We start from the raw sequence: 123,093 nt of genomic DNA, 5'->3' as shown, positions 1-123,093 counted from the left end.
GACCCCAGGAGGGTGGCTGCCTCTGCTCAGGTGACAAACGGCAGAGAATGAGCAGAAGATAGGGTTATGTAGCATTTCTTGGGGGAGGTGGAGCTTTCCAAGAGGGAACTGGTGAGATTTCAAGTCCTGTGTTTGGGTAAACCCAGGGATTGGTGGGATTTCCTCAGGGCTTCATGGGTCTTCAAGTCTTTTGGGTGTAGCTGTTATAGTAGTTAGAGTGTTCTGTGGGTAGAGCCTGGCAGTTGGAGATCCTCAGGGGAAGAGGGCCTGGCCACTTACGAGTCTCAGTGGATTTACATTCACTCCTTTTTTGTTGGCTACTGATAAATAATCTTGGACTGGTAAGAGGGTCAATGATCCACTGTTGAATGGTAGTGTCAACGTCCTTGGGGAGAACTTGACTATCACCATCAGGATATGGTCCAGCCTCTGACGCCATAGCTAGGGGCCAGTAATCCTGTAATGGCAACTGATTAAAAGTCTGGTTAGAAATCTTTTGGATCTTTTGTTGAAGAAATCTAGACAAGGAGTTTATAAGGCAGTGTAAGCATTGCAGCTTGGATGGAAAGGGATCCTGGAAGTTGAGAGTCAAGAAATACCACAAAGTCTCTGTAAGCAGAGCAGCTTACATCCCTGCTCAGGGAAAGGTTCCTCCAGTGTAACAACTCTGCTCCTCTAGGAGAGGGTTTCCCCAGGGAAAGTGTTACAATTCTGCTCCACTCTCCTCTGCTCCTGCTCTGGCAAAAGTTGTTATCGCTTTACTCCAGCAAAAAATGTCATACAGGACAACAAACCTCACTCAAGAGATTTATTGGGAAAGAAGAATCCAGAAGGGTGACTGCCTTGGGTGAGTATCAGCAGCAAACGGAACAGGGTAGAAGACTTTATATAAGATTGGGGGAGCAGAGCTTTAAAGGGTGGTGTTGGATTGGTAAATTTTGGTGGTCTGATTTTGGGATAAGCTCAGGGATTTGTAGCATTTTGAGCTCAGGAAACTCAGGAATTGGTGGGATTCTGTTCTCAGGGATTGGTGAGATTTCAATCCCTGTTCTCAAATCAAGGTCAGGGTGTTTTTCCTTGGCCCTTTTTACCCTAGCATTAAGAGGAAGAAGAGAAGGTAGAGGGAAGGGGTGGCTAAAGAGGCAGACTCTAGAATTTAGAACAAATTAGATTGGTGGCATGTTGACTGAGGTTTCCGTCCTGCCAGGTTCCCGCAGTCATTAAGTCCCAAAGAAATCACACAGAGGTCTACATTAATTATAAACTGATTTGTCCTATTAGCTCAGGCTTCTTATTAACTCTTATAACTTATATTAGTCCATAATACTTGTCTGTGTTAGTCACGTGGCTTGGTACCTTTTTGAGAGGCAGTCACATCTTGCTTCCTCTGCAGCTGGGTCAGGACTGCAGACTGACTCTTTTCTGTTCTCAGGATTCCCCTGTTCTCCTTGCCCCTCTTCTATGTCCTGCCTGGTCTCCCTGCCTATACTTCCTGCCTGGCTACTGACCTATCAGCGTTTATTTAAAATACAAGTAACAGGATACAAGACCATTGTCCTGAACACTTCCAGAACAGCCTCAAGACTGCTGGCTGAGATGATCAAGCCTCAGAGAATATTCCAGTCATAACTTGACCATAATCCTCAATTTTCTTTAGGTTCCAATAAGATTATCAGTGTCCGCAATCAGCAGGAAGTAACCTGGAAAACTATACCCACATTCCCAAAAATTAGATTATGGATGTTTGCCTTTATTTAGAATGTTGGTTACAAGTTGTTATGGATAATGGTCAGTAGAAAAGCTAAACAAAGGAGATTTGATTCAGAGTTCCTGTTTAAAAGAAAATAAGGGGGAAGTGCTGTGAGACAATGGTCTGTATCCTGTCACTTGTATTTTAAATAAATACTGATTGGCCAGTAACCAGGCAGGAAGTAGAGGCAGGGCAACCAGACAGGAAGTAGAGGCAGGGCAACCAGACAGGAAGTAGAGGCAGGGCTATGAGAATTCTGGGAAGAGAAAAGTTTCAGTCTGCAGTCATCACCCAGACACAGAGGAAGCCAGGCACAGAGCAAGCAAAATGTGACTGCCTCAACAAAAAAGGCATCAAGTCACGTGGCTAACACAGACAAGAATTATGGGCTAATATAAGTGATAAGAGTTAATAAGAAGCCTGGGCTACTAGGCCAACCAGTTTATGATTAATGCAGACCTCTGTGTGTTTGTTTGGGACTAGATGGCTGTGGGACCTGGTGGGACAGAAATTTCAGTCAACAGTGGCAGAAGCCAGCAGAAACAAAAAGGAACCATTCACACCTTAAGAGAGTCAAATCAGCAACTTGAGTCAGTTTGAAATGTAGAGGCATGAGTATGGCTGGAAGGTCAATGTGGCATCTTCTACCAATGCTACCTGAGGAGACAGAACACGCGAAGGGACTTTGTTTTGGGATCCTTGTGTGTTAGAAGATGAGACAGATGGTGAGGAGAGAAGACAGTGATAGATGGCCCGAAAGTTAACTTATTTGATTCGTGTGTAAGAAGTTTGGCTGCGTGCCAGGCAGCGGTGGTACATGCCTTTAATACCATCACTCGGGGAAGCAGAGGCAGGAAGATCTCTGTGAGTTCGAGGCCAGCCTGGTCTACAAGAGCTAGTTCCAGGACAGGCTCCAAAGCTACAGAGAAACCCGGTCTCAAAAAAAAGAAGTTTGTCGGCAGCCAGAGGTCCATTCTTGTATGTGAATGTATGGAGGTATAGTTTTGATACCTTATTAGCAAGCATTATTTGTAAGTTCTTTCCTTCATAAACTGAATCTAGTGACCAGAAATCCCAGAGATAAATTCTGATCTCTAGCTATCAAAGCAGCCATAGCAAGCAGTGGTTGCAGTAGTAGCTTATGGCTGGCAGCAGCAGAGAAAGCAAAAACAAAACCGGTAAACAAAGAACACAGAAAGCTCACACACTCAAAGACCAGTCAGGAATAAATCATGTGGTGGCTATCATCATCCATACATTCACCTGAGCCTGACCAACTTCTGTCTTGGCTCCCACGTTTACAGCAAAACCTAATGATATACCAGAAAACATAGACCCATCTTCACACTGAAAACAGACAGACAAAATTTTCCAAACGTCCAGAATCAGATGGGCGGTTTATGCCTTGTTTTGCCCTGGATGGGAGTGAAAGGGTTTTATAATTGGATAAGAGGGTGATGGTGTTTGTCTACGGCAAGGGGTATCCCATACCCATGGTTATACCTGGGAAGCTGATAAGGGAAAAGGTATGTCAGACTGTGTGGTTCAGAGGATAAGGAGTAAGGGAGAGCCTGGGGTTGAGCGAATAGAGGGAGAAAAGAAGTAGAAGCTCCTACTTTAGCAGAGGTCCCTTATCATTTTAAGGGCTGCCTTGCAGAAACCAACCAGAAGGCAAGTTATAAACTTGTCTCTAGCTAATGTACCCCAGGATAATGTAATTCGAGAGCCCTGTGTGTGGTGGAACTACCTTGGCCCCGACTGGGTGGGTAGCATTAGTTTGGTGGATTTCATCTGCATGCACCTTAGCCTGGTCCCAGGCTCAACTGCTCTTCTTGAGAGAAGATTGTTGATGAGACTCATGTAAACATCATGGAAGATGTGGTTGTAAGATTGGATAAGATACTGGAATTCTTTAACAAAGGCACAATTAGCAATATAGGACTCCAATCTCTTTTCTGTTCGAAAGAATTTATGTAATAATAAAGGGATGTGTACCCTAACCAAGTCATCCACTCCAGCAACTTCCCACAAAGGGAGAACTAAGGCCAGTTTAGGTCGGGTAGGGGGAGGTAAGGGAGTCCCATGGGCAGAACTCCACAAGATTTTTCCCTTCTATGATAATATATCACTGCTATTGTCTTTATTTGGGGTCCTGTTTAGGCAGCCATATTTTGGAGGCATTATGGGTAGCTTCCCTATTCATTTCTCTAGTCACAATCTCACAGATTACCTGACCCTCTGACTCTTGCAGTATTCCCAGGTCCTCTTCTGCTGTTTCCTGCCTTTGGTGCAGGAGTTGTATTGTGTAGTGGCTATTGAGTCTGGCCTCCTTGTGACAAGCTGCTCTCTGTATTTTTAGTTGGTGGTAATTTTCTATAATCCTCTCTATCTAGACAGCAAAGAAAATCATCTAGGATGAGGGGAGAGGGCTGCACTTATCTATGAATACAAGAGTAATTATTTAAAATATAGTGAAGAATTATGCTAGTTAAGTAAGATGACAGTAGAAGGTTCTCCTGTGATGTCAGTCACCTCACGAGCCTGGGAAATTAGGTAGATTTCCAGTACCACGCAAGATTTCCCTCCTTTTGGGCAGACTTTGAGTCTAATTATGAACCTTCGATGTCAGACTGTTGGTTGCTTCCCTCTGCTGGCAGTTTGTATAGTGCAACAGGCCAGTTCACAGGAAAGAGGGTTTCATCTGATCTGAAGCTAGAATTGTCCCAGTCCCATGTCTGAAGTACGTGGTGTCTTCAACAATATGGACTTATGTTCAATCTCTGGGAGGCAATTAAGGCAGCAGCAATAGCCTATACTGTTTGGGGAGTCTTTTGGACTTCCCTGACCAAGAACTCTAAAAGGAGTTTCTCATACTTTTATCAGATGTGATGGTTTGAATTGACCCATATTTGAAGGTTTGGTCACTATGGAATGAACTATTCGGAATGATTACAAGGAGGAGGATACATGGCCTTGTAGAAGTAGGTTCCTCGCTGGACGAAGTATGTCACCAGCGGTGGACTTCAAGGTTTCCAAAAGTCCATGCTGTTCCCCTCCCCCCACTCCCTTGGCCTTTGGAACAGGATGTGGCCCACCATGCACCCCACCATAATGATAATGAACTAAGCCTCTGAAACTCTAAGTGAGCCCCAATTAAGGTTCCTTATAGAGGAGTTGTCTTGGTCGTGGTGTCTCTTCACTGCACTAGAACAGTGACTAAGATACTTTTTAGTTCTGAAAGCTAGAACAAAAAGAAGCAAACTTTCCCAGGAGGAGTATATGACAGGAAATAATCAAATTGAGGGCCAACGTCAATAAAATAGAAACAACAAAAACAATACAAAGAATCAATGAAACAAAATTTGGTTCTCTGAGAAAACCAAGAAAATAGACAAACCTTTATTCAAACTAACTAAAAGACAGGGACAAATATCTAAATTAAAAAAATCAGAAATGAAAAGGGGGATATAACAAGAGATGCAGAATGTCTTAGGGTTTCTGTTGCTGTGAAGAGACACCATGACTAAGGCAACTCTATAGAGAAAATCATTTAATTGTGGCTGGCTTAAAGTTCAGAAGTTTAATCCATTATCATCATGACAGCAAACATGGCAGCATGCAGACAGATGTGGTTCTGGAGAGGTAGCTGAGAGTTCTACATCTGTATCCACAGGTAGCAAAAAGAGAGACACTGGTCCTAGCTTTAGCATCTAAGACCTCAAAGACCATCCTCAGTGGCATACTTCCTCCAACAAAACTACACATGCTCCAAGAAGGCCACACATCCTAATAGCGCCACTTCCTATGGGTCTATGGGAGCCATTTTCATTCAAACCATGACACCAAGGAAATCCAAAGAATTATTAGGTCATACTTTAAAAACCTGTACTCCACAAAATTGGTAAATCTAAAAGAAATGGACAATTTTCTCAATAGATATCACTTACCAAAGTTAAATCAAGATCAGATAAGCAATTAAAAAGGCCCATAACCCCTAGGGAAATAGAATTGGTCCTTAATATCTCCCAAACAAAAAAAAGCCCAGAGACAGACAGTTTTAGCATAGTATTCTAGCAGACTTTGAAAGAGGAGTTAACACCAATACTCCTCAAATTAGTCCACACAATAGAAACAAAAGGCACATTGCCAAATTGATTTTATGAGGCTATAGTTACCCTAATACCCAAACCACACAAACATTCAACCAATAAAGAATTACAAACCAATCTCCCTCATGAACATAGATGCAAAAATACTCAATAAAATACTCACAAACTGAATATTTCAATCACTCACCATGATCAAGTGGGCTTCATCCCAGAGATTCAAAGAAAAAACCTACATGATCATCTCATTAAATTCAAAAAGCATTTAATAAAAATCAAACATTCTTTTATGATTAAAAAAAAAGTCCCGGAGTGACTAAAGATACAAAGGATATATCTGAACATAATAAAGGTAGTATACACCAATCCTACTGCCAACATCATCCTAAATGGGCAAAAATTAAAAAGAATTTCCATTAAAATCAGGAATAAGACAAGTCTATCTACTCTCTCCATATCTATTCAATACAGTACTTGAAGTTGTAACTAGTGCAATAAAACAACTACAGGAGATCAAGGGGCTACAGATTGGAGAAGAAGAAGTCAAAATATCATTATTTGCAGATGATATGATGGTATACATAAGAAACCTCAAAAATTCTACCAGGAAACTCCTACAGCTGATAAACACCTTCAGTAATGTAGTGGGATACAAGATTAACTCAAAAAATCAGTATCCCTCCTATATACAAATGACAAACAGACTGAGAAAGAAATCGGGGAAACAACACCCTTCACAGCAGCCACAAATAATATAAAATATCTTGGTGTAGATCTAACCAAGCAAGTGAAAAACCTGTATAATAACAACTTTAAGTATTTGAAGAAAAAAATAGAAGATAGAAAGCTCTCCCATGCTCCTGGATTGGTAGATTAACATTTTCTGTTACACAGAGAAACCCTGTCTCAAAAAAAATGGCCATCTTACCAAAAGCAATACACAGATTTAGTGCAATCCCCATCAAAATTCCAACACCATTCTTTACAGACCTTCAAAGCACAACTTTCAATTTCATAAACAAAAAACCCAAGATAGTTAAAATAATCCTGATCAATAAAAGACTTTCCGAAGATATCACCATCCCTCATTTCAAGCTCTAACAGAGCTATAGCAATAAAAACCACATGGTATAGACATAAAAACAGATACTTTGACCAGTGGAATCAAATCAAAGACCCAGACATAAATCTTCACACTATGGATAAAGAAATCAGACACGCATAATGGGGAAAAAAAAGAAAACATCTTCAACAAATGGTGATGGTCTAACTGGATTTTGCATGTAGAAAATTGCAAATAGACCCATATTTATCACCCTGCACAAAACTTAAGTCCAGCCGGGTGGTAATGGTGCATGCCTTTAATCACAGCAGTTGGGCAAAAGGCAGATCTCTGTGAGTTTGAGGCCAACCTGGTCTACAAAGAGAACTTCAGAACAGCCAGGGCTGTTACACAGAGAGTCCCTGTCTCAAAAAAAAAAAACCAAAAAACAAAAACCCTCAAGTCCAAGTGGATCAAGGACATCAACATAAAACCAGACACACTGAACCTGATAGAAGAGAAAGTAGGGAATCACCTTGGCACAGGAGAAAATTTTCTGAACAGAACACCCATTGTGCAGGCATTGAGATCAGCCATTAATAAATGGGACCTCATGAGCCTGAAAAGTTTCTGTAAGGCAAAAGACACAGGCACTATACCAAAATGGCAGCCTACAGAATAGGAAAAGATTTTCACCAACTCCACATCTGATAGGGGGCTAATATTCAAAATATATAAATAACTCAAGAAACTAGGCATCAACAAACCAAATAATCCAATTAAAAATTGGGGTACAGATCTAAATAGAGAACTTTCAATAGAGGAATCGCAAACGGCCAAGAGACATTTAAAGAAATGCTCAACATCCTTAGCCATCAGGGAAATGTAAATTAAAATTACTTTAAGAGTCCATCTTACACCTGTCAGAATGACTAGGATCCAAAACACAAATGACAGCCCATGCTGGTGAGGATGTGGAACAAGAACACTCCTCCATTTCTGGTGAGATTGCAAATTTTTACAGCCACTATGGAAATTAATAGGATGGTTCCTCTGAAAATTGGAAATCAATCTACCTCAAGACCCCAAAAGAAGTTCCATCCTACCACAAGGACACTTGCTCAACTATATTCAAAGTGATTTTATTCATAACAGTCAAAATCCGGAAACAACTAGATGTCTCTCAGCTGAAATGGGTAAGGAAAATGTAGTACATATACACAATGGAGTGTTACTAAGATATTTTTTTAAAAATTACATCATGAACTTTGCAGGTAAATGGATGGAACTAGAAAAACTAATCCTGAGTGAGGTAACCCAGACCCAGAAAGACAAACATAATATGTATTCTCTTATAAGTGCTTATATGATGTAAGTAAAGAACAATCATACCACAATCCACACACCCAGAGAGGCTCAGTCACAAGAAGGACAGGGATGCATAGCTCTCCCTGAGAAGGGAAATAGAATAGATTTTACAGTGAACTGGGAGCAGATGGGGATAGGATTAGGTGGGGGAGAGAGGGAGAGAATACAGGGAGAGGTGACTGAAATTGGGGGTCATTTGGAGGGTGATGTGGAAACCTAGTGCAGTAGAAACTCCCAGAATTTTATGAGGGTGACCCTAGCAAGGACTCCTGGCAGTGGAGGATATGGAGCCTGAACTGCCCATCTTCTGTAACCAGGCAACTTCCAGTGGTGAGGCTGAGACACCAACCTAGCCACAAAATCCTCAACCTACAATCTGTCTAGCCTGCAAGATGTGCTGGGCAGTGGTGACTCAGAACTTGTGGGAGTACAAACCAATGACTGGTCCAGCTTGAGACCCAAGCCATGAGAGGGAGCCCATGTCCATTACTGCCTGAATGGCCAGGAACCAGAAGCTGGATGGTTCAGAGACCTAGGACAGATCCATGCCTAGCCCCGTTGTCATCAGAAAGGCTTCTTCTGAAGGCTGATGGGAGCAGATTCAAAGACCGACAGCCAAACATAAGGCAGAGCTTGGGGAACCCTGGGAAAGAAGGTGCGGAAGGATTGTAGGAGCCAGAGGGGTCAAAGACACCTGAACAACACAGCCCACAGAATCAACTAAGCAGGGTTTAGAGGGACTCACAGAGACTAAAGTAGCAATCGCAGAGTCTGCTTGGGTCTATACTATGTCCTCTACATATATGTTGTGATTGTTCGGCTTTGGGTTCTTGTGGGACTCCTAACAGTGGGAGTCGGGGTGTCTCTGACACACTGTTCTTAGGACACTGCTCCTCCTAATGGGTTGCCTTGTCCAGTTGATATAAGAGTTTTATTGCATCTTGTAATGTCATATTTGGTTGATACCCCTGGGAGACCTTCTTTCTGAAGGGAAATGGAGGCGGGTGGATATGGGACTAGGAAGAATGGACAAAAGAGAAGCTGCAATCAGGATGTATTTTATGAGAGAAGAATAAATAAAAGCAAAAAAGAAGAGACCATCATAAATGAGGCAGAATCTTCTGAGAAGTGTTTCCTCGGGGTGAGCACACAGAAGCTGTGATCTAGACAGGGCCAAGGCTCTGTCTTGTGCAGACAGGCAAACCTGGTAATGAGTTTTTCAGGTAGTGCTTACTGGTCATTGAGGCATGAAGGAGTCATGGAGAATTGCTGAGTCTTGGCACTGGGAGAAGTGGGGAGAACACTTGGTAAATGTGTAGCCTAACGTAGAACCATCAAAACAGAGGGGTGCTGGAGAGACATTTACACTTGGCATCATGTAGCAGATCAGAGTCCCTGAAGATGGCCCAGGAGAAACTGCCAGTCAAAGGGCAGCCCAGTCTCAGCAGGAGACTGCAGCATTTTGGAGGCACCAATACCTTGAACGAACCACCAAGAACAGCAGCGTCTGTGGGCAGAAGCTGGCTTGGCCTCTGATACCGGCTACCTGTGCAAGTCAAGCCCTTCGAGATTTAAGGTCCCAAAGGCCTGCCATTGATCTTCACGATGTTTGGCTTTGGTTTTGCTTTGATATGATTGTGACAGTACCTGGTTCTTCCCTCTTAGAGTAAGAAAGTACTTAGCTTTCATTTTATTTTTATTTTACAGGAGCCCATAGTTAAGAGGCTTTGGAATTTTATAGATATTTGGAATTTCAGAGAGACTTTGGATATTTTAAAGAAACTGAATTTTTTTAAATATTGAAAATTTGAAGAACTATGGGACCCTTAAAAGTTGGAATAGTTTACATTGTGATATTGATATTAATATGAAATCTTAGAGACAACAGAAAAGGGAAACATTGTGGTTGGACAGTGGGGTATCGCCGTGTCCAGCTGACACAGGATCTATTGTGTTCATTAGTTTCCTGTCAACTTGGCACAAGCAAGAGTCATTTGGAGATGGGGAACCTCCACTGGGAAAATGGTCCCACCAGACTGACATGTAGACAAGCCCAAGCTGCATTTTCCTGATTGGTGATTGCTGTAGAATGGATGGTGTCACCACTGGGCAGGTTCCTGGGAGCTAAAAGAAACAGGCTGAGCAAGCCATGAAGAGGAAGGCAGTAAGCAACCCTGTCCTCTGCTTTACTTCTTGCCTTGAGTCGCTGCCTTGACTCCTCTGAATGATGGACTGCACACTGTAAGCTGAAATAACCCTGTCCTCCAAATGTTGTATTTGGTCATAATCTTTTACCACAGCAATTGAAGCCCTAACAAAGACAGAATCCAGCAACACGCATGGATCAGATAGTTCACCGCCTGGGAAAGTAAGTCGTTGAAGGAAGATGGCAGGAAATACGAGCTAAAGGAGCCAAAGGAGAATTTGGTGAGGGACCTCAAAGGTCAACCGTCTGAGAAAGTCCCTGGATGCAAGAGCTGGCCAACAGAGCCAAGACGGACAGTGTACCTTAAGATGCTGCAGTGTGAATTAGGCCAGTAAAAAAGGAGAAGGGTTGGAACAGGTCACTCCCCCAATGCCAGTGACCTTGCCTATAACTGTGTGTAGAAATTTCCTCTAAATTGAGACACTGTGTACTAGACAGAGGACTCTTAAGACTTAGAAAGTAGGGGTGGAGAAAAAAATTGTCTTTGATTATGCTCCAGTCCCAGTTCTGATTGTGACTCAGATGTGATCTGGGCCACTTCCTAATGTCTCTAAGCCTTGATCCCTCAGACTAGAGATAAAAGGATGGTATCTCAGGAGGTAGAGATAAAAGGATGGTATCTCAGGAGGTAGAGATAGAAGGATGGTATCTCAGGAGGTAGAGATAGAAGGATGGTATCTCAGGAGGTAGAGATAGAAGGATGGTATCTCAGGAGGTAGAGATAGAAGGATGGTATCTCAGGAGGTAGAGATAAAAGGATGGTATCTCAGGAGGTAGAGATAGAAGGACGGTATCTCAGGAGGTAGAGATAGAAGGATGGTTCTCAGGAGGTAGAGATAGAAGGACGGTATCTCAGGAGGTAGAGATAGAAGGACGGTATCTCAGGAGGTAGAGAAAGAAGGATGGTATCTCAGGAGGTAGAGATAGAAGGACGGTATCTCAGGAGGTAGAGAAAGAAGGATGGTATCTCAGGAGGTAGAGATAGAAGGATGGTATCTCAGGAGGTAGAGATAAAAGGATGGTATCTCAGGAGGTAGAGATAAAAGGATGGTATCTCAGGAGGTAGAAATAGAAGGACGGTATCTCAGGAGGTAGAGATAGAAGGATGGTATCTCAGGAGGTAGAGATAGAAGGATGGTATCTCAGGAGGTAGAGATAGAAGGATGGTATCTCAGGAGGTAGAGATAGAAGGATGGTATCTCAGGAGGTAGAGATAGAAGGATGGTATCTCAGGAGGTAGAGATAGAAGGATGGTATCTCAGGAGGTAGAGATAGAAGGATGGTATCTCAGGAGGTAGAGATAGAAGGATGGTATCTCAGGAGGTAGAGATAGAAGGATGGTATCTCAGGAGGTAGAGATAGAAGGATGATATCTCAGGAGGTAGAGATAGAAGGATGGTATCTCAGGAGGTCCTAGTTCCATCCTGGAGGGAGGCAGGAGTAAGGAAAAGGCTACACTAGAAGGAGAAAGAAAACACAGGGGAGGGAACGTAGACCGAAATCCTGAAAACCACACTTGTGAGTGTCTGTTCTCCAACACAAGCAACTGCCATCTTGGGGCATTCAGCTGCACCCCTGCAAAAACCATCCAGTTGGGATTGCTGATGGTTTACACCCCCCAAATGGAGGGGTGGAGGGGGCATGAGACTCTCACCTGAGTATTGCACCCTTTGTCATGGCCTGTTGAGTACAACTCTGCCTTAATTGGTGAGGACTATGGAAAAGCCCTTGTCCCTTCTGGGAAAGGTTTTTCAGGTACACTCTGTGAGAAGGGACACCCCTGTAAGTAACCCCTCACCTAGGCTCTGTAAGGGAGCAAAGGGTGAACTTTGGTGGAATCATGCCTTGGTTTATTGTCGGGACCTTAGAAGGAGGGAATATGTTGCTTATGTCTCCCCAGGAAGGGACTTTAGCAATAACACTGTTTCCCAGATAATGTGCAGGTGGTGGGCTCTCGCTGGGTGAGTTTCCCACTGGGCTCCAGAACTCCCCAACTCTGAAGTTCCTGGGCATGCCAGTGAAATATGACATGGGGACAATGAGATAGAGAACAAGGTATTTATTGAGTATTGGGCACAGGAGGGGAGGGGACAAAATAGACCTTTATTCTGGCACTTCAGATCCAGGCCCCTGAGGCTTCAGGGAGGATCATGGTCTAGGAACATTGAACAGGTGACACGCTCTTCTCCACAGTGTTCCCTTCATGGGTGACCTGGCAGCTGTATCTGCTGTGAGGTGTCCACTGGTCAGAGGTCAGTGTCAGGTAGCTGCTGGCCATGTACTTGTTGTTAATCTGCTTGGAAGGCTGGGTTGTCTCTATACCCTGCGTGACAGGGATCCCATCCACTTTCCAGTTCACCGTCAAAGTGCCTGGGTAGAATTCGCTCACCAGACACACCAGTGTGGCCTTGCTGGTGGCCTGGAGATCCTTCAGGGAAGGCAGAAACAGCGTGACCAAGGGGTCAGACTTGGGCTGACCTGTGCAGATAGAGAAGGGGATGAGAGATGTCCCTGGAGAGCCCAAGTGACAGGGAAGCACCCTTCTCCTGTCAGGAGCTCTATGGCCATTCATGATACCATCAAGAGTTCTATCCTGGGACCCTGCTTCCTTATTCTTTTCCGTCCACTCAAGTCCCCTAGAGAGCAGACAGCCTGGTACCGTATTAGGTACCCAGCTCCAGCCCCTTGCAATCTCAGCTTCCCCACTGGGCCTGATGCTGACTCTGCTCCTCTCTCGCAGTAGCTAGAATCTGAATTGGGACCTGACACTGACCTCCTGTACATCCGTCCACTCTGATTCAGCCCCGCCAATTCCTTTACTTCTCTGGTACTCAGAGCCTCCCTTATGAACTGGAATACTCTTTTATTCTGGGAGCTTGGTCCTGGGGAGTAGATCTTGAGGTGTACCTGCTATCTAAGGGCTCTGAAGCCTGGGCTCCAGACTCCATTCAGATGTCTCACCAAGGATTAGATTCTGTCCAGAAAAACCCTAGGAACTGACATTTTGTGCACAGTGGTTACCTAATCACAGGACCCTGCATTGGCTGTGTTCCTGGGGCTCCATCTCCCAGACTATGATGATAACAACTCCCTGAGCACCCCCAGAAGTCTCTGGTGACTCCTGATTTCATTTGGCATCATTTGCTCCCTCCTTCTTCATCTAAGTCCAAGGATAACTGAGGAAGAAGGACAAGAGAAACACCTCGCCAAGTCAGCGACCAGGCCCCAAGCCTGAGAGAGCCCAGGAGCAATTGACAGTCTACATTCTTTTTCCTAGTAAGCATCCTGGGAGGACCAGGTTCTAGTTATCTTGCCATCCTGAGCCTTTGTGTGTCCCTGTGACCTTGTAGGCCAGCCAAAAATTGGAGACCTGCAGCCTAGACTGAGCCAGATCCCTCTCCCAGCCTCCGCGGTTTTCCGCCTGGAGTGACCTTAGCTCTAAAGGCTGGGTTCATGGCACTAGCCAGATAGATGGTCATACTCTGTGGCCTTCTCAATTTGGATACACATCTGGGCCTCAATTCAGATGCTGGGGTCTAGCGGTCTTTAAGACCTGAAAACCCAGCCTTTGAATCCTGTCGGGGATCTATCTCAAAAGAGTAAATGAAGTTATTGGGATCCTTCCTGTGGTTTACCCTAAGACTGCTGCCTCTCCCTCACCCACAGAAAACAGTACAAGTCAGAGTAAGGCTAGGGAAGGCAGATGGGAAGAACTCCCTGGAGGGAAAGCAGACTTTTCTGAGACAGTCGGACCATGAAAGCTGCTTACCTAGGACTGTGAGCTGGGTGCCACCACCAAAGACCAACGTTGACTGGGGCTCAGGTGAAAACCCACGGAGCCAGCACCTGGGGCCTGTGCCCCGTTGGATGGTCTGGAACAGGAACCTGTTGGGCAAGACAGGCACATGGTCACAGTAAATGAACTATGTCTTGGCAGAAAGTAGATGAACAGTAAGTATCCCACAAGTCTTGCTATCCCATCTGCCACTTCCACCTCTGAATTTTTCGGTGCTGATAGCAACACCAGGCTCAGAAGATGCTCAAAAAAATTTCTGGGTGGTGTATCTTCACTGGTGGAAATGGTGGAACTAATAAGTTCTGTGTGTGTGTGTGTGTGTGTGTGTGTGTGTGTGTGTGTGTGTGTGTACATGCTCATGTGCACGTATTTTGTTTGTGTTTTAACAAATAAAGCTTGCTTGAAAATCACAGTGCAGAACTAAGCCAATAGAGGCCAGGCAGTGGTGGCGCACGCCTTTAATCCCAGGACTCAGGAAACAGAAGCAGATGGATCTCTTAATTCAAGGCCACCCTGGGTTACACAAAATTGATCCCGTTTTTTAAAAAAGAGAAACAGCTCACACAAAGGTGAGCCCAGCACTTGGGATCTCACGCCTTTAATCCCAGCACTAGGGAGTTGAATATAGGAGCGATACGGCTGAGCGAAGAGAGGGATAAAAGGCAGGAGGAGACAGGAGCTCAAGGCAGTCTAAGCATGCAGTCTGAGGATTCACAGAGATGGGATTGCCCCTTCAGTCTGAGTATTCGGGAAAAGTAAAAAGTGGCTGGCTACACTGCTCCTCTGATCCTTCAGCCTTCACCCCCTAATATCTGACACTGGGTTTTATTTATTAAGACCAATTAGAATTTGTGCTACACACTCGTGTCTCTTTTTACAGTGTCTGAGTCTCTTCCATACCGGTTTCTGGTGATCTAAGCCAAACCAGGACCCAATCACACTGCCCTGTGGGGATTCCAATGCTTTTAATTTCTGTCATGAGGCCTTCAGGTGGCTTGAAAGAAAATGGCCCCCAAAGGGAGCAGCACTAATGGGAGGTGTGGCCTCGTCAGAGAGGTGTGGTCTTGGAGGCAGTGCATCACTGTGGAGGCAGGCTTTGAGGTCTCATATATTCTCAAGACACACCCAGTGAGACAGAGCACTTCTTTTTGCCTGCAAGCCAAGATATAGGACACTCAGCTATTCCTCCTTGTCCACCTGCAAACGCTATGTCGCACCATGATGATAATGAACTAAACCTCTAAAACTGTAAGCCGCCCTAATTAAATGTTTTCCCTTTATAAGAAATGCTGTGGTCATGATGTCTCTTCACAGAAATAGAAACCCTAAGACAGAAATTAGTACCAGGAACTGTACCAGGCTGTGACAGGCCTGACCTGACTTCTGCTTGAAGGAATATGGACCTTGAAACTTTGGATTAGAAAAACAGTTGAACACTTTTAATGCTGCTTAAATGGGCCACACTAGTAGGAGCATGGAATACTGTGCTGTTGAGTGTGATTAGAACTGTGGGGCCTGACTCAAGAGGCTACAGAGGAGAAAAATATTAGTATGTGACCTAGAGACTGGTTTGTGATATTTTGGTGAAGAATGTGGCTGCTTTTTGCCCTTGTCCAAAAAGTCTGCCTGAGGCTAACGTGAAGAATTTTTGAATTAATTTCATTGGCAGAGGAAACCCCCAAACAACCTAGTATTGACTCTGTTGTGTGGTTATTAGTGTTAACTCTGATGAAGATTTGTAAAGAAAAGGAGCAAGCTGAGCAAATAAAATACAAAATGTACAGATTGAAAAATGGGTACCAGGAAGTATAATAGAGCTAAACCCTGTGTTTAAGGAAAATAAAAAGATTAAGAAATGGAATAAAGGAAGTGGTGACCTCAGGGCAAGAACAAAAACAAAAAAGAGCCCAAGTGCCCAGGCTAGGATATGAGTGTCTTTCCTGATCACAGGTGTCTTGAATGAGATGCCATGGAGCCACCAGAGGGGAAAGATGCGAGCTGCCAGCTGGAACCTTGCTGGTAGGCCACGAGCCTTGTGATAAAATATAAAATAATGAAAATGGGTTAAATTAAGTTGTAAGAGCTAGCCAATAAGAAGCTAGAGCTAATAAACCAAGCAGTGACTTAATTCATACAGTTTCTGTGTGGTTATTTCAGGTCCAAGTGGCTGGGAACAAACAAGAGGCCTCCTACAACAAATTGGTGCACCAACGTGGTCAACTATATCTATATGAAATCTGAGAAAGCTTAAAAAGGAATAAAAAAAACAGAATTAAGCGTGGTTTGGTAGTGGTATTTTCTCAGATGGGTTCTGTTTGCTAGAAGCAAGCAGAGGCATTATTCCTTTAAGAAAAAAATGCATGGTTTTGAAACAGTGGCTTTCTGGGCTGAATGGCTCTAACTCTTTCAGGAGGTCTGGCTACAGAGCAGTTAAATGGGTTCTGTGAGCAGAGTGCTGCAACTTGCTTAATGGCAACATAGACCCATTGTGTGTCTAAAAATGGGGCAACATGGCTTTCAGAGGCAGCAAACAGCTCCGCCATGTCTAACTGGACAGAGCAAGCAGGTGGTGCTGTGTTGGCCCTAGCCATGCCTGCTTAGCAATTGACAAAAAGGCACTTCTGGTCAGAAAATAATTACAGATACACAATAGGACAGATTCAGACATAAAAGACCTCTAAACAAGACACAATGTGTTTTAAAAATGTACATAGGCTTGGGAGAGAGGAAAAAGGGGGAAAGAAACATTAAATACAATATAAAAAGTACAGACAGTCATAGATTAAAGGAGTAAAGACAACAAAATAACTATTAAACTTGTAGAAAAAGTAATAGAGTAAGAAAAATTAGCCACATAAAGATGGAATATATGCAAAGAGTCTGGATTATGTATATTATTATGTTTTCTTTGAATTGTTTGACTGTGAAGGAGCTAAGTACAGAGAGACATTTTGTTGTATGGGCTGCTAAACTAAACCAACATATATGTTTTAGAGGTATCTTGATCTCAGAATTTGGGTCTAAGGATTTGTTCCTTTGGAAAAGAGGTTCTTCTTTTGTTTCCATATAGAATGAAAACCTGTGGATCCATTCCAGGCTAATATGGTTTGATGGACCAAGAGCCCCCAAAAGGTCACTGTGAACATCCCCAAAAATGATTTCACCCAACAAAAAGCAGGAAGAAGTTTGGAGAGAACTAAAATCATTCCCTAAATGATTGTTTATAAATGTTTGTTTACATTTAAAGAAGGATATGCTATAGAGATTTACATTGGTATGAATCTTGGTTTATTGATACAAATTTAAGGTCAATTTTGTTAGACGTATATTTCTGTTCTTGATTAAGGTATTGTGTTTGTGCAGCTCATTTAAAAATATAATATAGCCAGGCGGTGGTGGTGCACGCCTTTAATCCCAGCACTCGGGAGGCAGAGGCAGGCGGATCTCTGTGAGTTCGAGACCAGCCTGGTCTATAAGAGCTAGTTCCAGGACAGGCTCCAAAACCACAGAGAAACCCTGTCTCGAAACCACCCCCCCAAAATAAATAAATAAATAAATAAAAATATAATATAAATTAAGAAATAAAGGTTAATAGTCATCTATAATAGTCAAGCTTGTAGTCTTGTTAGCTAGATTTTCTAGATGTACAGAGGTATATTTCAGATGGATAGTTATTCTTTAAACCTCTCAAAGACTATAAAATATGGCATTTAAAATGTTTTAAGAACTTAGGACTTTTCATGACAATGAGACATATATGCTCCTGAGAGCACCAATTGCTTCAAGAGAAAGATGGGCATTGAAGAGGCTCCTTATGGAGTTTGCTAGCCATTTGGGCAAGAAACTGTTCTTGTCTGGACTGCTTGATGCTATGCTATATGAACTGGACAGGCAGGACCTACAGAGAAATGACTGCTGAACTTGCCTAAAATGAGACAATCCTTCAGGGTTCCTGCTTCATGAAAGAGTCTGTCATTCTGCAGGACACAGAAGAAAGTGACCGACAAACTACCAATATAGGAGAAACTGTCTTTGAAATTTCCTGTTTCATGGAAAAGTCTGCTGGATACTATGGGCCTATGCTGGATAATATAGGCTGAAGACGGGATACCCCAACATTACAAAAGAACTTTGGGTGACTGTACAGGAGGTGAGATGTCTCTGTCAATTCTAGAGTTTTAGAAGTTGTTTACAATGCACTTCCTATTTGCTTGGGTAATATTATATCCTTCTGGGGTCTTTGATGGAGTTGAAGAAAATATAGTTATAATTATGGTTTTCAATAGTTATGACAAAAGATAAGGTAGATATAAATATTGTAACTGTAATTCTTGCTTGACAACTGTTTTGTTATATATAATTTTTCTGTGTTAAAGTTAAAAACCTTCCTTTTTGTTTAAACAAAATTCCCCTCTGTATGTTATAAATACCATTGGTTAATAAAGAAACTGCTTTGAGTCTATAGCAAAGCAGGGAAGAATATAGGTAGATAGGGAAAACTAAATTGAATTCTGGGAGAAAAAAGACAGACTCAGCAGAAGCCATGTAACGCTGCCAGAGACAGACCCTAGATGGAACTTTACCTGGTAAGCCACAGCCACATGGAGATACACAGATTAATACAGTTAGTTTAGGATATAAGAGTTAGCCAAAAATATGCTTAAGCTATTGGCCAAACAGTATTGCAAATAATATGGTTTCTGAGAGATTATTTCGGGAGTCTGGGCAGCCAGGAAACGAACAAGCAGCCTCCTCGTACAACAAATACCCAAACTCATTGTATCCAGATGATAATGACCCTGACTCCATGAGTTCTTTCTATCTTTGAAACAACCATGACTCTTCTTCTACCTTATAAATCACTTCTACTATTAGGAGTAGTTAAGTTTTTATGATGCGAAATAACGTTTTTGCTTAAAATTCTTATTGCTTTAAAATTATAAGAACATAAAACAATTAAGCAAATATGAATGCAAAAATTGTGGTAAGATAAACATAGCAAGCCAGACATGGTGGCATGTGCTGGTAATACTAGTGTGTGAGATTAGAAGACAAGAGGATCATGAGTTTGAAGTCAGTCTAGACTATGTAGGAAGACAGTGTATTTTCCCATTTACACCATCTCTACCTGCTTTGCCCAATGGTGTAGATATATGCTCATACAGTTTTTCTGTACTCATTACACAATAACTTCTCATTCCCCTCCACCTGCCCCTTGTCACATTGACTGTGCCCTCACTATGAATCTACACTTGTGAGGTACTCTACGTGAGTGGAATCACTGTTGGTCCTTTGGGGTCAGGCTTATTTCACTAAACACAATGTCTTCAAGTTTCTTCCACATTGTATATGATTTCTGAATTTTGTTCTTTATTAACTAATACAAAATAGATTTCAAAGTGAATAACAATTGCAACCTACTATCGCCTACTAAAAGTCATTCAAAATTTGTTTCTAAGAAACAAAAAAAGTGATTCTTACAGCATAGCTAGGAGACATTTACTGGACCAGAGGATGTGCTGGCTAGTAATATATCAACTTGATCCAAGCTACAGCCATTGGAGAGGAGGGAGCATCAACTGAGAAAATGCCTCCTTAAGATCTGGCTGTAGGAAAGCCTTTGAGGCATTTTCTTAATTAATTAGTGATTGATGTGTGAGGACACAGCCCATAGTGGGTGGGGCCAACCCTGAGGAGGTTGTCCTGAGTTCTGTAAGAAAGAAAGCTGCTGGGTGGTGGTGGCACACGTCTTTAATCCCAGCACTTGGGAGGCAGAAGCAGGCAGATCTCTGTGAGTTCGAGAACAGTCTGGTCTACAAGAGCTAGTTCCAGAATAGGCTCCAAAGCTACAGAAAAACCCTGTCTCAAAAAAAAAAAAAAACCTGGGTCGGGGAGGAGCTGGAGTGATGGCTCAGCAGGTAAGAGTACTGCCTGCTCTTCCAGAGGTCCTCAGCAAACACATGGTGGCTCACAGCCATCAGTAATGAGATCTGGTGCCCTCTTCTGGCCTGCAGGCACACATGCAGGCAGAACACTATAAATGATAAATAAATAAATAAATACATAAATACATAAATATTTTTTAAAAGGTGGGGGCTGGAAAAATGACTCTGGTTAAGAGCACTGGCTGCTCTTCCAGAGGTTCAATTCCAAGCACCCACATGGCAGCTCACAGTTACAGCTGTCTGTAACTCCAGTTCCAGGGGACCTGACACCTTCACACCAGTGCACATACAGTAAAGTTTAAAAAGAAATAACTGGCCAAAGAAGGCTGAGCAAGCCATGGAGAGCAAGCCAGTAAGCAGCATTCCTCTGTGGCCTCTGCACCAGCTCCTGGCTCTAGTTTCCCACTCTGAGCTCCTCTCCTAGTTCCCTTTAGTGGGGAACTGTGATGTGAAAGCATACGCTGAATAAACCCTTTCCTCCCCAAGTTGCTTTGGCCATTGTGTTTATCACAGAGGTGTTTGCCAGATTCTTCAGGAATGGTAACTTGTTGTGCTGTTGTGCCATATATGAATTTCAAGATGTTCATCTGTTTGCTTTGTTTGTGTGTTGAAACAGGGTCTCACACTGTATCCCTGGATGACTTGGAAATCTCTAAATAGACCAGCCTGGTTTCAAACTCACAGATATCTGCCTGCCTCTGCCTCCCAAGTGCTGGGATAAAAGGTGTGCACTACCACACCCAGTTCTATTTTTTTCTTTTTATGTGAGGGGGAAAAAAGGTGATTGAATCTTGATAGGGGTTACATTGAGTCTAGTCACTCTGGATAGTATAAACATTCATGACTGACATGCTGGCAAAGGCGCCAAAACAGTTCAAGGTGAGAATTACCATTCAACATATGGCTCAGACAAAGGAACAGGCACTTCCCTGCCTCGTACCACACACATGAACTGATGAGAGATCTCAGAATAAGAGCTACAACTTAAAAGGTGGGGTTATATGAAAACGAATGTGAAATCTGTTTACAAAAGAAATGGTTAGGACTCTTCCCCAAAGCTACATACCATCTACCCTGAACATAACCATAAAGGAAAATGACAATAAATCTGGACTAGGGGATGCCATGTCCAATTGAGGTCAATTACCACCCTGGAACTGAAAGTTAAGTGAACACTTACACCGTGGAAGCTAAGGTTCCCTAAGGCCTCTTTTCTATTTTAGTGCCCCAAATACTAGAAGCTAGTTTTTAATCTTCCAGGAAAACGGCAGTAAGAGTCAGGTCAAGGAGAAATACCTAATGATGCTAAAGCATCTTGCCAAATTATCCAGCCAAGATCGCAGTGTAGTGAGGACCACAGTCTACCATCACCAGCGCCACAGTGTCCTCTGCACAATGTCCCATCTCAAGTAAAGAACAGACAGCACCATCACATGCCAGAGGAGGCTTCCAATAGGGAAGACCAGGTTTCCACATCAGCATTGAGTTTTCTCCACAGAAGAAGGACTACAGGTTTGTGTTTTTCTTGTGTCATTTTGGTAGCTTGTGTTTTAAATGTATTGGGACAAAGTCTTTCTGATGCATACCTTCTGATGCACCTTCTATGATGCCCTCCACCCTGTCACAAGTAATGATTTCCTTACCTGAAACGCTGAAATATTTCAGATTTGGGGATTTTTTGCACATATCTGATCTGTGAGGAATGAGCCCCAACTCTAAACAAAGCAGTATTTATATTTGATGTTCACATCATACAATAGTCTGGAAGTGTTTTTATACAGCAGTCCCAGCGTGCCCACATTTTGACTATGAGGCCATCATACAGCAGTCCCAGTGTGCGTATATCTTGACTCTGAGACCACAATACAGCATTCCCAGTGTGCCTGCATTTTGGCCACAAGGCCAGTTACGCAATTCTCCATGAGCCTAGAGCCAGGTTTGCACTTGTGAAGCTTGGGAGTTTGGAACATTTTTGAGTAAATATGTTCAACCTATATGAAGGGTAATTTATAGTTTTGCTTTTATTTCTTCCATTTTCTTGATCATTTCTAATGTTTTTTAATTATGATTTAATAAAAAATCTTAATGTTTCATTAATTTTTTCCTTTGGCTATGATTGTTAAAAGTGGGAACCCATTCAGTAATCAAAGAACAAAATGTTGATAAAACAACTTGGATAAATCGCAAAAGTGGTAAACTGAGCTAAAGAGTACAAGTTCAAAGGTTATATACACTGAGATTCCTCATCTTTAGAAAGAGGAAATAACCTGTGATCCCTCCACCCCCTGATGAACATCCAGTAAAGCAGGCCAAATGAAAAATACACAGTGTTTCCCTCTGCAGAACGCAGCCATGGTTCAACTCAGAGCAGACCATCTTAATATCTGAGACAGGGTCTTGTACTGAACCTGGAGCCCACGGATTCGGCTAGACTAGCTGCCCAGTGAGCCAAGGGGCTCCCCGAACTTCCCTGTGCTAGCATTAGCAGCAAGGCTACTTCCCGCTGTTTGCATGCACGCTGAGAGTCTGAACTCAGGTCCTCGTGTTTGAGGGGCAACGTCTTCTGGACCGAGCCATCTCTGTGGCTCCAGTTTCTACTCTCCCCACCCAACACTGCCATAATATTTAATGGACAATTTGATAATTCTCTGAGAATAAATTTCTAGAACTACAACTACTGGCAAAGATGCACACACACTGTTAATTCCAAATGAATTAAGACCGTGGGACACTAAAATGATATTGGGCCATGGCCTTAATCCCAGCTATTCCAGACAGTGTAGGGTGGAATATGGCAAATTCAAATCGTGCCTAGGCTACAGAGAGTAATATCAGACTGGGCAACCTAGCAAGACCTTCTCTCAAAAGAAAAAAAAAGAAAGGAAAGGAAAATGGAGATGGGCTAAGGGTGTGGTTCATTGGTAGAAAACTGACCCACCATGAACAAGGTTTAAACTTAGTTTAAACCATCATCTGCCCAGAGCCCTCCTCCCAGGCAGATCCTCTCTTCTCACACCTCTGGCCTCAAGGGCCACCTTCCTTCCTAGTCACCCATTCCAGCCTCCAGTCCATGGACCCAAACATTCACCCACAAGCAAGTCCCTTACCTGCCTGGCAGGGCCCACAGACTAGGTCTGCTGCTTTTCATTGAAGCTTCAGAGCCCATAGCTCTGCTCCTTCGTGCTGAGCTTGGAGAAAGTACATGCTGAACACCACCTACTAGGCCCACCAGCAGCAACAGCAGGAGAACTTTGCACTGCCTGGGGATGGCACCCAGTGACTGTCCTGTTCTGAGTTCCATTGTCCCTAAAGTCCAAAGTTACCTCTGGCCCCACTTGCAGTGTAGGATTCCTGGCAAAAGGGCTCACTCCTCCACTGATGGCCAGAAGCTGCTCCAGAGCAAATGGATCTGTGTAGCCAAACCCCAGGTTGGCTCTGGTTTCCGCCAGCAGCAGGCACCCTCGAGTGCCCACGGTCCTCTTCTGCGGAAGACTCTCCCAGAGGGACATCTGAAAACTACCCTGTTGCGGTTGGAATATAAGCTCACACCTGCCTGTCTAACCCCATCCTTGGAGCTCTGGGGGGCTCTGCCTAACTGATATCCAGTTCCACGAGGACCCTTGGGTCTGCAGAGCAAGTCCCCAGAGCTTAGAGAGGCCACAGAGAGCAGCTGAACACCTGCCTGGCAAAACAAGAGTCTCTAGAGGCTTAATGCCAAGGAGGTGCGGTTGTAGCTCATACAGGGTCACTGGTGTCCTGAAAGCGAGGTTTGAATTCAGCAAAAAGCCATTGTTGTGATCCAGGGATTATGAGATAGTATTTAGAATGCTGTTTAATGCACCGTGTTCAGCACCCATAGATCTTTATAGATAACACTCTGTATCTGTAAAAGCATAACTGATAAACATTAGCTGCTCATGGTGGCGCCTGTCTGCAATTCAGCACTGGGGAGGCTGAAACAGGAGGATGGCGAGTTAAAGGCCATCCTGAGATATAACAAGATCCTGTTGCAAAGAAAGCATCGCAAAACAGAGAAAATGAAGAATTATACAGTAGTATATTACATGCTCATTGGATACACACCTTATGTGTGCATTGTGAAATAGCTTGAACTCTTGTTTTCTGTAAGATCAGATCACGTAAAGTCTACCCTCATCACCATTTTCAATGACTTATTAACTTCCTGTGGCATGGCAGAACTTCAGAACTCATTTGTACAACCTTCGCCCAAAGCCCATAGGCTTCTTCGCCAGCTGTGGGAGCTTTCACTTGGCCACGCAAGGCTCCCCCATCATCTATCCAGCCACACTGTGGGATTCTGTAACAAGCAGATGTCTTGCTTGTCCCACGAAGATTATGAGGGCCATAGTGAGCCCAGACTCCATGTACTCATGAGATTCTGCTTGGTTCCCTGTGTCCTCAAAAACTGACTGCAGACCCTGAGGGACAAATACTACATCTTGGAGTGCCTATGGTCCATCCAGACAAGGACAGGTACCAGAAAATAGAATGTGAGTTACCTAATAGATGTGAAGTACAGGGATGCTTCTGGTACAGCCTAGCTTTTTCTTAGTAGAGGCTCAGGGCACTGCCTACTTTGGGCTCTTTATAACTTGAACATTGAAGGAAGAATCCAAAAGGATATTGACTATGTTCTTCAATAAACCCCACATCCCTGGATTCATTGATGCCCCCTTGGAGCAATGCCAGATCTCCAGCCCTTTGCAACTGTTTTTTCTGAGTCCTGATCCTACCATGGCCTCTGGGCAAGAAGCAGCCACAAACCACAGCTTCCTGCAGTTATCCAGATGTAGCCATCAGACCGCGCCCTCGCTCAACACTCAAGATGTCTGAACACTCAAGATGCCTGACTCCTCTATTCGGGTAGAAAACTGTCTCCTCTTCAGGTACTTCAGCCCTTCTTTGGGACCAAAAATGCCCCCTTTTCTCTAGCTCCTGCCCATCTCTCCCCTCAAGGCTCCGGAGAGGCTGTCGGCCGCCATTGCACACCCACCTACACAGACTAATTTTAGGACAGCTACAGAACTGCTTTTTCCAGATCACACTTGTTGATGTTCTAAAAGCTTCCTGGCTTTCAGAATCCCTGACCTTCCGTAGCTCCCAAGACCCTCTCTGGGGTGGCTTCTGTGATTTTTGAAGGGCGCAAACCACTCTCCAAAGCCCAGAGGTTTCCAGGCTTCCTTGTATATGAGAATGATAATGTAGCAACCACTGGCAAGTACTGAGGCCAGTGGGATGAAGTCTAGTCTATGTGTCTATGTGGCTGAGCCACAGAGCCCAGGGACTTGGCCAAACATTAATCTGGATGTTTTGTGGATTATTTTGGTGAAATTAATATTTAAATCATGGACTTCAAATAATATAGATTTCCTTTTGTGATATGGATAGCTTCATCTAGCTCACTGGAGTACAAAGATGAAAATTCCCTGAACAAGAGGAAATTTTGCCGGCTGATGACTTTGTACATGAACAGCAACTCCTCGCTGGACTTCCAGTTCGACAGCCCCCTTCAGATTCTGAACTTGCCTTCTTTGAGCTGTGGACAAATATTCCTGAAAATCTTAATCTCTCTGCATGCATACACACACACACATTTTTCTCTATGATATTAATAAATCAGCTATGTCATCTGATATCCATAGAGTGCTCACTATAATCTCATCGATGGGCACACTGAAATGCAGAGGCTTGTACTGGTACACTTCCTGCCCAAGCAGGAAAGCATAGAGGGCCTTAAGTCCAAAAACACTAAGCCTTTTATGAGTCATGAATATCTTTGAAAATGTGAGGAAAGTCACCGAAAATCCTTCAGAAAACATATATGCCTCCATACAATGCTCCTTCTGACCTGCGGAGCTTCACAGTTAACTACACATGTGTTAGACTTGAAACCTGGGGTGAGCGGGAAGTAACCCCATTCACTTCAGCTTCTCTGGTGCACTGAACCCCAAACGATGGCACTCAGTGGCTTCAGGATTCACAGAGTTCAGTCCAGACAGACGTTTCTGATCAGGATCCATAAAATATAAGGTGTAGTCAAGGCTCTCTTGGTAGAGCGAATGACAGAAAGATCAAGTTCAAATTCCAGATAGAAGACAAATCTAGTCACTAATTCTGATGCCTCTGCCTCCAGCAGAGGCCGACCAGAACCATGGGTACAGATCTGCGGGAGTTACAGTGACCTGGGCACACTGACCCTCTGGTCAGTGAATGGGATGAACACCCACAGATAACCAACTCTGCCCTCCTCCCCTGCCCTGCCGACACGTCCTGGAAGAGATAAACCAAAACCCACGGCAACTGAGAATGCCAAAGCTGGAACCGGCCTGAGCAGAGCTAACAGCACAATTCTGAAAGGACTGCCCTTAAAGGAGACGGCTGGGTTGAATGTGCTAAATAAGATGTCCACCACAGGCCAGTCAGAGCTCTTCAAAACATCTATGTCAGAAACCACTAGGACACACACAGGTGTCGTGTGTGAATGCAGAGAAGAAAGCAAATACCTCTCCCTGACACCCACTCTCTCTGGTGTGGATGTAGTTTGCCCTCTAAAAGTTCATGTGCTCAAAGCTTTGTCCCCAGCGTGGCAATCCTGAAGATGGTGGTACCTTTAAAAGGTAGGGTCTTGGGGCTGGGGAGATGTCTCAGAGGTTAAAGGGCTTGTCACACAAGGGAGAGGTCCCCAGTCTGAACCCCCAGAACCACATAAATGCCCATCTATATAATCCCCAGCACTCTGAAGATAGAAAGTGAAGATTCCTGGGGCAAGCTGGCCAGCTAGACCAGCTGAATTGCTGAGGTCTGGGTTCAACTTCCAACCTCTATATACAACACACATACATCACACACACACATACATTAACATGTATACACAAATACACATGCAAAACAGAAGTTGAGTCTACTAGAAGGTGATTAGGTAATTGGGGCATTCACCTATGGAATGGTTTAGTAGAACCATACCAGAGGACTGCATGGCGATCGCAATACTTGTGAGGCCAATGGTCCGATAGCACTTAAAGGGGCAAGGTCCCAATATCAGCACAAGGATGTTAGACTTATAGAGCCAAGGGTTCCTAATGTCTGAGATCTGCACAGGGATTTAAAACTGCTAGGCCCAAAGGCTCTGATGCCTGGGGTTACCTGGGATGATAACATTTGTACAGCCTACCTATTTTTACCATTTAGTGATATTACCCACTTAGGGAGATAAAAATTACTAGAGACCGGCATTTAAAAAGCTTTCCTTGCCCAACCAAAAGTCCTATCCACATAGAACAAGAGTCCTCGGGCTGGATCTTCCTGCTGCCACATGGGCCTTAGAGGAGGAGGAGTGAATGGGGTGTGAGGAGAGGAAGAGAGGGAGGGGAAGCTATGTTGGAAAATTAACTAATTAATAAGAAAGACATCTCATACTCATTGATTGATAGAATAAATGTAGTGAAAATGACCATTTTTTAAATAAAAGCTTCTTGCCTATTCAAAAAAAAAAAAGAGTCCTCAACCAGCTGATTACTGACCATTGTCTTGCTCCCAGTAATACTCTTTGATTTAAAACATAACTGCCTAGAACTTCTCAATGCAGGAGACACAGCTCACCCACTGTCTTTCCCTAAGGAGTTTACTCAAGCCAAGTATGCTATTTCCACTCCCAAGCCTGGCTCTACGTCCACAGCAGCTCCTGTGCTGGCCCAGTCTGAAGCTGGAATCCATATAGGACCAAGAAAAGAAGTTCACACACCCAGGGAATATCACAAAAAACAAACAATATGAAATACCAAGATAATATGTTTCCTCCCTCGCAAAACCCACCCCCTAGTTAGTCCTACAGAAATGTTCTCCAAAGAGAATTACTTAGATAAACCTCAGCACACATAAATTAAGAGAACAATCATAAACTTGAACAAAGAATCTAAAAAGATTAAAGAAGACATTAAAAAACAACTTCAATGAACTTAAATGGATAGCAAAAAGCACCTAAGGTATGTCTACAGGTAAATAAAATGATGAAGATAATGCAAGACTCAAAAGCTTATTTAAAGAGAGAAATATTAAGAGTTCAAGCTGAAACAAAAATGGAACTGAAAACTCAATAACACAATCAGAAAGCTGAGGGGGAAGCCTTATAAGTATGATCAAGTGGAAGTAGAAGACAAAACACGTGAATTTTAAGATAACGTGAAAGACTTAGACCACACAAGCAAAGAATATGAAAACAATAAACAAATGAAGGAAACTTGTGGGAATTGTAAGATACCATAAAAAGACCAAACCTTCAGTTTATAGCTGAAAGAGAAGAATACAAAGTCAGTGGCATGGATCTGATCCTTCAACAGGATTATAGAAGAAAAACTCCCCCAAATTAAGGGGGAACATACACATGCAGATACAAGAAGCACCTAGAACAAAAAAGACAAGACCAGAAAAGAAACTCCCCATATCAATCAGGGGTCTCTAAAGGAACAGAACTGATAGGTGAATTTATATGTAAGGGAACTTTATTAGAGGGCTTACATGCTGTGGTCCTGCTAGTTCATCTTTCACTGTCTCCCAAGAACCCAATAGCTCTTCATTCCACGAGGCTGGATGCCTCAGTTTTTCCTCAGCATACATCAAAATCCTGAAGAACTAGGCTTGAATACCAGCAAAGGAATGCTTCTGTAGCAAGATATAAGAACGTGTCAGGGAGAGTGAAGGCCAACAGACAAAAAGCAAAAGCTTTCTTCTTCCATGTCCTTTAGATGGGCCCAAGTGTGGCCTAGGTTTAAGGGGGTCTTCTGACCTCGTATGATCCAGATTTAAGGTTGGCCTTCCAACTTCAAATGATCCAATCAAGAAAAATCCCTGACAGGTGTGCCTAGCTGCTTGGATTTGTAGTAAATTACAGATGTAGTCAAGGTGACAACCAAGAATAGTCCTCACATTCCCTACGATATTGTACAGTTAAAACACTAGATATAAATAATAAAGAGAGGGTACCGAAGGCTGCAAGAGAAACAGCGCAAGTCACATACAAGGGACACCTGTTGGGATTAAAGATGATTTCTAAGTGGAAACTTTAAAAGACAGCAGGGCCTAGAACAATATACTTCAAGTTCAAAAGGACCATGGATGCCAACCTAGATGACTATACCCAGCAAAACTACCTACCATAGTTGAAGGGGAAAGAAAAATATTACATAATATACACAGGCTGAAAGAATCCGTGTCCATCAAATCAGACTTATAGAAAATACTGAAAGCAATACTTCAGTGTGAAGAAAGGAATACGCACAGCTCACAGGCAACCATCATCAGAGAAGCCTCCTTCTAGAGCAGATGGGAACAAAAGGAGACCTGCACCACAACCAGAAAATATGCAGAGTAAGGAGACCTTGAAACTCTCAGCCCTAATGAGATGTCTCCATCAAATCCCTCCCCTCAGCGCTCAGGGAACCCTGCAGAAGAGGAGGCAAAAAAAAGTGAAAGAGCCAGAGGGGATGGAGGACACCAGGGAGTCAAGGCCTTCTAGACACAGCAGGGCAGTGCACATCTGAACTCGCAGACTGTGACAGCATGCACACAGCCTGCATGGGTCTCCACTAGGTGGAGTCCTAGAGCTGAAAGGAGAAATGGACACACAGCCCATCTCTAGCCCAGAAATTATCTCCAATTGACAGCCACTTGCAAATGAAATAATTGTTTTCTCCAAGGGAGTCTCTCTGGGGAAACAAACCACTCTTAAAGAGAGACCCCATGCCCAGCAGTGGATGCCAACACAAAACAAACCCAATGCCATCTTTTGGGGGGGGGGGTCTCATAATGCTAAGTTAGTGTGTGTGTGTGTGTGTGTGTGTGTGTGTGTGTCCTCGTCCATCCTTCAGGTCCTTTGTGTATATATTAGATTTTCATGGAATTCCTGAGTGTTCTAACATGTGTGTCTCCGAGTCTATACGTGTTTCTTGAGCTTTATCTTTGGTTCTTTTTCTTGTTTGGTTGTTTTGTTCTATTCCAATTTGTTTTCTATTTATTGTATTTTATTTTATTAAAATAAAGCTATTATTATTCCTTAGATGCCTGTTTGTTTTCTGACAATAGACAGAAAAGATGTGGATCCAGATGAGAGGGGAAATGGGGAAGAACTGAGAAAAGGAGTAGGAGGAAAAACCATAAGCAGAATACACTGTATAAAAAAACTATTTTCAATAAAAGAAAAAGTAAAAAAAAAATAATGATTACAAGAACAACAACAAAAAAAAAAACAGGCTGAACTAGCAACCTCCGTGGGAGCAGGCCCAAATGACCTCCAGAATTGCAGAGTGACCTCTGGGATTGCAGAGCAACCTCTGGGAACACCAAGCGACGTCTGGGAACACCGAGTGACCTCTGGAGTGACTGGAACTGTGGCCCTGATTGCACCATGAGGAGTAACCATCTGAGCCTTGGATCCACTAGCACCTGGAAGATTGATAATCAGAGACACAGCCCCAACTATACAAATCAGAGAAAAAGATGGGTAGACAAGGTAAGAACACACTCAACACCACAAAGAACAACACGACACCAACAAAAACTAGTGACTCTACAATAGCAAGACTTAAACACCCCAATATAGATGAAGCAGGAAAAAAAATGACCTAAGAAAAATCTTTTGGAGAATGTTTGAGCCCCTTAAAGAGGAAATGAAAAATTTCCTCAAAGAAATGGAGGAAAAGACAAACAAAAAGTTGGAAGACAATCCCTCAAAAAAAAAACAAGAAAAATCAATCAAGCAGATGAAAGAAATGATTCAAGACTTAAAAACCAAAATAGAGACAATAAAGAAAACACAAACCGAGGGAATTATAGAAAAGGAAATCATAAGAAAACCATCAGGAACCACAAATGCAAGCATAAACAGCAGAATACAAGCGATGGAAGAGAGAATCTCAAGTGCTGAAGATACAATAAAGGAAATAGACTCATCAGTCAAAGAAAACATTAACTCTAACTAAAGCTTAACCCAAAATATCTAGGAAATATGGGACACCATGAAAAGACCAAACCTAAGAATAATAGGTATTGAAGAAAGAGAAGTCCAACTCAAAAGCACAGAAAATAGATTCAACAAAATCATAGAAGAAAACTTTCACAACCTAAAGAAAGATGTACATATGAAAATACTAGAAGCTTACAGAACACAAAATAGACTGGGATCAAAAAACTTTCCTCACCACATAATAATTAAAACAATAAACATACAGAATAAAGAAAGAATATTAATAGCTGTAAAGGGAAAAGGCCAAGTAACACATAAAGGCAAACCTATCAGAATTACACCTGACTTCTCAATGGAAACAATGAAAGCCAGAAGGTCCTGGCCGAGCGTTATGCAGACATTAAGAGACCACGAATGCCAGCCCTGACTATTATTCCAAACAAAACTTTTAATCACCATAGATGGACAAAACAAGATATTCCAAGACAGAACTAGATTTAACCAATACCTAGCCACAAACCCAGCCCTACTCAAAGTACTAGAAGGAAAACTCCAACCCAACAAAGTTAGCTACATCTACAAAAACACAGACAATAGAGATGATCACACAGCAGCAAATCCCAAAGAAGAGAAAAATGCATACGATAACATGACCAACAACAAAAACTAAAAAAACAGGAGATAACAATCACTGGTCATTAATATCCATTAATACAAATGGACTCAATAAACCTATAAAAACGACAAAGGCTAACAGACTTCAACTGCATATAAGAAAGACACCTCAACCTCAAAGACAGACATTAACTCAGACTAAAGAGTTAGGAACTTTTTTCCAATCAAATTGACTTAAGAAACAAGCAGGTATAGCTATCCTAATAGCTAACAAAATAGACTTCAAACTAAAATCAATCAAAAGAGATAAAGAAGGACATTTCATATCCATTACAGGAAAAGTCCATCAAGAGGAACTCTCAATTCTGAACATCTATGGCCCAAATGTAAGGGCACCCCTATTTGTTTACATAAAAAATCAAAAGCTTAAATCACACATTAAGCCCCACACACTAATAGTGGGAGACTTCAACACCTCACTCACACCACTGGGCAGTCTGCCAGACAGAACCTTAACAGAGAAATAAGAGAACTAACAGATGTTATGACTCAAATGGACTTTAGACATCTGTAGAACATTCCACCCAAACACAAAAGAATATTTCTTCTTCTCATCACATCATAGAACTTTCTTAAAAATTGACTACATACTTGGTAACAAAGCAAACCTCCACAGATAAAAAAAAATTGGAATAACCCCAAGTATCTTATTGGATCACCACGGCTTAAAGTTAGAATTCAACAGCAACACTAATTTAAGAAAACCCACTAACACATGGAAATTTAGCAATGCTAACCTGAATCACCACTGGGTCAAAGAAAAAATATGGAAAGAAATTAAAGACTTCCTAAAATTCAATGAAAATGACCACACAACACACCTAAACTTATGGGATAACATGAAAGCAGTGCTAAGAGGAAAGTTTATAACACAAAGTGTCTACAAAAAGAAGCTGGAAAAATCTCACACTAGCAAATATACAGAACACCTGAAAGATCTAGAACAAAAGAAAAAACTCACTCGCGGAGTATATAGTGGGAAATAATCAAATTGAGGACTGAAATCAATAAAATAGAAACAAAGAGAATAATAAAAGAATCATTGAGACAAAGAGTTGGTTCTTTGAGAAAATCTACAAGATTTACAAACTTTATCCAAACTAATCAAAAGACAGAGATAAAATATCAAAATTAACAAAATCAGAAATGAAAAGGAGGGCATAACAACAGACACTGAGGAAATTCAGAGAGTCATAAGGTCATACTTCAAAAACCTGTACTCCACAAAATTGGAAAATATAAAATAAATGAACAATTTTCTGAATAAGCACCACATACCAAAATTAAGTCAAGACCAGATAAACAAATTAAATAGATCTATAACCCATAAGGAAATAGAAACAGTCATCAAAAGTCTTCCAGCCAAAAATAAATAAATAAATAAATAAGCAAGCAAGCCTAGGATCAGATGATTTCAGTGCAGAATTCTACCAGAATTTCAAAGAACAGCTAATACCTAAACTCCCCCAAATTGTTCCATGCAACAGAAGCAGAAGGAACATTGCCAAACTCTTTTTATGAGGCTACAGCTACCCTGATACCCAAATCACACAAAGATGCAACTAAGAAAGAGAATTACAGACCAATCTCCCTCATCAACATTGATGCAAAAATACTCAATAAAATACTGGCAAACCAAATCCAAGAACATATCAGAAACATCATCCACCATTACCAAGCAGGCTTCATACCAGAGATGCAGGGATGATTCAGCATATGAAAATCTGTCAATGTAATTCAACATATAAACAAACTGAAAGAAAAAGCCACATGATCATCTCATTATATGTTGAAAAATCCTTTGACAAAATTCAACACCCCCTCATGGCAAAGGTCTTGGAGAGATCAGGGATACAAGAAACATTTCTAAACATAATAAAGGCAATATACAGCAAGCCAACAGCCAACATCAAATTAAGTGGAGAGAAATTCAAGGTGATTCCACTAAAATCAAGAACAAGACAAGGATGTCCACTCTCTTCATATCTATTCAATATAGTACTCAAAGTCCTAGTTAGTACAATAAGACAATAAAAAGGAGATCAATGGGATACAAATTACAATGAAAGAAATCAAACTTTCACTATTTGCTGATAATAGTATAGTATACATAAGTGACTCCAAAAACTCTACTAGGGAGCTCCTACAGCTAATAAATACCTTCAGTAATGTGGCAGGAAACAAGATCAACTCAGAAAAATCAGTAGCCCTCCTATGCCCAAATGATAAAGAAGCTGAGAAAGAAATCAGAGAAACATCACCCTTTATAATATCCACCAACAACATAAAATATCTTGAGATAACTCTAACAAGACAAGTAAAAGACCTGTAGAACAAGAACTTCAAGTCTTTGAAGAAAGAAATTAAAGAAGACACCAGAAAGTGGAAAGATCTCCTGTATTCATGGATAGGTAGGATTAACATAGTAAAAATGGCAATCTTACCAAAAGCAATCTACAGATTCAGTGCAGTGCCCATCAAAATCCCAACACAATTCTTCACAAACCTCAAAATAACAATACTCAATATAGAGAAACAAAAATTCAGGATAGCCCAAAGAACCCTGTATAATAAAGGAGCATCTGGAGGCATCACCATCCCTGACTTCAAGCTCTATTATAGAGCAATAGTACTAAAATACATCTTGGTACTGGCATGAAAACAGACAGGTGAACCAACGGAATTGAATCAAAGATCCTGATATTAACCCACACACCTATGAACAACTGATTTTAATAAAGACATAAAAACATAAAATGGAAAAAAAGACAGCATCTTCAAGAATTCTTGCTGGTATAATTTGATGCCAACATATAGAAGAATCCAAATAGATCCATATCTATGCCCATGCACAAAACTCAAGTCCAAATGGAGCAAAGACCTTCCTCACACAATCTGTTAGAAGATAAAGTGGGAAATAACCTCAAACACATTGGCACAGGAGACTACTTCCTAAATATAACCCGGTAGCACAGATACTGAGAGCAACAATTAATAAATGAGATCTCCCAAAACTGAGAAGCTTCTGTAAAGCAAAGGACACAGTCAACCACACAAAATGGCAGCCTACAGAATGGGAAAAGACCTTCACCAATCCCACATCAGACAGATTGTTGATCTCCAAAATACACAAAGAACTCAAGAAACAAGACATCAAACTACCAAACAATCCAATTAAAAATGGGGCACAGATTTAAATAGAGAATTCTCAACAGAAGAATCTCAAATAGCCAAAAGACACTAAGGAAATGCTCAACAACTTTAGTCATCAGAGAAATGAAAGTCAAAACAACTGTGAGATATCATCTTAAATCAATCAGAATTGCTAACATCAAAAACACTGATGACTGGAGAGGATGTGGAGTAAGGGGAACACTCCTCCATTGCTGGTGGGAGTATAAGCTTGTACAGCCATTGTGGAAATCAGTCTGGTGATTTCTCAGAAAATTAGAAATCATTCTACCTCAAGACCTAACAATACCACTTTTGGGCATATACCCAAAGAGGCACAATTACACCACAAGGACATTTGCTCACTATGTTCAAAGCAACATTATTCATAATAGCCAGAATCTGGAAACAACCTAGATGTCCCTCAACCAAAGAAGGAATAAAGAAAATGTGGCACATTTACACAATGGAGTACTACTCAATGGTTAAAAAAAATGACAGCCGGGCAGTGGTGGCGCACGACTTTAATCCCAGCACTCGGGAGGCAGAGGCAGGCGGATCTCTGGGAGTTCGAGGCCAGCCTGGTCTACAAGAGCTAGTTCCAGGACAGGCACCAAAGCTACAGAGAAACCCTGTCTCGAAAAACCAAAAAAAAAAAAAAATGACATCTTAAAATTTGCAGACAAATAGAACTAGAAAAAAACCATCCTGAGTAAGGTAACCCAGACCCAGAAAGACAAATATGGTATGCACTCACTCCTAAGTGGATATCAGTCATAAAGTAAAGGATAACCAGCAACCCCAGAGAAGTCCCCAGCCCCAGAGAAGCTAGAATCCTCTTTCAGAAACAGATGGTAACAGGTGCAGAGATCCACAACTAAACACTGGGCCGAGCTTCAGTTGAAGAGAGTGGGGAGAGATAATATGATCAAAGGGGGTCAAGTCCACAGTAGAGAAACCCACAGAATACAGCTGACCCAAACTAGTGTGAGATCACTAATTCCATACTGACAAGTGAGGAGCATGCATAGGTTTGAACTAGGCCCTCTGAATACAGGTGACAATGGCGTGTCTTGGGCAGTATATGGGGCCCCTGGCAGTGGGACCAGGATCTAACTCTAATGCATGAACTGACACTGTGGAGCCTGCTCTCTCTGCAGAGATACCTAGCTCAGCCTAGGGCTTGGTCCTCCTCAAGGAGATGATGAGACAGACTCAGTTGACTTCCCAGGAAAGGCCTTAACCTCTCTGAGGAACTGATGGGGGCAAGGGTGGGAGCAGGGGAGTGGAAGGAAAGAAGGGAGGAGGAACTGGGATTGGTATATAAAAATAAACAAATAAATTTTTAAAATGGGAAAAAGTAGAGTTGTCCTTTGGTTCCAGGGATGTTCATGCCCCTTGTGTAGAATGGCATATTTGCTAATTACTAATTACTGGTTTATAATGAGAAATCTGCAGTTCTTACCACTGCCACTCTAGGAGTGCTGACCGGGGCTGTTTGAAGTCAGGCTCCTGCTCTCCAGCAGAGACTTCTAACGGGGGCCTCCCCTGAGTATACTCATTCTGCAGTTTTCAGGAGACAATTCAGGAGGGAGGGACTTGGGTCCTCCTAGACCTTCCGGTGTTAAGAACTGGTCACTGTTTGCGTAGTCTTTATGAGCCAGGGTTGAAGCCTGGTTGAGAAGTTAGGTTAGGATCTGTCAGCATCCACCAGCCATGACCTGTTTCTAAGCAACGGCAGAGAAGCAAATGTGGAACACATACACCAGCATCATCACTGGCTAAGTCAGAAAAGCGGGCACTGCAGGGGAAATAAATGATAAAGTACAATAAACGTAATGGCTTCTCTGCGGGGGGGGGGGGAATGACAAAAATCTAAGTGCCTCCCTGTAAGACCCCCCAGAAGCCCCTCAGATCCCCTCCCCCGGGGACTCAGGATCTTTCTCAGGTCAGAATGTTTGAGTCACTGTCAACACGTCCAGTTCAGCTGGTTGTTTCCTGCTGCATTTGGAAGCTGTGTGCATAGGTCACCGTCCTCAGAACCCCACAGTTCCACACGACTGTCAGGAGTCCTCTCGAATCCATAAGCAGAGTCTTTGCAGGTACTGCACACTGGGACCCGCCCCCACTCTCTCTCTGGCTCAGGCTCAGAAGGTTCCCTGCGTTCCTTCAGTGCCTTCGCCTCCTTCAAGCTTTCCCTTTCCGGGACCCTCTTGGTTGCAGCATTCAGTCACTTGTTTCATTAGTCAGACATCAGAGGATGGTAATGCGACAGAGGGAAGCCACAGAGAGACAGAGGTACAGTGAGAGAGTGTGTCCAGTCACAAATGTGAATGTGAACCTGGGCTTCTTCCCAGTCTCCCGGAATAGCAGTGACCCCAGCCACTGTGGGGTCCCAATGAGATCCTAATGGGAGTAGCCTAGAATTCCCTCGCCCAAGCATTCATCACTCATTCCCTTGCTCCCCCGCCTGTCTCATCACCTAGAGTGTTTATCACACACAGAGCCTCTAGCCAGCTGGGAATTTGCAAGCTAGCGTAAGAGTCTTGCTAAATAAAACCAGAGCTGCGAGGCAGGTGCTAACTGTAATTAGGAAAACAGGCTGTCTGCCCACTGGAGGGAGGTAACAACTGAAGAGCGGTCAGGAAACGGTTGCCCAAGGAGGGGGAGGAGAGATCGCTGTGGAGCCTTGCATAAGTGCAGAGGGCAGACACAGTCCAGGGACAGCTTGAGGGAAGGTTTGGAGGCGACCAAGCGAACTAAGCACCTGATCAATGGCAGTTAAGGGAAAGCGGCAGAAATGGACAGGACAAGACAGGAGTTCCAGCACAGGAAAGGCTGGATGGTGAGCAATCTGAATTCTGTCCCTTCAGTCTGTGTTCTTTTCATACACCATACACAGTTGTTGTGGTTCTGAGCTGAGATACACCACAACTGTAAAAGCATACTGGATTTCAAAGATGGAATACCAAAGAAGTAATCCTCATATGTGCCTATTATACTGGTTGCTCATTAAAATAACCATATTTGGGACATGTTGTGTTAAATAAAATATATAATTAGAAATCATTTCACCTGCTTTTTTTTTTACTTATCTATTTTTTTAAGCTCGAGGACAATTTCATTCGCATTGAAAAGAAAAACAACAGGATAGGCAGGCTGAAAACAGCAGCTGCCCAAGGAGAGAGGGAGGTGGAGAAGAAACCGCAAAACCCATGCCCTTTCAGTTAGGTATGGAGGGTCAGCAGACAGCCACCTAGCAAAAGTGGTAGATTCAGAGAAAGACTGAAAAAAACCCAAAGTGCCAGAGAAAGCACACTTGCATTCTGGCCCACATTCCAAAGAAAAAGACAGAAAAGAAGGAAAAAGGAAAGTCCCACCTTTCTGAGTCAGGACTTAGATGAGGGGATCTCACTATGTTGCCCAGGCTAACCTCAAACTTAATCCTCCTGCCTCAGCCTCCAGGACTACAGATTCATGCCAACAGACAGTCACTTTATTTGAATGTGGTGACTTAAAAGTGGGGGAATACAGACATGGCTAGCCCCCATGCCTCAGAATAGAGGAAACAATCAGAGTGAAGGCAGACTGGACAGGACAGTAAGGATGGAGGACAAGTCATGGCTACAGCAGAGCAAGAGGTAGGAAGCCCAATGGGGGCTGGGTGAGAAACGACTCAGATGAAGGCAAATAACTGATATGACACCAGGGAGGAACAGACCACACCCATGGCAGGCAAGTCTAGTTACGCATGTCGTATAACTTAGTCAGTGTTAGGCAGTCAAGACAGTTCAGCTCAGCCGGTAAAAGTGTTAGCTGCCAAGTCTTAGGACCTGAGTTTGGTCCCTCAGGCACACAGGATGGAAAGAGATCAATGATTCCCACAAACAGATGGCAAGGTCCTATTGACAAAGACAACACCTACACTACTCATTGAATACAGAAAAGGTGGGCTGGTGCCTACCTGGAGCCTTCACCCTACAGAGTAGTGTTCATAAGAAGGGACTCTGCCTGCTATCAAAGAAGAGAGGTAAACCCCAACCCAGCTACAAACCCAGCAATCTACAAAAGTGGCCTGCCTGCAGGATCTTCTGGTGCAGTGAGGACACAAAGTAACCAGCCATATGTGATCTGAGTTAAGGCCCACTCTGAGGTGGAACCCACAGCCAACACTGCTTGGGTGGTCACCAACATGAGGCTAGATAGGCCAGGAACCAAGAGGAAAACCAAATACCACTGTTCTGAATGTAGCAACAAAGTGACTACTCATGAACATTCTGCTATACTTACAGATCCCTGCCTTGCTCAGTCATCAGAGAAGCTGCCTCCTGCAGCAGATGGGAACAAATAGACATATGCAGAGTAAGGAGACCTCAGAACACACAGCTCTTATGCGATGTCTCCATCAAATCCCTCCCCTCAGCGCTCAGGGAACCCTGCAGAAGAGGAGGAGGAGGAGGAGGAGGAGGAGGAGAGAGAGAGAGAGAGAGAGAGAGAGAGAGAGAGAGAGAGAGAGAGAGAGAGAGAGATCCTGTTTTGGATTTTTATGTGATTCCTGAGTGTTCCAACAAGTGTGTCTCTGAGTCTATATGTGTTTTCTTGTGATTTTCTTTGGCTCTTTGTTTGTTTGTTTGGTTGGTTCATTTGTCCTCTTCTGATTTGTTTTTATTTTATTATATTTTACTATTATTCCTCAAATACCTTTTTATTTTCTAAAGAGAGATGAAAACGGTGTGGATCCAATGGGAGGAGAGATGGGAAGAACAGGGAGACAGGAAACTGTAATCAGAATATATGAAAAAGAGAATATATTATATGAAAATATATATTTTTAATAAAAGAAAAAATAACGCAAAAACATAAAGACTTTTCACTTTATTTGTTGAATTTATTTTGATGTAATTTTTTATGTTGTTACTATTTTCGATTATTGTCTTGCCATACCGTGTGTGTGTGTGTGTGTGTGTGTGTGTGTGTGTGTAACTTCTATAACATTTGATTCGTGGTTACCAACAGACTCACATAAGATAAATTGTAGTTTTGGCAGTCTATTTTAAACTGATAAATATTTGCAAGAATGCTCTGTTTTCTACCTCTCCTCCCTTCACATTGTACTCACTGACATCACAATTTGAACTTACAATGTGTTCACTAGTATTATTTAATCATAGTTATTTTTAATACGTTTGTCCTTTGACTTTTACAGAGTGACAATTGACTTACTAACCAGCTACAGTAATAAAAAATTATTTCATAGGGTGATGGTGGCATATGCCTTTAATCTCAGCACTTGAGAGGCAGAGGCAAGAGGATTTCTGAGTTCCAAGACAGCTAAGGGTACTGAGTAACCCTGTCTCAAGAAAGAAAATAATTTCTTGTGTATATATATTTTAAATATTGGCTGGCCCCATCACTCCCTTGCACAGAAGGTAGATGTGTCTCTCTCACCCTGGGGACTTTTACTGCTATCTGGAGCCATCTGGGGTTGTCATCACTTACAGTGGGGACATGTGCTGTGTACTGTATTTGGTAGCAGAGAAATTGTTGAACACCCACAGTGCACAGGCAGCCCCATGGCGAAGCAGCCTCATCCCAAAGCGTCACTAGGTACCAAGGAGGGGAACCTGCTGTACCCTAAAGTAGAGGGCCAGTGATGATGTTCCCTTAGCCCCTTCACTCTGTGACTCTGAAGGCAACAAGAGAGGACCCTGCCCCTGGCAAGGAGGTCCCCCTCCAGGATGTTTCTGTAATCCGCTTGCCCCGTGATCATAATGAGCTTGTTGTTCACGGTGCCTGGCCAAGCTGAGAACCACTAGTCAGGTTCCAGGGACTAGCCAGTTCTTACATTGGTTCTGAGATCACAAACCAGTCAAGCCAAACTCAGAGAAACAGCTTTAATTCTATAACCCAGCCTCCAGTGGGGCCCACAGCAACACTGCAAGACAAGGGAAAGCTGAATGGCTCCATCTCCTTGGCTCTGCGAAGCCCCATGCTCTACCCCTCCTCCCTCTACCAGCCTAGCCGAGCAAAGCAAACTGCACCTAAAGTTCAGGGTCTGAATGTCTCTAGAGCCTGGGATCCCGAATCTGGAACTACTTTTCTCCTTCTCTCTCCCTCTCCATCCACTTCTCCCTTTCCTGGCTCCGGGGCCCCATGGCGCAATAATACACAGCCTCGTCCTCAGGCTGCAGTTCAGAGATGCTCAGATACCCCAGGTTCCTGGCCACGTCTTTGGATCCGGAGAAGCGAGCCGGTATCTTGTGACCCAGGGGCTTGTCTGAGTGTGAGAAATGTCCCAGCAGGAACCTGGGAGGGTGACCTGGCCTCATCTGGTACCAGTAAATGCTGTAAATGTCGATGTTATAGTTGCTGCTCAGGGCGCAGGTGAGACGAATAGTGGTTCCAAGCGAGGAAGAGGCAGATGGTGGTTGATGCAACACGGGCTGAGAGCCACCACCTGGGAAGACAGAAGCATGCCCATCACCCGGGCAGAGCAAGGCAAGAGGAGGGGCAAGGAGGCTCTAGACCCCAGGAGTTCCCTTACCTGTGAGGTGGGCCAGCAGCATGATCAGGACAGAAGTCCAGGCCATGGCTTGCGACCTGCAGCAGTCTGCTTCCCACAGCCCCTGCTCCTGGGGCCCTTGCCGGCTGGGAAACACTCTCCTCCCTGCTTTGAGAAGAGGGTCATTGAACCCTGGTTCCTGCTCACCACCCTCCCAAGTTTTCTGGGGCTCTGGAGCGTCACTTACCAGAATGGTGAGACGGCAGCCTTTGTGGCTCTGCCTTGGTCCCGTGGAAGTGTGCTGGGAGGAAGCACCTGCTGAAGCTCGTGACCAGAACCCAGGAGCTGGCTGGTGGGCTCATCTCCCTGAGGGAGGGTGGCCTCAATTCCCCTTGAGAAGCTGAGCCCCGTAGAAACAGATTTCTTGTTCACGTGTAAATACCTGGTGAACTGGGACGAGAGGATGCTTCCTCAGAGCAGGAAAAGCACCTCTTCACATAGCAAGAAATCGGGGGTCCTAGGAGAGGGGTGCTCTGACCCCTTCTAAACTCTGAAGAGCCGTCAACCCAGGTCTTTCCCTCCTAGAACAAAGCCAGGTGAAGAGAATTCAAAAAAGAAGCAACAGAATCATAATCTGATGGACAAAGGGAGGGGCTGCTCTTTAGAATGGAGTCACCCTGCCAGGATGTTACAATGACAATTTAAAGACAGACACTTATGCTATCAGACTATTGTCCCCAAAGAATTAAAATTTCCCCAGGAATCCCATTCTGGTAGAGGGGAAAGGCTGAAGACTTGGGGCCAGCCACTGAAGGCCTTGCCTCTCAGGAAGATATTTCACTCAGTTCTAACAATCTATCAGATCACTGTGTGACATCAATGAGTAGATTATGGGCAAGACCACACCTCGGCATGAAATAAATAACTAAAAAGGAAAGGGAAGGCCATGATGCTCCTAGGCATAGTGGAGGAGGTTTATGATAGATAAAAGGCAGAGTGTAGCTAGAGACAGGCAGGGACATCTGGGAAAGTCCAGAGTGGACATGACCAGGTTGAGCTGGGCCATGGGGGGGGGCGGAGAGAAAAGAGGGGGAACCTGGTGCAGCAGCCAGGCGGCCAAAGGGGCAGGTGACCAAAGATTCTGGATTATATAGGGAAGAGCCTCTGAGGCAAGGGCAGCCCGGCCCCTGGCCTAGAGAGTTCAGGGTAGAAGACAGAGGTGTACCAGCAGGTAGGGACTGAGGGATGCTGGGAGAACCTGGAGGCTAGATTTGCTTTGATATGTTAAAAGGCAACTCAGCCATTTTTCCCAAGTTTGAAACTTAACAACCTTGACCATATAGTAATGTAGCTAAGCGTACTTCTTGCTCTCTACTTAAACCTAAGTCTCATTTCAGGACCCCAAGAACTTGTGGGGAGAGTTACTAGACCTCATTAGTTGTTACTCTACCACATGTGAGGACATTGAATAAACCTCTTTTCTCTGCTTTTTAGTAATTCCTATCTCTTTATTTTTATTTATGTCGCGTGCACATGGCCAGCTTGGCAGTCGGTGTCTTTACTTGCTGCGCTATCATGCAGCCTTAGTTGTCTCTTTCACGGATGTATTGAGGATGGGTGCCCAACCCTAGCTTGTTAGGACTGTCAGGGCCATGGCTTAGTTACAGAGTGAAGGTTTAAAACCAGGGGATCTCTCTGTCTGTCTCTCTGTCTCTCTGTCTCTCTCTCTCTCTCTGGTTTTTTTAGACAGGGTTTCTCTGTGTAGCCCTGACTGTTCTAGAACTAGCTCTGTAAACCAGGCTGGCCTTGAACTCATAGAAATCCACCTGCCTCTGCCTCCCGAGTGCTGGGATTAAAGGTTATGTGTCACTACACCAGGCTATTAAAAACAATATGCTAATAAAGTCGTGAAAACTATTTTAAACTTCTGTGATCCTAATGCTCTAAAACAAAAATTTATACATCATCTTCCAGATATATTAACAGAAATAATACTGTCTACAAAATTTTAGGTGGTGTTTTGTTTGGGTTGTTTTGTATACCTTGTAACCCAGCCTAGAATGAAACTCAATGTGTAGGTCCTGACTGGCCTCAGCCTCCTGATTACTGACTGAATTCCTGGTACGAGCCACCATCCTTGACTCTCAAAAGTTTCTAACTCTGAAAGAAGCCTGTTGTCTGTAATTTTAAAATTATTTTAATTATTAATAGCATCTGTTTTCATGCCAGTTTTCATAACCATAATGATAATCATCATTATTGCTTTCTCTGGGTGATTTTTGGTGGACACTCCCCTCCCCCAGGATGCAGGGAGAAGAAGGGATATAGTGGAGGCTTTGGGAACCACAACTGCACCAAACCGGACGCAGACAGCTGGGCACCCGGAACTCACTAGCCTCGGAACTTTCAGACACCGAAGTGTCGACATCGGAGAACAAACGAGGGGGACGCCACATGCGGACAGAGCCGGAAGTGGGTGCGTGAGTGGCCACCGGAGAAGCCCGGTGAAGCGGCACAGCGGGTGAGCGGTGGGCTGCTGCAGGCGCGAGGAAGCGGAAGACGCTCGCTTTCCTCAGGCATTTCCGGAATAATAGCGGAGCTCAGACCCGGGCGGGGGCGCGGGGCACGGTCCCTGCCTGGCGCCGCTTTCTCACCGCCGCACCCTGCCCTTGCGGTGGGGCTTCTGGGCCATGCTGGGCCGGCGCGGAGTGGGCGACCGTGGCTTCTCCACCGAGCGCCCCGCGGCCCCGAGGTGAGGTGTTTTCCCCCCGACTCACGGGTAGGGAAACCGGCTGGGGAGGCCGTGCCGTCCGCAGAGGCCCGCGCACCGCCTCTAAGCTGAAGGTTTCACTCGCTTGCCTCTCCGTCTGGAGACCGCGGCTGTTCTCTGACTTGGAGAAAACTTGGGTGAACCCGTGAACTAGAATCGAGGGCCAGCACTTACGCATAGGTGAGAGGGAAGACGGTGACCTCCCTGAACGCGTTTGTCACTCAACGCATTTGGGAACCGGTTGTAAGAAGCCAGAACAGTCAGGGTTTGATATTAGGAGAGGCAAAAATAGAAACAAAACTTGCCAAGGTTCCTTCTCACTAGTTCCGAATTGTTGCGAACTGCAGTTTACTCTGGCATCAAAATCCCTGGAACCAACATGGTAAAAGAAAAGAGCCGAATGCCAAAGTTGTCCTCTGACCTTCACTTGTAGCCTGCAGCATGTGCGCACCCATACATGATACACACATAAAAACTTCTATTTTATAGAGATGTTGGTAGATAGAGCTGCAGCATACTCAGTACAAAGGAGCTTAGGAGGTAGGCTGTTTTTCCTGGGTCTGTAGGTCTTTAAATGTCACTGGAGTGCTAAGTACTCAAACTTTCGATGCCCCGCAGACCTCTTCCAGGCCTCCTCTTCAAACGAAATCTGCTACTTCATAAGACACTGGCCGGAGAGGAAATGCCCATATTTACAGTGTCTCCAAAAGGATGCAGTGATGGTGGCATTGGCAGTGAGATTTGGCAAAGTATAAACAGGCTGCCTTGCTATTCTCTCTTTGCAGTGAACACCTAAATAGCACTTGCTTACCTCACAGCCGAACAGGACAAACTAGTCTCAGAGCGTTGGGAAACAAGATCGAACTTGGTGTGTCCTGTAGGTTTGTGTTACAGAGTCTATTTTATATATTTAAGTGATCATATAGAAAAAAAATGTTAGCAGACATTTTGGCATTTACCTGTGTTTCCCAACACTCAGGAGTTAGAGGCAGAAAGATTGAGAATTATAGGCCATCCTTGGCTCCATAGTGAATCTGAGGCAAGCTTTGGCTACACAAGATACAGTCTCAATGTCCTCTCTCCACATACACAAAAAGCAAGAACTTAAGTGAACAGACATGTTACTGAGTCAGAAGTGAATGTGGTGTATGAGTGATGCTTGTCAGCCATCGGGTTCAGCTTTCTCGTTGGTTTCCATTTTGAGCTGGAAGATGTGCCTTAGTAGAGAATCACAGTTACATCTGCAGAGATCTTTTTAAAAGGTAGAATCTGGTCTGGGGAACCTTTTCTGGATGTATATAATGTGTATGTGTATATATGTATGTATAATTCCGATTATATTCCTTTTCCTGGACAAAAGACATAATCCCTGCTAAGGCAGAATGTTTGTGTCTGAAGGGCCTTGACAGTTTGTTCAGTAACCTAGAATCTTGGGCTGCAGAGGAGAGGTAGAGATGGAAGAAGAGCACCTAGGATAGAAGTGTCTGCAGCCCCCTATGGTGAAAGTGCCCTGCTGTTCTTGTTTTATGTGCCGAGGCCTCACTGTGTAGTCCTGGCCGGCCTGGAACTCACTGTATGGGCCAGGCTGGCCTCAAACACACACTAAGATCGGTCTGCCTTTGCCTCCTACCATGACCTGCCTAAAGTAAGTTTTTGTTTTCAGTTTTGGCTTTGGTTTTCTTGTTTGGGTTTTGGGTTTTTTTGGTTTTTTGTTTTATTTTAAGGCCCTAAAGCATTTTATTTGCATTACAGATAATTTTTTCTCTTGTATTCAGACATTCATTCAACGGGGTTTGCTTACCATCTACTTCTTCCCATTAGAGTGAGCAAAGAAAAGTCCCTGTTCTCCCAGAACTTGCTTATGTTCTAGGGGCTCTAAGACAAGAACCTGATAGAGTCCACATCCAGCTTAGTAAGTGCTACAGGGCAGTGCAACAGAGATATTCTCAGAGGCAGAAGGAGAAAATCTTAGAGCACAGGTTTTAGAGCAAACGGCCAGGGCAAATCCACGTCCTTCCACCCCTTCTCTAGTGTGACCCACCTTCCCATTATAGAGCAATATGATGACAATGTCCCCATCCCAGCTACCCTGGCAGGACTATCCAGTGCCTCTCCTTTCTTTAGAAGAGACAGGAAACTCAAAAATCCTTCGTAGAACAGTCTCCTCCTGCTTTCAGTTTTCCTTTCTGGCTTCTGACATCTCTGTATGAGAGAAAGGAAGGCCCCATGTCTCCTTTAAATTTCACTTCTAGGCCTCTGACTGTGGTTAAGCCAAAACTTGCCCAGAATGAGCATCAGAAACATGGCTGTTCCATCCATTCATTACTCCAACAAACGGGCCTTGTGCATTCAGTGCCAGAGATACAGCAGTAAGCAAGGCAGTGGAGGCGCACACCTTAAACCTCAGCACTCGGAAGGCAGAGGCAGGAGGATCTCTGTGAGTTTGAGGACAGCCTAGTCTACAAGACCTAGTTCCAGGACAGGCTCCAAAGCTATAGAGAAACCCTGTCTTGAAAAACCAAATATATCAGTAACTGAGACACAATCCATATAGAGACAGACCGATGGAGCCCGAGTATGGTTTTCAGGGGGCAATGAGTCAGAAAGTCAGAACAAGTATTTTTTTTAAGAGCTTGGCTCTTTTCCCCTGAGATTGTATATTTAGGGGAAACATTCAAGTTTTTATTTGGGGCAAAATTTATTTCTTTGTAGCTCTACAGCAAGAACTGACAGTCCAGGCTAACCTTGACTTAGGCTACTTCCATACATCATAAGGAGTAGCAGAAACCCCTTTAGTGGAGTGTTTGTTGACTTCTCCGTTGTTTCTGAACAGTGCTCTTTGCAGCCCTCAGTATTCTAAAATCCATCGTCTTTGTTCTCTTCCATCAGTCACACATCCATGGCACCAAATTTTTAAATAATACAGAAGGGATTGTGGCAAGCTAGAGCCACCACCACTCCCAGACCTTCACACCCTCCCCAGGCAAGTTGTATGTAGATGCATCTGCCTTTTGTTAGGAGCATGTGTACACATAGATGTGTTTGATCACTGATAACAATGCTTTCTTTCTATTTGGGTTAATTGCATAAGGTTCCCTATGTAACTCATCTTGGTGACCCCTGGGTGTTCTGAGGTATTTACATGACGTTCTTTTTTATAACCAGTTCCCTGTTGACTACTAGGTTGGTTCTGCTCTTTTACTTTGAATGATGATGCTGCAGAGAATTCCCCAGTAGTGTTTTCTCACAGATGTCTCTTCTGGTTCTACCTCTCAGGGCTCGCTGTCCATGTGAACCGTCTTGCTAGCACTTACCTCTTGTTTCTGTGGTCTCTCCTCAGATCAGTGTTCATTATCTGAGCCTATCCATATTCCTGACTCAGTATCCTGAAAGCCAAGAGTTGCTCCCTCTGACTTCATTCCCACCTTAGTACTAAGATTTTTACCCTTAGAGCCCATATAACACAGTGTTGTAGCCCCTTCCAGCACCCTTCCCTTCCCCTCCTAGAATCAGGTTGCCATCTTGATCATGCCTCTCAACCTCTGCCCTCTATTGATCTAGCAGTGCCACCTCCTTTGCTTCCTGTCTGAGTCCCAGACTGTCTGGACACCCTCCCCGGCCTCTTCTCCATGCCCTTGCTAGCCAGCTGCCTCTCGACACTTCACCCACTCCCTCGTCTTCCTTCTGTTCTACAGGGACAGTTATCACAGTGGCGTGCCATTCATCTAAAACAAAATGTAAGAGCACACTTGGGATTTTCTAGAATTCATCCCATCAGCCTTTGCATTTGTCACTAATAGGTGGCTCCCATCAGGGTCACTGGGTTTCACTCAGATCGCTTAACTCAGTGGTCAGTTCTTGGCCGCCATATCACACAGCCTGCATCTGACACTGTAGTGTTGTCAGAAGTGTTCTCTTCTTAGATTTCAGGCCTCCCCTCTCCTGCCACAATCCAATGGCTCCCAGCTGCATTCCTTCGTGTACCACTGCTGCTTCCTCCACCACACCTTAACCGCTCCTGAATTCTGACTTCAGCTGCTGAGTTTCCATCAACCAGCAGGAATCTCTTCCTCCAGTCTGGCCTAGCCCTGGCTCTTTAGGGTCCAGTCAGCTGTGTGTCCCTTTAATATTTGAGATCAGGTTGTTAGACTCCATGGTAATCCTTCACTGACGTTCGGTTTCCCCACCCCACCCCACCCACTTTATTGTCCTCTCTCCAGGCCTCACCTTCCCTGATCCCCCGCCTGCACACCTCTCCCACATGCCATCTTATCCAGTCCTACCCAGACCCTTCTCACCCATGGAGACATAACACTGTAGTGTGAGCTCTAAGAAGACATGAACCTGAACCCAGGACTGGACCAAGAGTATAGTAGTTGCTCAATAAAATTGCTGTTGACGGCATATTCATTTCTAGGCAGGGAATTGCTGAGGAGGTGCACTTACAACAGATGGCTCTGGTTTAGCTGTCCCACTCTGGTCTTTGCTACTAAATATAGATTTACTTTAGCTCTTCTTTTTTTTTTTAACGAGTGTTGTCACTCAGCCTTTCATATCACAAAATAATAATTTTTTTAGATTTTACTTTTAATTATGTATATATAAGAGGGGGTGTACATAAGTATAGTGCCCATAGAGGCCAGAACTTGGAACTTGAGTTACAAGTAGTTGTGAGCTACCCATATATGTGCTGGGAGCCAAACTCCAGTCCTTTGCAGGAGTAATAAACACTCTTACCTGCTCAACCGTCTCCAGCAAAATTCTAATTCTCTTTTACAAGTCCTCAAAATAAAGGAGCAGTCCAATTATCCCCAATTGTAAGCAAAATATATAAGCAACTCTAAGTAAATGGAAAAAGAAACTTTTTATGTTTGCAGATATGCTTGCCCTTGCAGGCCAGAGGTCAGGATTTTCCTTTTCTTGCTCTCCACCTGTTTTTTTGAGGCGGAATCTCTAGTAAATCTGAAGCTCGTCATTTCTACTAGATTAGCCAAGCGGCGAGCACCATCACCTGCCTGTCTCCATTTTCCCAGCACTGGAATCCTAAGCCCATACCGCCACATCTAGTTTTTATATGGGTTCTCAAAGTTGTGTCCTTTGGTCTGCACAGCAAGCACCTTACTCACTGAGCCATCTCGTTATGAAGTAAATGTCTCACATCACTTTTTCCCCCAGAAGGTTGCCTAGTTGTCTGAACAAAGCTCTTTCAGTTTTTTAATATACACAATGCTTTATTTATAAACATTAATGCAGTTGGGCATGGTGGCTCAGGCCCATAATCATGGCACTTTAAGAGACTGAGACAGGAGAATTAGCACCAGTTCAAGGCCAACCTGGAATACACAGTGAAACTCTATCTCAAAATAATTATGTTGTATGGGGGCTGGAGAAATGGCTCAGCGGTTAAGAGCATTGCCTGCTCTTCCAAAGGTCCTGAGTTCAATTCCCACGTGGTGGCTCACAACCATCTGTAATGGGGTCTGGTGCCCTCTTCTGGCCTGCAGGCATACACATAGAATATTGTATCCATAATAAATAAATAAATATTAAAAAAATAAATAAAATAATGCTGTATGTCTGTAGATCAAAAAGGAAGGGAAACTAAAGGTAGGGTTCATGTTATGTCCTGGATTGCATGAAACCCTGGGTTCAAACCCCAACACAACAAAGAAAAGAGGAGCTAGAGAGATGACTTAGCAGTTAAGAGCATCTGTTGCTCTGGCAGAGGACCCAGGTTCATTATCCAGCACCCATGTGGTAGCTGACAGCCATCTGTAACTCCATTTCCAGGGAATCAACACCCTCTTCTGGCCTCCACAGACCCTGCATGCATATGATGCCCAGATACACATATAGACAAAACATCTATACACATAACAAAAGAAATCTTGAAAGTAAGAAATGCAAATCACTCACACACACACACACTCCATTTTATTTTGGTTGGTTTGTTGTGGTTTGGTTTGGTAGGGTTTTTGTGTTTATTGTCTTTTTTCCTGCTCTACCATCAGGCCTGTTTCAGAAAACAACAGCAGGGGGCAGCAGTGGTCCAAATATGAAGTTTGCATGACCTCTTTCAAGGGATCACTGGCTATAGTGCAGTGTAATGTGAGTTAGTTAAGACAGAAGCCTGGCCAAGGGCAGTGGGTGTGAGAGGAGAGCCTTGACTCTGGTAAGCCGTGTTAGTAGAACTCTGAAGCTCAGTACAGCTCCATGCCCTGCCCCAAAAATAAGCCAAAAAGAAGAGGGTCACCAAACAGTGTTTTTCAGAATGGTAGAACATTTCAGCCAGGGAGCACAGGCAGAGGCTCTAAATGGATGTTTTTTGGCTTTGCTATTTTGAGATAGAGTCTCTTATAGTCCAGGCTGGCCTGGGGTTTTCTGTGTAGCCAGAACCTTAAACTATTGATCCTCTCACCTCTGCCTTCTGAGTGCCCAAATACGGTTGGATTTTTTTGTTTTATTTTTTAAGACATTTTTAATGAGAAAAAGATTTTTACTTTTTCATACAATATATTTTGATCATGTTTTCCCCTCCTCCAGTTTCTCACCACCTCTCTATGCACTCAACTTTATATTCTTCTCCCCTGCTTAAAAAAAGCAAAGCACACACACACACACACACACACAAAATACAGGTGAAAATCAAATAAGGGAAAGATCAGTAAGACAAAAAGAATGCCAAAACAAAGCAAAATGAGACAAAAAGACTACAAAAATCCTATTCAGTTCATTTTGGGTTGGCCGACTACTCCTGGGCCTAGTGCCTGCCCTGAGGTATGGTCAATATACACATTGAGACTGTTGGAGAAAACTAATTGTGCCTTTGCCAGTCAGGAAGTAGTTAGTTACTCCCATAGCATTCGTGCCACTGCGGTACCACCATAACCTGCAAGTCTGTGGAGGTCGCGAAGGTAGCTGGGAGAGATGATAATTACCTTTCTTCTCTGGTGGCATGCAGAGTGCTTTGCAGTAGGGTGAAACCTCTAGTTTGGAACAAGCTCTTTCTCCACGTTTGATGGCATTCGTAAGTGTTCTCGGTAATAGGACCTTAGCACTGGGCTGTGGAGAGCAACCAATAGCCTTGACAACAGCCTGCTAAGGTTGGGATTTCTAGGGGGCCCCATAGGCTCACTCAACAAGATGTAACTCATTCCTGGCACTGAAGGTTTTACCTGGTGGCATAAGATGTCTAGTTGTTGGGGTATTGTCTCCTCTATTATCAGCAACTCCTTCTGATTCCTTTCATATGATTCTATTTTAGGAAGCTTCTGCAGGAGTAAGTTTCCATATGGTTTCTCAAATGGCTTTTAGTATTAGTTGCCCCTCCTCATTTTCCTTTCTTTATCCTTCTAGTCCCTTCCCTATTTAATCCTCCTAGTTTCCTCTTCATATCTCCATTACAATGTATTCTATTTCCCTTTCCTTGGAGAACCCTGTTCTTTCTCCTAGTCCAAATAGGTTTCCCCCCATTGGGTGAAATTGTAATTTGATTGTAGAGTGTGACCTGCAAAATAACAGGGTAGTAAGGTGGATGTGAGGCTACTTAGGAAGAGCCTGCTGTGTTCTGATGGGGACTGCACTGTGCAGTTAGTGAGTCTCAGGCCATATGATAGGTTTCATAGGGCCTAAGGGGCCCTGGCCTGGCCGTCTGCATTGAGTAACTGTCTCTCTGGGTAGCCAATACCCAGCCAGATAAAGTACCTTTCTCAACCTAGAAATTAGTCATTCCTCTGCCATATAAGATAGGAGTTCTCGGACAGGTATCCCAAGTCCAGGGACTTGGACATCCATATCCTGCCCTCGCCTATGAGTCTAGGTCTCTGGTTCCCAGCATCTTTCCAGCAAACTTGACGTAAACTGTAGTGTCACTTTTGCTTCCCCTGCACAGAGCCAGACTCCCACTCGCTTTAGTTGAGCAGTTGGTTGTAGGCCAGATTTTGTCTAGTTTCCCCAGATTTTCTTCTTCTTGCCCCCAGCTTTCATTAATTTAGTTTCCTTAGGACTGGGGTACAACTGAGTGGTAAAATATTTGCTTAGCATACTGGTGGCCCTTGGTACCATCTCCAGTACCAACATAAGACAGAAAAGTAACTTTCCTTATTCTACCCACTTAGCCGTCTTGCCAACCCAGTCATTTAGCAAATGTTAATTATACCTACTAGTGAGTTTCATCATGACATTTTCATACATGAATATAATGTATTTTTATTACATTCATGACTGATTGCCCTTTGTGCCCCATTCTCTGTGATTCCCTTCTTCTTTCATATCATCTTGGTATGTGTGTGACTCAGTAAGTTTCATTAGGTTATTTACAGGGTCCTGGACACTACACCACTGAAGGAAATGTATCTCCTTCCCTCAGCAACTGCACTTAGGTTCTTGCTTTCTGGAAGAAGGCTTTCCACAACGCTTCACTCCTTCTAGCCTATACCATCTTCCTGCCCTCTTCACAGAGTTCCCTGAGCCCTGGAGGGGATGAGGTAAATGTACTATCTTCTCTTCCCTTTAGGAGTCAGCGCTGGCAGCCGTGTGGAGCTACAGAGACGTTTCTAAGCTTTTTCACTGCTGTTGTCTTGGGTGTGGGTGCTACAGTTTGTGGGCCCTGACAGCCGGAAGCAGGAATGAAGACCGTGCTCATGGTAGCAGAAAAGCCATCCCTGGCACAGTCCATTGCCAAAATCCTCTCCCGAGGTAAGAAAAGAAAAAAAATATTAGGCTGCGTGATTGTTTAAATCTGTGAACACAGTCATTTGTGCTTTTTGGGGTATTTCTTTTTCCAAAAGTGTACCTTTCCCAGCTGGAAGGTTCTACTGGGATTGACAGGTTTTAGGAAAAACACCTCAGTAGCAAATCTCCTGTGATGTGCTGTATCCACGTGTGCAATACCAGGGCTGAAGCCGCAGGAAAAACAGTGAAGTCAAGGAGGCAGTGTTTGTCAGCATGCTGGACCAGTAAGGGACATTGCTCATAAGCACAAGAAGCCGTCCCTGAAGGAGGTAGATGAGACTAAGTCTTGAATTTTGCACCACTAAATACTCACTACTGCCTATTAGACCCTGGAGGTAGTTGCGGTTACATCCTCTACAGTTCATGTCACTCACAAGTGGCCAGTGACTTAGGAGCCAGGAAAATAGAGGAAGATTTTCCCATCAGGATCCACTCTACAGTTGAAACCATACATAGGGGCTTGTTTCCCTCTAAAATAGGAAGAGCTCTTGGATCCTGGGTGAGTACCCAGCAATGGCAGACATCCACTTTGACCTCCCTTTTACCCACAGTTGGAGGAGAAAGAGCCCCTACTTAAGCTGAGAATGCATCCAAAGGTCCAGAGAGGTACAGAAGACATCATCTCATCTCCAAGTACCAGGAGTATTCAGCTGAGGAAACATATTATAGGATATGATAATTACGAGGTTCCTGGTAACCTTAAATCTAAATAAATGAAGGTAAAACTCAAATTGAAAAAAGAAAACAAATGAGGTGAGAATCCAAGAGTCTCTGCCTCTAGTCCAGCCAATACGAGACTCTGGTGTGAGTCACTGTTAAATTTTCATAAATTCCTTTGTCCCTGAACACTGTTAAGTCACCCAGGACCTAGTTAACTGCAAGTGGGCTGGGGAAAGTTACCAATGACCACTTTGGGGAAGGAGGACTCTTGTCCTCTGAGAGTCAACATGGAGGCTCAGGGACTTACAGCATCTGCAGCTCAACCTCACAGCTGTCTGTGTGCTCTCCTCACCAGGGAACATGTCCTCACACAAAGGGCTGAATGGGGCATGTTCAGTGCACAAGTACACAGGAACCTTCGCTGGCCAGCCTGTCCACTTCAAGATGACATCTGTCTGTGGTCATGTGATGACCCTGGATTTTCTGGGTAAGATGACTGTTGCCCTCCTGTCCCTGTCCTGTTGAAAGGAGCACTGTACAGCACTCTCCAGGATCCAGTTAGAGCCTGTTTCCAACAGATCATGAAGTGGGTTAGCCACTGGGTAGAGTACCCATACCTATCTCTGCATGATGTGCCCTCCCTTGTAACTAGAGTTGCGACAACTGTGAAGTGTGATTGAGTGTCTTCATGGGTATGGTTTACAGGAAAGTACAACAAGTGGGATAAGGTGGATCCTGCGGAGCTATTCAGCCAAGCTCCAACAGAGAAAAAGGAAGCTAACCCCAAGCTGAACATGGTCAAGTTCCTGCAGGTATGTGAGGGAGTAAAAGCTCACAAAGGAGGCCCCTCCCAGCTCCCTATATCATAGGTGCCAACAGCTGTCTTGTTGCACCATTATGTGTGTCCTCATCTACATCTTAGTACCCAAGGCTTCTTGATGGCAGCCCTGGACCCATCTTTCTACCCTTTCTGTGAGTACCCTCTGCTGATTCCCTGTCCCAGACATCCTTGTGACCAGTTTTAGAGAGCTTTTATAATGGCTCAGCTAAAGGGTTTTCCCAATTTTAACATAAATATGTATGGGCTAGAGAGATGGTTCAGAGGTTAAGAACACTCACTGCTCTTCAAAAGATCTGAGTTCAGTTCCCAGCAACCACATGGTAGCTCACAGCCATCTGTAATGAGATCTGCTGCCCTCTTCTGGCTTGCAGGAATATATGCAGACGGAACACTGCACATAATAAATAAATAAATCTTTTAAAAATAAGTAAATAAATATGTAGACACTATTTTTTAAAAAAACTAAAAAGTAAAGATAAATTTAAAGAAGAAAAAAGTATGGCCACATGATCCAAAACAACCACTATTAATATTTCAGCTCATTGAATGTTTATTTAGGTTGGGGCATTAAGGTCATATTGTAGGAGAAAAAGAGGGTCTGTGAAAGTGAACAAGACCCAGCCTGGTCTACAAGAGCTAGTTCCAGGACAGGCTCCAAAACCACAGAGAAACCCTGTCTCGAAAAACCAAAAAAAGAGAGAGAGAGAGTGGACAAGAAAAAATAATGAGGTTGAATATAATCAAAGTATATTTTATATATATATATATATATGTATGTATGTATATGTTTGAATAATATTAAAAATAAAACCTTCAATAAATCCACTTTAATCCTTTATTTCCCTCTGAAAATTGTGGAGCACATATGTTTTGTGACCACATAATAAAAGTAAGTATTTTTAAATATCTATCATAGGGGCTAGAGAGATGGCTCAATGGGTAAGAACACTTGCTGCACAAACATGAGAACCTTAGTTTGGATCCCAGCACCCGTGGTGAGTGCTATGGAGTGCAGAAGCAGAAGGATTACTGAGGTTTGCTGGCCAACCACACACCTCCAGGGTCAGCAAGAAACCTTGTCTTAAGGGGATAAGACAAAATGGTAGAGCAAAATACCCAGAAACCTACTCTGTCCTCTACCAGGAGGTTTATGCACCTGCACAGCCTTGCACATATACCACACCACACACAGAAGTGTCACTACAAATATTCTCTGTCCTTTGGTGCCCTGGATCAAGTTTTCTCCACCACTTGCTTAAAAAATAACCAGTCTGAGGCTTAATATTAATTACATACTCTTTGGCACATTAGCTCAGGCTTCTTATTAACTAACTCTTACACCTTTAATTAACCCATTTCTGTTAATTTGTGTACTGCCAAGAGGCTGTGGCTTACCAGTAAGGTTCTGGTGTCTTTCTTTTCTGGCAGCTACATGGCGACTGCCTGACTGCCTTCTTAACTACCTATATTCTGCCCTGCCATAGGCCAAAGCCTTTATTAACCAATGGTAATAAGACATATTCACACCATACAGAGGGGAATCCCACATCATCTCCCCTTTATTGTCTAAGTAAAAAGGAGGGTTTTTAACTTTAACATAATAAAATTACATATAACAAAACAGTTATCAAGCAAGAATTATAGTACAATATTTAGTTCATTTCCATTTGGCAAATTAAGAAAGATACTCTATCCTGTCTTTGTAAGTCTAAAGTTCTATATCTAATTCATCTTCCATCACAACCAAAGAAAACTGTAATTATAACTATCTGTCTTCAACTCCATCAAAGACCCCAGAAGGACATAATATTATCCAAGTAAACAGGAAATGCATTGTAAGCAACTTCCAAAGTTTAAAATTAACAGAGACATCTTGCTGCCTGGACAGTCATCCAAAGTTCTTTTGTAACATTGGGGCATCCATCTTGAGCCTAAAGGCCCATAGTATCTGGCAGACTTTTCCATGAAGCAGGAAATTTGAAAGATTGTTTCACCTATATTGGCAGTTTATGTCCTGCAGAATGTCTGGGAGCCTCTTTCATGAAGCAGGAACCCTGAAGGACTGTCTTACCTTTAGGCAAGTTCAGCAGTCTTTTTTCTGTGGGTCCTGCATGTCCAGTTTGTACAGCATACCATCCAGCAGTCCAGGCAAGAGCAGTTTCTTACCCAGATGGCTAGCAAACTTGTAAGGAGCCTCTTTGATGCCTCCTGAAGTAATTAGCACTGCCAGAAGCAGACATGTCTCACTGTCAAGAAAAGTCTTAAGTTATTAAAACCTTTTAAATGCCATATTTTGTAGGTTTTTGAGGTCTTGAAGATTATCTTACTGAACTATATCTCTGTACATCTAGAAAACCTAACTAAATGACTACAAGTTTGACTATTATAAATGACTATTATAAATATAAAAAAATATTAATCCATATTTTTTAATTATACATTACATTTTTAAATGAACTGTATAAACATAATACCTTAAATAAGAGTAGAAATATACGTATAACAAAATTGACCTTAAATTTATATCAGTAAACCAAAGTCCTTGCCAATGTAAAGTATTCATTTCTATCACAGAAGAATCGATCATATTGTAATTATAATATTTTGATCTAACAATATGATAGTTCTGAACCAAAATCTTTTCTGAGTTTTAAGATAGCCTCACTTCAGACAGCTTCTTGCTCAGCTCAGGCTTGGTCCTCCAACTGGAAGCTCAGTACCTGGCTTCATCTCCTGTCCCTGAAGGGGAATGTTACAGAGATGCTTGTCAATGTGTGCTTCGTGACAGGTGGAGGGCAGAGGCTGTGACTACGTCGTGCTGTGGCTGGACTGTGACAAGGAAGGCGAGAATATTTGCTTTGAGGTGAGTGTAGGGAGCACTCTGGTTCCCTTTAGACCTTTTCCTCATCCTTCCTGACCTGAGTTTGTCACTATTCCTGAGGCTAGCCTAGGAAGTATAGTGGCTTTTAAAACAAAAGTCTTCTCCCACTCTCTGTTTCAGAAAATCTGTAGCTACTTTAAAATGCATAGACCTAAGGCTGGAGAGATGGCTCAGTGGTTAAGAGCTGCTCTTACAAAGCACCCAGATTTACCATCTATAACTCCCAGTTCTAGAGCATCTGATGCCCTCTTTCTGACCTCCCAGGGTGCCAAGCATCACATGGGGCACATACATACATACACATAAAGTGAAATAAATAATTATTTTTTAATTCATAAACTAGATGGTTCCTTGCTTGCTACCAAGTCTGACAACCTGAATTCAGTTCCCAGAGCCCCACGTAGTAAGAGAAAGCCGACTCATGAAAGTTTTCCTCTGACCTCTAGACTCACACCATTGAACATAAACACATACACATACCAATAATAATGATAATAACTTATTGTTGTTATTATTATTGTCACCATTTTTTATATTTTTTTTTAATTTTTTTTTTTAAAGCTCCATTCTGGGCAGGTACAAGTTTCATAGTTCTCAGTGTTTGCCTAGCTCCATGCCTGTATCAGACCTTCAGCTGCTGTAGTTGATCTCCTTGGCAATCTCCTAATACATATAAGTGTTTTGTGTAGATGTGTGTATGTGTACTGTGTACATGTCTGATGCCCTCAGAAATCAGTAAAGAGTATCACATTCCCCTGAACTCAAGTTACTCATGGTTGCAAACCTGAGTCCTCTGCAAGAGCAAGTGCTCTTGACCAAGGATCATCACTCCAGCCCCAGGTCTCACCTCCCACCTTCACATGTCCTCTGCCCTACTTATCCTTGGGAGCCCTGCCTGTAGGGAGGGTGGTGAAGGTTTTCCATGCGCCCTCTGTAATAACACTTTAATGCTGCTGGCTATGCCTGCTATTCCTACTAGCGCCCCTCGTGCTGTGGCTCCATACAGGTCACCTCGGTGTCCTTATGTTCCAGCCCTCCCTGGGAATTGACACACAAGTGCAGGAGATGGTTCCAGTAAAACAGGAATTCAGGGTACCAGCATTCTCGTATAGCTCTCTTCTGTACTGTCCCTTCTCAGATGCCTACTTCTCTTCTTTCCCTGTCCACCTCACAGGAGTACGCCCTCTGGGGCTAGAAACAATAGCTGCTCATGGGTCCTGCTTTCCCTTAATGATGTCACTGCATGCCCCAGCTTCTCTGGTGGCTTTCCTCCCTCTGTATAGCCTAAGCCTCAATTCCAGGACCACGTAGCTCCCACACACACATAAGGTTTACGGTAACCTTACACATTTTCTCTTTTCCTTGTCTTTTCTCCTGTCATGTAAAAATTCTGCCTATCTGGGCTGGAGAGATGGCTCAGAGGCTAAGAGCACTGACTGCTCTTCCAGAGGTTCTGAGTTCAATTCCCAGCCACCACATGGTGGCTCACAGCCATCTATTATGAGATCTGGCGCCTTCTTCTGGAACGCAAGCATACATGGAAGGAATGTTGTATACATGATAGATAGATAGATAGATAGATAGATAGATAGATAGATAGATAGATAGATAGATAGATAGATAGATAGATAGATAGATATAGAAATCTGCCTATCCATCCAAGCACTCCCTACCTCCAGAAAAGGGAAGGGGTTCAGAGTGTGAGGTCCTTTATGTGCTTGGCACTGGCACTCACTGGTTGCTTTGGATAAAAGCACAAGAGAAGTGAAAGAGGGTAGTGGCTGTGGGACAGCACTAAGAAAGGAACTGGGCTAACGGGGTAGGTGGATATCTTACCTGGAAGTGTGTGCAACCAGAAGGAGAGTCAGCCACGTGGTAAGGGATTTGTGGAGAGGCTGAGTTGTCCAGAAGGACAAAGGGATGTAGGGGGACCTTGGATGGGTGGGGAAAGATTAGCCCTGGAAGGGGGCTAGCCCTGCAGTGGGGCCAAAGAGTGAAAGACAGGAATGTAGGGATTAACCACAGCCAGTGTTCTTCCTCCCAGGTCCTTGATGCCATTCTGCCTGTCATGAATAATGCCCACAGTGGTGAGAAGACAGTGTTCCGGGCCAGGTTCAGTTCCATCACTGACACAGACATCTGTAATGCCATGACCCGCCTGGGTGAGCCAGACCACAATGAGGCACTCTCAGTGGATGCCCGCCAGGAACTAGACCTACGCATCGGCTGTGCTTTCACTAGGTGCTGTTTCCTGCCACGTGCACATAATGCCCCTTGAGCCAGGGTGCTGCCTTGCCTAGGGCCTTCGGAGCCTGCATAAGCTACCAGAGATACCTTTTTTAAAAAAAATTCAATAAAATTGCATATTTATCAGGTGCACATCCTATAGGCCACAACTTCAGAAGCAGATTATTTATTTGTGTGCATTCTATCCTCGCTCCATCCTGTGCACACAGATGAACATCCTGTTCTTTGATGACTTTCTGCTGTCTTCTAAGTGAAGAGCATCCTCCTTGTGTGACCCCTCTGCATGTACCCCCAGATCCACAAGCTAGGTTTGCTTAGGATTTGTCTAGAATGAATTACTGATCCACCATTTTTCTCTCTTCCCCAACCCTGTAGGTTCCAAACGAAGTATTTCCAGGGAAAATATGGAGATTTAGACAGCTCTCTCATCTCCTTTGGGCCATGTCAGACTCCTACCCTGGGATTCTGTGTGGAAAGACATGATAAAATCCAGTCCTTCAAACCAGAGACCTACTGGGTGCTACAGGCCAAGGTTCTGCTCCCTTCAACTCCTGTTGTGTTGTAGGTTTGGGGTGTGGACTCTGGGAATTTTCATTAACTCCAAGCTGGGTGCACAAGTCTGGGCTACAGTATCAAACAGTTGTTGGTCCCGGTGCCCAGGAGGAAGAGGCGCCAGCTTTCATGGGGACAGTAGGCTGAACTGAAGCTGGATGCATTAAATTCGGAGAAGTAGGAGTGAGTTCCCCCTGGGGGTGCGAGGTGAGGTCAGCCATCCAGCCAGTGTCTGCAGCGGGGAAGTCCAAGCATAGAATGAAGACTGTGTGCTTTCAAACTTTATTGGTTTTTAGAGCCTTTTTACATAAAAACCTCCTAAAGCATAACAGAGGTTTAAAACAGTACAGAGTTCTGGTTACCTCCAGGGCTGGGGATTGTGCGGGAGATGGGAAGGTACTTTGGGCAGGCAGGCCTTGATAGACAGGAATGGTGTGAGAGGCACAGCTCTGTTAAGGGTCCACCTCAGTAGGACTGTCTGGTGCTCAGTGGATGAGAAGAGTCGGGTATCAGCTTTGGATCCACAGTCCAACAATGAGACATCAGAGCTAGACCTTTTGTCTGTGGACAAAACCAGCCTCTGCCTTGGTTTTCTTCCCTGCAGTGTGCTTTCCTTTTGTCTCTCCTACAGGTTCATACCAATAAAGAGGAGTCTCTCCTTTTGGACTGGGACCGCGTTAGAGTGTTCGACCGGGAAATTGCGCAGATGTTTTTAAACATGACAAAGTCAGAGAAAGAAGCTCAGGTATTCTTTCTCTGTCCACACCTGTCACATTGGTCCTGAATGGGCAGGCCCTAGAAACCTGTGATCAGAGGAATCATTGTGACGCTGGGCCATGCCTCTCTGCCTTTTGTGAAGTGCAGATGGCTTCTGGACAGATGAGCGGTTACTCGCACGTACATTCTTAACATTCTTCTGCTTGTGCAGCAGCTGTGAAGTACTACCTCAGGTGCTGTCCACATCTGCTCTCTCTTCCCGCACTCCGTTCCACACAGATGTTTCTTTTCTACAGTATCCAAAGCTACCAGCTGCAGACAGACCTTTATACGCATTGGTGAACTTGCCTGAGGCCACACATCTAGAAGGATATAGGTCTGAGATCTCATATTCAGTCAATTTTCACACTTGAGTGGTAGTATTTCTTACTCGGGGCTTTTTTTATATCAGAGGGCTCTGCTTCTTGGTGCTTAGGAAGATGGTGCTGCTCACAAAGACTGACTGCACAGGCTGGAGCAGGTCCTACAGCTCCACAGCTGATCATCACTGAGCCGCTTCAGGCCTCCTCCAGTCGCATTTTAATTGCTTTTCTCAAGCCTTCTTTTGATGCCATTTTGCTCAGGCTCTGCTGTTCCATGGTGGTGATGTCAGGACCCACCCTCAGCAACCCTAACCTCCAGGCCACGTGCACACAGATATCCTCAGTGTCAGCACCCGTATTTGTTGTCTGGAATCCAGAATGTGTTACCCTGTCCAGTCTGTGAGAGACTGGTAAAGACAAGAGACTGGCTGCTTTGTTTGGATTATTTTTGCAGTAGGCAAAAAAAAGAGTCAGCTTTTCTATGGGTATGCTACCCCATAGTGAGAAGTAATAGCTCACCAGACAAACATGGCCCATAGATAATTTCAAAATGGTTATCATTGAGCAAATGGGAGATTTAGCATAGAAATCATGACTTGCAGCTTCCTTTAAAAAATAGGAAGGTTTTGCAATGCTAGGGGCCCAGTTGTCAGCACTCACAAGCAGCCAGCAGCAGCCATTTCCCTACCACACCCCACAGGCTACTCTGGGGCTGGGCCTATGCTGACTTCGGAGGGATTTACACCTGCAGCCCCTTCCCCAGTTCTCAGTTCTTCCCCATTCCTCCTCATTTTCTTCTTCCTTCAAGGAAAACAGAATGTGTGTTTCTTATTCCCCCTCCCCTCTTGCTTTCTTGATCTAAATACTCAGTTCAGTTGTTAGACTGCTGGTGAAAGTAAATTTCAGAAACAGAAAGACCAAATTAATTAGTTCAGACCTTTGTCCACACATTTTAATTCTGTTATGGCTTCTTTTTTTTTTTTTTTTTTTTTTTTTTTTTAGTTTTTCGAGACAGGGTTTCTCTGTATCCTTTGGAGCCTGTCCTGGAACTAGCTCTTGTAGACCAGGCTGGCCTCGAACTCACAGAGATCTGCCTGCCTCTGCCTCCCGAGTGCTGGGATTGCTGGGATTAAAGGCGTGCGCCACCACCATTCAGCTGTTATGGCTTCTTCATCTTGCCAAATGTTCCTCCATCTGTCCTGTCCTCAGGTGGAGGCTACAAGCAGGAAAGAAAAGGCCAAGCAGAGACCACTTGCCCTAAACACAGTGGAGATGCTGCGTGTGGCCAGCTCAGCTCTGGGTATGTAGAAGCATTTCCCTAAAGCTCCCCAAAGACATCTCTAGACCAGCATAGTGCGGAGCCAGTATCTTAACCCACACCAGGCACCTCTCATGCTATGATGTTTGAAGCTTTGGGGATGGGATCTTGAGTCTCAATGTGAGTTTCCTTTCTCCATAAGTCCTAGAATAGGACTTCTGTAAGCACTGCTTCCATAGCTATCATAAGAATTAGGTTGGAAAATGGGTGGTCTTTGACAGTTGTATCCTAAAGCACTGTCTTTGCAGAGCTCCCATGTTAGAGAGCAGTAGGACAAGGTCTCTTAGAGTACAGAAGCCTAGGGGCACAGAACTGAGTGTGTTCAACTCCCCAGAGGCCTAGTTCAGACTGTGTCATCAGCGCCATTATGAGCACTGTAAATTGGTACCATAGAGCAATGAGCAGTGTTTCCCATTGGGCCCACCTTTGCAGACAGGCTATGTCCCAAATACCTACCCATGCATTGGTGGTTCAGTGGTAGAATTCTCGCCTGCCAAATACCTACCCAGCCATTACTTCTGAGCACTGGCAATACCCACTAAGAGCTCTTTGCCCTCTTAGGAAGTGCTGGCCTATTTGGGGGGAAACAAGAATGCCCAAGCCTGTGGGTGAGCTCCTGACCACCTTGCAGACCTCTGAGCCTCCTGTTTGTTGGCAGGTATGGGACCACAGCATGCCATGCAAATAGCCGAGAGGTTATACACACAGGGCTACATCAGCTACCCACGGACAGAAACCACCCACTATCCTGAGAACTTTGACCTGAAGGGCTCTCTGCGACAGCAAGCCAACCACCCTTACTGGGCAGACTTGGTGAGTGGAGTGGGCCTTGCCCTGCATAGCCCATCAGCTGTGACCTCTGGACAGGCTTTGACCAAATCCAAGACCAGTGGGAAGCAGTCAGCTCGACTTGACTCTGCTTTGCCTTCCGTCCCTTAGGTAAAGCAGTTGTTAGCAGAAGGCATCAACCGCCCACGGAAAGGCCATGATGCTGGTGACCATCCTCCCATCACACCTATGAAGTCAGCTACAGAGGCTGAATTAGGTATTGGGTACTCCTCTTCCCAGCCTTCTCACACTCCTCAAGCTTCCAGGGTGTGAAGGGCAAGCTGCTGCAGGCACATGGCACCAGTGGACAGGGCCAGGCCTTTAGTCAGTACGGCTCTTCCTCAGCCTGTCACTGGCTTGGTGGAGCTCCCATCACCAAGCACCTAAGACAGAAGTGAAGTGATTGTAGCTGCCTGGGGAGAGGCCAGTATACAGACAGCCTTGTGTTAGGGAATGGGGCAAAGTAGCAAAGCTCAAAGGTAGACTGTACCTCCTACCTAGCCTAAGGCTGTTCTGATGACTATGTTCCAAACCAATGCCTGTAGAGAAGGAAACATTGTAAGTGGGTCACCCAGGCAGCACAGGCAGCTTCCTTTGCTGGGTTTACCTCATTCAGACTTTGAGGCTAGGACTAGGTCTTAAGATATGGCTTTTGCCTGATATGTGCTTATGGCCCTACGCTCAATCCCTGACATCATAAATATGATACATCCTTGGTACCCATGCCAAGACCCTGTTGTTAGTCCAGCACACCTGGTAACACTCAGTCTTCACAGGGGGTGATGCATGGCGACTGTACGAGTATATCACCAGACACTTCATTGCCACAGTCAGCCAGGACTGCAAGTATCTACAGAGCACTATCTCCTTCAGAATCGGGCCTGAAAAATTTACATGCTCGGGAAAGACAGTCATCTCCCCAGGTAAAAGGGCAGGCCGTGGGGTCCCCTTCTTCTCATCTGCACAGACACATGGGATCCCTGATGGGAGGCCCAAGTGGGGACCTCAAATGGCAGTGGTATCTCTCTAGGCTTCACAGAGATCATGCCTTGGCAGAGTGTGCCCCTGGAAGAAAGTCTGCCCACATGCCAGAAAGGTGACACCTTCTCTGTGGGTGAGGTGAAGATGCTAGAGAAGCAGACGAGCCCACCAGACTATCTGACTGAGGCTGAGCTCATCACACTCATGGAGAAGCACGGTATCGGTGGGTACCCAGATCTAGGGTTTACATTCCCAGGGCCTGGGCCAAGAGGTGATGCTAGTAAGCCTATCCGTGATCCATAAGCATCTGGCTCAGCGTGTGGTCACAGGTGCCCAGTGTATGACCCGTGGCTCCAGGCTGACTCTGAGTAAAGCTGTTTACAAGGCCTTCCATATGAAGACTGTGATACAGCCTTGTGCACCATGGGACCGGTGCACACTGAGAAGTGCCCACCAGACTCAAGGTTAGCCCAGGATTCTGAAGGATTCCTGGAAGAGATCAGCAGCATCCCCAAAACACAAAACTAACTGGGCAGGCTTACCCTAGAATTCTGGTCTGGGTCTGTTTCTCCCAGGGGCTTGGTGCCTGAAGTAACCTGAGAATAAGCTCAGCCTGCAGCGAGTTCCATTGATGGCTTAGCCAAAGGCTAACCTTTTCCACGTCCTTGACTTCTAATACCCACATGTGAGACTGTTCTGGACCCAAGGACCAACATACACTTCAGTCTGGGACAGTGAACAGAGTTCTTGTGTGAACTTCTGAACAGGAAAGTGAGTGAGGGCAGTGCTGTTGAACAAGGTCCATGGACGAAAAGGCTTACCTACCTGGGCATACTGACTCATCTGTAATCCTAGCACTTAGGAAGCTGAGAAAGAGTGCCACAGGTTCAAAGGTAGCCTAGGCTGTGGAGTGAGACTCTTGTCTTTTTTTTTTTTTAAAGAAAAAAAGGATCTGATTATAACAGCCATCCAGGAACTCTTGCAGGGGCAAACTGCCATGATTGTGGCCAATTCCTACCCTTGGCTAGGAGCCATGGAACCTCTGAAGGCTCCTTAACCCCCAGTGCCAGTATATTCCCTGTAAAACTTGCTCACGGTACCCATGGAAAGATAAGAGTGCAGTCAGTGTTAAGTTCCATTTTCACATCCTCTGCCCAGCAGCAGCAGAATGCCTCACCTTCCACCTCTCTATCAAGAAACTTCTACAAGGTGAAAGAAGCTGCATCCCTGGAGTAGGAAACATGCCTTGGGTGTTGTGAAGGGCCCAGAGAAAGGGAGAAGGTGGAGAGGAAGTGGATAAAACCACCTGGTTCAGCAATAGCTTTATGAACTCTGGGAGAAGCTGGACCCTGACATCTAGAGGGCATATGTGCCACAGCCAGGTGGAAAAGGCCAGGTTGTATTTAATGGTTTCGGGAAATGTCCTCTGACTCTGTCTTCTAACCACAAAACTAAAACACCAGTGAAGGCTGTCCTGAGGTTCACAGCTGTGCCAGCACAGTGCAGAGACAGCCCTGCTCTGTCTTGGGAACCTTTTTGCATCATGGCTTCTGGCAGCCATACAAGAGACAGCAGCCTGGACCCAGTGAACAAAATAAGCTTCAGTTTGTGACATGATGCTCCTTCCATGGATGTCTGAGAGGGTCCGAAAAACAGGGTTCCTCTGACAGGTGGATGAGACTAGAGTGCATAGTCCAGAGCACCTTGTTGGGGCAGGCTGCGGAATACCCAGAGCCATGCTGTGCATTCCAGGGACTGACGCCAGTATCCCTGTGCACATCAACAACATCTGCCAGCGCAACTACGTCACTGTGGAAAGTGGCCGCCGGCTCAAGCCCACCAACCTTGGCATCGTCCTGGTACATGGTTACTACAAGATTGGTGAGTCTACCCACTACCTATGACCTGCTGGGCATCTAGGCTCCTTGCTGGGCTGTGGCTCTGCTGACTCCTGCAGTGGCCCTTTACTCCTTCCTCATCCATTTCCCCAGTCCCTACAACATCTTTGCAGTGGGAATTTGATGAATGAACAGATTATAATGGGTCCCATAGAGGGTTCTTCTGCAAACCAAACCTGTGTTCTTCACCATCTCTGCCTACTAAAGTGTGCCCCCAGTTCTTTGGGAAATGGAAGAATTCCACACAGACCTGGTCATTCTGCACAGAAAAGTCTGATGGCAATAGGAGCTGCCCTTGATGCCTTCCAACTCTGTAGACAAACAGTCCAAGGGGAACCCAGGAAGACTGGGTCAAGCAAGACAGCAGGTCTGCCTGCCTGTTGCGGTGGTAGGTCCCAGGTGCCAATGCCCACAGCAGCATCCACTCACTGGCTTATAGATGCAGAGCTGGTACTTCCCACCATCCGCAGTGCAGTGGAGAAGCAGTTGAACCTGATTGCCCAGGGCAAAGCTGACTACCACCAGGTCCTGGGCCACACCCTGGATATCTTCAAGAGAAAGTTCCACTACTTTGTTGATTCTATTGCTGGTAAGTCTTGCCTCTCCCCTGCCCCTCATCAGCAGCCATTCCAATAGGACAGAGCCTCCTGAGGCTCACTGCCAGATCTGGGCTCTAAGGTCCTGCAGGGCACAGCAGTAATGTCTCCTCATTAGCTGTTGTCTGGAGCAGGTTAATTAAAGTCTATTTCAGGGGTGTACAGAGCTGCAGCTCCATAATCTATCACTGACCATTGACCGTGTTTGCTGGCCTACAGAGGCCAGCTGTAGTTTACCTAGTTCCACCAACTCACCTGTTGGAGGGAGGGCTGCCAAAGACCTGTGCTGTTTGTTCTTAGGCATGGACGAGTTGATGGAGGTATCCTTTTCACCTCTGGCTGCCACAGGCAAGCCCCTCTCACGTTGTGGGAAGTGCCATCGATTTATGAAGTATATCCAGGTATGTGCAGCTTGAAGGACTGTAGCCACTTCTGCCCGCAGTATTCCTGCACAGGCATCACCTTAAGCCTCTGCTTTGTCATTAATCATGCAGAAATAATGTTCACTGTCTCACTTGCCACACAGAATGATTAAAAGACCTGAATCAGCACCAGCAACAACATAAACCACAGGCTACATACACAGTGACCATTCATTCTTGCCACCATTTCTCTTTCCCTGAGACGGGGTTTCCTTGTGTAGCCCCTGGCTGTTCTGGTACTTGCTCTGTAGACCAGGCTGGCCTCAAACTCACAGATCCACCTGCCTCTGCCTCCTAAGTGCTGGGGTTAAAGACATGAGCACGCCACCACCACCCACTGTCATCATTTCTCTTGCTCTCATGAATATCGTTAACCTTCTGGGGGGCTTTACATTTAGGGTGTGTGTGTGTGTGTGTGTGTGTGTGTGTGTGTGTGTGTGTGTGTGTGTGTGTGTACACGTGTACATGCATTCCACAACCCACGTGGAGGTCGGAGGACGACTTGTAGGGGTCAGTTCTCTCTTTCCTTCCATCAATGGCTTCTAGAATTGAACTAGGATTGAACTCAGCCCTAACATCCAGCACCTTTATCTGATGAACCATCCACCAGCCCCTTGCTGGGCCTTTGTGGGGGAGTTAGGAAAGGGGATGTGTGTCACGGCACTCACTCCAGTAGTTGAGAGGTCCTTGCCTAGCACTGAACTGTACAATCGGTGTATGTGTTAGGTTTTCCACATTACCTATCCAGTGTTGTGAAGTGGAGGACATAGGGAAGAGAGTGAGACCCAGCAGCACTCCTCCCTTCTTACTGTTCCATCCCATAGGCCAAGCCAAGCCGCCTACACTGCTCCCACTGTGACGAGACCTACACCCTCCCCCAGAATGGTACTATCAAGCTCTACAAAGAGCTGCGGTGCCCATTGGATGACTTTGAACTGGTCCTGTGGTCCTCAGGCTCCCGGGGCAAGAGCTACCCACTCTGTCCCTACTGCTATAACCACCCACCCTTCCGAGACATGAAGAAAGGTGAGTATGTCCCATGGCTGTTCCCAGCTTCATATTTACCAGACTCCCATGGGTCCCTTACCCATCCTTCCTTATTTATACTCTCTAGTACTGGGTCAGGAGATACTTGTGCCACAGCTCTGGCACTGGCCAGCCTGTCTGGCCTGGGTAAGCCTGGGTCATAATTGAGCAAGCGGCTTGTTCACTTAGGATCTGGGCAGGGAGCAAACTCTGCCCCAGGGCCTGGGCTAAGTAAGAGACAGGCAGCCTCAGATAATGACACCTGACAAACAAAGCCCTCTAGGCTCTCAGACACTACTGTTGTCTTCGTTAGCACTCTTTGCTGAACTATAAGCAGACTAAGCAGAGCATGCCACCAGAGGGGCTCACTGTTCAGCACACTTACCCACTCTCCAGTGGTACCATCCCCTGTCTCAGACTGGGAGCCAGCACCTTTTTTAGCCATGGCTTTTATAAGGAATCCTCAGGGTCTCAGTCTGCATTCATACTGCCAGGATAATAAGGCTCTCTTCCTCCCCACAAGTGGCTTAGAGAGCAGCAGACAAGTACAAGGTGATTGGATGGCAAACTAGAATAGTCATTAGTATAAGCTTCAGAAGCAAAATGAGGATTTAGGGGTCCACTGGAATCCTCAGCATTGAGGACTGAACATTTTTAAATAGGCAGAAACTAGATTGATGATACTTAGAACCCAGGCCAGTATGAACAAGATGTCCCCAAAGCAGGTTAAGAGTGCTGCTTTGTTCTAGAACAAGGATCCAGCTGTCCGACACTGAGAGGAGCCAGAGATGAGGGAGCCAGGGCAGGTTTAGGTTACTGGACTCTTCTCGCTTCAGGCATGGGCTGCAATGAATGCACACACCCTACCTGCCAGCACTCACTGAGCATGCTGGGCATTGGCCAGTGTGTGGAGTGTGAGAATGGAGTCCTGGTTCTGGACCCCACCTCCGGGCCCAAGTGGAAGGTGGCCTGCAATACATGCAATGTGGTGGCACACTGCTTTGAAAATGCTCACCGAGTACGGGTATCAGCTGACACCTGCAACACCTGCGAGGCTGCCTTGCTCGATGTAGACTTCAACAAAGTCAAGTCTCCACTTCCTGGCAACGAGACACAGCACACAGGCTGCATCTTCTGCGACCCCGTCTTCCAGGAGCTGGTGGAGCTGAAGCATGCAGCCTCCTGCCACCCCATGCACCGAGGTGGTCCTGGGAGGAGGCAGGGTCGTGGGCGTGCCCGGGGCCGGAGGCCTCCAGGAAAACCCAACCCCAGGCGGCCAAAAGACAAGATGTCAGCCCTGGCTGCTTACTTTGTATGACAACCCATCTTTCCTCACTCCAGCTTGGTGTAGACACATCATGGTGGTTACCTTTGAGCTGCTGGAACTATTAAAATGCTTTTTATTTTGTATTCTCTGGAGCAAAGAGCCTGGAGCCTTTTCCTGGTAAAAGGAGGGGGGAGCTGTATCTTTGGAAACCTGTGAGGATTCTTTTTTACCCTCTATCCTTTAGAGTTTAAAGTGTACCCTGCTCTGGCCACACGATGCAGTGCCAGCAAGAACGCCATCACACCTGATGAGAGCAATCAGTCTGTAGCTCATACCAAGTGTGTACATGTACAGTGCTGTAGCTGTGCACAACACAAGCAGTAGGCACGCCAAGGTTAGCAGGAAGATGGGCATCAGCAGCCCAGAGAAGTCTTGATGAGCCAGGTGAAGTACTCAGCCTGGTTCCCAATCCCTTGCTCACTGCTATAGCCTAGCTTCCTGATCCCCAACCCATGTTGTTATGGCCACCACTCAGAAACTTCAAGTTTGGCATGTAGAGCCTGTGTGTGACTCTGGTAATGGTGTGGGTCTGTTTGGACTCCGGTTCTCATCATGAGAATGTATTGCTTCAGGCGCTGGGTATCCCATTAAAGCTGGTCAGATGTCAAGTCCAGAAAATCTGTAAGCCAACCAGACTGCTCTGTAGTAGCTGGGTGTAGCTGTAGGCCACCTTTCTGACTGTAACCCCTACCTGTGTCCCCTTCTCCACCCATCCACCTGTTTAGTTGTGATAGAAACCGAATGCCCTCTGGCCATGCCTAGCAGGGGCTCAGCAAGCCAGCCATCCTAGAATGCGTGGTTGAGAGGTAGCCGACAACACTCCTCAGAGGAGCCCTTCCTCTGCAGCAGGTTCCCGGTCACACAGGGCAGGGAGACTCATGGGAAAGCCAGAAGACAGCTAGTTGTTCATGTAGCAGTCTGTCCACATAGCCCACCAGGACGTCCCACCTGATCCCTGACTACCAGGGAAGATCATACAACAGAAGAGGTGATACCTTGGGAAAGCTGCCCGGAGACAGTGGACCAGGAAGCTGCATAGAAGTTGCTGGAATGTGTCCCAGGAATATAAGCGGTAAGAAAAAAAGGATACTCAGAACCTGTCCTCTCCATTCCAGTCATAATCTAGGACCTTAATAAAGCCCAAGGATGTGACCCTGCTGTTCAGCCCATTTGACCCAATTCCGTCCTGAATAGACTGCAGGAAGGCAGCTCAGTTGTGTGGTTAGTTTGGGCTTGGGGAAAAGACTGTCCTATAGGCCATAAGCCCAGACTATTGTATAAAATTCTACAATGAGGTTTTAACCATATGGACCTCTTAATGTATCCTGTTGTTTTTCCCTGAAATTGTCCCTTTTGGATGGAATCTGCCCGGTAAACCTGATTCCCTTGCCTTTCATCATCAGTAGTATCCAGCCTCCTTATCCTTGCCAGCCTGCCAACTGGGAACAGTTAGGATGAGGGTGAGTCGTGTTGTAAGCCTAAATGTCTTTGGAGCACCACCTCTTCTGCTCTGCAAGCTGATGAGGTCAGAGCTGCCAGGTGACCTGTGTTGGGCGAAGCAAACGAGATCTCATCTCATGCTAGCCCTCCTTGTCTTTACTTGTCCCCCACTGTCATTGCAGATACCATTTCTGTTACCTTGTGATTGCTGTGCACGTTGACATAAGGAAGTCTGTTTCATTAAATGCAGCACACACCCCCAGCACTATAGAAGTACCATGGACCTACAATTATACATCATTCCTTCCTATCCGTACGAAAACAATCAGTACCCAAAAGGGAGCCAGCCACCTATCACTGAGAGTTTTTAAAGCCAGAGAGCGTGGTGTGTCTGGTCTCTGAGAAGGGAGATATGTGCTGATGTGACAGGGAGGTTGTCGCCGCATGCAGAATGCTCAGAGCAGGCTTCTGGAAAAGACTTTAGGGAGGCAGGGAGAGGGGACATGGATGGGAGATCTGGGACCTCCTGGTGCTACCCCACAGCTTGGGTGTTCCTTGCTGGAGAAGTACAGGTTTGAGCTAAACTGGTTTGGTGTAGCTAACAAAGCTGAAAGCTTCGGTAGAATGAATTATAGAGAAGATATTAACTACGTTGGAAGCAGGACAAAAGGGATGTTGTGGGTATGTCCTTGGCCTAGAGCCTTACGAGGTTAAGTTCCTAGTGCCTGCCTTTGCTATCATCTCTGAGCCATCATCCTCAGTGGCCTCAAACCTTGATTGATGAAGCACTACTGTACTTGCACAGCGACAATCTCCCCATGCACACACCCCACCCCCATCCCCTGGTACCCACACCACGGAGATGATTCCTCTTGGAGCAGTCATCCATTGGTTCTCCAGGCTCATGGCTTCCCTGAAGCCTTCCAGTCTGAGGATTCCCTGAGACCTTAGTTCCCTGAGTCAGTGTGTTATGATGGTATGTACCTTGTTAGCACAGTTCTGAGGGGTAAACAAATCGTTACAAACTATGAGCCTCTCATAACAGAGTAATTTGCAGGATTTCTTTTGTAATGTCACTTGAAACCAATCTTGTTTTTTTGTTTTTGTTTTTGTTTTTTTTGTTAAGACAGGGTTTCTCTCTATAGACCAGGCTGACCCCAGACTCACAAAGATCCACATGCCTCTGGCTCCCAAATGCTGGGATTAAAGGTGTGAGCCACCACCACCTAACTGCCATGCTTGTCTTCAAGGCTGCCTTTACTACCCAGTGTAGTAAGCGAGTGTTTTCATTTCCTGTTTGATAGCCCAGGCCTCCGGCTCGGGTGGCCAGGCAGTCCTGCTGAGGCACAGAGGGTCAGAAACCCTGACCACATGGATTGTGGGGCCTATCTATAGGCAGGGCCACAGTGGAACCTGAAGAGGTGCTTCCACACATCCCTTGGTATCAAATGAATGTTTTCTTTAACCTGAAGGTTTTTATTTCCTTTTGATTTTCAAAGAAAACATTCCTGGGGCTGGAGAGATGGCTCAGAGGTTAAGAGCATTGCCTGCTCTTCCAAAGGTCCTGAGTTCAATTCCCAGCAACCACATGGTAGCTCACAACCATCTGTAATGGGGCCTGGTGCCCTCTTCTGGCCTGCAGGCGTACACACAGACAGAATATTGTATACATAATAAATAAAATAAATATTTTTAAAAAAACATTCCCATGACCGTCCCTCATTTAAAAATAAAACAAGTAAACACGTGACCCAGAGGACTGCGCCTCTTGTCTCTGATGAGTGGCCAGTCCTAGGCAGTATGTAGCCACATCCCTGCCCTGTGGCTGATCAGCACACAAGTTGTCTAATTTCTGAGCTTTGTGAAGCAAGGGCTGCTTTCTGCATACTCAAGACCGAGAAGTGAAGCAACTCACTGGCGAAGGGGCACATCTCCTCCCAAGAACAAGCGGGCTAAGAGGCCGCCAGGGGGCAGCAGGGGCCCACCTGAGGCCTGACTGCGCTTGCGCAGAGCCTGCGGCGCCCCTGGACGGGAAGTAGGCGGGGCCGGCCCAGAGCAGCTCGTGGGGAGCACTGCGGCAAGCTGGCAGGTGAGGCCCTGGGGGTGCTAGGGATGAAGGGAGAGGGTGGAAGACTCGGACTTATGCTAATGGTCAGATGGGGGCATGAGGTGCACGAGGGTGAAATGAGACTAAGGACGAAATGGAGAGACGAGAAAGCACTAAGGCCAAGACGGGTTTCGGGTCCCCGAACCCGAGAGACATGGGGTTAGCAGTGAGCAAAAGAGCAGGGCAAGCAGCCTGGACCCTGCGGAACAGAGGCAAAGCATGGGGAACTAAGGACACAGAACTGGGAATCCGTTGACCCTATGGGGTGTGACTGGAAGCGAGGTTCAGGAGGGGGCTGAGCTGTGAGACCAAACAGTACAAAGGGGTGACAGTCCTCCGTTTTCTAGGCTCTCTAAACCCCCCACCCCGCCCAAACATAAGGGCCAGGCCCACGGCCTGCCCTCAGCCCTCCCAGAGAAGGCCCCCTCTGGGACCACATTTTCATCTGGAATGCCTGGCGCCCCGTGGCGCCCCTGATTGTGTTTAAAGCTGGTGTTTTAGTTAACGCCTGGCTTGGAGGCTGGGACTGAACCCCGTTAGCTAGATTGCGGTAGAGCCTAGGTCATGAGAGCCTGGGGCTCCACCATTCCAACTGTGTGGTCTCAGGCTGGCCCCTAAGCAAAGGCACCAGGCTGTAGGAATTTCTGCACAGAGACTAACATTTCGGGGAGGCCCAGCGGAAGGCGGTGGTCTCCTCCACCAAGGCCTTCTACTTGGAGGTCCCTTAGTAACAGATGTCTTCACAGTATGCCCTGGAACAAGTTCTGTGAACTGTTCCCACCTGAGGAACTGAGCGCGAGCCCGTCTCTGCCTCATGGACTCCATACCCATATCCCTCCCATAGTCAAACTTCACTTTTTCTCCGCAACCATCGGGTGGAAGTGTCCCAGTCACTGCGCATCAGAGTCTTCAACTGAGTCCTGCCTTGGTCATATCTCTGGTTTGTGACCCTAGAGTAGTACTTTCCCCCAGCTCTTGTTTTTCTCAGCTGCAGGGTGCCCTGATGACATGCACAGTTCTGAGAGGTAGGCAAGACAAACAATTGTTTTAAAAACCGTAAACCTTCCCCCAATAGAGTAATTTTCAGAATTCCTTTATGCTGTCACCTGGAGCCAACCTTTGCTATCCAGTGTGCTGAGGGAATGCTTTTGTTTCCTGTCTTATCAGGCTTCAGGCTGCATATTCCATGGTCGTTCAGTTTTGCTGAGCTCTGATCCATTGAAAAAATACCAACCCTTTAAAAAGAAAAATGGCTGCATAGTAAAATGGCTATCATTGTTGTGGCAAAATAACCCGTTAGAGATGGCTAAAGTGGGGGATAGCAGAATGACCCGTTAGAGATGGTTAAAGTGGGGGGGGGGTGGCAGAATGGCCTGTTAGAGATGGCTAAAGTGGGGGATAGCAGAATGACCCGTTAGAGATGGTTAAAGTGGGGGGGGGGGGGGAGGATGGCAGAATGGCCTGTTAGAGATGGCTAAAGTGGGGGATGGACATGGCTGGGGTAGAGAGCATCCTGAGCTTGCACAGGGCTCCAGCACCATGTAGGAAAAAAATATTCTTAAAGTGATTTTCTGTGTTCTTTTGAGTTTTTTTTAAAACAGGGTCTCATGTAGCCCAGGCCAGCCTCCAGCTCCTAATGTAGCTAAGAATGACCTTGAACTTGATGTCTTCCTGCCTCCACCTCCTGGGTACTAGAATTGCAGGTGTTCACCACCACAAACAGTTTCTAGATGAACCCAGGACCTCAAGGCAAGTAGCTACCAACTGAGCTACACTTCCAAGCACCACCCGCCCTTTGGGGTTTTTTGTTGTTGTTGTTGTTGTTGTTGTTGATTGGTTGGTGGTTCTTTTATTTATTTGTTTATTTATTTTCCTGGTTTGGTTTGGTTTTTCAATACAGGGTTTCTTTGTGTAGCCCTGGCTGTCCTGGAACTTAACTCTGGAGACCAGGGTAGCCTCGAATTCACAGAGATACACACACCTCTGCCTCTCAGATGCTGGAATTAAAGGTGTGTGCCACCACTGCCCAGCTGGATTTTCTTCTTTTTTGAGACAGGGTTTTACTCAGCGTAGCCCAGGCTGGTACAAAAACTGGTAGCAATTTTGCTGTTTCACTTGCCCAAATGCTGGACTTATAGGCATGAACTACCATGTGGAGCTAAAGTGATCATCTTTAACATATACTTTACCACACTATTTATAATAATCATTTTTAAATATAAATAAAATCTTTTCCATGTCTGAAGTAAAAGATTGGTTAAGCTCTAGAAGGATTTACACCAAACTGTACCCAGCAGTCAATCACAAATAGAGAAACGAGTGTGGGTCTAGGGATGTAATTGCCGCTGGACTGCTTACCCAGCACACATGAGCAACCCCAGTGCCACGTAAACCAGATGCAGTGCACACCTAGGATCCCAATCTTAGAGAGGTGGAGGCAGGGAGAGCTCAAGCTCAGGGTCTTAGGAGCAGCTGCCAGCTCTTAAGTCCCGGAACCAGGAGGAACCAGCCAAGTGTCACATTTGGCCAAACCAGTCAAGACCGTGCAGCTACCGGAGTCAGGAGCTTGGTTCCCTCCCCACAGGTCCTTGCTTGATGGCTTGCACACACTCATGCACACGTCTCTCTCATCCTGAGCCATTTGCTACTACAGGGACACAACTGGAGTCAGCCGGCCCCACACCAGGCCAGCACTTCTGTTCTGCCCCACCACTGTTCTCCCCAGGCTCCTTTGCCCAGCTGCTGGCTACCAGCCAGCTGCCACTCTCCCCTCCAGTGACCCCAGTGGTGCCATGCCCCCCTTGCCTGTCCTTCTTGCTGCTGTCTGAGCCTTTCTGTCCACTCTGGGGCTCCCAGAACTTGGTTGCTTCATGTAGCTTGGAAAGGCAGGCAGCAGATTTAGGGGTTTGTCAGAGAGAGGGAAAGCAAGAACGGGTAGTGCTCTTATCCTATGCCTCAGATAGACCCCAAAGAAGGAAAACTGTAGCCTGGTTCTTCACCATGGCCCAAACAATGTAGAATGGCCGCCACAGGCAGAATCTCTGGGCATACTGTCTTTCTAGTGGAAGTAAACAGCCAGTACAGTCCCTGAGAGTAAGCCAGCGGAGGCAAGCAGAGTTTTACACAAGAATGTGAGCATGGTGTCACACTGGGTGCCTTGCCACCCAGGCCCCACCCAGCATGCATGGTGCAGATGGCCTTGGGGCTCATAACAGGTCCTGAGCGTGGCGCATAGGGCACAGGGCAGTGAGAGCAGACGTATAGCCAGGTTCATTTAAGGCTTTGGTCTAGAGTGCTGCGGTGCAAAGAGGATGAGACTGTGGGGAAGGGCTCCAGATGCAGGAAGCCATCCAACGCGAAAGGTTAGAAAGAGGCACCTGCCTTCTGGAACATCTAGCAGATACAATGGCAGGTAGGGTGATGCTGTGGCTGGGGTGTCACTGGTTGGGGCTTTCTGTGTCCTGGGGTGTGAGGTGCTGTCCTTTCTCTTGGATCCTAGTCAAAACTTTGTGTAGCCCGTTTAGCACTGCTGCAGATTTTGGTGCCTCTGGGTCCTGTAGAATTGCACAGAATAATCCAAATGCTTGTCACTTGCTTGGGAATGGCGTTGCGGTGTTCATACTTCTGACCATGCATACCAAAAGGCTAGAGCAGTTGGTGAGTGGGGTGCAGTGTGACACTTGGCCTCGTCCTCTTGGAAATTACTTCCATCTCCTTGTCTCCATGTTCTGCAGCTCTGCCTGTGTACAGACTGCCTAGGACCTCTGCCCTCCATCTCTCCAACCCCTAGCCCAGGCCCAGTTGGTTCTTCTCTTTCTGTCTTAATTTTGGGTCAGAATGTGTTTGTCTTGTTCCCATCTGGATCTTTCCTTTTTTGTTATCTTTTTACCTGCTCATTCTTTGTACCCAGGCTACATTTTATTAACTTGTAAGTAAATGTGAGTGTAGACAGTGAATTTTAACTCTAGCAACATAACCTTCCATAAAAAGTAGTGTATCTATTTTTTTTTACAAAGCTACTTTTAATACTTTGGGGTATGCCCCATAGGGAAAAAAAACCCCGCACTGGGAAAGGGTAACCCCTGACCTCCAAGGGGAAGAAAGGAAACACAAAAAGGACCTGCAGAGTCAAGACAGGGGGAATGTTCCAGAAACAATGAGCATAATGGGACTGACTCCATACACACAAAGGATGGGAAAGTTGAACACGAAGCCTCTTGGGGTCCTCCTTTTCATTCGCCTTTTTCCTCTTCTACTGCATCATCTCCAAGTCCCTTAGTTTGCAAGTGGCAACAGAGAGCTTATCATCTCTCATTCCCTTAAACTGAGTTGTTCTGCTTGATCATACGTCTGTAGCTTGGCCTGACTTGGATTTTCCTTTGTAGACCAGAATGGCCTCAAACTTGAGACAACCCTCTTGACTCTGCCTCCTGAATGCTGGGATTATAGTCACGTGTCACCACCAGCCTATAGCTTCTTTTTGTGTCTCTTTTTAAAACAGGTTAGCTCTTGATTGCAGCCTCTGAAAGAAGAAAGAGGAGTTGTGTTTTGTTTGCTTATCACTTATATCAGCTACTTTTCTTGTTGCAGAAGAATAAATGTTTCACAGAGGGGATTTCTGGAATGAAGGGTTTACTTTGGTTTTCAGTTTCAAGGAATACAGTCCATGATGGCAACATAATCTTGAAGAGGCAGCTGGTTACATTGTGTCCACAGCGAGGAAACAAGAGATGGATGCTGGGCTTCATTTATTTAGTACAGGACCCCAGCCGATAGAATGTTGCCACCCACGGTTGCAGTTGGCCTCACTTCAGAGACTCCCAAACAGACAGGACTTATCTTTTCAGTAATCTAATCCTGTCAAGTTGACAATATTAACTATTGAACCACACCTTTCCTTTTGTACTCTAAATACTATTTTGATTAACATAATATTGGAACCCCTCTCACATCAGCTTCTCTTTTTGGGTTTTGTTTAGTTTTGTGTTATTTGAGATGGTCTCCTGTATCCCAGGTTGACCTGTGACTCTGCAGGTAACTCAGGATGGTCTTGAAGTTTTGATCCTCATGCCCCTACCTTTTCAGTGCAGGATTACAAGTGTCCACCTCCACACCCAGTTTATGCTGTGCTGGGGTTTGAACCCAGGGCTCTGTGCCTGCCAAGCAAGCAGTCTCCCAACTGAAATGCTTCTCCATCCCCTCTTTGTGTTTTCTACTCCTTTGTACTAGAAACTTTGTTACAGGTGAGGACAGCCTTGCTGCAGCTGTGCTTTGAGTTGTCCTGGCTTCCTCAGCCCTGTTTCACACCTCAGCCCTCCCTCGCAGCAAAGCTTAGAGACATCCATCTGTGGTCGTCCTAAGACCGATGGTTCTAGAAGTCTCGCCTGTCTTTCCACCTGGCCGATTTGGTAGTTAGAATCTGGAAGGCTTCCAGAGCGAGATGGACTGTGAAGCTGCTCTCCAGCTTCTCCTGCCTAGAACTTGCGGTGCTCAGAATCTTAGATCCATTTCATCACCATAAAGATCACCATTTGTTCCCTCTGATGGTAAACACATTGAGCTCTTCCTAATGAAAGTTCCTAAGCCAGAATATTAAGTAGAACTCCAAAAGGTGCCACATCCTTAGGTGTTAAGTGAGTGGATAGCTACACCAAGGCCTGGCAAAGCTCAGTGACTGCAGAGAGGGGACCTGTGTGAGCCGATGCTGCAGGAAGGCTACCTGCCCAGGTGTGATAGGGGGTGGGGCTTTGTCCCAACACCAAGGGGAGCAGGGGGAAGGAGAAACCAAAGCACATCATAGAAAGTTATAAAAGAAAGGCAGAAGGGGTTGATGTGTGGCCCGGTGATGCTGGCTTGTCATGCATGCATGAGAAATAAAATTCAAGACATAAACAAGAGACACTCGAGTACTATTTGAGGCTGGATGATTGTAAAGGAAGGAAGGAGTCCATTTGGGCTATCAGGTATCTAAAGGGGTGACATACGGAAGGACCAGCCTGCAAGGCTTAGACATTAAGTATAGACAGGCTGGTTGACCATGCTGGAGGTGACTCTGAGCCAAATGAAAACTAAAATCCACCCCAGGGAAGAGGGCAGGGTACAGCTATTGACGTGCGAGAGTCTTGGGTATTTTGTGGACCTCAACTCTGAAAGGGCTGGTGTGGGTAGTGACGGTCTGAAGCTCAGGCAGGCATTCCTCCAAGTCCTGTCCTTTCCTGAGACCTTGGTCAAGGGACTACCTTCTCCAAATTTTGGTGAAATGGGGATTTAACCTGGCTTTGCAGAGCTTGGGGCCCACCCAGGACCTGGCAGCTACAGAGCCCTCAGTGTCCATAAAGATGTGGGAAGAGGCTGGAACCCATGTCCCCAGCTTCAGGAGCCTGAGGTGTTCTAGACCCTTGGCTCACACTCCCTATTAGAGAGCAAGAATAGACCTGACCATGTTCCAAAGGCCCCTTATCCCTGGCTAGCCTCTGCTTCTCCCATCAGGCAGCCCCAGAGGTACCTGGGGAGCCCTTGCTCCTAGTTCGCTCTAGCTCCCAAATAACAATGCACTGACAGCCCCTGTTTGTTGGCTCTTCCGTTTCCCACCATCTCTACAGCCTGGCATATGTCCCTTTCTGCCAGCTGGTCAATTATTACCATGCTGGCATCACTTCTTCCCTGGGCCCTCCTGGCTACTGGCATTCTAAGGTCTGGTTAAATGTTGATGATCTGGTCCCAGTGTCCCTCTCCTGCTTGCCTCCGCTCTTGCCCGCCACTCTGCAGGGAACATGCATTCCCTCTATCACTTCTTTGAGATGTCTCCATGCCCTGCTTCTGATACTGTCTCCTGAGGCTGTACTCTGTGCGTGTGTGTTTTTTCACCTGAACCCATGTCAGTTACTAAAAGCTGTATTCCCTGAACTGTGAGGCCCTGGGCTTGTTGAGGTACCTGCCTCACCTTGCTTCCTGGTGAAAGAGACAAAGCAGGGTACCTGTACTCCTCATCATGCAGAAACTGTCACCCTGATACTCTGACATTTCTCCCCAGAGTGAAGACCTGACTGGGGACCATCTCACCCCAGCCTAGCTGCAAGCCCCCCGGGATGCACTGGGCATGGCCTCTGGAGCCCCACAGAACAGCAGCCAGATGGCCTGTGACAGCGAGATCCCAGGCTTCCTGGACACCTTCCTCCAAGACTTCCCAGCCCCACTGAGCCCGGAGAGCCCTTTGCCATGGAAGGTCCCAGGGGCAGTACTGAGCCAGGAAGAGGTGGAGGCTGAGCTAGCTGAGCTAGCAATGGGCTTCCTGGGCAGCAGGTAGGCCTGGGCTACCGCAAAAGGGAGAAGCCTGGTGGGAAGGAGCATGGTGCGGCATTGTATGTCAGATGCTGACCTGGACCTAAGTCAAGAGAGTGGCATGGCCGCCCCTTATCTGTAGCGGCACATTCTGGTAGAGCCTAAAAGTGCAGAGTAATGGGCCCTGTGACTCGGTGCCTTTTTCTCCATAGCAAGCACTCAGAAGCATAGACCATGCCGCTTCTTTATCTTTCAGTTTTGCAGGCAGAAGAACATTCAGCGTAGATCTTAGCAATCTCAGCATGTTTGGGGAAGGGGCATTTTTGGGTTTCTTTTGTTTCCTTTCCTTATTAGGTCAAGAACTTCCACCATCTTATTTAAAGGAAATGCTTTATTGTTTCTTGTCACTGTATCACTACTCCGTGCTTTGCAGCTATTGCTAGGTGAAATGAGAGCCTTTTGAACGCTGGCTAAGTACCATGCTGCTCAGAATAGTATACCTGCTTAAAGGTATTTATTTCTTATTGCTGCAGTTGGGTTTTTTGTCTTTTACTCATTTTATTTTATGTACAAGCGTTTTGTCTGTACATACAGATATGCACCACACGCCTGCCTGCAGATGGTTGTGAGCCACCATGTAAGTGCTGGGAACAGAACCCAGGTCTTTTTGGAAGGACAGCAAATGCTCTTAACCACTGAGCCATCTCTCCAGACCATGCCTTCTTTCCACTTAATGTTTTAACTCATTGCTAAAAGTAACTGAAGAAACAGAAAGTGCGATTTTGAGCTAAGGACACGCTTGTGTAGGTGTCTGCGGCCGCAGTGACAAAGTAGTACTCTCGAGGCAGTGAACACAGAAGCTGTCCTTTGACAGGCAAGAGGGCCAAATCCAAAATCAAGCTGCGAACAAGGCCTTGCTTTCTTGGAGGCCCTGGGGGAGATTTGTTCTAGTATTCTTCCTCATGGAGACTGCTTGTGCTCCACTTGGTAAACGCCTTTATTATCATGTGGCATCCTCCCCGCCCGTGTGCCCTCGCTGTTTTAATTCTCTCTTTGTATGGGTATGAGCAGTATATATTGGAGAGCAGAGGACGGTCTTGTATCGGTGTAACAATCCAATCCACCTTCTGTTTGAAGCGGTCTCTCATTGGCCTGAACTTCACCATGTAGACTGGGCTAGCTGGCCCTCAGATTTCTAGAGATGCCCATGTCTCTCTGCCTCCCACCTCACCGTCGCTGTGACTGCAGGTGTGCATCCTTACACTCAGGTGTTTGCCTGGCTTTTGAGGAACCTAAGCATATGTCTTCATGCTTGTTTCACTGACTGAGCTAGCTCCCAAGGTTCCTCTCCTTTTAGGCCTCCCGCCTTGGAGGACACTAGTCACGTTAGATATTGGATTAGAGGCTGCCCTTTCCCAGAATGGCCCCACTTTACAGTAGTTGCATTTATAAAAGCTGTAATTCTAGATCAGGTCACATTCTGGATCACTAGGGCTTAGGTCTTCATGCCTTTGTTGATGGGGACACAACTGAACCAATTTAGGCGCTCAGAGCTAAGTCCTGTTTCTGCCCATTTTTAAGGCAGAGGTAAGTGGGCTGCAAGACTGGCTTCATGGTCTGGGCAAGGCCGGGCCACATACAGCCTTTCAAGCCTGGACAATCTAAGAGGCAGCTGGTGCCGTCCATCTCCCAGATGAAAGGTGTGCAGGCACAGCCAAGTGTGTGGTCCAGCCACTCTGCGGACTGGAAGAAGAGAAGTGGTTTGTGAGGGACTGCAAGTCTGTCCCCTGGGCTGGCCCTTGTGGCCCTTCCCCTTCAGTTATCCACTCTAGAGGATTTATGTCATGAAAGACAGTAAAGGACAGATGCCATCTCTGATCTCTGCCTCTCTGCTCAGATGGGTGCAGGTTCCTGAGGTAAGGCTACTGTCAGTCAAGAGGTAGCTCATGGAGGTGAAAGGACTTGCCGGCCATACAGCATCCATCCACACCTGGCCGTTCATTCACCAGGGGAATGAGCCCACGACTCTTACTGTCAGCATTGTTCATGACTCTTCTGTAGACATCCCAAAGCTAGAACAGTGCCCAGCCTTGGCATATTGTCACCTCAGTGTCCCCTGGGGAAGTCCCCATTGCCTCCTAGCTGCCCATCAACTCCATCTCTACTCAACCAGCAACAGTTGCTAGGACCCTAGCACAGTAGACAACACACAGACAGTCCGCTTCAGAGACATGTCCACCCTGGACCCCACAGCCCAGGAGTATTGCTCTGTGATCACGTTATATGCATGTGGTGTTGCTGCTTAATTTGGGGAAAGTATTTTGGAGACAGGTAGTATAAATTAACTCATCCCCAGGGTGAGAAAGAACTGGCCATTTCATGGTCAAAAACCTTGAGTACAGGAAGTGAGGAAAGGGGAGAGAGAAGCAGAGCCACACTTGGGAGCTGCAGGGGTGAAGCAGTCAGGAGAGAGCAGCCACTGGATCTTCCGCATAGACACAAAGGGCCTTGCTACCTGCAGGGCTCAGGAGTGTCCAGAAGACAACCAAGTCCAGAAAGGCTGGGATGGCAAGGACACGTGGCCTGGGCTAGGGATCAGTTTCTGACCCCCAGGGGATGACAGGGCCTCTAAGCTGTGCGTAGGTTCCCGGGTGTGGTTGGTGCCAAGGAAGGACTTTTCTGGGGAGACCTGGATGGGAAGTGAGATGGGAAGGGGAGGAGTGTAAAGGCTTTGATGGCTGCTTGCAACAGCAGACAGCCCAGGGATGGCCTTAGCAGGAGCTATGTTTACCCCTGATGAGGGACAAGGGAGGAGCACAGAGCCCCAGGTCAAAACTCGTTTGAGGTACACACAAGTGGTCAAGGATGGGCAAAAACCCTGCGTTAGAAGCTGGACGGGCCAGAAGATGGCAGTGGGAGCCAGGAGGATGGGCGTCGCCATGGCAACAGTGTCTTCCAGACACAACAGGACTGATGTACAGTAGTCACAGGGCCTGCACAGGTTCAAGCCAGATGGGGTCCCAGTGCTGAGGGGGGAAGTGGACATGGGCTTCCAGCCCTACCAGGAAGCTATCTCCAATTGACAACCACTTGCCTAGGAAAAATTAGTTTTCTCCAATGGAGTCTCACTGGGTTACAAACCAGACTTATAGGCAGGCCCATGCCCAGCTATAGACAGCCAACAAATGGTATTTTTGTAGATTTTTTTTTGTTGTTTCTCATATTGCTTTGTTTGGGCATTTTTTTTATCTTACTGGCCTTTGCTTATATAACATGGTTTCTGATTTTGTATTTTTTAATGGTGTATGGTGTGTGTGTTTCTCATGCTTTTTCTTTGGGTGCTGTTGTTATTTTTTGTTTGTTTGTTTTTTATTTGCCTGTTTGCTTTCTAAAGAGAGAAGACCATAGAATTAGATGGAGGGGAGGAGATTAGGAAGGAATAACCATGATTGTATTAAAAATCATTTTCAATTTAAAAATAATGAAGAAGATGGATAGGGTGGCACAGAACCCCAAGGACCTGCTTAGTGCATCCAGTAAACAAACCATAAGTGTAACCATTGAAATTTAGTACAATCCAGGTGTAGTGGCGCACACCTTTAATCCCAGCACTCGGGAGGCAGAGGCAGGTGGGTCTCTGTTCGATGCCAGCTTGTCTACAAGGAGAGTTCCAGGACAGTCAAGGCTACACAGAGAAACCCTGTCTCAAAAAAAGAAAATAACAAACAACAAAAATTTAGTACAGAACTACAGGTCTGTCTCCCAGCCCTCCACATGGATTTTCTCTCAGGTGCGGGCGCGGGCACGCATCACCATCACCTATGATGTGAGCCTCGTCCATCAGCTGCACCGCAGGCAGCAGTTCACATTTTCCCGTGTGTGCACACATAGCTCCTCTGTGCCTCACAGACCCTCTTGTTCACGTCCCCGCAGCCAGTTTAGCTTTGTGGGGATAAAGTCTTCTAATATGTTGATCCATTGGCTCTTTTTCGTCTTTTAAGTGGTATTCCTCTGAGACCATCCGAAGTCATATATCTTTTTCCTTTCTTTTCCACTTATTCTGATCTCATTGTCACATCTTTAGGTCCCTGGGCAATATAAAGCTTACACTGTAATTACCTAGCCATCGTTTCACCCCGTCATAGTGTAGGCTCCTGGTAACCCTTGAGGTGGCCGTGTCCTAGGCACAGCGTACTCCGGCCGAGTTGAAGAGCTCCCTGCACTCCCAGACTCAGCTGACATCTGTGGTGTGATGACAGGGCTGAGGGCCTCCAGAGCACATCCCTGGGTGGGTCCCTGGAATAAAGTAGAAGCCTTGTCCAGGAAGGAAGTGCTGGTGGCTAGAGGCCAGGCATTGTCTGTGTCTCCAAGGCTGGAAGCCGCCTCCCTGCCCCCATCAAATGCAGCAGGCAGCGGACAGGAAGCGTCAGCATGACCTCACCAGATGAGCAGGTACCCCTTCCCTGCCTCTGAAGGAAAGCCCAGCGCCTGGCAGGAAATGCCTCATGAGGGAGCTTGTTCTCATGTCTTGCCTTCGCCCAGATGTACTCTTCCTTATTTGGGGACAGGGAATATGGCAGGAGTGGGGTGGAGACTCGACCCAGGGTCTCGGCAAGCTAGGCAAGTGCTTTACCGCTGAACTCTCAGCTACTCAAGAGGTCGATGCAAGAGGATTGCCAGCTCAGGAGGCCTGCCTAGAACACAGGGCATAATTGAAGGGTCTGGGTGAGACCTTGGCTCAAAAAGTAAAAAAAAAAAAAAAAAAGCTATGACAGACTTTTGCCTAGCCTGCAGGAGTCCCCAGTTCAGTCCCCAGTTCTCTAAGGCTAAAGGCCATCAGTAGATGGCCAGTCGCCTTAGGATAGGACTCATCAGCCAGGCTCTCAGAAGGTCATTGGCTCTCTACCTGAAGAGGCGGAGGTAGGAGAATTAGGAGTTCAAGGTCAGCCTTGGCCACGTGGCAAGCTTGAGGCCAACCTGGACTACATGAGATACTGTGTTTAAACAACAACAAAGGCAGTAAAGCGGCTAAGGAGATGGATGGTTCAGTGGGTCAGAGTGTTGTGCAAGCATGAGAACCTACGTTCAGATCCCCAGTAACCACATGAAGCTGGAAGTGTCTGCATGTACCTGTAATCCTAGGATTAGGGGAGAGAAAGGAAGAACCCAGGAGCTCAGTGGCTTTTAGGGTCAGTGAGAGACCCTGTCTCAAGGGAATCCAATGGGGAGTGATAGAACCAGACATCTGCTGTCCTCCTCTGGCCTCCGCAGGAACATGTGCGTGCACACGCATATTTACACACACATGCACACACACACATAAAAGCCAGGCATGGTGTTTACAACTATAATCCCAGCTGAAGCAAGGAGGATCCCCAGTTTGAAACCAGCGTGGGCTATAAGCCAGCCTGAGCTACAAAGTAAAACCCTACCTAATTTTTTTTTTTTTAATTTAAAGAAGTTTTAAAAGCCAGACTGTCAGGCATGAAGACTCGGGCAGATGCCCTTTGGAATAGGCACACTGTGCTAGAGTACATAGCCAAGCTTCAGGGATCCCCCACCAGACATGGAAGCAAGTTCTGAGGTTGAGGTGCATCTTAGACGCTTTTGATGCCCCAGGAAGTGTGACCCCTCTGCCAGAGTCTCAGGGCCTCTGTTTTAAACAGGATCCCCAAAGCCCTGGGGAGAGCAGAGCAGCCATGGAGAGAGACTTGTGATCTCAGCCCACTGTCCACTGCCCCGGCTACAGCAGACTTGTCTCTCTCCCAGGCACCTCTCGTCTTTGGTCCTTTGTCCCATTTGCGCTGCTGCCTGCCCAAGGCCCCAACAGGAAACTGACATTTCCTCTCTCCCAACTGCTATCGGCACGAGATGACATTCCTTTCCACCCTCCTGTGCTCTTCATCCTTCTGTGACTCCAGATGGTCTACATTCCTCCAGACCTTTCTTCCGTGGTCCCGAGGAGGACCCTTATTTTACCACTCCTCACTCCACCAACTCTTCTGGAGCTGGGCCTCCCAGCCTCATTCCTCCTGGGTTCTATCTCTTGCCCAACCACGTTCCCACAGCTCCCTAAGTCTCTTGAACTCTGCAGAACCTGTGGAAACTGAACCTGACTCCCTGTCCCAGCTGGGCTCATTGGTGGGGCTCCCCTTCCCTCAGCCTGACTACTCACATCAGATACTTTGATCCTCTGCTCTTTCCTCTGACCCACTCTTAGTCAGCTCCCAATACTGTTGTGCTGTCTCTACACAGAGGCGCCCTGCCCAGCCCTGAGGCCTTGGCCTCTCTAGACTGTTGTCACCAGCAGCTGTCATTCAGCCCATCCTCTAGAGGCTCAGAGGTCTAAGCACTCTGACACGATCATGTCTCTCCTCAAAACAGACCAGGGTTCTCTGTGGCCGCAGCCTGACCCACCCCCAGCTCCCTTCTCCACACCCCAGCAGCTCAGAGAGCCTTCTCTTGGGTCCGCATGGGTCATCCGCCATAAAGCATCACCTGGGACCCCTCCTCCCAGGAGCAGGTCCCTGGGGCTATCAGCCCAGAGCGTGCAGACCAGACAGCATCGGCTCACAGGATGGAGGCCGAAAGGAGGTGGAAGTGTCAGCTCGGCTGAGCCCTCCTGTGATCTGCAGTAATCGTGGACGTTCCTTGGCGTGTGGGTTCACCTACATCCCTATCCTCTAGCTACAGGATTCTCTCCTCATGGTGTATCTGTGTCTGTGTTCACCCTTTTCACAAAGAAGCCAGTCTCCCTCCCTACCATAATCTCATCTTTGCTAGTGCTGTCTTCATTGAACCTACTTAGAAGAATGAGCCCATCTGAGGCAATAGGTGTTCAGCCTTCAACATATGAGTTGGGAAATACACTTTAACTCATAGCATGTCCTGGTCCCAAGGATCAACATCTTGAGAATCAGGGCAGATTCCTGGCTACTGAGGTTGGCATGCCCCAAGGATACCTTTCCAGCAGATCCTATCCAATAGCGAACCTCTGGTGTTGTGTAAACATCCATTGCAGGTCTTTGGATGCAGGGATTCCCTGCTTGTTATGACACCCGGGGGGGGGGGGGGTATGAGCCATCTCTCCATCTCCAAGGTGGGGGGGAGGATGCCAGGCCTAGACTTCAGCTGGGAGCTACTCCAGTCTTCCTCTTATGTCCTTCCTCTTATGTCTTCTCCCTAGGAACGCTCCCCCGCCATTTGCTGCAGCTGTGACCCACAAGGCAATTTCCCAGCTACTACAGATAGACCTTTCTGAATTCAAGAAGTTGCCTGAACAAGAGGAGGAGGAAGAAGAGGAAGAAGAGAGAGCCTTTGTGACCTGTGAGTTCCTCTCATATGGCTCTGAGACTGCTTAGCAAGTGACAGACTCAGGTTGACACTAAAGGTCAGTGCCCAGGGTGCTATCAAGACAGCAAGGACAAAGTACAAATTAGACATGACATGTCAGTAGAAAACCTGCAGTGTGGACGGACCAGCACCCAGGGCAGAATCAGCCAGAGAGACTGATCTGGCTGGTACACCACATCCAGAGGGGCCCAGGGACCTCCAGGCTGGTACACCACATCCAGAGGGGCCCAGGGACCTCCAGGCTGGTACACCACATCCAGAGGGGCCCAGGGACCCCAAGGCTGGTACACCACATCCAGAGGGGCCCAGGGACCCCAAGGCTGGTACACCACAACCAGAGGGTCCCAGGGACCTCCAGGCTGGTGCACCACATCCAGAGGGGCCCAGGGACCCCAAGGCTGGTACACCACATCCAGAGGGGCCCAGGGACCCCAAGGCTGGTACACCACAACCAGAGGGTCCCAGGGACCTCCAGGCTGGTACACCACATCCAGAGGGGCCCAGGGACCCCAAGGCTGGTACACCACATCCAGAGGGGCCCAGGGACCTCCAGGCTGGTACACCACATCCAGAGGGGCCCAGGGACCCCAAGGCTGGTACACCACATCCAGAGGGGCCCAGGGATCTCCAGGCTGGTACACCACAACCAGAGGGGCCCAGGGACCCCAAGGCTGGTACACCACAACCAGGGAGGTCCAGGGACTGCGAATGAGTGCCCAGAGGCCTCCAGCTGCTTGGCAGAGAATTTGCTTCTAAGAGTACTCTTCCTCTGTGTGTCTCTCTTTCCTAGTTTTGTAGCAAGACAGTGGTTGTTGTGAGACCACAAGGGCCAGGAAGGAAATGGCTGCTGCAGGAATGCCCCACACAGGCTGGGGAGTCATGCTTTCCAGACAGTAGGAAGCAGCTTCTCTTCCCTTGCTGCCTTCTTTGAGGTCAGCCTTAGAAGGAAAAGAAAACCAGTTGCAGCCTCTAGCACTGTGCCTACCAGCCACCCTCCCCACCCCTATTTCCGTCCCCCTCCACAACTCCCTGCCAGCCTCTCCTCCCAGCAAGGCCTTGCCCCTCTGCTTGGGAGAGATATTCACAATGACAGCGGCCATTGTTCTCTGTAAAGCCAGCAGGCTTCCAGCCTAGTGGCATTTGCCACCAGGCCCCACAAAACAAACACCCCCTCCTTACTCCTCCAGACGGGAGACAGCATCACCTGCTGGTAGGAAGGAAAATTGCAGCTGAGAAGCCAGGCCTTCCACCAGGGCATGTGGAGAAGGGTGGAGCCCGCCGCACCCTCCACGTCAGTCCCAGAGCCTCTGGCAGGCCTTGGCTTGTGGCGTTGAGCACTTGAGGCAAGTCTGTAGTCTCCAAGTTGTTCTTGCCCGTCTGTATCAGCTGTATCAGCACATTGTGTGAGGCTTACTGCCGCAGGCAAACGTGACTACAGCATCTCTGTGCCCACCTGCCCGCAGCTTCCCTGGGATTGTTGTGAAGACAGACCTCCCAGGTAGTCGCTGAGGCTTGGCCAGAAGTCAGGCTGGGGCTCCAAGAGCCTGACGCTGGGCATTACTATAGGCCTTGTTTTTTAATTGCCCTTTATTTGCTTGAGCAAAATTCAAGTCCAAACCTATTGCTGGAAATAGCCGTATAACCCAAGACTAAAAAGGAGGCAGCCCAGGCCTAGAGGCCCTGGCATGCCCAAGGCTTCCTAAATACCAGGAGCAGGGAGACCACATCACCCGAGGCAGTTTTAGGAGTCCAGCTTTCTACAGAAGAGAGGATGAAAGACCGCGGGAGTGACGTGGTTGGAAACTGGCTGGATGAAGGTGCACATAAGTGCATCGGGAGTTTGCACTGGTCACATTCAGAGCTGTGGTCCCTAGGCGGGGCCTAGGAAAGTCAGTTCTCCAGCTCCTCCGTCTGCCACCCCTATGGTTGTTGCTAGTGCTTGGGTGGTACACTGTCCTGCACATGATGCTGCAGCAGACTGATTTCCTGCCCCCACCTTGATGGGGGATTCTGGCTGGCTTTATCCTTCTCCCTGCTCATCGCTTTTCTCCTGTGGCTCCCTCTGGCTTCCTTCCACTCCTTCCCTTTTCTTCCATAGCCATACTTCCGACTAAAAACACTTCTCCCAATTCTCCTTGTCCCTCTGGCATGGGCTTTGATGTTTGAACTCTGTGGTTTTCTGTAACTGACCTTTAGCTACCCTCTTAGACGGTGGCTCTGCCACATGCACCCAGACTGGCAAGAGGGCTTTATGCGTTGATGAAGTGAGGCCTGAGAGCTCAGCCCTTAGAGTCCCCTTTGACCTTGATCCTCACTGGTCTCATCTTAGAAGCTAGGCTTGTGGGACTTTCTTCTTTTAAAATCTGAATTCAGCTCTGTAGCAGCAGCCTACCAGGTCTGACACTGGGGAGTGGCTTAAGCCTCACTGGTTGAAGAAACATTAGAGTTCAAGGCCACATGGGGAATTAGAAAAGTATTAAAACATCATACATATGGGAATTGGGAAGCCCACAAATTAGCTCCTGGGATCCTACTGCCTATGTCTTGATTATACAGAGATCATTTCTGCCTTTTTTTTTCCCTGGAACTAAGTGACTTTTTTTCATGTACTTGCGAATAACTATATATGTGATTTTCTATCATTTTCTCAATTTAAAATCCTATCATAAACAGTTTCACATTCTTGTAAACATTATATCTATTTCTATGCTGCCATGTTGTTTCTTTGTAGTGCTGGAGATCTAGCTCAAGCCTCAAATGTGCTAAGCAGAGACTCTGTCACCAAGCTGCATCCCCAGCCTTAACTGGGCTGCTTGCTTGCTTGCTTGCTTGCTTGCTTGCTTGCTTGCTTGCTTGCTTTGGGTTTGGGAGGTGGGGGAGGTTTTTCTGTTCTGTTCCGTTCTGTTCCATCCTTTGTTTTGAAAATAATCATAGGTACACGTGCAGTTAATTATGGGAATAATGCAGAGATATCCATCCCAACTGTACATGACCCAGTTTCCTCCCAGGAACATCATACAAAGCTGTAAGAGTATGTCACATACAGGATCTGAACATGGTCAGACAAAAGACAGTTTCCTATTGCAAGGATCTCTCTACAGGCCACGCTAATATGCCTCCCCTGCTAAACCCACGCTGACACGCCTCCCCTGCTAAACCCACGCTAACACGCCTCCCCTGCTAAACCCAGTCCCTAACTCCTAGCTGTGACTGGTTTTCTCCATTTAATGATGTCATTTCAAAAAAAGCTTAACATTTGGGAGTAGCATCTTCGATTTGGTGTGATTCCCCGGGGACTGAGCTAGCTGGGCCTCTTATCCTTCACTGGTTCTGCTGCTGAACCCTCTCCCAGGGTCTGGCTGTCAAGGCATTTGTAGGTTGGAAGAAATCTGGACAGATTACAGAATTAGTCTAGTACAGATGAAGCTAGTGTGATTCATGCACTGTTTTCGTGAGAACAGCCCTCATTTTTTTCTGGGACTCATGCCCAAGAGGAAAGTTATTGGCCTAGAGGGTAGTTGTGTGTTGAGTTGTGGGAATCTTAATTTTTCATTGGAACAGGCAGAATTCACTTATGCCTCTGTCCTTGGAGCTAAAGTATTCCCAATTATTGGGCAGTTACTAGACCTTTTTTTCCCACCTAACACAGGCTTTCTTGCATAGTTTATAGGTTAGTATCCTGAGCATGCCCTGGTTGGTGAGGTGGGGCCCATAGAGGCTGTTGAGAGGAGCTATTTAAAACCTGGGAATGTATCAGGAAAGGATACAGGAGAGCAGTTAAGCCTCAATTGCCTGTTTTTACTTTTTGGTTAACAATTTCTCCATTATGCTCATCAGTGCTAGATGCCAAAGGCCTGGCTCGAAGCTTCTTTAACTGTCTTTGGGAAGTATGTAGCCAATGGCAGAAGCAGGTGCCGTTGCCTGCCCAGGCTCCTCAGCGGCAGTGGCTGGTCTCTATCCATGCCATCCGGAACACGCGGCGCAAGATGGAGGATCGGCATGTGTCCCTTCCTACTTTCAACCACCTCTTCGGCTTGTCTGTGAGTGCTGACCTGCAGAGTTGGGGAACGGGCACTGTGTCACGGGGGTACCGGGCCCATACAGACGGTAGGAGCCATGAGTGCTGAGAGAGCCACCAGCCAAGGTCATGCCCGGGGAGATTATGAGGAGCTGCTGTCTTGGGGCTCAGTCCGTGCCACCCCATGGAGCCTGGGAAGCTCGTTCACAGCACCAAGCTTCCAGGCACATTGCTTTCGACAACCAAAGACTAAACAAAGCCAACGGTTGGTCTGTGTTTGTATATCAAGAGGCCAGGTGCTAGGTTCAGACTTGAATTGCTGTGTCTCCAACCGCAGATGCTTCCTGATGCCTCTCACCTTTGAGCAGCATGTCTGCGGTAGCCGGGAAGAGCTGGCGAGACTGAGGCTGAGGCTGACCTTTCCCAAACCTCCTTGTTTGTAGGACTTGAGCAGTGTGACTTGGCTGATGGACAGGGCCCTGCCAGTTCTTCTGGACCCTACCTGTCTTGAGTGTTTTATTGCCTGAGGCTAGGTCATTTATAAAAAATGTATTTCTTACTGCTCTGGAAAATGAGAGGCCTCATGTCAAGGGGCTGCATCTGAAGAGGGCCTTCAGTCTGATGGGGAACTCCTCAGAACACCAAAGCAGTGCAGGCCCTCACATAGCAAGATAGAACAAGTTTCCCAAGGAGAAAAACTACTCCTTGATAGTCCATTCATCCCTAAATGAATTGATCCCAGCTGCCTCCCAAAGATCTCCCTTGCATACTGTGGGAATTGGGTTTCCACGTAAGAATTGTATGGACAAACTGCAACCATAGCGCTACCCTAGTTGCTGCCTGGAGAACAGCCCTCCCCAGATGAGAGCAGCTGGCCAGGGGTCTGACTCCCGCTGTACTCCCACCAGGACTCTGAGGACCGTGCCTACTTCGCTGTGTTTGATGGCCATGGAGGAGTGGATGCTGCAAGGTATGCCTCTGTCCACGTGCACGCCAATGTGTCACACCTGCCGGAACTGCTCACAGACCCGGCAGCGGCCCTCAAGGAAGCCTTCCGGCGCACTGATGAGATGTTTCTCTGGAAAGCCAAGCGAGAGGTGAGAACTGGCAGCTGGGTCTAACGTGCTGTTTGGGGAACTGCAGCTGTTAGCATCAAAGAGTTCTGGTCTCCATGGAGGAAGAAAAACGAAAGTGGTTGGTGGTTCAGGAAGGAAGGGTCTCACCAAGCACTGCTGGCGAGCATGCTATCTCATTCCTTCAGGCCTGGGGCTCAGTTCTCATTTAAATGGAAGCAACACAGAGCTTGTCTCCTGTACTAGTCTTGCTCTTCGCCGGCACCATAACAAAGTAATTGAGGTCAGACACGCTTTATAAAGATGGGTTTCTTTTGACTCAGTTCAGGACGTGCAAGGCAAGTGAGCTTGATAATGGCCTTGCAACTAGTATGTCATGGTAGCTCAGAACAAGAAATAGGGGAAGAGAGAGATTGTGTGTGTGTGTGTGTGTGTGTGTGTGTATACACACAAATATGCATGTGCACATATGTGGGTGTATATGTATCTTCTGGTCTCTATCTATCTCCCAAAGCCACCAGGACCTAACTATGAGGAGCTCTACTCTATCCACTCATGGCCTTTTCCAGTCCCAGTCCCCTCCCAGTCTCACACCAGCAAAGTCATCTTTCCAATACTACAGCAGATGCTTTTACCCTCTTAATATCTCATGATGGAAATTAAGTTATAGTACATAAAGCCTTGGGGCTTAAAGACCACAGTATTCCTGGGCCACACATGGCCCACCAACCCAGCAAAGGGCTGCCTGACTTAGATGCAGGCTGTTTCCTGCAGCTGAGGATGGTAGAATGGCAGACAAGTATTGGAGGAGGGCCTGCTTGTTCATCCACCCACCTGGCTAGCTTAGCCCCGAAATAATCACACAGAAATTGTATTTATTAAAACACTGCTTGGCCCATTAACTCTAACTTCTAATTGACTAATTTTTATATTAATTTAACCCATTTCTATTAATCTATATATCGCCACGTGGAAAGATCTGGCATGTCTGTCTCTGGCAGCTCCATGGTGTCTCTTCCTGACTCTGCCCTTCTTCCTCCCAGCATATAGCCTAGCTTTCTCTGCCTAGTTCTGTTCTTCCCTGCCATAGGCTCAAAGCAGTTCTTTATTAACCAATGAAAGTGACACATAGACAGAATGACCTCCTACACCAGGCAAGTACTGAAAAGAATCAACCACTCACAGCTTTGGTGAGCAGGAGTCACAAGGCAGAGAGGCAAATCCCAGCAATCTCAGTTATAACCCATGCTAGTCTGAGCTGTAAGAACATCCCCCAACTCGTGTCAGAACTTGGGCCCTGTAGGTGAAGGAGGTGGCTTTGGGAGCATGGGCTCCAGACTGTCTGGCGTGCCTGTGAAGGGTAATACTAACAGAGCAGGGGTGTGTCCCTAAAAGTTCGACAGCTCTGGGAGTGGTGGTCTCGTCAGGATCAGTAAGGCCCCAGATGTCAATTCATAAAATGTGTGTGTGTGTGTGTGTGTGTGTGTGTGTCATGATTAACAAACTGCCCCAATGCCCCTTGTTCAGCCAGGTCTCAACAGGCCGCTAATAGCCACTGAAACTTCTTTTCCTAGAGTGACAGCTATGTGTAGGGATGAGGCCCTTGTTTATGAAAACAGACAATGGGCCTCTCCTCTGTGCCCTAAAGCAGACCTCACCGGGCCCTCCCAGCAGCAGTGAGGGCAGGATCTAATACTGCAGCCATTTTAGACACTGAGGTACCAATGCTTAGACACTTAAACCCCAAAATGGGCCTGCAGGGCCTGTGCTCAGGCCAGCACAGAATCCTGCAACACAGGCAAAGACTGGATGGCCACTGGCTGATAATGAGCAGGGAAACCATACTGCCCAGAGTCTGGAAGACCCCGGACCACCCTGGAATACCAGAGCCCTGGAGAGAGATTCTCTTTCATCATATGCTTTAGTGAAATACAACTGAACTGCGTTCCTCTTCTCCGCAGAAAGCCAGGCAGCATCCACAACTCTAGGGGAGCCTCATGGCCCCCATCACATCCAGCAGGTGAAGCAGGCCACGGAGATTAGGGTTACCCCTCCGAATAGAGAAAGAAGTTTCTTAAGCCCGTGTTTCCTTCCCTCGTTTCCTCCTCGCTCTGGGGACCAAACCTATGTGCTCATGTGGCCAGCACAAGTGGTCTGCCACTCTTCTACATCCACAGCCCCTTTTAGGTTTTTGTACAGATTTGCTGAGATGCGATTCGAGCATATGCTGTATTTGTTTACAGTGTGCAGTTGGAAAAGTTTGACTTACAATCAATCATAAAGCCCTGCCTCAATACTGGTCATGCCTAGATCTTCTTCCTGCTCCCTGTGGTCCCTGCCCCACTCCTGCCCTTCCATGCCTTCCCAGTATCGTAGTCTGCTTCCCACCACTGTAGACCGTCTCGTCAGTCCCAGTGTTGGGTGTGAAGGGTTTCCTGTAGGACATGTTCTCTTCATACGGCATGAAAACGACATGGTCCATGAGTAGCCGTGGGGGCCCTTCGTGATAGGTTACCTTCCTCCTCAGTCCGCAACCCTCCATGGCTCTCCTCTCTCCCTGCAGCGACTACAGAGTGGTACCACAGGTGTGTGTGCACTCATCACAGGAGCAACCCTGCACGTTGCCTGGCTTGGAGACTCCCAGGTCATCCTGGTACAGCAGGGCCAGGTAGTGAAGCTGATGGAGCCACACAAACCCGAGCGACAGGTAAGGGGCACCCTTTGTCCAATCTTAAGACATTCTCGAGCCCCTGTTGTGCTGGACCCCAGGAGGGGACCCAAGTCTGGGACCTCACAGGGAAGTGGAATTCCAGGAGGTCCCAGCTCGGTGTTGTTGATGTAAACTAGGAAGTAGCAAAGGGTCCAGAAGACTCCCAGTGCCCCTGCAAAAGGGTTCCTTTGCCTGGTGAAACTGGTCAGGGGGTCCCATGTGAGCCCTTCCTGAGAGCTCAGAGTTTTAGACAAGAACCAGGCCTTCTGCCCTAACAGGCAAACCTAGAAGTGGGGTCTGTTGGGCCTGCGGGGCCTGGACTGAATCCTGCAACAGTAACAGCCAAAGAGCCGATGGCCCTGGCTGAGAGTGACCAAGGCAGCCACACTGCCCAGAGTCTGGAAGACCTCAGGCAGGTAGAGTCCTCCCTAGAATCCCAGAATTCTAAAGTCACGCAGCCCCTTGAGTCTTGAGGTCTTCACCTTGGACATAGGAGTTGCAAGTGCTCAGATTCTGACCTCAAAAATGTGTGGACTGCCCTGTACGTCCAGAAAGGGAATGCTCAGAGTCAAGGAATGCTGTCCACCACCTCCCCAGCCCTCCTTTCCCTATGCTCCTCCTGCCTCGTTCCACTTCATTGTGCAGCTGGGACCTCCTTCATCAGCACATAAAGCTCCACACTTTCTTACAGACACAGCGTGTCCTTCCATTCACTGACAGGCAGCCCCACGTCACAGACGTCCACCGGGATTCTCTTCTTTCCACTCTGAAATGGGGCAGCAGTGATAACTGTGTGCTCACATGGTCCAGGCTCAGGTATCCGCACAGCAGGTTTCCAGGAGGAAAGACGCTAAGTCATGGTAGACATACTACAGTTGGAGATTTACCCAGTGTTTGTCCTCAGCCTGGACCAGCCTGAGCCAAGGCCTGCTGCTGTTGAGAGTCCACTGCCTACAGTCTCACCAGTCCATGGCACCTGCCCGTCTGTTTCATGACATTTCATGGAGAGAAGGACAAATGCCTGTTCTCTCCAGACAAAGCATCAGTGGCAGAGCCAAGTCACTTCTCCCAAGTCTCCTGGGTGAACCAGGCATTTATCAGGATTACTTATAGGTAGCTTGAAGCTGCACCATGGAAAACCTACCCCAGGCTCATAAAGGCTTCATCCATGCAGCTTCCTGTACAACGTTCTGGGTTTCACAACCCTTAAAAGTCCAGTGAGCATCTCTCCCTCCAAAAGGGTCTATTTCAGCTGTAAGGAAATTGTTATGCAACACCAGCTGAAGGCAAGAATTCCTCATTTTCCCTTCATTTTCTCTTTCAATGTGAGTTTTTGTTTGTTTTTAGGTAGATTCTGTAGCTCTGCCTGGCCTGGAACCTGCTGTGTAGGCCAACCTGAGCTCAGACTTGACGGTCCTTCTGCTAGGACTGCAGGTGTGAGCCACTACACTCAGGCTTACTGAGTAAATTTGAACCTCTTTTCTTGTCATTAAGATTTTATTATTTTTATTTATGTGCATGAGTGTTTGCCTACAGTGTGATCCACATTTTTGCCTAGTATCTGCAAAGACCAGGGAGGGTTTCAGATGTCCCAGAACTGGAGTTACAGGCAGTTATGAGGCACCATGTGGGTGCTGGGAACTGAACTCGGGTTCTCTGCAAAAGTAGCCAGTGCTTTTCACCACTAAACCATCTCTCCAGCTCTTGAACATCTTTTCAGAAGTTCAAGATTATAGCATTTTTTTCTCACATGCACTGTCTGTCCTTTGCCTGTTTTTGTTTTTTTGTTTTGTTTTGTTTTGTTTTTTTGTACTGACTGTGGGCACTACAACCATGTTAGGGAGGTCAGCTCCTGCCTGGGGACTTGGACATGTTCCCCACACATTCCTCTTTTGTCGTGTAAGGACAGGTAGCAGCAGGCAGGGATATGGCAGGGAAGAGAGAACAAAGGTTCAGAAAGGTTCAGTCCCTTACCCAGAGCCCATCACTAAAGTGGTAGCCTCTGCCACTCTGTTTTCACCACAACCACAAGGGACCGGCATCTGCTCCCCGCAGGCCCTCCTCCCCTGGGCAGGTAAAATACAGCCCAGTCTGGATGAGTGCCAGCCTTTGCCCAGGATATTCTGTTTCCCACTGCCAACACCCTGCAAGTTGTGTCCAGTAAGCCCTTTTTCCACTCAGTCCTGAGCCCATTTGGTCCTAGCTTGAACCTTCTGAGCCTCGGGGCTTGTCTGTCAGGCAGGGTCCCTTGATGGTATGGGATGAATATGGAATTAGTGCCCACACAGGAACACACCTGTGGGTCAGGGGTTTGCTGACCTGGAGCCTGCCGGAGCTGAGATCAGATCCCACCTCCTTCCCCATCCTGCCAGCTCTTGCCTGTGATCCCTGCCACTGCCAGAAAAGCCACAGCAGGAACACTGACAGCCTGGAGAGCTTCAGAGAAGGCCCAGCAACCACCACGAGTGACTTTGAGAGTTCTGTGGAGACTCATGATGGTCCCTTATCCTGCAGTTGTCTAAATAGAGCCCCTACCACCCCTGGATTCAATTTAGGTCAGCTGACATTTAGTGTCTGCTTCGTAGGATGCTTTCCTGAGGCAGCAAGATGATGAATCGGGACCCAGTGCCCTCTGCCCAGACACTGTGTGTGGTGGAGAAGCAGGGCACAGCAGTGAGGGTGTAAGACCCAAGTCAAGGACTGTGGACAAAGCACTAGAGACATGGGCTGGGTCATGAAGACAGGCATGACCGCAGCAAGTCACATGGCAGTGATGAGAGAGCAGGCTGTGCAGCACTGACCTGCAGCTACTGAAACTAGAGTGGAAAAACTCGACAACCCTCATGTCCGGGCCACTAGAGGGCAAGCTGAGGTCTGGTCTCAGAAGAGTGGGGCTGTGAGGTTGGCATTACAGATGGGTGGCCTCAGGAGGGAGGAGTCCAGGCTTTGGGGAGATAAGGAAAGGGCCTTGGGGTCCACAGGGATGCTGAGGACTGAGGATACTGAGACCTTGCTGAGCGCAGCTCTGATGCCAAGGAAAGGGGTACTGTGTCTGATAACAGCAGCTGCTGCGCCATCGGGCTTTGGCTGCGGAGAGACTGTCTTAGGAGGTGGGGCGGAGAAAGCAGGAGGAGCCAAGGGGAGGGTGTCAGAGGAAACAGGCAAGGATGACTGGCTTGCACCCGGAACAAGCATGCGCATAGAGCAATGCTGTGTCAGTACAGACTGAGGCGGGGTCCAGGAAAGGGAAGAAGGACCAGGAGGGCACCAAGGTCACAGGCCAAGCTCTACAAGGCCCACTAGCACACATTATTCTAAATCCTAGTGCTATCGCTGCTGCAGACTGGATGGACCTGTCAGCACAGAGGCCTTGGCTAGGGATTTCCAAATTCCCTATCATCGTGGGGATCCTTGGCCCTGGTGCCCAGTTCAGCCCAGTCAAATATCTCAGGACTTGGAGCTTCAGAAAGGAGGGTTCTGCAACTGAGAAGCCTCGGGGTGGCTGTGCCCCGAGGAAGGTGTGAGCTCAGTTTTATAAAACTAGTAAAGTAGAGATATGAGTGACCTCCCTCGCCCACAGGACACAAGGCGTGCACTCAGCTCCTTACACCAGCCTCCAGGAGACAAACTATATCTGGGAGGCCTCCCCCAGAGGGGAGTGACGGAACCAAAGAGAGTTTCAAGATATTTGTGGCTAGACCAAGTCTCTGCAGATCTCCTTGCAGTCAGGGCTGGAGTACCATGAGCTTCTAGCAGACAAAGACAGTGCCTAGGAGGAGCAGGGAGAGGGATGACCTAGGGCTGCACCTGGGGCTGCCTCTCGTGACCTGGCCCCATTGTGGGTCCCACCACATGGCCGTCTGTAGACAGCACGTGCTTCACCCCGCGGTTTTCGGGGTAGACATAGGTGCCTCAGGCTAAAGTTGAGGAGTCTGAGCTGACACCGTCCTCCCACCCCAAGAGCACCTTCCTGGCCCAAACCCTGCTTAGAGATGCATCATGGCTGACCCTTTCATGCAGCCCCATTCCTTCATTAACCGACCATTCCCACAGCTAAAGGATAGTGAGGTTAGTTACTGATTACCCTGTTTTTAATGATGTCTAATTTAGATATTTAACTAAGCCTCTTGACTTGGTTCAAGTGCTTTGGACTGACTGAAGTTTTATTTATATAGTGGTTATAAATAAAAGCCCCCCCCCACCCTGACCCTACTTTATGCTGTCTCTTGCAGGATGAGAAAGAACGTATTGAAGCACTGGGTGGCTTTGTTTCTTTCATGGACTGCTGGAGAGTCAACGGGACCCTGGCAGTGTCTAGAGCCATTGGTAAGGGGATAGATACGCAAGGACTGCCACAGGGTGGGGAACCACAGGCCTGCTCAGTGACTTAGGGTAGCATAGTGTTCCCTGAAGTACCCACAGCATGTAGGCCTCCCAGATGTCCAGTGGAGCTGCCCCCAGATAAACCATGATAAACTAAAAATACTGTGTTCAGAATGTGATCCACCCAAGCTAGTGGACCCCAGCTCAGCGCAGTCTAGGGGAGCATCAGCAGCTGTCTCCAGGATCCCAGCTGAAGTAAGCTGTAGTTTTCTGCTGCCTCCTCAGCGCGGAGAGGGCTGGACCAGGTCCTCTACCCAGGAAAGCCTCGGGTTCAGGCTGCAGTTTCTGTTGACTGTGAATACTGTCCCACACTATAAAGTCCAGAAAGTACTAAGCAGGAAGAGTGTAGATCAGTCAGTAAAGTGGCTGCCTGGCATGCAGAGTCCTGGGCTCAGTTCCCACTTCTGCCGATCCTTAAACCAGGCAAGCTGATACACAGCCGTGGTCCTTCCCAGCCTTCAGGAGATAGATGGAAGAGAATCAGAACTGCAAGGTTATCCTGGGCTACATAGGGTATTTGAAGCCTGCCTGGACTAGAGATCTTGTCTCAAATAACAATAATTGGGTAAAAACATAGAAAATCAGGGACTCTCTCTAAGTCCCCCTAAAATGCAGTAGGAAACCCCTCGCAGGGTTAAATAGTCCATAGATGGGCTTATTTCAGCCCATTCATGCTAATGAGTCTTTTCTTACTCCAAAAACAATGGTCAAGATCCATTTTCCTCTGTATGCCACCACTGCTGGGACCCAATTCAGAGACTACATCTTCCAACAGCTCCATCTCCATACTGTCCTTGGAGTTTGGCATCTGCCCCTCTTGCTCTCCTGAAGCGTCCTTGTTGGCTCCTTCCTCACAGCCTATCTTTATGCTGCTGTCGCTATTTATCTCTGGACACGCTGGAGGCGGCAGCCATTCCTGGAGTGCGAGCTGCTCCCGTAGATCTGGGGGAGGATGTCTGCTCCCAGGAGGGTGGGAAGCACTAGGCAAGTGACCCCTCAAGAGCCAGCTGGGCTCTGCACCTACATGATGCCCTTGGGGATGGAGATAGGAAGGATGGGCAGTAGAAAACAAGGCTCTCTGTCTGTCTGTTCCCAGGGGACGTCTTCCAGAAGCCCTATGTGTCTGGCGAGGCAGACGCAGCATCCCGAAAACTAACAGGCTCAGAAGACTACCTGTTGCTTGCCTGCGATGGCTTCTTCGATGTTGTCCCCCACCAGGAAGTCTCGGGTCTTGTCCACAGCCACTTGATCAGACAGAAGGGCAGCGGGCTGCGTGTGGCTGAGGAGCTAGTGGCTGTGGCCCGTGACCGGGGCTCCCATGACAACATTACAGTCATGGTAGTCTTCCTTAGGGACCCCCAAGAGCTGCTGGAGGGTGGAGCCCAGGGAACAGGGGATGCCCACGCAGATGAAGGAAGCCAGGACTTGCCCACTGGCCTCTCAGAACTTGAGACCAATACCTCACAGAGAAGCTAAGTGGTCCAGGCCCCAGGCCCCATCCTGACTCTCCCTTTGCCCTTGTGATCCTCCCCTTCAGAGACCTTAGATCCGACAGGTAGAGTGGGCAGGGGTGCGCACCCTCACAGCGTTCCCTTAGCACCCAGCCCTTCATGCTGCCTGCCACAGTCTGTCCTCAGAACCGCAGAACTGCAGTCGGCAGCAAGTGGATCTCAGAAGGAAGCATAGGAAATGACCTCACCAAAGAGAAGATGGCTGAGGTGGTCTCGGCAATAACGGACTGAGGACAGAAACCACAGGCACCTGTTGGCAGCCTAACCAAAAATGCAGGTCAGGTCTTAGCAGACCCTCCCACAGACCTTTTAGGCCCGTCCTGGGGTAAGATTTGTAGCCAGGTGTCTGGCCCAGGTTTGTGACTTCTCACTGTACCCGTGGCCGGGAGGCTTTGGTCTGTACTGAGAGACAGGCTCGCAGTCCTGCTTGGCTGCTGGCTTCCCAAAATGGAGATGTTGGCCTTGCTGGGAGGAGCCCCAGAGGACTGGCCCACTGCCACTCTTAACTGAGTACTAAGGCCACTAGGGTCTTCTAGACCTCTCTTTCCTTGAGTATCCGAGGGAGGTGATGTCAAACATATGTGTGTTTTATTTGTGTGCTTAGATTTATTGCAAGGAAAGGTCTAATCCAGAATCAGTATTCAGGTTTTATCAGTGCCAAGCTGACCCACAAGGTCATGTAATTTAAGCTAAGCTTAGCGTTTATTTTGTTCCTGAAAACTTAAGTATTTTACTTTTTTATGTATTCATGGAGACATTTGCAGTATTACTGATTTTGTTTCCCTAAATCAGGATGGAAACAAACTTTTCTAGGTTGTGTTAATAAGCCATTGAAGTGCCTTAAACAGCTTTGGCATAGATGAGAGCTGCTGGGCCCACCGTGGATCCTGATAGGCAGACATGTTCCGTTCTCAAAGAAGCAGCCTTTGCTGTGGGAAGGCATGCTTTGGGCTGGCATGCTTTCTGGGAAGGTCCCTTTGTGTTTCTGGGCACCTCAGAACTTCCTTGAGGTGATCAGCAGAGGCTGTTGACTGTGGGCATCTGGGGTGACAGTGGCCTCCTTGCCTACCCTTGGGGTCCATCTGGAAACTAGAAGTTTCAGAATCTCTTGGTATATTTGTAGTCACATTGAATCGTTGAGGACAGTGCATAGTTAAGGAACTTTGGCAAGCCCAGCGGTCCACCTCCTTGGGGAGGCTGCTTGCCACCATGGTCGCCACCTGTCTCCTGTGGCTGGTGTCCTCTGCTGGACTCTGTCCTCTACCTTAGCAGCATGAAAGAAAGACCTCCACATCCCTTGAACAGTGGATAGGAGACTCAGCAATGATGCCTGGGTACTTAAAGAGCTGGGATGTATCAAATCAGAAAAGAAAGCCAGGCAGAGGGAGGGACACCCAGAGTAGAAGGACCAAGGAGGGCCCAGTGTGAGTCAAGGCTGCTCTATGCAGATACCAGTATGTCCAGAGGATAATAGGTGACTTAGCAAAGGCTCAGGAAGGGCAATGTTGGGAAGAACTTGGCTGTGAGGTCCCCGCAGAGAGAACGATAGTCCACCCGTAGAGAGCAGAGCCTCAGCAAGGCTGCCAGAGCTTTGCTCGGCACACCTAAGCCCTGTCTCAAGAGAAGCAAGGGCACACATGCTTTTGCCCCTGAGGCAAATCCACTGTCCAGCAGTGCAGGGGTGGGGCGGGGGGAGCAGCTTTGGTTGGGCACACCACCTGTATGCTTGGCATTCACCCATTCCCGCAGCAGGGATGGAGGAGTTGAGACCATGTAATTGAGTCCATGGTCAAAGTCTAATAGGAGTCATCCTAAACGCTCAGATAATTGGCCACCATAATGACTGTGTATTGCTCATCTTGAAGGCCTAGTGCCCTCTCTCAGCACAGGGGTGTGGTTGTTGGTCCAGCCTTCCCGTAGCAATGACCTGATAGAAGGAGATACTGACTTTGGTTTTCTCCCTTTTTTGCTAATCTTATTCTGTTCATTGCTGGTAAGAGTGGAATTCAGGCCCCATAGATGTCCCTTGATGGTCTGATTCATACATACAAGGTTGTACCAGATATCAAGGCCTAGGTATAAAGGGAAGCCCCATTCCCAGGCTTCTCTGAGTGCCTCCCCATCCCCTCAGTCCATCTGCAGTGGTGATAGCCAAGCCCCTGCCAGGTGGTGGTCCAGGACCAGCATTAGGCGCTGCTCCATCCTTACCTAGTGGCCAAGGGAGAGCACATTGCGTGCTGTGTAGGGCTGGCCTTGTGCTAGTTCATAGACACAGAGAAGGACTCTTCTGTCGTGACTGCAGCTGCCAGTATCTAGCCTACAGGACTTCTTGGCCACTCCTTCTCCAGGCTCTCATCCCAAGAGGATCCCCTAGCCAGAATGTTCCCACTTCTTAAGTCTCAGCTTTGCTGCCATCTCATTGCATGAGCCGAACAAGTCACTGTACCTTTCTGGCCTCAGTTACCCTTTGGTAAGGCATGGAGGGGGTGCACAGCATTACCAGTCCCTCCAGCCTGGAGTTTTAGAGGTGTTGGAGCTGCTCAAGGTGAGCAGCTGCCAGAGCAAAGGAGCCCATCCTCCACTGCCAGTAGAGAGGGGTTAAAGTATTATTAGTGTCTATTCTTAAAATTAAGTGGGCTGGAAAAGAGCTGAGTTACAGATGCCAGTGTCTTGCATGGATACAAAAGCTAAAGCAGTCGGGCTGCCTCCCAGCTAAGCCCGTAGGAGGAAGAGGTGGGAGGGCACAGGCAGGCTTTCAGGGTTTTAGTCAGAAACCAGCATAGGACATGGTGTGTTGTAAAGGGTGTGGAAGCAACGTACGTGCAGCCTACCTTTGGGCATCTTGGGACTCATGATGGGAGAGGCACAGGCACCTGGAGGGCTTGGGAAAGCCCATGCCCCTGTTGGTCACCGTGATCTGTCTGCCCCTGCCCTTTTGGGTCCTGCATGCAGTACCCCTTCTCCCCGTGGTAGGGTTCAGCATGGGAGTCCTGGGTACATCTGCTGTATTCTCAGGGCCAAGGGGACGGCCCTGGCCATACTGTAGGGAAGCCAGGCCACATTGTATAAAGCAAGCTGTGTTTCTGGCTCGACTATGTCTCTGTAGCCACCAGGTTTCATCTGCCAGAGTCCTGTGCTTCCACTGGCCTCTGCACCGTACCATGCACACTGAGCTTGGCCATAAACATGCCGTGTGGGCCTTGCCAAGGGTTTATTTAAGGGGCTTCCTGGGAGCCATGTGCAACAGCTCATATTGTTCTAAGATACCATGTTTCTCTAATCTTAGGGACAGTCCCACGTTGATGAGCTCAGAAGGACAGTCTCCTGGGGCCCATTGTACTGTTGTCAATAAACCATATACTCAAGACTCCTGAGTACCACTTTCATCTCTCTGTCTGAAGTTACTTCTGTATCACTGACAAAATGCTTAGCTGAAACCCCTTCAAAAGGAAGGTGTTAGCTAGAGGTGTTCTAGAGAGTTTACCCTGTGGTCTGTTCCGTGTGCTTACACAGACATGGTGGCAGAAGCATGTGACCTTATGGGTGTCTGCCTCAAAGCCAGCCCAGGAAGCGTGAAGAGAGGTGACCAGGGACCCACACCAAGTGATCTGCTTCCTCAAGCCAAGTTCTGCTTGCTGCTCTCCACAATTTCCCAAAATAGTACCAACAACTTGGGACCAAGCGTGGAAAACATGAGCCTTCAAGAGGCATTTTGGATTCAGGAACCTCTTGGTGTCCAGGGTTTTGAAGCTGCTGAGGGTCTGGAGGAACACCTAGCCAGCTGGTCCTAGTTGTCATCCTGAGACTGCCCGTCCCGCTGGCCATGGGGACAGGAGAGGGGTCAGGCCTCTCAGGAGCATCAGTGGTGCCTCGCCACAGCCAAGACCCTGGAGTGGCTCAGGCATTTGGCCACTGAGACTCCCAGCTTTTGTCTGGAACTCTTCTTTCCCTGTAGGTAGGGCCTTCAAACAGAGAGGAGCTCTCAGAAGAGGGGTGCACAGTGGGGGGCGGAACTGCCCAGCCTTGGGTGAATGCACTAAGCTTCCACTGGTTTCTGAGGCAGGGCTATGGGACATTCTTTTTCCTTGTTTAGATTTTTCCCGAGTTCTGTTTTAATACAGCAAGCATGCTTTCATGCTTGTTCTCAGTCAAGTTTTATTTCAGCAGAACAGATGAATGTTAAAATACCATATTTTGGTGTATATTATCTCCAAATACTCAAACGAATTAGTTACTTTCACATCACTGTGATTTTAAAAAAAAAAAAAAAAAACCGACAAAGAGCAAGTGATAGAAGGTTCCAGAAGGGTACAGTCCATCTGAGCAGGGAAGGCATGTTAGGAGCATAAGGCCAGCCCAGCAGCCTAGAAGAACAGATCTCATTTCATCCACACAGGAAGCAGGAAAAGACCAGAAAGTGGGGCCAACTCTAAACCTTCAAAGCCCCCCATCCCCCAAAGACCCACTTCCCCCAAAAGGTCCCAAGCAGCACCACCAGCTGAGGACAAGCTTGTGAGGTGCATTTCATATCAAGCCACACCACCAGGTAATCATAAGACACACCTTAGAAGTCGTTCGCTGAGGGGAGTCATAAGGACTCAGAGTTGCTATGGAAACAAACTGCAGCACAGAGCTATGCAGGATTTACACACAGTTCTATAACTGAATCAAGTCTAAAAGGCTTTGTTATATCTAGAAAACATTTTTGCCAAGAGCATGTTTTAGGCTGGACTTGGTGGCACATGCCTTTAATCCCAGCACTCAGAGAGGTAGAGGCAGGGCAGTCTCTGAGTTCCAGGACTGCCAGGGCTACACAGAGAATCCCTGTCTGGAAAAAAACAAACTAAAAAAAGAAAAGGAAGAAGCTTGTGAGAGATCAACTGTTAGCATCAGAGAAGAGTGCTAAGACCCAGCGTCTCTGCAGACCTGGCAGTGTCCTGGGCAGCCACATGGGTCCACAGTCCAGGTAGCTTAAGTCAAAGGTACGGAGGACAACAGCCTGGGAGTCCCTCAGTGAAGGGCCTGGGACTACAGACCTAATGGCTAGTAGACTGGTCCTTCAAGGTTTGCCTGGCCAGGTTAGGAACGTGCCTCCGAACCATTAGAGCAGATGGCCTTGAGAGATGTGCCCGGACCCATCCAACCCCCATTTGAGTCTAGACTCGCAGCCTCCCATCCGTCCACAGTGACCTCCAGCTCACCTTGGAGACAGTGGCTAGGCTGGGATTTGCTCCCAGAGGCCTCAGCTCCAGTAAGCAAATGCAAACTCAAGTAGACTGCAGCCCCCAGAACACAGGACACCTGCGAGCCTTCTCTGTGCCCTTCAGCATCAATACGTCAAGATGACTGAGAAGCCACCAGCAGCAGGACTCAATCTGTCTCTCACAGCTCCCAACGCTGGGATGAGGGCAGCCCACGGAGCCAGCCACCTAGTCTCCACCCAGAGTGGAAGACACACTGCCTGCCGAGTCTTCAGGGGCAATTCTTCAACCTGAGGAAGGGGTGACTTTCAGACCCCCTAACTGTAGTTGCTGCCACCTGGACTGTGATTCCTTCCTCAAACAGAAGAAAGTAGCAGGCAGCAGCAGCAGCCGCTTCCTGGGCTTTCTCGGGGAGCCTTGGAGAACATTAAAGCTGCCTGCATGAAGCACAGTCTCAAAAATGCCAGTGAGGACAGGATGGGTCATTCACAACAAGGTGTGTGTGAAAATGCCATAAAGAAACCTGGTAATGTATAAACTGTTGAAAGCCAAGAGGTCTCCCAGTAAACCTCACTCTGCTTTTTAAAATGTTCTGAACCGATCCCTAGAACGGGGAGAGGCCCCTGTGCCTTAAGCCTGGGAGGGGAGGGATGGGCAATCAGCCTAGGCCTGCTGCACCCCCTCCGTCCCAGCACCGTCTCAGCCCAGACCCTGTGCCTTTGGGCCTCTGCTGTTCCCAGCTGTCTGCCTTGTTTCTCTCAGCGCTTTCTCAGCCACTCACATGGCCATTCCAAGGCTGCAGAACACGCTTTGTCATCTGCTGCTGCTGGGCCTGGGGGCTGGGGCTGGGGTGTGGCAGAGCCAGGCAAAGAGGTGGGAATTCTTTTTTTTACTGTTCTTTCTCAAATGTGCACACTGCATACACTCCTCCAACCCACCCTCGCACGTCTCCCTACTACCCCTGCAAACCACCTCTCGCCTACAGATCTCTTCTCTGACTAGTGGGCTGATGTCTAGCCTGTCCCCAGAGCTCCCTGCCCCCAGGGGACACGGCTGCCCACCAGGCAACAAGCCCAGAAGAAGATAATGCCAACATGCAAATCTGGGGGTTCCTGATCAGGCCCTGCCCCCTGCTACCCACACATCCATCTGTCTTCCCCCTCCCCCCACCCACACAACTCCTCCAGAGCTCCTGGCAAAGCCTCCTTAAGTATATGCTGCCTTACTGTTCGCTGATGAGTCGGCTCGGGTATCTGCATCTCCAGATGGTGCTCTGCGCTCCCCCTGTCCTCCAGTTGCGCGTAGCTCGACACCCTTTTCGGAGCCACCAGATGGGAGTGGGGGAGGCCTGAAGGACAAGTGAGGTGTAATGGGCAGGCGGGTGCAAGCTGGAGGTACTTCATCCAAGTGACCAAGCTTCCAGGACAGGGCAGAGCATTCCTTCCACTGGGCCGGGAGGAGAGCAAGTGAGATCTAACACAGCCTGCTAGGACTGTGGGACTGGGCCTTACGTTCACCAGAGACAAAGGCTTCCTTCTGAGGAAGGGAATCTGAAGGCCAGGTCTCCCAGGCTGGGTCCGGAACGTAGCAGAATCAGATGAAAAGAGGCAGAAGTCTTGACGATCAAGCTGATATCTAACTTGACCACACATCTTCCCACTCGAATCCTACATTACCACCTTAGCCTCTTCAGCTTCTCTGGGACCTGGCTGGGCTCTAAGCCAGTCAAAAATAGGTCAAAAGAGGACTTTAGATGGGACCTTTGGCACATCGGTCACCAAGGGGCCATAACCCCAGCACTTAAGAGGCCAAAGAAGAGAACTGAAATCTCAAGGCCAGCCTGCACTTATACTGGGGGACCTCGTTTCAAAATATCAAAACAAGAGGCTGGGGAAAACAGCTCTCTTGGTAAAGTGTTTGCCTTGCCAGCATGAAGACTTGAGTTCAGTCCTTAGAATCCATGATTTTTAAAAGCCAGACTTGATGGTGTATGTCCCAGAACTGGGAGTCAGACAGAAGGATTATTGGGCCTCTTTAACTAACCGGCTGTATTAGAGTTATTTAAAAGAACAGAAGTAATAGAATGAATATATATTCAAAGAAGATTTAATATTGACATATCATAAAACCTGGGTAGCCCAACAATGGCTGTGTCACACCATGAAGGTCAAGAATCTGGTAGTTGCCCATCCATAACGGTGCCAGGCTGATAGCTGCCAGGCTTCCGTCTACATCAGAAGCCTTAAAAAGCTGGTTATAATATCGGCGAGGAGTACAGCAGTTGCAGCAACAGAACAGATGAATTTGCCAGCAAGAAAGAAAACAAGCAGGCAAAAAGCAAGCTTTTTTCTTCCATCTCCCTTTTATCTAAGTTACCATCAGAAGGTGCCACCCGCATTTAGTGTGAGTCTTTCCATTTGAAATAATCTATCCAAGAAAATCTCTCAAAGAGGGATGATGGTGCACACTTTTAATCCTGGCACTTGGAAGGCAGAAGTAGGCAGATCTTGTGAGTTTGAGGCCAGCCTGGTCTACAGAGCGAGTTCCAGGACAGCCAGGGTTAAAGGAGAGGAGAGGAGTACCCAGCACTTAGTTGATAGCAGATCCAGTCACCTTGACATCCGACATCATCCATCCCACAACCTAGTACTCTTGGTGAGTTCTGGGTCAGTAAGAGACCCGTGCTCAGGAGAAAGGAATAAATAAGAAAGGTGGGAGGCATTTGAAGAATGAAACCTGAGGTAGTATACACACACACACACACACACACACATGCATACACACACACACACATGCATACACACACAGACACACACAAAGGCAAAAAAAGTTGGCAGGGAAGCATGGTGAGTGGACACCTGCTGGGGCCTTGGGTAGTTGGAAACTGGTGCTCACTGCAGTAAAATCATGTACTTCTGGGTACTTAAGATACTAGAGGTTTTTCTATACCAAAAAAAAATGTATTTTCTTTTTGTTTGCTTGTTTTGGACAGGATCTCATGTATCCCAGGCTGTGTGTGTGTGTGTTTGCAAACACCTGTGCATGCAAATTGTATACATGTATGTAAGTAAATATTTGAGGGCCAAAAGTCAGCCTCGGTTGTCTTCTTGAAGACACCTCATTAAGCTAAGTAAGATCTTTCACTAGCGCTCACCAGGTAAGCTAAGCCAGCAACTCCAGAGATCCTCCTGTCTCTCTCTATCTCTCCCCAGTGCTGGGATTGCAGCATGCACCACCATGCCTGACTTTGATTGGGACTGGGGGCGGGGAGGGGGGGAGGGAGATGGACTTGGGATCAAACTCAGGTTATTTTTTCATTTTATCCCATGTGTGTGTGTGTTTCACCTGCATATATATATATGTGCAGCAAACGTATGCCGTGTCTGTGAAGCCCAAAGGTGTTGGATCCCTAGGACTGAAGGTACAGATGGTTGTGAGCCACCATGTGGGTGCTAGAAATCATACCTGGGTCCTCTGGAAGAGTGGTCCGTGCTCAACCACCGAGCCATCTCTCCAGCCCCAAGGCCAGCATTTCACCAACTGAGCTATCTTCCCAGCCCATTTTCTATCTTATTAATAAGTTTTTAAATAAAAAAAACCATTATTTCATAAAACCAAAATGGATCCATTCATTGCCCCAAGGCCTGCTGGCCTTATTTCAGATCACACACTGGTGCAGTGTCAGGTAGAGCACAGAGCGGCCGCCTTCTGCGACCATCCGATTGTGTAGCAAGTGGAAGGGGCAGGCAGGGAGATGGAAGCCAGAGGCCTTGCTGCTTCCCAGATCTGATTCAGAGGTAGCAACCCTGGGAGACCTGGAATCTGGTGCCCTCCAGCCCAATAGTGTAGAGACAATTGCCTAGAGCTACAGGGAACACAGATCAGACTTCAAGCCTCAGGTCTGACACTCTGAACCTTCCAGCTCTCGGGTGGTTCTGGGCTAGAGACTGGCCACTTGATGCTTTCTGGCACTCCACCATTCAATAATTGGAGGTAATAATAAGTCCAGAGGCCTAGAGGCTGTCATGGGCCTGATAGACTTAAGGAGAAGCCAAGGCAGGATGTGGTGGCTTAGGCCTATACACCTAGCACTCGGGAAGCAGAGGCAAGAGGATTGCCTACAGTTGGAGGCCAGTGTGGTCCACACAACTGGAGTCTAGAGCTGAGTCTTGTGTTCCTCACTTAACAACACCCATTCCTATTGCTCTGTAGACTGTGGGGGCCAGCCATGATAACCTAAGTCTGGGCAGGCCACCCAAAGGAAGCTCTTTACTTCCAACCATTATTACCTGGGACTCTGGCCATCGATAAATTTAAATTAGAGGCCTGAGTCTCAGTAGTTTACCCTGAAGCAATACCTGGTAGCAGGAAAACACCACAAGCTGAGATTACCCGACCCCCACCCAAGGGCAGACCATTCAAAGGAAATGCCTGACATTCCAACCGCTGTAGATAGGATCACCTGCCAGCATACCAAACCAGGACACCTCTAGACAAATTTCAGCCAACCAGGGGTCCTGAACCTCAGAGACCACTCACCCCCACCTTTACTACTATAAAGACCCAATTCTAATTAAACTCGGGGCTCTCCGGTTATTCCATCCAATACGTTGGACCTGCAGAGAGACCGAGTTTGCAAACTTGATTAAAATAAAGGCTCTTTGCTTTTACATATGGGACTCGGTCTCCTTTGTTGGCTTTTGTGGGAACCCACGGATTTGGGCATAACGTAGATTAGACTGGGAAGGACACAGGAAACCAGCAGATCTCAGGCAGAGCAAGCGGTTGGCGCTGTGGTAGAATCTTGGCCCTGTGTGGATAGCAAACAGCAGTAAGAACAGGAGCTGGAATGGCATCCTCGGGAGAGGAAAGACCAAGATGGAGCTGGGAGGAGGAGGAACAGCTTGCTATCCTCCTGTCCTCCAGGGCTTTGAACACACATGTCCTGTAACAAGCTGGGAAAGGAGGCAAGATGAGGCTGGCTGGCTGCAGCTTGGATGGCCCTGGCAGCTGCTCACATCAGAGAGCTCCAGGCGAGAGGTACAGAAGGGCCTCGGGCAGGAGCTGGGTCAGAGGTGGAGTCAGAGGAGTAGATCTGCACTAAGCCCGGACCAAGAGACACTGCTCTATAAACATGGTGGAGTGCCAGAGCCTTGATGGTGTTGATAATCACATCTGTCCAGAGTTAGTGCAGCTCTCTCTATAGGAATGTCACATGAAGAGTAGATGCCAGGTCTAGTGGTCCAGCCGGTGATGCCTGCACTTGGGAGCCCAGGGCCAGGAGGATCACAAGTTTGAGGTGTAGTAAGACACTGATTTAAGATAAAAGTACTTGTCAGACTCTGCTAGCCCACGTAGTGGTATCTGGGGTCTTCCCTGGGCATGCCCTGAGGCAGGTCATGGTGGATAATAAGGGTGGCTAGTGGACATACTATAATAAGCTGTAGTCACTTCCCAGATGCCTACCTAAAGGGTGACCACTGGGCCAAGACACCAGAGAGCCCGGGAGTAGCAGGGATGGAAGGTGACAGTCACCGAGGCCTCCCATATGCCTAGATGTGTCACCATAGCTGGACGGAGACTTAGGCTCACACAGCAGAGCCCCTCTGTGTTCTTCCAGGCTGTCAGAGCTGTGCTTTCCTCTCTCTGGCCACTACCTGCTGTATCTGAGAACGGGGATGGCAGGAGTGTACATGTGTGCGAAGGTGAGGTGTGAATGTGTGTGTGAGAACATGAGTGTGTGTGAGGATGCCAGTGCGTGTGCTTGTCACTGTGTCTATGAGCGTGTGTATAGATGGAATTGTATGTGTGAGTGCATGAGAATATATGTGAAATATATCTGTGAGGTGTGTGCGCACACACACGCGCGCAATCTGAGTGGCTCAGAGTAGCAAGTGTAAGTGTGTGTGAGCCGTGTGGCTGCCCGCGGAGCCATGTGCGTGAGCCGTGTGGCTTCCCACAGAGCCATGTGTGTAAGCCGTGTGGCTGCCCGTGGAGCCATGTGCGTGAGCCATGTGTGTGAGCCGTATGGCTGCCCGTGGAGCCATGTGCGTGAGCCATGTGTGTGAGCCGTGTGGCTGCCCGTGGAGCCATGTGAGTGAGCCAGTGGCTGCCCGAGGAGCCATGTGTGTGAGCCGTGTGGCTGCCCGCGGAGCCATGTGTGTGAGCAGTGTGTGTGAGCCGTGTGGCTGCCCGCGGAGCCATGTGTGTGAGCAGTGTGTGTGAGCCGTGTGGCTGCCCGCGGAGCCATGTGTGTGAGCAGTGTGTGTGAGCCGTGTGGCTGCCCGTGGAGCCATGTGTGTGAGCCGTGTGGCTGCCCGTGGAGCCATGTGCATGAGCCAGTGGCTGCCCGTCTAGTCGAGTAGATTTAAATAGAACAGATTTCTTAGAAACCAGACGTGTGTGCCAGCAGTTGGTCTTCAGCAAGCCTTACTGAATTCTTACGTCCTAAGAGATAATCACTTGCTTAGTTTAGAAACCAAGTATGGAGTTGGCACAGTGGTGCTGAGCTGGGTGTGTGGCAGCCAAGGTCTTTAAAGGTGACCGCCCGGGATTTGCTCTCTACTTTGCCTGTGAAACAAGTCTCTCTTGTGGGCGGTGGAAACAAAGTGTACTTAGATGTGAGAGCGCCTTCCAAGCTGTCGCAGTTAGTTTTAATTATGAGCTTGATTAGTCCCCTGGGAGAGTCTCACTCAGGGACTGTCTGCATCGAGTTGCCCTGTGGTGTGACTGTGGGGAAGCAGCATCTTCATCATGTTCTCTGCTTTGGGAAGGCCTAAACCGTCAGCGAGGCAGGAGGTGCTGAATTGAGTGTGACTGAAGAAATCCAGCTGAGCCCAAGGGTGTGACGTTCCTGCCTCGACTTCCACACAGTGATGGACTGTGACCTGGAATTGTGCGCTGAAGTGAACCTTCTTCCCTGAGTTACTCCTTGACATGGTATTTTGCCCCAGCAAGAGAAATGCAGCTGGAGCTCACGCCTTCTACACATGAGTGCTTGCCTTGTACAAAGAGATGGCATCTCTAGATAGCATCAGCTGAGCTTGTGGCTGAGCTGGGAATGCACTCTGCTGATCGAGGGCCTGCATAGCATGCACGCATGAAGGCCTGGGTTTTAATCCCTACCACCATGTAAATTGGTGTGGTAGTCCATGTCTGTAATTCCAGCACTCAGGACGGGCCGGCAGGAGGGTCAAAACTTCAAGGTCATTCCCAAATACAGAGGGAGTTTGAAGCCCCTCTAGGATACAGGAGATTCTCCCTCAACAACCAAGGGCTGCTGCCTACAACAAACCCCTTTAACTGCAGGGGACAAATCCCAAGACCTCCAATAGGCATTTAAAACCAAGGGCAGCATAGAACCCACAAATATCAGCCCTTTTCTGTTTCAGCTGTGCACGGGTTACACTTCGGCTATCTCTTTTTGCAGACTGAAGGGAAAAACAATACTAGCACAAATTTTCTATTGCTTCTTCTTAATTTCATGGAAAGATTTGTTCTTACTGTAGATCTCACCAAACTTAGTGTATAGGTTTTTTAATTTCCTTATTAAGTCAAGATTTTTCACCTTTTCACTTAAAGAAAATATGTTTTGGCTTCTTTTTGTAACAAGAGTCTTTAGGTCCAGCCCCAAGACTCTCTTCAGGGTTTAGACTGGAAATTACAACAAGAGAAAAGGACTTTTTCTTTGGGCATCTGAGGGTGAATGAAATCTCTCCCACGTGCTTTTCTGAATCAGTCTCTTTGTTGGTCTGCTTCTGTTCTAATTCTCCTGTCCTCTGTCTAATTCCTCCTGGCTTCTTCTCCTTTAGCCTAAAAACTCTTCTTCTTACAGGAAGCAATAAAAAAAAATTACAAGAGTTACCTCTCAATGGTCAAAAGCACATTTCTAGGATAAGCAATAGGGAGCTGAGCCATTGCCATGACAACCCAAGGTTCCAAGGTTGCAGGAGTAAGACCGTGTGTGTGACCAGACCCCGGGGGGGGGGGGATCACAATGCCCAGTGGCAAACTTTGAGACATACGTCTGTTATTAGCAGACAAGCAAAGAATTGGCATGTTTTTCCTAGGGTGCTTTGCACAGCAAACCTTGGTTGGACACCTGCGACTCTGACCTTGTGTACAGCTGTAGTTTCAAACTTAAGATTCATTGACAAAAAAACCTTTAGTCTAACTTGAACTTGCTCTGAGGTGAAAATGAGCTAATTGTGTGTAGTTAGTCTGAGCAAAGAGGAACAAAGCAGGCTTTTAAGTGTCTACAGTCCTCGTGGGACCATAGATCTAGTTATGAAGCATGTAGTCTATATATCAAAATTATATATCTAAATGAAAAGTCATCTTCCTGACCACCCACAGATACAGGTGCCCATAAGACTGAAATCATGAGATTACATATGCACATCACATGAGATTGCACACTACAATAAAGATATTGGGGAGACACCAAGCTGCCTTAGCAAATGCGAGGTACAGTTTCCAGAGTCAATGGTCCTGCAGGCCTTGCCTGGACAGGATTAACCTTCTTCAGAGTCACTCCTCTAGTGGGTTGACTCCTGAATTTTCAATTGCTTTATGCTATATATTTCCATAGCCTCTGGCATTTTTGTTATATCAAAATCATCGATATCAATATGTTTTTCTTAGTTTTTCAAGATAGGTTTTCTCTGTATAACCGCTCTGGCTGTCCTGGAGCCCTCTTTGTAAACCAGACTGGCCTTGTAATCCCAGAGATCTGCCTTGCCTCTGCCTCCTGAGTGCTGGGATCAAAGGTGTGCACCACCACGCCCAGTACCAATATTCTTGTGCTTTGGAGTCAATACTAAGTAAAGTAAGTGAAAGTTTCTGAAACTCAAGCATTTATAACACCAATACAATCCACTGTGACTAGCAGGTGGATGGTATCTATAGCAGGATGCACCAGACAAAGGGGTGACTCACATCCTGAGTGGAATGAAGCCAGTTAGTGCAAACTTCATTACCCTACTCAGAATGGCATGCAAGTTAGGACTGACAGATTGTTTATTTCTGTAACTTTCCAATTAATGTCTTGAAACCACACATGACTATGGAAAACCGAACCCACACAAGGTTGGGCAGTGAGAGAACTATACTAAAGCGTGTGAAAGGTGAAGAAATTGTAGGGCCAGCAAGAGAGAGCCTGGGGCCATTGCCCTACCCAAGCATGAAGGCCAGAGGACGAATAGGGCCAGGCACAGAAGTGAGAGAACTCAACCTTCAGCCTTCTGGCGCTTTTCCTCTCCTACCCACCAGGCTCTTTCCAGAAGCTTCTAGTCATACCCACCTGAGAACCAGCCCAAAGGGCAAAGCAAGACTGAATGTCAATGTTAATGAAGGCCTTTGGCACAGACTGAAGTGTCCCTCGGTGGTGTGGCCTGTGTATAAAAGGAAAAATGGTGGCATATTCTGACGATGGATCCCTGTATGTCTGTTTAAAAGATGATACCAGAGTTGTGCTCAGACCTGGGCAAGAGGAAGCAATGAAAGAACACAAAACCATTCTATTTCAGCATTGAAATTGGTAAGACTGGTGTTTTTTCCAATGCTGGGGATTGAACACAGGGCCTCCCCGTAACAGGCAAGTGCTTTACCACTGAGCTATAGCTACAGCATCCGTGTTCTTCTGCCTCTCTCCTCTCATCATCAATACCTTCATTAATTTCTTAGGTTAGCATATAAAAAAATGAGTATTATCGCATATGTTTGTCCTGAAAATCACGTGGAAGAATCTAGTTCCGTCTTAGAACTGGTGTAAATGAAATATGCGAACTTTCATGGCCTGCTTCACACAAGTTACATCACTTCTTGGTTTTGTAAAACTCAGTGTCTTAGTCACTGTTCTTTTGCTGTGAAAAGACGCTATTACCAAGGCAACTCTAATAAAGGAAAGCATCGAATCGGGGACTTGCTCACAGTTTCAGAGGTTAGTGCATTATCATCCTGGCAGCTCCAGAGCATGGCAGCACACATGCAGCTGGAGCCGAAAACTACATCCTGGGCCACAGGCTAAGAGAGAGCCCATGGGCTTGATAGGCGCCTTTGAAACCTCAAAGCCCATCCCCAGTGACAGGCTTCCTCCAACAAGGCCACACACCCCTAATCTTTCTAATCCTTCCAAATAAGGCCACTCCCTGGTGACTAAGCATTGGAATATATGTGCCTATGGAGACCATTCTTGGTTTTTTGTTATGTTTTGGGTTTTTTTGTTTCTCAAGACGGGGTTCCTCTGTGTAGCCTGGCTATCCTAGAACTCTGTAGACTAAGCTGGCTTTGAACTCAGAGATCCGCCTATCTCTGCTCCCCCAGTGCATGCACCACCATGCCTGGGGGGAGGGGCATTCTCAGTCAAACAGCCACACTAAGCGTGAAGTAGTTTTCTCTTCTTTGTGTGTGTATGTGTGTGTGTGTACTCGCATATGTGTAGCATACATACGTGTACATGTGGATGCATGCGTGTGTATATGCACTTGTCCACCTCATTGTTAAGGCAGGGTCTCTCACTGAACCCAGAGCCTATTGATCCGGCGAGGGTGGCGAACTGACAGGCTTCCAGGGCCCCCTGTCTCTGCTTCCAGTACTATGAATACAAGTATGTGGTGCCACGCTGACTTGGATGTAGACACTGGAGATCATAACTCAAGTACTCACGCACACACAGAAATCACTTTCCTGCCTAAGCCATCTATCTCCTCAGCCCCACAGGAAATACTTTATAATTAAAAATAGAAATAGCCGGGCGATGGTGGCGCACGCCTTTAATCCCAGCACTCGAGAGGCAGAGGCAGGCGGATCTCTGTGAGTTCGAGACCAGCCTGGTCTACAGAGCTAGTTCCAGGACAGGCTCCAAAGCTACAGAGAAACCCTGTCTCGAAAAACAAAAAACAAAACAAAAAAAAAAATAAATAAATAAATAAAAAATAGAAATAATAGACAAGCATGGTTATACATGGGAGTTAGATACAGGAGAATCAGGAGTTCACGGGTATCATTGGTTGTGTAGCAAGTTTGAGGCTAGCCTGAGCTACATAGGACTCTGTGAGGTTGGGGGCATTAGAAGACAGAAAGAACTGCCAATCACTAGGCTGAGGTAAAGGCTTAGGTGACAGGAAGGACTAAAAGTGCTCGACAGAGAGATCAGGCAGTCGGGTCAGGACCACCCAGGCAATGGAGATGTGGCAGGGGCTGGGCTACAGAAGACTCGCACACAACCCTCTGCCCCCTTACCCTTCCCCTCCCTTCTCCGCCATCCCCTCAGAAATGACGACATGGCTGGGAGCCAAAGGAGGCAGTTGGCACGGTTGGAAAACTGAGCAAATATATTGAGGACAGCACAAGGCAGGATTCTCAGTGCTGGAGAGAATGACAAATAAAGCTCTTATGTAAAACCCCGAGAAATGGAGCTGATTTTTTTATGAGTATGTGTGTGTGCAGTTACCAGCTCTCGATCACTGTGGCAAAGACAAACGTCCTTGATAATCAGCTCTAAAGGGAAAAGCTCGAGGTTTCTGAGATTTAAATTCTGGGTGACTTGGCGCTGTTGTTTGTAGGCCTGTCGTGATGCAGAAGCTCCATGGCAATACTGAAGGAAACAGGCACACAATACATGTATAAAAATGTATCTAAGGACATATATATGAACTCTTAACAATATATGTAACCTCTCAATATGTGTGTTAACTCTCTTTGTACACTTGCATAGATGTCAAGACACAGGAGCCTGAAAGAGCTCCCCTTCAACATTCTATCTGGCCTTTGGAGCATCGAAAATAAAAAATACTGAGCAGATAATATATGCAGTCCAGTGAGTGACTGCTTCCTAGCATTCACAATGCTCTGGATTTGATCCTAGCACCAGCATCCGATGAATCTCAGGGGTATCCTTGGCTACATAAGAAGTTCAAGGCCACTTAGAGCTCCATGAGATTCTGTCTCAAAAAAAAAAAAAAAAAGATGGGAGACTACTAATTACTGACTTATAGAGACCTCTATGAGCCCATATTGTTCAGTGAGGATAGGAGCTCTTCTCTGTGCACAGAAACAACTCATGAATATAGAAAGGGCAACCATTGAAAAAGGGGCCATCTAGGCAGCTTCACTTGGTCTAGGGAGAACAGGCATAATGTAGCCGTGGCTGCTAGTGCAGGTAGGGTAGAGGTTTGATGAGGAACAAGATATTGCAAAATATAAAGTATATTTTGAAGATTACTCCAACAGAATTCCCCTCCCTCCACTTTCTTATCACACCCTCCAGTCACACCCTCCCATCACACCCCCATCACACCCTCCCGTCATACCCGTCACACACACCCATTACACCTGTCACACCCTCCAGTCAAACTCTCCAGTCACACCCATCACACCCTCCCGTCACACCCCCATCACACCCTCCCATCACACCCTCCCATCACACCCTCCCATCACACCCTCCCATCACACCCCCATCACACCCCCATCACACCCTCCCATCACACCCTCCCATCACACCCTCCCATCACACCCTCCCATCACACCCTCCCACCACACCCTCCCATCACACCCCCATCACACCCTCCCATCACACCCTCCCATCACACCCCCATCACACCCCCATCACACCCTCCCATCACACCCCCATCACACCCCCATCACACCCTCCCATCACACCCTCCCATCACACCCTCCCATCACACCCTCCCACCACACCCTCCCATCACACCCCCATCACACCCTCCCATCACACCCTCCCATCACACCCCCATCACACCCCCATCACACCCTCCCATCACACCCTCCCATCACACCCCCACCACACCCTCCCATCACACCCTCCCATCACACCCTCCCATCACACCCTCCCACCACACCCTCCCATCACACCCCCATCACACCCTCCCATCACACCCTCCCATCACACCCCCATCACACCCTCCCACCACACCCTCCCATCACACCCCCATCACACCCCTATCACACCCTCCCATCACACCCTCCCATCACACCCTCCCATCACACCCTCCCATCACACCCTCCCATCAGACCCCCATCACACCCTCCCATCACACCCTCCCATCACACCCCCATCACACCCCCATCACACCCTCCCGTCACACCCTCCAGTCACACCCTCCCATCACACCCTCCCATCACACCCCCATCACACACCCCCACCACACCCTCCCGTCACACCCCCATCACACCCCCATCACACCCCCATCACACCCTCCCATCACACCCTCCCATCACACCCTCCCGTCACACCCTCCCATCACACCCTCCCATCACACCCTCCCATCACACCCCCATCACACCCTCCCGTCACACCCTCCCGTCACACCCTCCCGTCACACCCCCATCACACCCCCATCACACCCTCCCGTCACACCCTCCCGTCACACCCTCCAGTCACACCCGTCACACCCTCCCGTCACACCCCCATCACACCCTCCCATTACACCCTCCCACCACACCCTCCCATCACACCCCCATCACACCCCCATCACACCCTCCCATCACACCCTCCCATCACACCCTCCCATCACACCCTCCCATCACACCCTCCCATCACACCCTCCCATCACACCCTCCCATCACACCCTCCCATCACACCCTCCCATCACACCCTCCCATCACACCCTCCCATCACACCCTCCCATCACACCCTCCCATCACACCCTCCCATCACACCCCCATCACACCCTCCCATCACACCCTCCCATCACACCCTCCCATCACACCCTCCCATCACACCCTCCCATCACACCCTCCCATCACACCCTCCCATCACACCCTCCCATCACACCCTCCCATCACACCCTCCCATCACACCCTCCCATCACACCCTCCCATCACACCCTCCCATCACACCCTCCCATCACACCCTCCCATCACACCCTCCCACCACACCCTCCCATCACACCCTCCCATCACATCCCCATCACACCCACCCGTCACACTCACCTGTCACACCCTCCCATCACACCCCCACCACACCCACCCGTCACACTCACCTGTCACATACCCCTGTCACACCCTCCTGAGAAAGTGAGGCTCATTTCTCTCCCTTGAAACTTCTGTGGCCCCTAGAACATGGCAGGAGAGACACCATGTAACTCCCAAGACTAGGTCCAGAAGACCTCCCTGCCTGGAAGATACCAAGCTGTGGCAATTCCCAGGTCCGTCCTCATCTGTCTTCCAGCCCCCATATCCTAGGGTATCATCCTAGAGGTGACTCTGGAGTGTGGTGGCTGTTCTTGGATGTCAGCTTGACCTCACTTGGAATTAACTAGAACCTGTGAAGGATTTTTCTTGATTGAATCATCTGAGGTGAAATACCTACCTTAATCTGGACTTTTGATGTGGGAAGATCTACTTTAAATCTGGGCCACACCTTCTGGTGGCAGCCTATATAAAGGACATAGAAGAATGAAGCTTGTGATTTTTGCATGTTTGCCCTCACTCTGACTGGCAAGTCCTCTCCTACACTGCCATTAGAGCCTTCCTCTTTGGGATCCCAACATCTACTGAAGACCAGCTGAGACATCCAGCCTCATGGACTGAACAACTGCTGGATTCTGGGGAGATAGCAATTGCTGGACTAATGAGACCTCTAGGAAGCCTGTTACGCAACTCTAATAAATTCTCTCTCTCTCTCTCTCTCTCTTTCTCTGTGTGTGTGTGTGTGTGTGTGTGTGTATGTGTGTGTGTGCATGTTCAGTCTATCATTTATGTTCCTCTAGAGAACCCTGACAGACATAGAACTACCAACCATTTAAATTATTTTTAAAACTGAATCATGTCAGGGCCAGACATGATGAGGAGACTCAAAAGTCAAGCCTGATACATTTTGCCTGGATTCCTAACCCACAGAACCCATAATGACATTATGTTTTGTAATGTCATAACACTTTAGCAGGCAAAAATCGATAATGTGAGTGTTGGCAGAGTATCAGACACCTCTATAGGAATTCCATGTTGGAAATACCAACTTGACCATAGTAACAAGGTCATCAGCATGACCCTCCAATGGGGTGAGATGTGTCTTCCCCACAGCATCATCTTGTAACAGAGTCCCAGACCCAAGCACAACAAACTTCCTAAAAGAAATGTCATTCGGGCTGTAAAACTCAGCCTGTAGACAGTACCACCTTCCAAAACAAAGACCTAATCCACCAGAGTCCATAGTTCTGGGAGAATCTTTAATTGTACTAACCTTCCTTTTTAGCTTCTGTAGTTCTGCTTCTGACGAACTGTTCTTGTTAACTGAACTATGTCAACCCAGAACATGGGTTTTGTGCTTAAAACCTCATCCTGAGGGAGACTCAAGGCTACACTAGGATGCTGAATACCCAGTGTAGTCACTGGCCAACTAATAAAGATTTTCTGTTCGCTTAAACCCATGTCTGAGCAGTCAGTCCTCTCTGGTGAATACCCCACAAAAATCTCTACAGCAATCATCTAGGTTAAATCTTAAGAAAACATCAGAAAGCGTCACGATGGTGTACAGCTTGAATCCCAGCACTCGGGAGGCAGAGACAGGTAGAACTCTGAGTTCGAGGACAGCCTAGTCTACAGAGCCAATTCCAGGACAGCCAGAGCTACATGGAGAAACCCTGTGTCAAAAAAGAAAAGAGAGAGAGAGAAAGGAAAGAGAACATCGGACACACCTACACCGAGACAGGACCAATGTGTCCTTAATACTTTAGAGGCACACAAAGAAAGTTTTGATTTTATTTTAATGTAGTTTAAAAGTAGAGAGAAAATGAGCATCATAATAATTAATTCCACCTTCATTGTCCTTACCTCTAACAAATAATCACATAAAGAGACTCTGTAGCATTCTTTTACTGGTTTGTTTTTATTTGTTGTTCCTGGGTCTCTCACTTTTATCAAACCTTAAACTTGCAACATTCCTCCTGCCTCTGCTTCCAAAGTACTGGATTGTAGGTGTGAACCATTCTCTCTCTCTCTCTCTCTCTCTCTCTCTCTCTCTCTCTCTCTCTCTCTCTCTCTCTGATGGAGAAGGGTCATCTGTCTATTGGTTAATAAAGAAACTGCCTTGGCCCTTTAATAGGACAGAAAATTAGGTAGGTAGAGTAGACAGAACAGAATGCTGGGAGAAAGAAGCCAAGTCAGGCAGTCGCCATGATTCTCCCACCCAACACAGACGCAGGTTAAGATCTTTCCTGGTAAGCTACACCTCGTGGTGCTACACAGATTATTAAATATGGGTTAAAGCAAGATGTGAAAATTAGCCAATAGGAGGCTGGAACTAATGGGCCAGGCAGTGTTTAAAAAAATATAGTTTTCATGTAATTATTTCAGG

At 46.9% G+C, this 123,093-nt stretch overlaps 4 protein-coding genes across 9 annotated transcripts; 2 read left to right on the top strand and 2 right to left on the bottom strand.

The window, feature by feature from the left end:
- Positions 1 to 12,627: 12,627 nt before the first annotated feature.
- On the bottom strand, positions 12,628 to 23,514 carry Igll5 (immunoglobulin lambda like polypeptide 5). The gene is made up of 3 exons (XM_075956194.1): positions 23,321 to 23,514; positions 14,242 to 14,357; positions 12,628 to 12,950 (listed from the first exon to the last, which is right to left on the bottom strand). The coding sequence occupies exons 1-3, from the start codon at positions 23,512 to 23,514 to the stop codon at positions 12,628 to 12,630; spliced, it is 633 nt and encodes a 210-aa protein (XP_075812309.1).
- Positions 23,515 to 40,985: 17,471 nt separating this feature from the next.
- Positions 40,986 to 44,565, bottom strand: Vpreb1 (V-set pre-B cell surrogate light chain 1). 2 transcript variants are annotated; one of them, XM_075970551.1, is made up of 4 exons: positions 44,484 to 44,565; positions 41,787 to 41,989; positions 41,582 to 41,707; positions 40,986 to 41,494 (listed from the first exon to the last, which is right to left on the bottom strand). In XM_075970551.1, the coding sequence occupies exons 2-4, from the start codon at positions 41,899 to 41,901 to the stop codon at positions 41,130 to 41,132; spliced, it is 606 nt and encodes a 201-aa protein (XP_075826666.1). In that variant the 5' UTR covers positions 41,902 to 41,989; positions 44,484 to 44,565; the 3' UTR covers positions 40,986 to 41,129. The 2 variants fall into 2 exon arrangements, with proteins under 2 accessions (XP_075826666.1, XP_075826674.1); XM_075970559.1 differs by having other exon boundaries at positions 41,582 to 41,704.
- Positions 43,985 to 69,781, top strand: Top3b (DNA topoisomerase III beta). 5 transcript variants are annotated; one of them, XM_075970528.1, is made up of 19 exons: positions 44,014 to 44,291; positions 47,199 to 47,292; positions 52,825 to 53,006; positions 54,058 to 54,189; positions 54,408 to 54,514; positions 57,332 to 57,406; positions 59,469 to 59,665; positions 60,047 to 60,203; positions 60,855 to 60,968; positions 62,512 to 62,602; positions 63,279 to 63,433; positions 63,560 to 63,665; positions 64,225 to 64,371; positions 64,479 to 64,652; positions 66,182 to 66,310; positions 66,767 to 66,916; positions 67,224 to 67,324; positions 68,170 to 68,371; positions 69,208 to 69,781. In XM_075970528.1, exons 3-19 carry the CDS (start codon positions 52,937 to 52,939, stop codon positions 69,687 to 69,689), a joined length of 2,589 nt encoding a protein of 862 aa, XP_075826643.1. In that variant the 5' UTR covers positions 44,014 to 44,291; positions 47,199 to 47,292; positions 52,825 to 52,936; the 3' UTR covers positions 69,690 to 69,781. The 5 variants fall into 5 exon arrangements, with proteins under 5 accessions (XP_075826627.1, XP_075826637.1, XP_075826643.1 ...); XM_075970512.1 differs by lacking the exon at positions 47,199 to 47,292 and having other exon boundaries at positions 43,985 to 44,060; XM_075970522.1 differs by lacking the exon at positions 47,199 to 47,292 and having other exon boundaries at positions 44,002 to 44,489.
- Positions 69,782 to 73,156: 3,375 nt separating this feature from the next.
- Ppm1f (protein phosphatase, Mg2+/Mn2+ dependent 1F) lies at positions 73,157 to 104,941 on the top strand. Its single transcript, XM_075970488.1, has 8 exons — positions 73,157 to 73,227; positions 80,279 to 80,547; positions 87,713 to 87,852; positions 91,717 to 91,919; positions 92,806 to 92,994; positions 95,534 to 95,677; positions 99,913 to 100,006; positions 101,160 to 104,941. The coding sequence occupies exons 2-8, from the start codon at positions 80,345 to 80,347 to the stop codon at positions 101,537 to 101,539; spliced, it is 1,353 nt and encodes a 450-aa protein (XP_075826603.1). The 5' UTR covers positions 73,157 to 73,227; positions 80,279 to 80,344; the 3' UTR covers positions 101,540 to 104,941.
- The last annotated feature ends 18,152 nt before the right edge of the window (positions 104,942 to 123,093 follow it).

The sequence above is a fragment of the Microtus pennsylvanicus genome, chromosome 1 (genome assembly GCF_037038515.1).
Source record: "Microtus pennsylvanicus isolate mMicPen1 chromosome 1, mMicPen1.hap1, whole genome shotgun sequence".
Classification (NCBI taxonomy): domain Eukaryota; kingdom Metazoa; phylum Chordata; class Mammalia; order Rodentia; family Cricetidae; genus Microtus; species Microtus pennsylvanicus.
This window is presented reverse-complemented; position numbering and strand designations above follow the sequence as displayed.

Bases quoted from the DNA above. Each gene is read 5' to 3' on its own strand.
- Top3b (XM_075970512.1), top strand. From the start codon at position 52,937: ATGAAGACCGTGCTCATGGTAGCAGAAAAGCCATCCCTGGCACAGTCC. The intron at 59,666-60,046 runs GTGCTGTTTCCT...CCAACCCTGTAG, and splicing joins ATCGGCTGTGCTTTCACTAG to GTTCCAAACGAAGTATTTCC. The intron at 68,372-69,207 runs GTGAGTATGTCC...TTCTCGCTTCAG, and splicing joins CTTCCGAGACATGAAGAAAG to GCATGGGCTGCAATGAATGC.
- Vpreb1 (XM_075970551.1), bottom strand. From the start codon at position 41,901: ATGAGCCCACCAGCCAGCTCCTGGGTTCTGGTCACGAGCTTCAGCAGG. The intron at 41,708-41,786 runs GTAAGTGACGCT...CTCTTCTCAAAG, and splicing joins GCTGCCGTCTCACCATTCTG to CAGGGAGGAGAGTGTTTCCC. The intron at 41,495-41,581 runs GTAAGGGAACTC...CTGTCTTCCCAG, and splicing joins GCTGCTGGCCCACCTCACAG to GTGGTGGCTCTCAGCCCGTG.
- Ppm1f (XM_075970488.1), top strand. From the start codon at position 80,345: ATGGCCTCTGGAGCCCCACAGAACAGCAGCCAGATGGCCTGTGACAGC. The intron at 95,678-99,912 runs GTAAGGGGCACC...TGTCTCTTGCAG, and splicing joins CACACAAACCCGAGCGACAG to GATGAGAAAGAACGTATTGA. The intron at 100,007-101,159 runs GTAAGGGGATAG...GTCTGTTCCCAG, and splicing joins GGCAGTGTCTAGAGCCATTG to GGGACGTCTTCCAGAAGCCC.
- Igll5 (XM_075956194.1), bottom strand. From the start codon at position 23,514: ATGGAACTCAGAACAGGACAGTCACTGGGTGCCATCCCCAGGCAGTGC. The intron at 14,358-23,320 runs GTAAGGGACTTG...CTTGCCCAACAG, and splicing joins CTGTGGGCCCTGCCAGGCAG to GTTCCTGTTCCAGACCATCC. The intron at 12,951-14,241 runs GTAAGCAGCTTT...CTATCTGCACAG, and splicing joins CACCCAGCTCACAGTCCTAG to GTCAGCCCAAGTCTGACCCC.